Source organism: Cyprinus carpio, chromosome B8 (assembly GCF_018340385.1).
Source record: "Cyprinus carpio isolate SPL01 chromosome B8, ASM1834038v1, whole genome shotgun sequence".
NCBI classification, from domain to species: Eukaryota; Metazoa; Chordata; class Actinopteri; order Cypriniformes; family Cyprinidae; genus Cyprinus; species Cyprinus carpio.
In genome coordinates, this window is record NC_056604.1 from 26,206,039 (window position 1) to 26,350,217 (window position 144,179).

General features: G+C 36.9%; 5 protein-coding genes and 2 long non-coding RNA genes across 9 annotated transcripts; 3 read left to right on the forward strand and 4 right to left on the reverse strand.

Moving 5' to 3' along the window:
- Positions 1-9,981: 9,981 nt before the first annotated feature.
- On the forward strand, positions 9,982-11,518 carry LOC109077425 (E3 ubiquitin-protein ligase TRIM35-like). Its single transcript, XM_019093003.2, has 3 exons — positions 9,982-10,318; positions 10,400-10,422; positions 10,505-11,518. The coding sequence occupies exons 1-3, from the start codon at positions 10,169-10,171 to the stop codon at positions 10,785-10,787; spliced, it is 456 nt and encodes a 151-aa protein (XP_018948548.1). The 5' UTR covers positions 9,982-10,168; the 3' UTR covers positions 10,788-11,518.
- A 3,026-nt stretch (positions 11,519-14,544) lies between these two features.
- Positions 14,545-15,933, reverse strand: LOC122138189. The gene is made up of 3 exons (XR_006155366.1): positions 15,124-15,933; positions 14,902-15,041; positions 14,545-14,592 (listed from the first exon to the last, which is right to left on the reverse strand). It is a non-coding gene; the product is annotated as an uncharacterized LOC122138189 (long non-coding RNA).
- A 23-nt stretch (positions 15,934-15,956) lies between these two features.
- LOC122138188 lies at positions 15,957-17,324 on the reverse strand. The gene is made up of 3 exons (XR_006155365.1): positions 17,163-17,324; positions 16,420-16,570; positions 15,957-16,241 (listed from the first exon to the last, which is right to left on the reverse strand). It is a non-coding gene; the product is annotated as an uncharacterized LOC122138188 (long non-coding RNA).
- A 4,524-nt stretch (positions 17,325-21,848) lies between these two features.
- LOC109063715 (nuclear factor 7, ovary-like) lies at positions 21,849-25,539 on the reverse strand. The gene is made up of 6 exons (XM_042730288.1): positions 25,051-25,539; positions 24,860-24,955; positions 23,604-23,834; positions 23,504-23,526; positions 23,308-23,426; positions 21,849-23,102 (listed from the first exon to the last, which is right to left on the reverse strand). Exons 1-6 carry the CDS (start codon positions 25,429-25,431, stop codon positions 22,603-22,605), a joined length of 1,350 nt encoding a protein of 449 aa, XP_042586222.1. The 5' UTR covers positions 25,432-25,539; the 3' UTR covers positions 21,849-22,602.
- Positions 25,540-51,145: 25,606 nt separating this feature from the next.
- Positions 51,146-58,261, reverse strand: LOC109048041 (uncharacterized protein KIAA2013 homolog). The gene is made up of 3 exons (XM_042730289.1): positions 56,757-58,261; positions 54,313-55,166; positions 51,146-51,818 (listed from the first exon to the last, which is right to left on the reverse strand). The coding sequence occupies exons 1-3, from the start codon at positions 57,736-57,738 to the stop codon at positions 51,801-51,803; spliced, it is 1,854 nt and encodes a 617-aa protein (XP_042586223.1). The 5' UTR covers positions 57,739-58,261; the 3' UTR covers positions 51,146-51,800.
- Positions 58,262-59,379: 1,118 nt separating this feature from the next.
- plod1a (procollagen-lysine, 2-oxoglutarate 5-dioxygenase 1a) lies at positions 59,380-79,201 on the forward strand. Of its 2 annotated transcripts, XM_042730292.1 has the most exons (19): positions 59,380-59,588; positions 60,369-60,460; positions 61,466-61,599; positions 61,697-61,860; positions 63,175-63,287; positions 63,469-63,532; positions 65,039-65,136; positions 65,250-65,351; positions 65,931-66,062; positions 67,845-67,966; positions 68,124-68,228; positions 68,893-69,018; positions 72,023-72,164; positions 72,258-72,371; positions 72,478-72,543; positions 73,506-73,610; positions 73,700-73,846; positions 75,472-75,597; positions 78,546-79,201. In XM_042730292.1, exons 1-19 carry the CDS (start codon positions 59,504-59,506, stop codon positions 78,699-78,701), a joined length of 2,193 nt encoding a protein of 730 aa, XP_042586226.1. In that variant the 5' UTR covers positions 59,380-59,503; the 3' UTR covers positions 78,702-79,201. The 2 variants fall into 2 exon arrangements, with proteins under 2 accessions (XP_042586226.1, XP_042586227.1); XM_042730293.1 differs by lacking the exons at positions 75,472-75,597; positions 78,546-79,201 and adding an exon at positions 72,927-72,955 and having other exon boundaries at positions 73,700-73,760.
- Positions 79,202-80,016: 815 nt separating this feature from the next.
- mfn2 (mitofusin 2) lies at positions 80,017-102,658 on the forward strand. 2 transcript variants are annotated; one of them, XM_042730291.1, is made up of 19 exons: positions 80,017-80,457; positions 80,947-81,357; positions 84,146-84,324; positions 85,637-85,772; positions 85,919-86,081; positions 88,704-88,828; positions 89,168-89,276; positions 89,506-89,613; positions 89,889-90,042; positions 90,779-90,846; positions 93,022-93,143; positions 95,114-95,240; positions 95,832-95,936; positions 97,787-97,889; positions 97,975-98,195; positions 99,072-99,227; positions 99,381-99,577; positions 100,111-100,245; positions 101,515-102,658. In XM_042730291.1, exons 3-19 carry the CDS (start codon positions 84,150-84,152, stop codon positions 101,582-101,584), a joined length of 2,274 nt encoding a protein of 757 aa, XP_042586225.1. In that variant the 5' UTR covers positions 80,017-80,457; positions 80,947-81,357; positions 84,146-84,149; the 3' UTR covers positions 101,585-102,658. The 2 variants fall into 2 exon arrangements, with proteins under 2 accessions (XP_042586225.1, XP_042586224.1); XM_042730290.1 differs by lacking the exon at positions 80,947-81,357.
- Positions 102,659-144,179: the final 41,521 nt, after the last annotated feature.

Consider the following 144,179-nt stretch of genomic DNA (forward strand, 5'->3'; position numbering starts at 1 on the left):
ACAGACATTTTTCTCATTGATAGCAGAGAAGCAGATCCAGTGAGAGCTTGATCGGGCAACGCGGAAGGAAAATGTTTTTCAGGAGTTGCGGCAGTAGAGGTGGCGCAACTATAACTAAGTGTTTGTGGTAGTGGAGGTTGTGAAGTGGTACTAAACTGCAGTGGAAACGCAAACTGAGCTGAGCCGTGCCATACTGTACTGAGCCGTGCCAAGCCAAGTCATATCACGCAGTGGAAAAATGCCATAAATTACAAATCTAACAAGAAGTTGCCCACTTTACCTGCATTTACTCAAATAAAAAGTAACTAAATTACACATTTAAGAAAAAGTGGCCCACTTTACCTGCATTAACTCTAGGAAAATTTCTACACTCTTGTGGTCTTCATGCCCACTTGTGCATAATTGGGCCAAATACAGGAAATATGTCATATACTCTAGATAGACAAGTGTAAAGACCACAGGTGTGGTTATTTATTTTTCTTTTCTACAGTTTCGATTACTGGAGCTCAAACAGTTAAAATGTATTCACCAACTGTAAAAGAACTTTTTTGCCCCATTTGTCTTGAAATCTTTAAGGCTCCTGTTGAATTATCATGTAGTCACAATGTCTGTAAAGAGTGTCTGCAACAGTTGTGGAGAACCAAGGAAATTCTGGAGTGTCCTGTCTGCGGGAGAACATCCTCAAAAAATCCTTCCTGTAATCTTGTATTAAAAACCTTGTGCAAGTCATTCCTGAAGGAGAGAAATGAGAGGCGTTCAGCAAGGTCTGAGGAGATCTGCAGTTTACACGGTGAGAAACTCAAGCTCGTCTGTCTGGAGAACAAACAGCCTGTGTGTTCAGTATGCAGAGATACACAGAAATATACCATATCAAGGTGAGGATTGATTCTACACATTGCATGACTAAAAATTGATTAGAACAGTTTAATTGATTTGTCACAAAAATTTAGATTTGTTGGCTTTCCATGTCTTACATGGACTTTCCATAGATGAGTTGGAATGGTTTTTAAACTGTACAAACTGTATGTTATGTCCCCTAACCCTAATAACCCTACCCCTAAACACAACTCTCTCGGAAAACTTTCTGCATTTTTACATTTTCAAAATAAGACAACATCTTATAGTAGTATTATTTATAGGCTGTTTTCCACAAAGTAAAAATTATGGAGCCCTGCACATGGCATGCAGGAATAAAAGTAAATTGTGCTCACAATTTACTAATTTGTTCCCTCGTTTTAAGTCAATTGTGTGCACTAAATAATTTGTTCTGCTTTCTTTCCACATTCTTGCAAGCCTGTTGGACAGAGACACTTTAATTGGGTTTTATTTTGAGTTGGGAATGATTTATAGAGACATTTTCAAAGGCCTTGCAGCATTGAATGAAATCATTTTAAGTGAGAGAAATCTACATCGGTTTATAAAAATGCGGACAGGAAATTGAAGTAATTATTAATTATTTCCTGTATAAAAATTATTTACTCAAAATGAGGGCACAAATTATTATATTAAATGCACAGATTACTTAAAATGAGTGTACTTTTTTCCCCTGCATGTCATGTGCGGGTCTCTGTAAAAATTACTGATATGACTTTGTGGGGATACTTGGTCCTCAAAACATAGTGTGTACTTGGACCACACTTAAGAATTTTTTTTATTATTATTATTGTTGGTGCCAATAGCCTCGCAGTTAATGTGCCGGCATACAGCACAATTGCGCTCACAGTGACCCCAGTTCAAATCCCGGCTCAGGGTCCTTTGCCGATCCCGCTCCCCTCTCTCTTCACCCAATGCTACAATATCCTGTCCAAATAAAGATGTAAGAAAGCCCATAACATGTTTTTATTGCAGTTGTGAATAAAGCATTTAAACAATTTGCAAATAGTTTTAAAATATGCATGCATACAATCTTATTTGTATGTAGAGTTTCTTGTCTCCTCACATTCAGTTATGAATTACATTAATCAGAAATGATTGAAAACTGGTGCAATTTGAAAGTTGAGTAGTTTGAATCACTGCTGTCAGTCATTTAACATTTCTATCAAAAAATCAGATATTAACTGTTTAGTTTCTTACCATGCACTCTTTCACAGTTAAAACACAGTTTAAACTAAACTAAAGCAGCAAGTTGGTATTCGCACTCGTCTTCTGTGAACACCCTTACCAAAAAGAAGTATACTTCAAGTATTGGCTTACTTTCTAGTATATAAAAGTATACTTTTATATATATTTTAAGTATAACAGTAGTAAACTTTGAGTACACAACTAGATTACATCAGTGTTTTTAGCTTGTACTGCAACTATATTAAAGTGAACTTATAGGTATACTGATAGTTTACTAATTAAATACTTGTAGTACACTTTGAAGTATAGTCTCAGTCCACTACTAGTTTAGTAGTTTTATACTGCAAGTATACTTGTTAAGTTTTCTTTAAGTGAACTTTACATCATACTTTAAGTACTATGTCCCTATTTAGGTATTAATTTGTATTCTGTATATTTTGTTATATGAATATCTGAACATACAATACATCAAAAGAAAGAAGAGGGTATCTGCATGTAACACTTGAATGTGGGTGTTTCATAAATAAAAAAATAAATAAAAATAACATTTTTAACAAAAAGCTGAAAAAAGACTATGAATTGGATTCAGAATGATATAATCAAAACGTAGATGGAGTCGATCAACATCCCAAAGCTTGACAGTCATTATTACCTCTTCATTGATCAACATTTTATTCCATAATGTTACATAGTTTTAATGCTGTTTTATGTATGATGATCATGTTAGATTACATGTAAAGCACCTGTTCCCTTTCAGTCGGTCACTCTCGACGCCACGTCGGTGACCGACGAAAATGGGATATCACTTCGATAGACCAATCTACTTGCTGCCGCTGATCACAGCGTAAGTATAAGAAGGCAGCAGGTGCAATGCATACCAGCTTTTCGCTTCAAAGCCGAGTGAGAGTACCTCTGATCCAGTGGAGCAACCCACTGGATCAGACGCTGGGCCCTCTTCAAGGAGCATACCAGCGGTATCCAGTGGGCCTCCCCCCGACCAGATTTCGATCTTTCCCGGGCTGCCGAGAGGGTAGGGCTCGAGTGCAATCCTCCACCGCGTCCTGAGCCCTCAAGGCTGGACGATTGGTATCTCGGGGTGGCGCGCGCTCAGCGCCCCGCCCCAGTGTCTTTCTTCCCGGAAGTGCATGATGAGCTCACCAAGTTGTGGACGGCACCTTTTACTGCCAGAAACCGGCCGGTGGGCTCCTCCTCCCTCACCACCCGCGATGGCGGTGCAGCGAAGGGGTATTCGGGAATCCCGTCAGTTAAGCGGGCGGTAGCGATGCAATTGTGTCCTATGTCTGCCTCCTCCTGGTGTGGAGACCCGGTGCTTCCTTCCCAGGCCTGTAGGCACTCCTCTGGTCTGACCGGCAGTGCCTATGTGGCTTGCGGGGAAGCTGCTTCCGCCTTAAGCACCATGGTGTTACTGCAGGTGCACCAGGCCAAGGCACTGAAGGACCTGAACGAGGGTGGTCATTAACCAGATGTTCTGAAAGAACTCCGAACAGCCACTGACCTCACGCTCCGAGTGACGAAGGTCACCGCGAGTTCTCTGGGTCATGCGACGTCCATGATTGTGGTTCAGGAGCGCCATCTCTGGCTGTGTCAGGCAGACACGAGGGACACCGACAAGGTCCGGTTCCTCAATGCCACTGTGTCCCAGACCGGCCTCTTCGGCGACGCGGTCGAGAGTTTTGCCCAGCAGTTCTCGGCTGCCCAGAAGCAGACTGAGGTGATCCGACACATCCTGCCCCAGCGGGCAGCTGCTGCCTCCTCCCGTCCGCCGGCCGAAGCGCCTCAGCCTGCTAGTCGCCGAGGGCGGGGCCACCGCGTCTGCCCCCACTCCCGCGCTGCAGCTGCAGCAGCCTCCAGCAAAGCAGCGTCGTGGAGCCGAGCGTGGAAGGGCCAACCCACCTGTCCAGGCCCCCGTCAAACCTGGTGGCAAATGCAAGAGCAAGCGGCCCTGAGACAGGCAACCCAGAGATGGAGGGATCTGCTCTTCGGGAGATGGTGAACGCACCACTCCCTCCCCCGGAGGAGGGCCGGGTGGAGAATCTTTTGTTTCATTTTTTCTGCTCACAAGCCGCCTAAGATGGGTCCCTGTGTTCCACTTCGCTGCCCCACTGCGGGTACGGCTGTGGTTCCGCTGGTCCCGCTTGTACGGTTTCTAAACGCCTGGTCAGCGCTACCCAGCCAGTCTCGCTGGCTCCTGCGGACCATCAGCCTCGGCTATGAGATTCAGTTCGCTCAGCGTCCCCCCAAGTTCAGCGGTATCTGCTTCACTACAGTGAAAGCGTCCGATTCCCCTGTTCTGCGGGAAGAGATCGCAGTCCTACTGGCAAAGGACGCAATAGAGCCGCTCCCTCCAGCCGATATGAGGACGGGGTTTTACAGCCCTTACTCCATTGTACCCAAGAAAGGCGGTGGGTTATGACCGATCTTGGATCTGCGAGTTTTGAACCAGACCCTTCATCGGCTATCGTTCAAGATACACAGAAACACATCTTCGGGTGTGTCCGTCCCCGAGATTGGTTTGCAGCGATCGACCTGAAGGATGTGTACTTTCATGTATCGATCCTTCCGCATCACAGACCTTTTCTGCGGTTTGCGTTCAAAGGATGGGCATGTCAGTACAGGGTCCTGCCCTTCGGGCCGTCCCTGTCTCCCCGTGTCTTCACAAAAGTCACGGAGGCGGCTCTTGTTCCCCTCAGAGAGCAGGGTGATCGCATTCTCAACTATCTAGATGATTGGCTGATACTAGCACAATCTCGGGACCAATTGTGCGAGCACAGGGACCTGGTGCTCCAGCACCTCAGCCTGTTGGGCCTTCGGGTCAACTGGGAAAAGAGCAAACTCTCGCCAACGCAGAGGATCTCTTTTCTCGGTATGGAGTTGGATTCGGTCGAACTGACAGCACGCCTCACAGAGGAACGTGCGCGGTCGGTGCTAGCCTGCTTGAATACATTCAAGGGCAGGACAGCGGTCCCACTGAAACTATTTCAGAGGCTCCTGGGGCATATGGCGGCTGCAGCGGCACTTACACCGCTTGGCCTGTTACATATGAGACCGCTCCAGCACTGGCTTTATGGCCGAGTCCCGAGGTGGGCGTGGAGGCGCGGCACTCACCGGGTCCAACTTACACCGGCCTGTCGCCAAACCCTCACCCCGTGGTCAGATCTTTACACGGATGCCTCCACCACTGGCTGGGGGGCCACGTACAATGGGCATGCAGTCTCAGGGGTTTGGATGGGCCCCGCAGATGTAGTGGCACATCGATTGCCTAGAGTTGTTAGCAGTGCACCTTGCCTTGAACCGTCTCAAAGGTCACTTACGAGGCAAGCATGTGCTGGTCCGAACGGACAACACGGTGGTTTGCGCTCCCGTCGCATGTCACAACTCACCCGCCACCTCCTCCTTTGGAGTCGGAAGGTTCTGAGGTCACTTTGTGCCGTTCACATTCTGGGCCTGCTCAATCGTACAGCCTCGCAGCCTCCCAGGAGAATGGCGACTCCATCCCCTGATGGTCCAGATGATTTGGAGACGATTCGGAGCCGCTCAGGTAGACCTGTTTGCTTTTCCAGAGACCGCTCACTGCCAGTTGTTCTACTCCATGACCGAGGGAACTCTCGGCACGGACGCACTGGCACACAGCTGGCCGCAGGGCCTACGCAAATATGCGTTTCCCCTAGTGAGGTTTCTTGGGTATATGATGTGCAAAGTCCGGTGGGAGTTGTTGCAAGTATTGTTTGTGGCGCCGTATTGGCCCACTCGGACCCGGTTCCCTGAACTAGTGCTCCTCGCTACAGCCCCTCCTTGGCCGATTCCTCTGAGGAAAGATCTACTGACTCAGAAATGGGGGACCGTTTGGCACCCGTGTCCAGTCCAAGGACCAGACATGGAGGTTCTAGGTGACCTGCCCCAGGAGGTAGTGAACACCATCACTTCGGCAGGAGCACTGTCTGTGAGACACACTTACGCCTTGAACTAGAACCTGTTTGTCGAGTGGTGTTCTTCTCGCCGAGAAGACCCCCAAAGATGCCCGATTGCGGTCGTGCTTTCCTTTCTGCAGCAAGGGCTGGAGCGAAGGCTGTCTCCCTCCACCCTCAAAGTCCAGGTTGCTGCTATTGCTGCGTGCCATGACCCTGTGAATGGGAAGTCTTTAGGTAAGCATGACCTCGTCATCAGGTTCCTTAGAGGGGCCAGGAGGTTAAATCCTTCCCGGCCCCCCTCCATACCCTCTTGTGACCTGACTCTGGTGCTCACTACAGCTGGTGCTCTGACTCTGGTGCTCACTACAGCAGGGCCCATTCGAGCCTTTACATTCAGTCGAGCCAAAGTTTCTTTCATTGAAAACTCTGCTCCTGCTTGCACTGGCCTCCATCAAGAGGGTAGGGGACCTGCACGCATTTTCGGTCGATGATTCGTGCCTAGAGTTTGGGCCGGCTGACTCCCAGGTAATCCTGAGGCCCCGCTCCGGCTACATGCCCAAGGTTCCCACTACACCCTCGAAAGACCAAGTGGTAAACCTGCAAGTGCTGCCCCTGGAGGAGGCAGACCCAGCCCTGGCTTTGCTCTGTCCCGTCCGAGCATTGAGATGCTACGTAGACTGGACACAAAGCTTCAGGACCTCAGACCAGCTCTTTGTCTGTTACGGAGGCCGGCAGAAGGGGAATGCCGTCTCTAAGCAGAGGATGGCCCACTGGATTGTGGATGCCATAGCCCTGGCTTATCAGGCACAGGGTGTGCCCTGCCCGTTCAGGTTACGAGCTCACTTAACTAGAAGTGTTGCATCCTCCTGGGCGCTGGCTCATGGCGCCTCGCTGACAGATATTTGTAGAGCTGCGGGCTCGGCGACCCCCAACATGTGCCTCAGATTATATGGCCTTCGTGTAGAGCCGGGATCCTCCTGTTTTCTCACCTCAAATGGATAGTGGCACTGATAGGCCCTGGTTAGTGTCAGCTTGCTAAAACTGCTCCAGAGTGTCCATACTGTAGACCCTGTTGAGATCCTCCATCACCCTAGGCAGCTGGACGCGGTGGAACATCCGGCGCCAGGCCTTCATGATGAATCCATGAGAACCATGGAAGGATGGGTTCCATATTGAGACCTAAGCGGTACTCGTATGTGTATAGTCCATGGTATAGCCTTAGAGCCTGTGTTTCCCCGGCAGACTTCTGCCTTCCCAAGAGGGTTTTAATCACCTCAAATTTCTCCATATACACCTAAACGGATGTTATATGTGTATTTGCTCCCGAGACCTCCTTCGAGAAGGATGGGGCTTCCGCAGCGTCCCTGTTCCAAGCGGAACAGGTACAATTTCCCAGTGTTATCCAATCTCACCCAGTGAGGTAGTGCTTTGACAATGGTGAGTGGAACTACTTGTTCTGAGCCCCGGCCTACACCTTATAGGGGCACAGGCGAGCCACACAGGGCACTGGAAGGGGCAGCACCATAGTTGCCAACTCTCGTGAGACAAATAAGCAACCACAGCTTCAAAAACAAGCCAAAAACAAGCCCAATATTTTTTGATAATTTATTATCATCAATATTATTTATTATCAATTATTTATTTCCAATAGCTGAGCCTGTAACATTTTAAACTGAAATTACCCCTTTATCTGAAAAGCAAAAACATAAGTTATTTTACAAAAAATCAGCAAACTGCAACAAAGCAGGAACAAAACTCATCTCCAGTCACCTGTGAGCAGAGTAGGATTGGAGAGATGGAAAAGGCCAAATATAAAATATAAAAAAACAAATATACTCTTAGTATTTAGTAGGCTATAGGCCTACTATATACTATAGGCCTACTTGTTTTTTATTATAGTGATAACAAAACATTGATACAAAACATTGTAAAAAGAAAAAAAAAAAATTAGGCTGCCTTATAAAGGCAAGAAAGGCATCCCACTCCTTTACATCTACTACTATCATTGCTTGGATTACAGCGTCATGCACATTCTTTTTGAATGTGATTTTTCTCCAATTCCTCATTGAAGAAAAATCACGTTAAAAAAAGGCGTCTGAGAAGGGGGCAGAATATTTGGCAAATTATGCTTCAGCGCTTATATTTTTGCACTGATTGGCTATTAACTGTGAGCAGACAGAGTGTCAATCAGTGCATTGGCGAATACAGTGAACATAAATGAAAAGAAACGAAGTTGCTTGTCAGGTTTCCCTAACAAGCAACCATATTTTATAAAATAAGCCCAAAAAAACGCAACCCGCAACCCGGGATTTTTTCACACAACTTTACAAAAAAAGAAGCCCAAAGTTGCGTATAATATGCAAACTTGGCAACTATGGGCAGCACCCATGGCGCTTTGGTAGGGATCCCATTTTCGTCAGTCACCGATGTGGCGTCGAGAGTGACCGACTGAAAGGGAACGTCTCGGTTACCTATGGTACCCCTCGTTCCCTGAAGGAGGGAACGGAGACGCCACGTCCCGTCGCCATGGTTGCTGTACCGCCGCTGAGCTGCCGGGTCTCCGGCTTGGCTCCTCAGCGAAAACCTGGTATGCATTGCACCTGCTGCCTTCTTATACTCAAGCTGTGATCAGCGGCAGCTGGATGCAATAATTGCATGCCAATGTGCACTGGCTCGTTTAGTTTACACTCGAAGTAGATTGGTCTATCGAAGTGATATCCCATTTTCGTCGGTCACCGACGTGGCGTCTCCGTTCCCTCCTTCAGGGAACTAGGGTTACCATACATAACTGAGACGTTGTTTTGGTTTCTTCTTTATTTGTGTTTTTTTTTATTTTGGGGAAATTTTGTACAGAAGATGTGTACAAGTGCCTACTAAGTGTGTGTGTGTGTGTGTGTGTGTGTGACAGAATTCGTACTACCATATAACAATGAAAACACGCATTCTAGGAGCACAAGTATAGCTCAAATATATTTAGACCTTTTCTAAGTATAAGTCAAGTAACCGTAAATGTAATTTTAAGTATATTTCTGAGAAGTACATAAAGCCCATTTCTGAGAAGTACAGTACATAAAAAGTAGACTATAAGTATACTTTCCTATATTTAGTTCAAAGTAAGTATACTAATAGCACACTTGAATAAACTTATTTTTTTCATAAGGGCAGTAATGCCGGCCCACTTTGATTTGGCCAACTTAAACATGTTGACATTGACAAGTATAAAAATAAAACCAGTAGAAGTAGTAGAGTTAGCAATGGGAAGATGGCTACTAAATGTAGAAGAACCAGTATCAAACCTATTTAAAAACAGGTTAAACTCATTTGCTTGTTGTACATTACCCTCCACTACACCTCCACCTTTTCTCTGAAAACCAGTAATGAATACGCAGGATTAATTGATAAACCTGTACGAAGAATTAGCAATGTGAAACGTAAAGGAAGAAAACAGATTTTTTGTTTACCAAGTTTAAGTGTAAAACACTGATTCACCAATAATGTCTCAATTACCATCAGTCCATTATTCTCTAAGGTCTGTTCAATATAGAAGATATAAGTAAAAAAAAAAAAAATCGACACTGCCACTGCTGCTCCCAAAGATCGGTTTATTCAAATAAACACATTGATTCTACCCTATGGTCTTTGTCAGGCAAAAAAACATAAACCTTACGGTCAAAACATTGTGTTTATTCTAATAAACTGATCTTTGGGAGCAGCAGTGGCAGTGTGCCGATTTTGTTTACTTCTAGTGAAGTGGTTGATTTGATCGAGCATCTGCCGAAAATTTCTGGATGTGCACATATAATTTTTTTTTTTTCAAATTTAGTTTGGAAAATATGCAAAATATATTTATTCAGACATTGCTGCCACATTTTAAAAGTTCAGGTGCTATTCTTCCAAATTCTACTGCATATGAATGCATTAAAAATACATTTAAAACTGTCATTTTGTGAAGAGAAACAGATGAGAATCATGTGTATTATCACCCTACAGACAAGGACCAAGTTGAAGTTAACTAACCCACAATTAGCAACTCACTCTTCATGCTGCTCCAGAATAAGTTTCCTCTTTGAGAAAAACTGAATGTGATTTGATTTCAGTCTCAAGCTGAAGACACAGAGCATCAGATTAAAGAGCAGTTTAAACAGCTCTTTCAGTTTCTCAGAGATGAAGAAGCATCTATGATCATTGCATTGAAGGAGGAAGAGGACCAGAAGAAGCAGAAAATGAAGGAAAAGTTGGAGGACATGAACAGACACATCTCAGCTCTTTCACACACTATCAAAGACTTGGAGGAGACAATGAAAGCCAATGACGTCTGCTTTCTAAAGGTCTGATTTCAGATCATTCGTTAATTGATTCATTGATGATTGATGGACTTGTTGATGATAAACTGAGTGTTTTTTCTGCAGAAGTTTCCACTCACAATGGAAAGGTGAGTGATCTGCTGGTGTCTATGATCTCTCTGCTTCTGAAGCCAAAGCCACTGCAGTTCTGACCCCTGAATGTTCTTCTAGAATCCAGATCTCACAGCCGGATCCACAGATGCCTTCTGGAGTTTTGATTTATGTGCCACGTTACTTGGGCAATCTGCCATACAAAGTCTGGAAGAAGATGCTCAACTCTGTCCAAAAGAGTAAGTATGAAGACAATCTGTGCTGTTACACACACACTGAAAATGAAGCAGGGGTCATTACATGGCACCAACGGATGGTCATGAACTCTGCCTCATGCATCTGGGTATCAAGAATGCTGAGGTGGTATTCGTGGATGAGTCATGTACCCACGGGGGGAAGATGACCATCTCAGAGTTGTGATCGAGACCCTGGTACTTCAGGTGAAGTCCTCTTGCCTCTGCCTTGCTTTAGTTCTCTTCCTGGTAAAAGCTGGGGGAGGACTACTTTGGGTAGTAGCCTGGGTGGTCTGAGGTTTATGGTGAGGTCTTTCCCTCAGAGGAACCAACCTCCCAAGGGGAACAGGGGACAAGGCCCCCAACAAGCCAGGCTGCAAGCATAAAGGTAAGAGGCCCCTGAGACGGGTGACCCAGAGATGGAGAGGACAGCTCTTTGGGAGATGGTGACCACACCACTCCCTCCCCCGGAGGAAGACCGGGTGGAGAATCTTTTGTTTCATTCTGTTTTTGTTCCACCATGGGCCCTGCAGCCAGAGGTACTAAAATATTCACAGAAAGAGCAGTTTTCTCTGTCTCTGAATCCATCTCCCCACTGCAGGTACATCTTTGTTTTCTTTGGTCCCGCTTTCATGGTCTCTGAAAGCCTGGCTAGCACTTCCCAGCCCATCTCGCTGGCTCCTTCAGACCATCAGACCGGCAGCCCCCAAGTTCAGGGGCATCCAGCTCACCTCAGTGAAGGCAGGTAATGCTTATATCTTGTGCTACCCCAGGAGGTAACAGATTCCATCAATTCTGCACAAGCACCATCTACTAGCCACGCTTATACCTTGAAGTGGAACCTGTTCATCAAGTGGTGTTCTTCTCACCGAAAGGACCCCGGAAGGTGATGGGAAAGTTAACCCTCTGGAGTTGATTAACGCGTATACGCGTTTTGGGGTATTTTCTCCTGATAACCCCGAAAAGAACTTAACCCTCTGAAGTCGATTAATGCGTATACACGTTTTGGGGTATTTTCTCCTGATAACCCCGAAAAGAACTTAAATTACACTTTCAGTTTTGATCGTACAGATAAGAGCAATACATCAATCGAATCTGTAAAGGGTCTACTTTTTTTGTATAGTAGACATAATAACAACAAAACTTTGTGCACTTATAAAATAAAGATAACAAACAAGGAGTGCTGTCTGCAGCCTTTGTCTGCGCTGATCTTCAGTTACTAACGCGTCATTAAAATGAACTGTAACTCAGTGAATACTCAACACAGAGACATGAGAGAGATATCTATAGAAAGCCTGACATGTCTACTTTTAAACTAAACAAGTGCTGCCGAAAACAAATATTCTGTGATAAAGTAATCCATATGAAAACAGCGATGTCCGTTTTTCACGTCTCCCTTCATTATCTTCTAATGCGACCACGCCCCCGCGCTGAACGCGCTATTGGGATTCTAATGTTTCACTGAAGCACGCGGCTTGAATACGCCCACACAACAGAAGACAACGCAGCGAGACTGTTCTTCAAGTTTTTTTTATTTTACTGTGTGCTTCGCGATGGGAGGAATAAGACATAATTCACCCCAAAAAGATGTGATGTGGTTTAGGATTTGAGATTTGGATTTCCTCAGAAAAAAGGAAGCACTTTATTCAGCAGATATCATAAACATGAGTCTCTTTTTATTTATTTATATACTTGTACTAGTTTTCACATAACGTGTAAACATTTTACTATTTAGACTTTTTCCAAAGACTTTTTCCAAACTATAATTCCTGACTAAATGTATAATCAAGTGAAATATTATGAAGTTTCAATAACAATATACACTACTATACCATTCAAAAGCTTGATGTAAATAATATAAATGTACCAATAAATGTAACTGTAACAAACAATGCTGTTCTTTCAATTTATCCCCCCTAAAAAAACTGAAAAAAATATTCTCAGCTCTTTTCAACATTAATAATAATAATAATGATGATGATGATAACAATAAATGTTTTTTTGTAAAAAATAAGATTGTTAAAAGGATTTCTGAAGGATTGTGTGACTGAAGTAATGATGCAAAAAATTCAGTTTGAAAGTCAGCTTTGATTGTTCCTAATAAACTGTTTAACTGCACTCACAAGTGAATATTAAAATTATGTTGTGGGATAATTAAATATATTCTAAATAAACTACAAACATAAAAAATTATATACATTTATTTTGTCCTCACATTCTTTCTTGTAACTCATCCCTCTCAGTGACACAGCTGACTGAATGGCTCATTATGAAGCTCATTATGCAGGCCTTTGTCTTCTCAGGTGTGAATTCATGATAGTTGACGCCTACTCGCATATGACTTTTACCAACAAAAAGTGTCTTAGAAAATTTAAATCAATATATTTGTTTTCTGTAAGTGAGTAAACAAGATGATTTTTCACATAATTTAGAAAGAAAAATTCTAGGCTACAAGCTCCAGTTCTCAAAAGTCCCGGGAACCAGTGTTCTGTATGTGTTTTATTGCCTTATGCAAGTGATTTACCATTTTTAGTTTTTCACTAACCACGCATAACATTTTTTTTCTCAAAAACACAATCATGTACATACATGCTACTCACATATTATTATAGCCCAGTTTGTGCTGATTACAGTGAGATTAGACTTGAGCCATTTAGATATTTATAAGAAACTGAAAAAAGCACAAATGTCAGGGCATGACAAAACTTCTCCAGGCCCCAAAAATACCCTTAGACTCCAGAGGGTTAAGTGTCAGATTTGTTTTATATCATTATTGTATATTGTTTTCAATTTTATTTGTTTTTAACTCTGCTGTAGTGCTTAGGTTGTGAGAAAAACACATAATTGAAATGTATGCATTGCTATCATATTTACATAAAATGTTAAAATTCACCTTTAAGTTCATTAGTTCGCTTGACAGTCGTTCTTCTGTGATGTCAATGTCCACATTTTCTGCAACAGACTTCTTTGCGGTAACTTTGGCATACTCAGTGTTGAGTATTTTATTGCTGGCTCTGGTGAGAGGACCAATCCACGGTGCCCATTTTGAATAGGAAGGTGAAACTTTAAATGGATTCCCATGGTTACCTTTTTAGATGAAAAACAAAAGTTTTCTTAAATGTTATTGCACTTATGATTATGGCAGTTAAAATAATATAAAAATGATCCATGGCACTAGAAAAGCATGCACACAGATAATTACAGGGCATTGTAAACAGAGAGAAAGATCTTTTGGAAAACATTTCTAAATATGGCTGCAGGATACTTTTTCATATCTATAACTTACTTTGTAAAAAGCCTCTGCAAATAATTTCTTGGTCAACAGATAGCCAGAATTCTTCAATATCAACGTGGCCATCAAACTGTGGTGGGGGATCCTCAATATCGCTCACTGTAAGACATTTTGCTCAAAATCATTGTTTTACTATTCAAGTTGAACTATTCCGGGGTGCGTTTCCCAAAACCATAGTTGCTAACTAAGTTAGCAACTTTGTTGTTTGCAATTCAATCTCCCATTGCCAACCAACTAAGTTGCTAACAGGTTAGCAACTATGGTTTTGGGAAACACACCCCAGTATGTTATTTTTTTAGCTTATGACTAGGGAAACATTTATATATAGTATATTTATAGTCAAAATCTCTCAGTAGGTTAGTTGTGTATAGGTTTATACTGTTTTACTTCATTGTTGTATGTCTGTATTTATGTAGCAGAATGACAATAAAGCTCAACTTGCCTTAACTTGAAAGAGGAGAAAGACCACTTCTTACCTGGCATGCTAAAAACTCCCTTCTTGTGCAAGTCCATTATCACAACAGGTGGATGGACCCCACAGTGCACACACATGAAAAATGGTAATTATGTGCCGTCAACGCTTCAAAGTGAAGATAACCATGAAGAAGGGAGTCATGGTTTGGATACTTTTTTTGGTTGGTCTGTTCTAAGATGTCCAAGGCCCTGCCAACTGCAGTGTGATTCTGTAATAGCATTTGAAATTAGACAACAGATTGTCAAGTCATGTTTGCTTTTCTGTTGACATTTGTGAATGCTTACTAGGATTTCAGGGTGAAACTTTTGGAACAAAAACACAATAAAATAGTTACATTTCTGAAATTATTAAATGAAGAACAAACTTGCTTGTTTATAAAGAATTATCAAAATTCCTACATCGTTCCCGTTTAAAATAATGATTAAAATAGTACATTAAAAAACACACAAGACGTGCGTTTATAAAAATATGATGGGTGCATTAAAGTTGCATGCATGAATGTAGAAGTGAAGCTTACCTGTACAGACTGTCTCAAGAACAGACAAAGATGCAGTGTTAATATTGTGTGGTCATCAAAATTGTGCAGCCCCTCTGCCCATTCCTGGTATCGGTAAAAATGTCCACACAACCCACACCTTTTACAGTATGTGGTCACATCTATAAGGAAGGAAAATAATTCTGTATTAGTCATGGAATCACTGTAGGTTATAACATGAATTAGCAATTAAGTTACACAAACCTTCCAGTATGCCTGTGAACGTGACAATTTTCGCTTTCTGTGTAATTAAGATTGGATCCGAAAGAGGGATCTTTCCTGGGCATACAGTGCAAAAAGTCTCCAGTGGAATGAGGTGCTTGGGGAGTGTTTCCATGTTCTGTGGTGAACAAACATCTTTTGGCAGACCAGCTGGCAATTTCTTGTTGTTCAGCAAGTAAAGGACAATTGCCGTCAAAGCGTTTCCATTAGGTGGATATTGAAGTCTTTCCTCAGTACTGTGCACATCTTGAGGACAAGTTTCTGCAAATGTGTCAAACACATCACTGTCTGTACATCTGACTTTTAGAAAAAGTTCAGGATGAGTCTGGTTCAAGTGCCATTTCGCAATGGACTTATGAGGACATGAATTCCTTGGCTTAGAGCATGGGCAGTGCCAATATTTCTTTTTTGTACGTGTATGGGGTTTCCAAATCCAGAAAAGCTTCTTCTGACAGCAAAAATGCCATTATTACGGTCTATGCATTGGGATGGTAGATGGTGATTTGCCGTTACATCTGTATCTGCTGTTGAGTGACATCTTTGAATGTGTATCTTGATGTTTTTTTTATTAACAATTAAATTGCAGAATGTGCATGTAGTTTTTTGGGGCTTTGACCTAATTATTATTGGGTTACTCGAGCAGGTGGTTTGGGCTCGAGTTGATGAGGTAGGTTTGTTATCACTGTTAGACAGTGTAATGACTTTTGGATAAGAAGCTGCACTGGAGTGTGCAGAGATGCCGGAGGGTGCAGAGATGCCGGAGGGTTCACAGACGCTGGATGGGGCACAGACACTGGATGGGGCACAGACGCTGGATGGTTCACAGACGCTGGATGGTTCACAGAGGCTGGATGGTTCACAGACGCTGGATGGTTCACAGACGCTGGATGGTTCACAGACGCTGGATGGGGCACAGACGCTGGATGGTTCACAGACGCTGGATGGTGCAGAGACACAGGGACCTGCTGACGCTTCAGCTAACCCACATTTCTGCACATGGTTCAAAAATAAATTTTGCTGAGTTATAATTCTTGCACAATAGCAGCAGTGATAATGATGGCTTCTGCAACATACACCATGGCATCTGTACATTTTATATCCTAAAAAACAAAGAGAAATACAGGTGTATATAAAATACAGATACATTCCTTATTATGATGCAATGTTCAGAATTAAAATTGTACAGAAGTTGACAAAGAAATAAATAGCTTAACATTACTAGTGAATAATTAAAAAAACATTTCAAGCTCTACAACATTTATCTAAAATAACAAATACCTCCATGTTTAACAGCTGTCTTCTCATGGGTTTGCATATGTGCCACAACATATGCATACGCTCCTGTTTTGCTGCAGATCTGGCATTTGTAGTTCGGGCCTTCAGAAATTGGAGTTTTCAATGTACCTTCCCTACAAACCGTTGGATGAAGCTGGAAGCAATTAAAAAAATAAAATTTTTATTGTTTACACACATGATCAGATCAATAACACTTTACAACACTTTCCAAAAGAGTCATGTTCTCTAAAGGTGTAATACACCCTCATCATTTCAGTAAACTCATTAAATACTCTATTCAGGCTGAAGTGCACCTGTTAAGAGCGGCATAACCAGCACTTTTATGATTCACTAAGCAGTATTAATTCCAGCCAAAACTACAGCAAGTGATTTCACTTTATATTGGTGATATTCATGAGTGAACTTAACATTGCAATAAAAACACTTCACAACACACAAGTAATCCTGTTTCCCGTATTTGCTGGCTAACAGTTGCAAACCCCGTCGTTATTGAATTCAACGTTATCTACTTGCGATTTAAAAATATAACGTTACATCTGGCAAATTTTGTTCTTTTAGCCGCCAAGTGTTACCCGCAAGAATTTAAAAAATGTGCTTACTTAACAACGCAAAGCGAGGAATGTTAAGTTTTAATAGATTATCAGCTCCAGAACCAATACTACACAACAAGAAACTGACTTATAGACTTAAATTTAAACTTTTATCTCGGGGAAAGTTATTCTCACCGTTGCCACCTTACGAGCTGCCATCTTGCCAACAACATCTCGTTTCTACATCTCGCGTGGTTCTGTGTGATTTGGACAACTTCAAGTTACGCCTCCTACTTCAAGTTACGCCTACTTCAAGTTACGCCCCCGTCTTGCAGTCTGCAGACGTACACGCTTGACTTGGATGAAAAGCTTCAATGCTTCATATGGCTTCAACTTGCCATCACTATGTGCAACCCACTCGACACGGGAAACCACCACCACTGAAGTGCCGTACCACCAACACCAAGAGCTCCAGAGAGTGCGCTGAACTCGTTCAATCTTCTCCTCTCAGCAGAGTGGTCAGGAGCAAAACTATGTGATCACTCGGCTCAGAAGCGAAAAGCTGGTATGCATTGGATCTACTGCCTTTTTTGCTGACACTGTGATCAGTGGCAGCTGGATGCAATCAACACATGCCAATGTCCATTGAAGTAGATTGGTGTCTCGAAGCGAGATCCAAATTCATTGGTCATGACATGAATGGTAGTGATCAACTGAAAGGGAACATGTAACAAGGCAACAGGGATGAGAGCCGTGCATATCCATTTGCAAAGCTTTATTCATTACAATGATCAGAAACAGGCGAGGGTCAGACAATGGCAACAGGTATATTGAGGGCAAGACACAAGAGTAATCCGATAAACAGGCATAGGTCGATCAACGGTGAACATAATCCAAAGGGCTTGACAAGAGGGGTAATCCAATACAATGAGCAATAGTCCAGGCAAGGTGCAAACACAGTCCGAAACAGCAAGGCAAAGGGTTAATCCAAGATACACAGGCAGAAGATCAGAAAACAGGCATGGCAAGATTTTGACTAGACTACGGAAACTAGAACTAGAAACTTAAACAAGGACAGGGAACTAGCTCTGTAAAGTATAGCAACGCTGAACAGCATAAATGCTTAAACAATACTCAGCAGTTTGAACGGGATCTGAGTGGGTGTTATATAGTGTGTGTGACTGGTTTCAGGTGAATGTTTGATTAGTGAAATGGCTGTTGGGAAATGTAGTCCGGGGTGACGTGAAAGTCTATGTAGTGAGAGAGTCATAAAAATGGAAGAGCGACCTCTGGTGGTAATTGGACGGAAGTCCATTAACCGGATTCCAGACACTTCCAGCCACTTCCAATACAATGCAATCCAGGAGGGCGTTGGAGCGGAGGCAGAACAGGGGGAGGGACGGAGGGCCAGGTCCACATAGAAGTGGAGAAACTGGGGACTTAGGCAGAGCACGGCACCAAGGCAGGACCAGCAAAACAGGAAGCCAGGGCATAGCAGAGAACCAGGATGGAGCCGGCCAAGCAGATGGAGTAGAAGAAGACTGCCAGACCAGGACAGAAGACCATAAGGCCAGAGCAGACGAAGCAGGAGACCACCAGGTCTGAGCAGAAGACCACCAGAGTAGAACAGAAAACCTCCATGGCGGAGCAGGCAGAGCAGAAGACCACCAGGGCAGAGCAGATGGAGCCGGGACCCATGGCAGAGACTGGGGCCTAGGGAAAACTGAGACACAAAAGACAGACAGTGCATCTATGGCATCAAAGATGGAGGCAGGGAAGGCAAAAAGTTAATCCGTAGTTTCCCTTGAGACAACAGAACAGGCAGACAGTTCATAAACAAGCTCACTGGCTGAAACTGGACAGACAGACAGTTCATAATCAACTGCATTGGCTGGAATTGGATGGAAAGAATGTTCAAACTCAATCTCATTGTTTGAAACTGAACAGACAGATGGCTCAGAATCAGACTCATTAGTTGCAACCAGACAGACAGATTGTTCAAAATTAGACTTATTGTTAGAAACTCGCAAGAACAACAGCTCAAAACCACACTCAACAGCAGAATCCAGACAGATAGACAGTTAAAAATTGGATGGATTAACAGAAACTGGACTGGCAGACACTTCAGTGATTGACACTAAACAGACATTAATAGACTCTGCACAGACAGATGGTTTAACATCAGACTCATGGAGTGAAACGCTGATGATAATGATCATGGCAGATGATTCAGGAACAGATTCATTAGCAAGAATTAGACAGACAGACAGTTTATTAATGGTCTCTGGGCTCATGACAGGGCTAACAGAGCAGACAAAAGGTCCGTTAATGGACCCTATGGCCAAAACAGGGCTAACAGAGCAGGGAAAAGGTGCATTTAAGGCCTCAGTCATAACAGACTTGGCTGAGATCTACCAGGGAAACCCCTTGGCTGAATTGGGAAAAAAATAAAGTGCATGTACTGACTCTGTGGTTGTTACAGGCATGGTTGGGAGTTTTAAGATGGCCTCATTGGCCGACTCAGAGCAGGACATGAGTTCATAAATGGCCTCCTCGGCCAGTTTAGAGCAGGATGAAAGTTCATAAATGGCCTCCATAGCCGTAATAGGACAGGAAGAGAGTTCACAGATGGCCTCCATAGCCATGATAGGACTAGTGGTCGACCAATATTGTTTTTTTGACAGCCGATGCCGATATCTTGGAAACCATTTTGCTTTACTGAACTTGTATAAAAATGATAATTAAATGTGTTAATGCTGATATCTGCAGAAAAATTGTACTCTTTGTGTGATACAGATTAAGTTAACTATATTAAATTATATAAATATAAGCATACAGAAGCAATTTTGGCGTCTATAATTTAGAATGCTTGGAATTTTGAGTTTTAATAGACTAGTAAATCAATGTGCATGCACTTTGTGTGTGATTTGGTGATATAGCCTACTTGATAATGTCAGATCTCACATCATTACAACAACACTTACTATATTATCACAGACAATGCTGTATCACACACCCCAGACTCGCCTTAAGTGGAAAATGAATCATCCGCATTTGTGCGTGCACTTGTTTGTAAATAAGCAAGGACTTGACTCAAGGTGAAGATTAATAATCCGAGTTTGTCCTTCGAAAAAGAGTAGGGGTTTTACCCCGGCATCCTGGCCAAATTTGCCCATAGGCCTCCGACCATCCTGGCTTCCTAACCATCCCCATACACTGATTGGCTTCATCACTCTGTCTCCTCTTCACCAATAAGCTGGTGTGTGGTGGGTGTTCTGGCGCAATATGGATGCTGTCGCATCACCCAGGTGGAAGCTGCACACTGGTGGTGGTTGAGGAGATTTACCCCCTTCTATGTAAAGCACTTTGAGTGCCCAGAAAAAAAGTGCTATATAAATGTAAGGAATTATAAGCAAAGGTATTTTTAGTAGTCTAACTTGCAGACAGACCACTGATTTGACAAACCTGATTTCCTGTAGTCTGTGTTCTTCTGACTATTTTGTAATAAGTATCGAATATGCTTCTGGGAAATGTATTGGAGTAAAAGTATATATTTTAATTAGGAAATGAAGTGGAGTAAAAGTAAAAGTTGGCTGAAATATAAAAGCTCAAGTACAGATACTCCCAAAAATACTTAAGTACTCTAACAAAGTATTATTACTTTGTTACAATACACCACTGCGAGTGCAGGTTATTGTTTCTCCGCGACACCCACAGTGAATAGAGAGCCAACAGTCAACAAAGCATAATCCAGAAATTGTCTGAGTGACGAACGTGGACCCTCGCGTGTTAGCTTAGACTGAAGAGGTTGATTAGTACCATCACAGAAAAACTCTTTCAAAATAATGTCTGGTAAAACACAATAGTGATCCGATAAACAGGTGTAGGTCGATCAACGGTGAACATAATCCAAAGGGTTTGACAAGAGGGGTAATCCAATACAATGAGCAATAGTCCAGGCAAGGTGCAAACACAGTCCGAAACAGCAAGGCAAAGGGTTAATCCAAGATACACAGGCAGAAGATCAGAAAACAGACAAGGCAAGATTTTGACTAGACTACGGAAACTAGAACTAGAAACTTAAACAAGGACAGGGAACTGGCTCCGTAAAGTAGCTATGCTAAACAGCATAAATGCTTAAACAATACTCAGCAGTTTGAATGGGATCTGAGTGGGTGATATGTAGTGTGTGTGACTGGTTTCAGGTGAAAGTGTGATTAGTGAAATGGCTGCTGGGAAATGTAGTCCAAGGTGACATGTGAAAGTCTGTGTCGTGAGAGAGTCATAAAAATGGAAGAGCGATCTCTGGTGGTAATTGGACGGAAGTCCATTAACCGGATTCGTGACACATGTAATAAGTATTCACATGATGTCACCGTTTTCACAAATTCATTTTTTTGTAGTTGCACAGAGATGATAACAGTAACATTTTTCAAAAACTTGCATTCTGAAACCTGATTTCAAAAGTTTGTATTTTCAGGCCCCCAAAATGCCGCTGTCATGTAATTGAACGACCAAAGCGCATAATTAAAAGAAAAAAAAAAACAGAAAAAAAACATATTTTTAATGAAACCAGTGTCATGTAAACATATTGGGTGAATATTATGTATTTGGAATTCACATAACATATTCACTAAATGGCACTAATACATAATATTCTCTATTTAACCCAATAAACAAAAGATTTATGCTACATGTGTTAACATGCATAAAACCAATGTATTCCTAATACTTGATGGTTTATCAAATGTTCATGCAAAGTGTCATTGTATGTAGAAATACTGTAAATATTGACATAAATAGAAATCTTGAATAATATAATAACAAAAGACACTGTAATATATCTTACTTGGAGTAACTCAGAGACAATGAAAAGGGGATTAAAATGCAGATCAATTTAATGAAGTAAAAAAAAAGATAAACAAAACAGAGAATCAGAAAACCATGGGAACAGAACTGAATAATCCTCAACAACTCTTAACTTAAGTACACAGGAGATTTAAAAAAACTAACTAGACAGAGATGCTGCTGATGATGTTTGAGGCAAAATGATTGTAACAATATCATGTCATACAGTGTGTTTAGCCCAAACCCAAAGTCATTTTTACTCCATTAGTCAGATATCAAACATGCTGAAGATGGTCCCAATGTGAACTGAACTCACAAAGCATGATAAACAAGACAAGGACCTGAACCAACACCAGTCACTCAAGTTAAATAAGGACTTTATCTTGAGTCAGAAAAAAAAAAAACCTGAAGATCTGGCAGACAGACCAACATAACAAATGAGCTGATGCTGAGAGAGCAAATCAGAATAATTTTGATTTATAGAAAATGTAATAATAAAGAAAAGGAAGAAAGAGCTAGGTTATAAGGAATTGGATTGTTCAAGAAATTGAAGTGTCTTCACTCAGTGAGATGGTGAACAAAGGGCAACATAACTTTGTTCTTTGCTCATGTACTTACGATAACAACAATGAATCTTAATTGTACAATGGGAAATTTTGTAGAATATGTTAAGTTAAATTGTACAAAATCAGACTTTAACATAGTAAATATGTAGGATGGCACAAGTATATACATTTAAATTTATTCATTGGCAGGATCCGATGATGCTTCAGTGATTTTTATGTTTTTACAGTTTAACTGGTAAAATCTTCAGACACTTAACTTCATCAAGATTACAGAAAAATGGAAAGATGACGTCAGTGAAGGTGGTTGTGAATGTGTGTAGATGTGTGTTAGTTATAGGATCAGAGAATGACACCGTTCCTCCGTCATAGTCCAGATCAACTCTCACGCACACAATGTGCTCTTCAATAGGAAAACCAGACCCAAGCAGTCTGTACGGATCATACTTCACACACCAGACATTAGAGTTACAGAAATCATGTCCTTTCCTTTGGTTTGACTCTGTAGTTACTCCAACACTCCAGCATTCACTCTCCTTAACCTCCACTTCCCAGAAGTGCATTCCTGAGTTAAAACCCTCTGAACCCAGAACACACTCACAGAAGTCAAATCTCTCTTGATTATCAGGAAATGGTTGTTCATTCCAAATGTATTTCACACGAGTCAGATCATGAGACAGGACGAGACGTGGGTGAGCAGTGTTTGGATCCAGAATCACAGGAGCTGATGAGACAAAATCAATAGGTGCTTTTATTCTGATGCCCATATAATGATAAAGAGTGAACTGTACACAGATTATAATGAATTATGTCACTCAAAATCAGACATTTTCCTCTCACTTTGCTAAAATCAATGTTAATGCTGTCAGTCTCCCCCCATGCATCATTTCCAGTGTATGTGTAACAGTGCAGATTGCCTCCAGACTTACTCTTTTGGACAGAGTTCAGCATCTTCTTCCAGACTCTGTACGGCAGGTTGCCCAAGTAACGTGGCATATAAATCAAAACTCCAGAAGGCATCTGTGGATCCGGCTGTGAGATCTGGATTCTAGAAGAACATTCAGGGGTCAGAACTGCAGTGGCATTGGCTTCAGAACAGAACAGAGACACCAGCAAATCACTCACCTTTCCATCGTGGCTGGAAACTTCTGCAGAACAAACACACAATTTATCATCAAGAACTCAATTAATCATCAATGATTCAATGAATGATCTGAAATCAGACCTTTAGAAAGCAGACTTCATTGGCCTTCATTGTCTCTTCCAAATCTTTGATAGTGTGTGAAAGAGCTGAGATGTGTCTGTTCACGTCCTCCAGCTTTTGCTTCATTTTCTGCTTCTTCTGGTCCTCTTCCTCCCTCAGTGCAATGATCGTAGATGCTTCTTCATCTCTGAGAAACTGACGAAGCTTCTTAAACTGCTCTTTAATCTGATGCTCTGTGTATTCAGCTTGAGACTGAAATCAAATCACATTCAATTTTTCTCAAAGAGGAAACTTATTCTGGAGCAGCATGAAGAGTGAGTTGCTAAATGTGGGTTAGTTAACTACAACTTTAACTTTCTGAAGTAGTACTGTAGTAGATGCTCTGTGTCTGTAGGGTGAAAATATATATGATTCTCATCATTTTAAAACAAACTTTTGAAAATGTGGCAGCCATGTCTGAATGAAAATGCATATTTTCCATATTAAACAGACCTTTGAGAATCATGGACCTATGGTACTTGAGACATTATTGGTCAATCAGTGTTTCTGTGAAACCTCTAGAGCTTTTTCTGTGTTTTCTTGTTGTTCGATGTTTCACATTGATCATACTTTACCCGGGTTTATCAATTAATGTGGTGATGCAAACTACTCAACTTTATCAAATTTAGCCATTTTGAATAAAAAAAATACTATCATTTATCATTCATGTAATCCTTAACTGAATGTGAGACAAAAAAAATCTAAATATTATAGATACAAAAGAGTGAATGGATGCATATTTTAAAACTATTTACAAATTGTAAAGATGCAGACAGTTTTCTGTGAGGGTTATGTTTATGGGTAGGGTTATTAGGGTTGGGGGCAGAATATACGGTTTGTACAGTATAAACATTATGTCTATGGAAAGTTCCTATAAGACATTGAAAGCCAATGTGTGTGTGTGACTGTTACATTTACATTTAGTAATTTAGTTGATGCTTTTATCCAAAGCGACTTACAAATGAGGTCAACAGAATCAATCAAAACCAACAAAATAGCAATAAAAGCATGTGCTATGACTAGACTCGGTTAGCCTAACGCAGTACACGTAGTAAGGTTTTATACGCACACACACACACATATGCATACAATAAAAACAAAAGTAGATAGAATAGAAAAAGAAGAAGAAAAGAGAAAGCTAGTGTTAGGGGGTCAAAAGTATTTTTTAAATATAAAACTAATAAAAAAAAATTAAATAAAATTAGAATAGAGAAGATCTCAGAAGACTCAATCCTCACCTTGATAAGTTGAAACGTTTTCTCGAACTCTCTTTTAAGGTTTTCTCCATGTTTGAGTTTCTCTTGTAAGGACTTCAGTGCTGTATTGAGCTCCTCCTAGAATTTAAGTGAAAGTGAAAATCTATAAGACAAGTTTTCTGTAATATGATAACTAATACATAAGCTTATCCTTTTATGTAAACCTGTCTTACCTTATATGCTGGAACATCTTTTTTGATGGGTCTGAATGTTTGATTGGCATATTTCTGTGTATCTCTGCACACTGGCTGTTTGTTCTCCAGACAGACGAGCTTGAGTTTCTCACCGTGTAAACTGCAGATCTCAGACCCTGCTGAACGCTTCTCATTTCTCTCCTTCAGGAATGACTCACACAAGGTTTTTAACACAAGATTACAGGAAGGATTTTTTGAGGATGTTCTCCCGCAGACAGGACACTCCCGAGTTCCTTTGGTTCTCCACAACTGTTGCAGACACTCTTTACAGACATTGTGACTGCATGATAATTCAACAGGAGCCTTGAAAATTTCATGACATACAGGACAAGACAGTTCTTTTATATTTAGTGAATCCATTTTCACTGTTTGAGCTCTAGCAATCGAAACTTTAGAAAAGAAAAATAGTATTAGAGTATTTATCTTTGCTCTTCATTGATCACTGATTCTTTTTTGCTTTTGTCAAGAAGGAAGTAACAACCACACCTGTGGTCTTGGCATTTGAGCACTTATCTATCTACAGTTAATGACGTATTTCCTGTATTTGGCCCAAATATGCATAAGTTGGCTTTAAGTTTTTTTCATTTCAGTAAATGCAAAGTGGGCCACTTTTTGTGAAACGTGTACATTACATACCTAAATGTTTTTTCTTTTCTTTTCTTTTCTTTTCTTTTCTTTTCTTTTGTCTATTTTCTCTGTTTTGATTTTTTTTTGGTTTTCTTTTCTTTTCTTTTCTTTTCTTTTCTTTTCTTTTCTTTTCTTTTCTTTTTAGTTTAGTTTAGTTTAGTTTAGTTAACTTTGAGGTCCAGCTTTAACATTTCAATTTGATTAACATTCATTTGATGTGTTATTTGGAAGGTTTATACCAATAAACATTCAAAGATTAGGTACTCCTGACAAATTTCATTCCAGATAGGTATTTCTTGGTCTGGTATAGTGGGTCATCCCTTATTTATCAACAATTTCCGTATCTTCATGAAGAAAAACAAAAAGAAGAAAAAGAGATTAATAAAGACTAATAAAGATTTATTAACACATATGACCAAACAAACATGTTCAACAATATATTTAACAATCCCCCAAAAAAACCTATATAGCCTATGCTTTGAGTACAGTTCATCATTTAACTCAATTTATGTGTAAAATTCAAAATAACTGATAGAACATGTTGAACATGAACTCATGCAACATATTAAAAATGTGACTATAATTTAAAAATAAATAAATAAAAATATATAATATATTTATATATTAATAATATAAAAATAAATAAAAGCATATTCTGCATCGACATTTTGCTCCTCTCGTCCTTTCTTCACTCCACAAATTGAACATGCCTTGCCTTCTTTTCTATTCTTTTGTTTCTTATATCTCTGTCTTGAATGTCCCTTTGTATGACACAATAATTAATTAATTGTAGTTCTTCTAATTAACTGATAAAAAGTCATTGCAAATGTTTTGCAAAATACACACTCATCTCTGTACCAATAAAGTGTGCAACACTTTCACACAAAAAATTTCCGGGCACATGATTGCATTAGTGATTTCTTGAACATGATGACTAATTAGACAGCTGGGACAGTCATGTACATGCACTTCCTGCCACATGTGCATGCTCTCAAGTGGCTAAGACCGCAAATGTGGGTATCGGGACAGGCTCACAGAGTCAGTGTGACAGAAAAGAGAAATAATAATTCAGTCTCACCAGTGCTCACTCTTCTATTATGGCCTTTGATCTTAAAATTATGATGAATAAAATAATATATAATATAATAATAATAGATAAGATAACCTTACCTTGAATGAGTGATGTCTGTTCTAAACAAGTTATAGTCATTGTCTTGGTTTTGAATTGAATATGTTGATAATTTTGTCATAATACAAGTGTTCTGTTGGTATAGATGGCTATTTAGATGATTTTATTATAAAGATTCAGGTGCTGGAGAATGTTTCTCTCATGCAGACCTTCTCAGATTTGTTCTTGTTCTCATTTATTTATATAGCACAGTTTAATACAACACTAAGTTGCCCAAAGTGATTCACAATATCACAATAAAATATGCAAAACAAACATTGTCACCAATAAAAAAATACACAAATCACAAACAACATAGACACAATTTAAAATAATATAAAACTGCATCACAACAGCTCCACATTAATCTTCAAAAGCTGTGATTTAAACATAGCTTTGAATACCTTTGAATACCGGTAGTGAATCTAATAGTGTGAGGGAGGTCATTTCACATTATAAAACAGATAGTTCTGGTCCTTGATTCTGATTGGTTGAGCCAAGCTGTTGTAAATTACACTACAAACATATACCTTTGTTTACATTTGTGTGTTGCTCGGCAACCACTTTGTTGGAAGCACAACCATTTCTGAGAAACTACATTGTTTGGCGGAAGAATAATGTTTTTATTAATCTCATTACACTTAATTTGCTCTGTTATTGTGTGAAACCTTACTATGTATATGGAATAACCATTTTATAAAAGCAATAAGCCCCATGAAGCCATGGTTTACAGTGAATTTATAACTGCTAAGGGGGGTGTAGGCACTCTGCTTCACATCATACTTTACAACACCCCTTAGCTGTTATAAATTCACTGCAAACCACGGCTTCTTGGGGCTTATTACTTTAATTTAGGACCTGCTCATGAAAAGGCTCTGTCTCCCCTGTGTTTGTATTTCATCCTAGTAACACAATGGTGTTTATTTTCATACCTCATAGATCTCGTCAGAGTATAAACTGATACCATATTTGACAAATTCCCAGGGGCTAGATTATGAGATTATTATTAGATATAAATAATTCTAAGCCGTATCGGCAGCCTTAGTGATACAGTACAAGTAATGGAGTGACTGAGTCATGGAGTGACTGAGTCTTTGCCGACTTGATCATTCTTGCCACTGCATTGTGTATTATCTGTAGGTGCCCCAGTCCACCAGAATCAACTCCAAAGTAAAGGGAGTTACAATAATCCATTTGAGTGAAAACAATAGCCATAATAGCTTTCTTCAAATCAGTGGTGGATAGAAATGGTTTCGTCTTCACTAATAAACGTAGATGTAAGGAACAAGATCTCACAACTGTGTTTATTTGCCTATCCATTTTTAATTCACTATCCAAAACAGAGCCCAAGTCTTTCACACTGGTTTTAATAAAGCCAGCCAGTGACGTTGAATTTAAGTGCTGAATCACTTCTTGATACTTAGGGCCAAAAACAATAACCTCAGTTCCCTAATGGTGCCTTCACACCAGACGCGAATGAAGCATTAAGCGTGAATTATTTACATGTTAAGTCAATGCAAAGACGTGAATAGACATCCTGCGGCGCGAAAGACTTGGTTCGTGCGAATCACACGGCGCGAATTGAGCATTTCGGGTGTTTGCGAGTTGAAAAATCTGAAATTTGGTGAAAATTCACGCCGCGTTAACCAGTCAGGAGCTTGCTCTGGTAGTGACGTGATTATGACATAGCGAGCAGAGTTTTCATTTAAACATATTTAATAGCCACAGAAATGTAGTTCAGGGAAATGTGTAGGCCTATATAGCCTGCATTACAATGAAACAAAATATTATATCAAACAGTATTGCCTCTTTTTATTTTTATTTTCATTTTAACATATTAATAAATTCATCGAATAAAGACCAAAGATTACCTGTTAGATTTACCCCAAATTAATTATATTTTATGTTTAACCACTAAAGAGACATCAGAGCCAGCGGCAAATGTCAGAAGGACTAGCCGAGTCGAGACTGCTCTCGTTGGTAACATGAGAACTGAGCTCCCGCTGATCGCCTGAATCGGCGAAACACATTTTTAAATAGGCACTGTCTTTATAAATAAACCGCATATTTGAGTTTAAAACAACTACATTCTCGCCTGAAATACTTTTAAAACTACATTTCATGACACGATAACAGTAATATTTTGAAAATTATCCGAATAAATGGTGGTTGAAATCACAATGCTGCATGAACTCAACTGGCAGAAGCCCATCCCATGATGCGAATTCGCGTCTGTTGTGAAGTGAATTTCACGCGCGAATGAAGCGAATAAACTCAAAATGTGCAAGTGTCCAACTACGTGCGAATAGCGCGATTTATTTGCGCAAGTCGCATCTGGTGTGAACGCACAGTTACAGTCGGTCACTCTAGACATCACATGGGTGAACGATGAATTGGGATCTTGCTTCGAGAGACAAATCTACTTCGAGTGTAACTAAACGAGCCAATGCACATTGGCATGCAATGATTGCATCCAGCTGCAGCTGATCACAGCGTGAGCATAAAAAGGCAGCAGATGCAACTTATACCAGCTTTTCACTTCGGGGCTGAGCGTCAACATCATTCTGCTCCAACCAGTGTCTTGGGCTCTTGGAAGCTTTCTGTGTTGGTGGACGGAGCGTCGAGTCGGTTGCGCACTTCAGGCTGCACTACCCCCTGTCGTGCTGCAAGCGGCCATCTCCCCTGTGTGCCTCAACACATAAAAGAGCATTTCCTGAAAGAGCAATTTCTCTAAAAGAGCTCACACGGGTGAATCTTTGTAAAGACAATGGATCGTCTTTTTAAAGATGCTGTTTCACCTGTGCTTTTCTGGATGAGGTCATTACCTGGCGCCGGGTGATGGTTACGATTGCTGCCTCACGTGTCTGGGCACTAAACACGCGTTCCTGGATGAGTCATGTTCCCATTTTGGGAAGATGACCATCTCAGAGCTGCAAACCAGGATTCGTTACCTCCAAGGGGGCGGAGCTTCGTTGCCTCTGCTGCAATCTAGAGCTCATCCTGGCAACTGCCAGGTGAGGTCTACTTCCGGCAGCAGCATGGGTGGTTTGAGGGTTACAGTGGTGGCAAACCTTTTGCCAAATTGTGGAACCAGGTAAGCGTTTCACCGCACACTCTGACCCCTCTTTGGTCCACTCACAAGTTGGGTCCCTGCGTTCCACCTCACTGCCCCTGGTTTGCAGTGATCGACCTGAAGGACGCATACTTTCATGTGTTGTTCTTTCTGCACCACAGACCATTTCTGGTTGTTCGTGTTCGAAGGACGTGCATACCAGTACAAGGTCCTGCCCTTCGGACTGTCCCTGTCTCCCCGTGTCTTCATGAAAGTCGCGGAGGGGGCTCATGTTTCTCTCAGAGAGCAGGGTGTTCGCATCCTCAACTATCTCGACGATTGGCTTATACTAGCACAGTCTCGGGATCAGTTGGGCGAGCACAGGGACCTAGTGCTCCGGCACCTCAACCAGTTGGGTCTTCAGGGTCAACTGGGAAAAGAGCAAACTCTCCCTGATGAAGAGGATCTCTTTTCTCTGTATGGAGTTGGATTCGGTCGAACAGACGGCACCCCTCACAGAGGAATATTTGCAGTCGGTGCTGAACTGCTTAAATTTATTCTATTTCAGAAGCTCCTGGGGCATATGGCAGCTGCAGCGGCAGTTATGCCGCTGGGGCTGTTTCATATGATACCGTTTCAGCACTGGCTTCATGGCTGGGTCCTGAGGTGGGCATGGCAGCGAAACACTCACCGGGTCCATGTTACACCGGCTTGTTGCCAAACCTTTACCCTGTAGTCAGACCTTATGCTCCTCCGGGCCGGAGTGCCCCTAGAACAGATCTCCAGGCATGCTGTGGTTTACATGGATGCCTCCACCACCAGCTGGGGGGCCACTTACAATGGGTGAGCCCTCAACTGGACTGGCATATCAGTTGCCTAGAGTTGTAAGTGGTGTGCCTTGCCTTGAACCGTCTCAAAGGGCACTTACAAGGCAAGCATGTGCTGGTTCCAAATGGACAACACTGCGACCATTGCATAAATCAACCGATAAGGTGGTCTACACTCACGTTGCATGTCGCAACTCGCCTGCCACCTCCTTCTTTGGAGTAGGAAGGTTCTGAGGTCACTTCATGCCATTCACATTGCAGGTCTGCTCAACTGTACAGCCATCGAGCTGCCACAAGCTATGCTCCCAGAAGAATGGAGACTCCATCCCCAGACGGCCCAGCTGATTTGGAGATGTTTTGGAGCAGCTGGCTGCGGGGCCTGTGCAAGTATGCGTTTCCCCCAGTGAGCCTTCTCGCACAGATGATGTGCAAGGTAAGGGAGGACGAGGAGTAGGTCCTGCTTGTGGCGCTGTATTGGCTCACTCGGACCTGGTTCCCGGAACTAATGCTCCTCACGACAGCATCTCCCTCTTCCTTTCGAGACTTCATGTCTGGTCCCTGGACGGGACACGGAGGTTCTTGGTGACCTACCCCAGGAGGTAGTTGACACCATCATTTCGGTGAGAGCACTGTCTACGAGACACACTTACGGCTTGAAGTGTAACCTGTTCATCAAATGGTATTCTTCTCATCGAGAAGAGCCCCGGAGATGCCCGATCAGTGTCATGGTTTCCTTTTTGCAGCAGGGGTTGGAGCGAAGGTTTTCTCCCTCCACCCTTAAAGTCTATGTCACTGTGTTTGTTGCTAACCATGACCCCGTGGAAGGGAAGTCAGTGGGTAAGCATGACCTGGTCATCAGGTTCTTTAGGGGGGCGAGGAGGTTAAATGCAGAGGATGACCCACTGGACTGTGGATACCATCACCCTGGCTTGTCAGGCACAGGGTGTGCCCTGCCCACCCAGGTTGCAAGCTCACTCTACTAAAAGTGTTGCATCCTCCTGGGCATTGACTTGTGGCGCCTCGCTGACAGATATGTGTAGAGCTGCAGGCTGGACGACCCCCAACACATTCGCTAGATTCTATAGCCTTCGTGTGGAGCCAGTATCCTCCTGTATTCTCACCTCGAATGGGTAGAGGTTCTGAGAGGCCCCTGGTTTGTGTTATGTAGTGTTGGCCTGCTAAATCCGCTCCAGAGTGTCCGTACTGTAGACCCTGTCGAGTTACTCCATCCCCTCGGCAGCCAGACAAGGCACAATTTCCGGTGCCAGGCCTTCACTCGATGAATCCTTGAGAACTGGTAGAAGGCTAGGGTCCATATGTGAGACCTAAGTGGATCCCATATGTGTAAAGTCCATGGTATAACCTCAGAGCCTATGTTTCCCTGGCAGACTTATGCCATTTCCAAGAGGGCTACAATCACCTCTATTCTTCCATATGCACCTAAACGGATGTTCATATGTGTAAGTGCTTCCAAAACCTCCTTCGGGAAGTATGGGGCTTCCACAACGTTCCTATTCCAAGTGGAATGGGTATGTTTTCCCAATGTATTCCAATCTCACTGAGTGGGTAGTGCTACGACAACTAATTGTAATTGTAATTGTAATTGTAATTGTAAAAACTTTATTGTCCCCCGTAGGGGCAATTTGTTCTGCAGCATGATAACACCACATACAAGACAAACACATACACAACATTAATAGCACATTGGGAAGTTATAAAAATTAAAAAAAAAAAATCTACCTCTTCCTATTTAAATTAAGCACCTTAATCGCATATGGAACAAAAGAAAATTTGAATCTGTTAGTCTTGCCTAAAGGGACCCTGTACAAAGATCCTGAAGGGAGGGTCTGAAATGAATCGTAAAGAGGGTGAGATGCATCAGATATAATGTGATGCACTTTCTTTATCACCTGAATATCAAACAAATCTGACAACTCAGGCAATTTCACACCCAATACCTTACTGCAATATTTTTACAACCTTTAATAGAAGTTGTTTTTTCTGTTTGACCTTTAAAGAGGCAAACCAACAAATCAATGAGAAAGTTAAAATCGATTCAATATATGCCTTATAAAAAGCAATCATCAGTGTCCTATCAATATTAAATTTCGCTAATTTCCGTAAACAATAAAGTCTTTGTTGGCTCATCATGCACAATCTATTAGTATTCTCTGCAAAATTTAGTTTGTTATCGATGATAGTACCTAGGTACTCATAATTATCAACCAATTCAATCATCTGATTATAGACAAAAGTACATGGAACTGCTGCCTGATTTCGCCGCAGGTCAATGCACATGTCCTTGGTTTTCTCAGCATTCAGAAGTAGACCAGCCTCTCGACACCAATTTGCAAAATAATTAACAATTGGCCCGTGTTCCCTCTCCTCACCAACCAACAATCTCACAATAACTGTATCATCAGCAAACTTAAGAATATACCGATTCTCAAGCTGACTACGACACTCATTTGTGTATAGGATGTAGATGAGAGGAGAAAGTACACACCCCTGTGGGGAGCCAATAGATGTAATTATGGGATCTGATAGCACGCCATTAACCCTTACCCTTTGAAACCTATTTGTAAGGAAATCCAGCAACCAAGCAGCCATTCTTTGCATCCACACCAAAACTCGACCTAAGCTTGTGAACCAACAAGTTTGGTCGAATCGTGTTAAACGCAGACGAAAAATCTACAAATAATAACCTTGCATGGTTACTACTACTCTCCAGATGTTTGTACAACAGGTCCAATAAGGTCAGTGTTGCATCCTGCACACCTCTTCCCGCCCTATAGGCAAATTGCATCGGGTCGAGAAATGGTGTAGTTTGTTCCAATAGTACCTCCTTTACTAATTTCTCAAATACCTTCATTATAAGCGAGGTCAAGGAAACCGGACTATAATCTGTCAAGCCTTTAGGACAATTATTTTTTGCAACTGGAGTAATAATAAACTCTTTCCAAAGTTTTGGTACATACTGAACCTCAAAAGACCAATTAAAGATATAAGTAAAAATAGGACCAAATTCTTCAGCACATTGTTTCAGGACCCTACCACTTATTCCATCTGGACCAGGACTCACTTTATTTTTGCATTGTTTAAAAAGATTGACTACATTTTCTACACTAAAGGAAACAAGTGAACTTCCCTCTTGAGAGGAGTTATAAAACTCATGTTCTATGTTACCGTTCAGCTCTTCAAATCGAGCGTAAAATTTAATAAAATCCTCTGCAAGGACACTATCTAACTCATAACCGGGTACTTTCACTTGTTTTCTACATCCACTATTTAAGATTGTGATTTTTTTATTTATATTACATACTGAGCCCATACAGTTTGTTCTTAATTTAATTTCCACTTTTTCCTTATATCGTATTTTTGCCCTCCTAATTTCTTGTCTATTTAATTTCTGTACATTTTTAACTTCAAGCAAATCCCCTTGTTGAAAAGCAGTTATTTTCTTAATCAACAAACCCTTAAGATTGGTGCTCACCCATGGCTTATTATTTAGATATATCTTCACAACTTTTTCGGTCAACACAGTAAGTTACCCAGGAACTAACCACATCATTAAGCTCATCAATATCAGCAGATGAATCCATAAAAACATTCCATATGGTACAGTCAAAACATCCTCGTAAACTCTCAATAGCATTTTTAGCAAGATTTCACAGTTTTTGTTTCAACTTTTCCCCTCTTCAGTTCCGTAGTATAACATGGGATTAGATGAATACAATTATGATCTGACGAACTCAGAGGAGGTAATAGAGAAGCTTTGTATGCTCCCTTAATAGAGCCATAGCATTGGTCCAATGTCTTTTTATACCTGGCTGATATCATTATGTCAGGCTGATTGGGTTAGAAAGGCAGACTTGACATGTTAAAAGGAGGGTGATGCTTGAAATCATTGTTCTTCCATTGTTAACCATGGTGACCTGCAAAGAAACGCGTGCAGCCATCATTGTGTTGCATAAAAATGGCTTCACAGGCAAGGATATTGTGGCTACTAAGATTGCATCTAAATCAACAATTTATAGGTTCATCAAGAACTTCAAGGAAAGAGGTTCAATTCTTGTAAAGAAGGCTTCAGGGCGTCCAAGAAAGTCCAGCAAGCGCCAGGATCATTTCCTAAAGAGGATTCAGCTGCGGGATCGGAGTGCCACCATTGCAGAGCTTGCTCAGTAATGGCAGCAGGCAGGTGTGAGTGCATCTGCACGCACAGTGAGGCGAAGACTTTTGGAAGATGGCCTGGTGTCAAGAAGGGCAGCAAAGAAGCCACTTCTCTCCAAAAAAAAAAACATCAGGGACAGATTGATCTTCTGCAGAAAGTATAGTGAATGGACTGCTGAGGACTGTGGCAAAGTCATATTCTCAGAAGAAGCCCCTTTCCGATTGTTTGGGGCATCTGGAAAAAGACTTGTCCGGAGAAGAAAAGGTGAGCGCTACCATCAGTCCTGTGTATTGCCAACAGTAAAGCATCCTGACACCATTCATGTGTGGGGTTGCTTCTCATCCAAGGGAGTGGGCTCACTCACAATTCTGCCCAAAAACACAGCCATGAATAAAGAATGGTACCAAAACACCCTCCAACAGCAACTTCTTCCAACAATCCAACAACAGTTTGGTGAAGAACAATGCATTTTCCAGCACGATGGAGCACCGTGCCATAAGGCAAAAGTGATAACTAAGTGGCTCGGGGACCAGATTGTTGAAATTTTGGGTCCATGGCCTGGAAACTCCCCAGATCTTAATCCCATTGAGAACTTGTGGTCAATCCTCAAGAGGCGGGTGGACAAACAAAAACCCACTAATTCTGACAAACTCCAAGAAGTTATTATGAAAGAATGGGTTGCTATCAGCCAGGATTTGGCCCAGAAGTTGATTGAGAGCATGCCCAGTCGAATTGCAGAGGTCCTGAAAAAGAAGGGCCAACACTGCAAATACTGACTCTTTGCATAAATGTCATGTAATTGTCGATAAAAGCCTTTGAAACGTATGAAGTGCTTGTAATTATATTTCAGTACATCACAGAAACAACTGAAACAAAGATCTAAAAGCAGTTTAGCAGCAAACTTTTTTAAAACTAATATTTATGTAATTCTCAAAACTTTTGGCCACGACTGTAGATTGCTGTCTCGAAGCGAGATCCCAATTCGTCAGTCACTGATGTGACGTCTCCGTTCCCTCCTTCAGGAATGAGGGCTACATACGTAACTGAGGCGTTACCTTTAATGAATTAATTTGTAGGTTGGCTAGTCTCTTTTTCAACAATGGCCATTTCTTATTAGTGTTCTTTTCTCAAGGGCAGACATCTCCTTTACTTGATGGGAGGTTAACAAAATCTTGTTCAACTTTTCAACTGCTGTTATCCATTTAGGTCTGCAGCTGTAGACTGTATACTAAATCTCCAACATCAAAACTTCTGAGTTTGCAAGCTTTGTCATGGCCTTCTTTTTGTTTTTGTTGATTTTTTCAGAACTTTGTTCTGCACATCAGGAAGGAGTAAGTCAAATGTGGGTTTCTTCATTGAAATCAACATCTAAGCAGGTGACAACCCAATGTTGAGTGAGGAGTGATTCTACAGTTAAACAAGAACCTTGCTACGCTTGTCTGCACAGTGTCACCAGTCATCTTTTTCATCCCCTCTGTGAAAGTTTAAACAGCATGTTCAGCTAGGTGTTAGAAGGATGGCAAGGAGCTGAAGTTACATGCTGAATGCTATTTCTCTTCATGAAGGTTTTAAATTCTTCACTTGTAAAGTATGTCCCATTGTCTGGCATTGGCATTTTAGGCAATCTATGTGTACTGAAAAACATTCTCCATTTCTCAATAGTGATTTGGGAAGTGCCATGTGTGAGGATAAACTTCATCCACCTGGAATGAGAATCTACCACAATGGGGAACATCATTCCTAAAAAGGGCCCTGCGTAGTCTACATGAAGTCTTTCCCAGGGTGAGCCCAGCCACTCCCACGGGTGCAAAGGGGATTGAGCAGGTGCCTTTTTGAAACTTTGTCTCACCTCACATTTCTGCACTGTTCTTTCTACATCCTGATCCATACCAGGGCACCAAATATATGATCAAATATACAATCACTTCATTCTTGACATGCTGGAATGGGTCTCAGTAAAGCAGCTTGACCTTGTGATAGTATGATCACTCTTTCTCCCCAAGTCACACATCTATTTTTTGCACTGTGAGAGCCCTGCACCAACCCTATCACAAGCTAGCATGAGTTATGAATCCACATCCACGGAACATCTTCTCTCAGCAACAGATGTAGAGGGGCTAGCAGTGTTGCTAGATTCAGAAGGAACTTATTATTATTAATTGTTCAGAAACCTCAGGTATGCTTGATTCAGGTGCTTCTTCAATGGCTTTCACTTTCGTTCCGTAGGATGCAGACCCTGGGCATCTATTTGTGGCCTTAATATTCCAGTCACCAATATATCTTCCATAAACACAACCACTCCAGCGTTGTTTAGCAGTAGTCTCTACATTGTTCTTTGAAAGATACCAGGCATTAAAGCAACTCCATAGAGTAAGTGGTTGTATGTGAATAACTCTGTGTGTATGTTAACCATCAAGTACTTCTTGGAGTTTTCATTCATGATGATTTGCTGGTATGTGTGACTCTTTGTCCATGTCCAGCTTTGTAAACTTCTTTCCTCCATCCATCAGAGCGAAAAGATCTTCCACTCTCGGTATTGGATACTGTTCCAGGGTTGACACAGGGTTGACTGTAAGTTTGTAGTCACCACATAACCATATACTGCCATCTCATTTTAAGATAGGAACAACTGGAGCTGCCCATTCAGAATATTTCACAGTTGTTGTTGTTGCAGCTGTATTTCTTCCCATTTTTCCGCATGTAACGTGTCTTTCATGAATCTGCATTCATTGGCCTTGTGATTTTTCCCACTGCTCCTATGACATTCTCTGGTTTCTTTTGGTCCACTTGTTTCTCCCTTCATGCTGTGATAAGATTTCCTTGATTTTAATTCAAAGTAACTGTGTGACCATTGATTATATGGTGAATGGTTGTTGAGTTTTGCTGTTAAAGTCACCTTCTGCATGTTACATTTCAGAAGATATATAGGGCTTTAAAACATTTTTAAGCAGGATTTTTAGGTTGCTATCAAGGTTTTTTTTTTTCATTTATTTTTAATAAAAATGGATATATGTATTATGTTTAGGCTCAGCAACCATGCTCACTTTTTGGAGGGAGTAATAAGGGAATACTTAAGTTAAGTGATTTAAAAGTTGAGGCACTTTTGTGTATGTTTGATCTATGATACTAACTTCAGTGTGCTTGCAGCTTTTTTTGTGTGTGGTGTTCCTTTTTTGTGTGGTGTTTCCTGTGTGGACTTCAATGTAGACTTATCCCCAGTATAATATATTTGTCAAGTCAAGTCAGGTCAAGTCACCTTTATTTATATAGCGCTTTTAACAAAACAGATTGTGTCAAAGTAGCTGTACAGCATTAATTAGGAAAATAGCTTGTCAATAATGCAAAATGACAATAGTAAACACTAATTTTCAGTTAAAGGCAGTTCTTCATTGAATTCAGTGATGTCATTATCCAGCTCAGTTCAGTTTAAATAGTATCTGTGCAATCAAGTCAACGATATCCCTGGAAATGAAGTGTCCCCAACTAAGCAAGCCAGAGGCAACAGTGGCAAGGAACCAAAACTCCATCGGTGACTGAATGGAGAAAAAACCTTGGGAAAAACCAGGCTCAGTCAGGGGGGCAGTTCTCCTCTAGCCAGACGAAACCAGCAGTTCAATTCAAGGCTCCAGCAAAGTCACATTGTACAGTGGACCCAATTGGTTCATATGGTCTTGTCCCGGTGGCCGTCTGAAACAAGGTCTTCACAGCGTATCTGGGGTTCATCTAGTTGTCCTGGTCGCCGCTAACTTTCGGGGCTGTAGAGGTCCTCTCTAGGTGCTGATCCACCATCTGGGCTGGATAAGTACTGGATCTGGTGGCTACGGTGACCTCGGAATAAGAGAGAAACAGACTAATATTAGCATAGATGCCATTCTTCTGACAATGTAGCAAGTACATCGGGTGTTATGGGAAGTGTTCCCGGTTCCGGTTGACCTAGTTAATGCAGCCTAAAAATCCTTTAACAAATTTGAATATTATGTGAAATCCAGGTTAAAGAGATGGGTCTTTAATCTAGATTTAAACTGACAGAGTGTGTCTGCCTCCCGACAATTTTAGGTTGGTTATTCCAGAGTTTGGGCGCTAAATAGGAAAAGAATCTGCTGCCCGCAGTTGATTTTGATATTCTAGGTATTATCAAATTGCCAGAGTTTTGAGAACGCAGCAGACGTGGAGGACTATAATGCAACAAGAGCTTGTTCAAATACTGAGGTGCTAAACCATTCAGGGCTTTATAAGTAATAAGCAAGATTTTAAAATCTATACTATGTGATCAATATGATACCTCTTCATTCACTGCTATGAATTGATGGCGGTCACATAAGTACAATTTGAATCATGCTATTGCACTTTCATTAATGCCAACAAAGTTTTCTAGTCTATTCAAAAGAATAGTGTGGTCAATAGTATCGAATGCAGTGCTAAGATTCAATAGCACTAATAGTGAGATACAACCACGATCAGATGATAAGAGCAGGTCATTTGTAACTCTAACTAGAGCAGTCTCAGTACTATGATACAGTCTAAATCCTGACTGGAAATCCTCACAGATACCATTTTTCTCTAAGAAGGATATAATTGTGAGGATACTACATTTTCTAGTATCTTGGACAGAAAAGGTTGATTAGAGATCAGTCTGTAATTAACTAGTGCTTTGGGGTCAAGTTGTGGTTTTTTGATGAGAGGCTTAATAACAGCCAATTTGAAGGTTTTGGGGACATATCCTAATGACAATGATGAATTAATAATAGTCAGAAGAGGATCTATGACTTTTGAAAGCACCTCTTTTAGGAGCTTAGATGGAATAGGGTCTAACATAAATGTTGTTGGTTTAGATGATTTAACAAGTTTATACAATTCTTCATATGTTGTTGTTTTGAATGAGTGGAATTGTTCCTCAGGCAATCTATAGTACACTATCTGATGTGATACTGTAGCTGATGGCTGCATGGTTACAATTTTATCTCTAATAGTATCGATCTTGGAAGTAAAGTTTATAAAGTCATTACTGCTGTGCTGTTGCAAAAAATGTCAACACCCGTTGATGCTTTATTTTTCGTCAATTTAGCCACTGTATTGAATAATAACCTGGGGTTATGTTTGTTTTCTTCTAAAAGAGACAAAAAGTAATCAGTTCTAGCAGTTTTAATGCTTTTCTGTAAGATAGGTTACTTTCCCGCCAAGCAATTCGAAATCCCTTTAGTTTTGTTTTCCTCCAGCTGTGCTCCATTTTCCGGGCTGCTTTCTTTAGGGTGTGAGTGTGCTCATTACACCACGGTGTCAGACTGTTTTCCTTAATCTTCCTTAAGTGTAAAGGAGCAACTTATTCTAAAATGCTAGGAAAGTGAGAGTCCATGGTTTATGTTACATCATCAAGTTGTTCTGAGGTTTTGGATATGCTAAGGAATTGGGATAAATCAGGAAGATTACTTACAAAGCAGTCTTTTGTGGTAGAAGTGATGGTTCTACCATACAACAAGGAGTAGAATTTACAGTTTTAGCTGTATGAAGTCTGCACAAGACTAAATAATGATCTGAGATATCATTGTTTGGCTGCATAATTTTAACACCATCAATATTAATTCCATGTGACAGTATTAAATCTAGAGTATGATTTCGACAATGAATAGGTCCCGAGACGTGTTGTCTAACCCCAATAGAGTTCAGAATGTCTATAAATGCTGATCCCAATGCATCTTTTTCGTTATCAACATGGATATTAAAATCACCAACAATTAAAACTTCATCTGCAGCCAGCACTAACTCAGATGTAAAATCAGCAAACTCTTTAATAAAGTCTGTATGGTGCCCTGGTGGCCTGTATACAGTACCCAATACAAACATCACTAACATCATCATTAACATGTTTTTCTTTGGATAATGTTATATGAAGCATCATTACTTCAAACGAGTTATACTTGAAGCCTGTCCTCTGAGAAATACTGAGAACATTGTTATAAATTGAAGCAACACCTCCCCCTTTACCTTTTGGATGTGGCTCATGTTTATAACAGTAATATTGAGGGGTAGACTCATTTAAAATAATGTAATCATCAGGTTTTAGCCAGGTTTCTGTCAAACAGAGCACATCTAGGTTATGATCAGTGATCATATTATTTACAAAAAGTACTTTCGTAGAAAGGGACGTGATATTCAATAAGCCAAGCTTTATCATTTATTTATCCATATTACATCTGTTTTTTTTTATTTGTTGAACCTCAATTAAATTGTTACTCTTAAATTGGTTTGGACGTTTTTTGTATTTTCTAGCCCGGGGAACAGACACAGTCTCTATGGTGTGATATCTAGGTGAAAGAGTCTCTATGTGCTGAGAATTAACTGACTTCTGTGACTGGAGGCGGCTAGCAGACGGTCAGTTTAGCCAGTCTGTCTGCTTCCTGACCTGGGCTCCAGTTAGGCAAGTACAAACCATAAGACTATGTGCCATATTTCTAGAGAGAAGATTGGCACCACCCCAGGAGGGATGAAGACCATCTCTTTTCAACAGGTCAGGTCTGCCCCCAAAATTTGTCCAATTGTCTATGAAACCTATATTATTCTGCGGGCACCACTTAGACATCCAGCCATTGAGTGATGACAGTCTGCTATGCATCTCATCACCACGGTAAGCAGGGAGGGGACCAGAGCATATTACAGTTTCTGACATCATGCTTGCAAGTTCACACACCTCTTTAATGTTATTTTTAGTGACCTCAGACTGGCGAAATCGAACATCATTAGCGCTGGCGTGAATAACAATCTTACTGTATTTACGTTTAGCATTACCCAGCACTTTTAAATTTGCCAAGGTGTCAGGCGCTTTGGCTCCTGGTAAACATTGGATTATGGTAGCTTGTGTCTCTATTTTCACATTCCGTACAACAGAATGGCCAATAACTAGAGCACTTTGATCAGGTTTCTCAGTGGGTGTGTCACTGAGTGGGGAGAACCTGTTTAATGTTTTGATAGGAATGGAAGAGCAGTGTTTTGACCCACGACTATGCCGCTACTATGCCGCCTCACAGTCACCCAGTCGCCCTGCTGCAGAGGCATTGTAACCGGAGCCAAACAATGTACAGGACATAACTGACAAATTGCATTAGAGAGCTGTTGCTTGTCTGGGGTCAGTAATCTTTTGTATTTGTATTTATATAGTCTACTGGGATCTTTTGAGATTGCTATTGTTTGAGAGAGCACATTTTCTGCGTATTTTCATAGCTCTCTGCTGTTGTGGAACTTTTTGTGTTGGCTGCACATTTTTGCAGGGAGTAGTGGAAGGGACTCCATTTGTATTTTGTGCTGTTGTTGTCAGCACTTTAATTAAGCCGGAGTTGAGTTTTATTAATGGCTCTTTTAGAAGTCATCTTAAAGGAACCTTCAGAACATTCACTTGAAATTTTCACAAAAGATCAACTCTTGTAGCTGGCCTCTTATTATGATACTCCCATTACCAGTAGTTAGGGCCGTAGCTGGGGTTTGCGGGGCCCTAGTGGAGGTTGTACCAGTGGGCCCTGTTTGAAATTGTGTAATTTGTATGTTTGTTCTATTTATTTATTTGTGCTATTTACATAAGTTTTTTTCAGGTTTGCAGGTACAGAAACCAAATAATCAAATGTAAAATAGCACTGCATAGTCTTCACTGTAAAAATGTAATATACAGTCAAACCAAAACATTTCTTATATTATCACATTTTATTTGCTATAGAGGTGAAAAACCTCCGTGAAGTTGGCCCCCCACTCAACACAAAACGTCAGCAAAATAGTCTCAATCGTTTGTGCTCCGTTTGTGCTGTAAAAAATTTCGTTTGTGCAGCTTTGGTTTTTTAGATATTAAAATAATATTTATAGGTCATTCTGAGGTCACGCAGCCCCCCACATACTCCAAATTCACCCCAAATAGACTCGTTTGTTTGTGCTTCGTTTGTGCTGGTTGGTGCCAGTAAAAGTTTCATTTGTGCAGCTTTGGTTTTTTAGATATTAAAATAATATTTATAGGTCATTCTGAGGTCACTCAGCTCCCCCACATACTCCAAATTCACCCCAAATAGACTCGTTTGTTTGTGCTTCGTTTGTGTTGGTAAAAGTTTTGTTTGTGCTGCTTCAGTTTTAAAATATTAGATAATGAATTATAGGTGATGACGTCACTCAATCCCCCGAAGGTCAGCAGCAAATTGGTTAATAAAATGTTATTAAATACATAAAGGATATTTGTATTATTTAACATATTAAACTATTGGAGCTTTGAGTCATATTCTGAGTTGCTTTCTTTAATTTTGAAGAAAACTAAATTTGATTATCATTTATTTTATTTTTTTTGTGAGTGAGTAAGATGAATTAATGCATGATCACATTTATTCTAAAACTAACGTAACATCTTACTCCCGATTTCTCTCTACAAGGGGACAGGAGATCTTTTAGTCAATAAATGGGAAAAAAGTAACTGGTGTTACTGGTGGGAAAAAAGTAACTTTCTTGTAAATTAAAAAGTAATGCGTTACTTTACTAGTTACTTGAAAAAAAAGTAACTTGATTACGTTCCTTGTAATGCATTACCCCAACACTGTTTATATGCAATTATATATTTATTTATAATTAACTATTATATAGCTCCAAGGTGCAATTACAGGTTCAAAAGGTTCAGCTTACATGCAGTTTGCAAAAGGAGCAACAAAAATTTATAATTATATGCAATTGTTTATTTATAATTAACTATAGAACCGAGCACTTTAATGTAAAGAGTAATAACAATGAGAATATAACAACATGAAAAAAAAAAAATTAAAATATAATCATTAGTGATGTGTCATGCTTCTGGGAATGTCCTTTTACTGTTTTTCACATAAATTATATTGCAATTCATTGTTTTCTACTTGCATTTAGTTTAACAATTAAACCATTTACAATTTTTCACTCTACTGTATCGGGGTATTCAGTGGAGTTCTGGACAATATATATATATATATATATATATATATATATATATATATATATATATATATATATATATTGTACTCTTAATTGTACTCTATATATATAAAATTTTAAAAAAAAAATTGGGGTGGGGGGTATAAAAAAAACTGTATAGGGGTTCAGGGTTGTGCTCTTACAATACATTTTTGAAGATGTAAATAAATGTGGGCCACTTTTAAGTTTTTATTAAAATAATAATATAACAACAATAATATGTAATAATATGTCCTCAACAAATCAATCAAGTTCCAGGATTTTTTGTTGGGGGTGTTGTGTAGAAAGCTTTTATAAAGACAAGACAAGGAAGGGGTTTTGGGTTATAGAAACAAACAAAAATGTTTAAATGCATTAATAACTTCAATATTCTTTATTTATTGCACTATATTGAATTTTACCTTAAAATATACATTTCGTGGCCTAATGGTTAGAGAGTTTGACTCCTAACCCTAAGGTTGTGGGTTTGAGTCTCGGGCCGGCAATACCACGACTGAGGTGCCCTTGAGCAAGGCACCGAACCCCCAACTGCTCCCCGTGCGCCGCAGCATAAATGGCTGCCCACTGCTCTGTGTGTGTTCTCGGTGTGTGTGTGTTCACTGCTGTGTGTGTGCACTTTGGATGGGTTAAATGCAGCGCACAAATTCTGAGTATGGGCCACTTTACTTGGCTGTATGTCACGTCACTTCTCGTCACATTTAAAAGTTCATATTGCAAAGTGTGCATAGTTATTAAGAACTTGTACCCATTAACTATTAAGTAATTTAAACAGGTTATCAGTTTGGCTCAACATCTCAGTCATCAGTAACAGTTTATTGAAGCCTGCAGTCCCACCTACTGGTCGGAACAGGTACTGTTCAACAGTGACCATATCTGCAAGTTCTTCTCGTTATTTCCTTACAGCTATGGCGCGCACTCCGTGCCAAATTCAAACGTTCGAATGACCGACCGACCAATTGGACGTCAAACTGAACGTCTATCTCAACGTCTTGAGCTTTGAGCGTCTTACACTGCGGGTGACCCACGTGATGACCAGACGTAACGTTAATGTCTAGGTATTAGCTGTTTGTTAAACATTTAAGGAGCCAAGCTGCTGTGTAAAGACTATAAATGGACATTACAATAAAGTTATTTTGTACCTAAAAGAATAATGCATGCTGCTGTATGCCTACTTACCTGCTGTACTGCTGAACTTGCTGTCAGTGGCAGCCTGCAGGTGTATGGCTGAAGGCATGTTTACGGCTGTGTACCATGAGTGCTCAGACTGACCTGAGATTTACCTTGCAAACGTTTCAGCAGTTAGTAGCTATATGTGTCCCGTATTTCTGTTGACTGAACCAGCCATGCCATTAATTATGAATTTATCAGTCTTTGCAGCAAATCCTTTAAATTTTAAGGTATTCTGAACAGAGCAACATAAAAAGCAGATAATATAAGCAGCTATACAAATATTGGACAAAGTTTTACATATAGCCTATGCCATTATTTTGGGGACTCAAGCCCCTGGCCTTTTTCAAAATTATTAAAAAGTGCCCCTCTTAGACAAATAGCAATGATATTGTGGTCAATAAAACAAAACGCATTTGAATTATAATTAACATGACAATGTGTACAAAACAGTAATTAATCGCTCAAAAGTCAGAAAATTCCTGTTTATTTTTTCACATATCTGCAGTCTGAGGCATTGGGTTGTGTGCGTTTTGCTTGAATGACATGTATATGTGATATTCCACAGTCTGTTCAGAAACCTTCTTTCCAGTGAGTGACTATGGGTCACCGGAAGTAAAAAATAAACTAAACAATATTTTAAACTTTTTTCTTTAATAATCAAAGCTAGTGTGTCGATTTAATTATGTTAGAATATTACATAATTCATCATTTCCTGTTTGTCATGTATAATACACCAACCAATCATGATCTGGCACAAGTTCATATTTCATTGGACAATAATGTGAAGTGGAGCGGTCATTTTCCGTTCTTATTCATGAATCAGTTGAAAATTACAGATGAGCGTACATTTTGTGGAGCGATCTGGATCTGCGGTTTGACTCATTTTATAAATCAAATTATATTGCTGAGAAAATGGATGCTAAATTACTACAAAAGCACTTAACAAAACCATGCAGCGCCAAAAGTCGCAATAATGGTAACCTGTATTCAATTCTCTTATATTTACACCGTTTACTATTCCATGAAACTATCAAAACTAATGAAGCCCAAGTGTCACTTACAGGCCTGTTATGTGAAGTGTAGGCGGGCGAAATGGTGACGTGAAAGGACTTTATTATATTACATTTTTTGATAATTAAACAGCATTATGAAAGTGTCTTATATGCTCATCAAGCCTGCATTTATTTGATCAAAAATACAGAAAAAAAACTGTATTTAAAAAGAATAATTAAATTGTAGTCAAATTAAAATAATGTTTTTCTATTTTAATATCCTTAAGTTTAAAATATCATTTATTTCTGTGATGCAGAGCTGAATTTTCAGCACCATTACTCAAGTCTTCAGTGTCACATAATCCTTAAGAAATCAATCTAATATGCTGATTTATTATCAATGTTGGAAATGTGTTGCTGCTTAATTTTTTTAATTATTTATTTTTTTTGTAACCTGTGATAGGCCTACTTTTTGGGGTTCATTGATAAATGAAAAGTTAAAAAGGAGAGCATTTATTCAAAATAGAGATGTTTTCTAACAATATTAATCTATCACTGTTTCTATCAATTTAACAAATCGTTGCTGAATAAAAATTAATTTCTTAAAAAATAAATAAATTAATAAATGCTGTTCTTTTTTTAATTTTTAATTTATCAAAGAATCACATTTTAAATTAATTTTAAAGTAGCCTATATTAAAACTTTGATCAAATAAATGCAGTCTTGATAACCCAACATTTGTGATATGCTTGAACTGTTTTATTTCTATAGATTTTATTTTAGGCAAGTCCTGATGATTTGAGAAGGCTAAATTTATCAAACACAGGCTATGATCAACTCACTCGCTGCCACTGGCCGCTTGGTCATTACTTTAAAAAAAAAAAAAAAAAAAAAAAAATTACATTTAACGAACAAAAAATGCTCCAAATGTTTTTCTAAATTAACTTTATAAAAAAAGAAACAAAATATAATCACTCTTCCGTTATGTACAAAACTAAACTGTTTTAATATAGCCGAAACAGAAAAATCTTTTGAACAAATGAAATTTTGGGAGAAAGGGAACCTGTGCGTACCCTTGGAAGAAATCCTGCAGGCCCTGCTTGCTGTACTTGAATAAGTATTTAAAGAAAATCGTTGTAGGCTATTTGCCTAAGTCGTTCTGAGTGATAAATTAAAAAAAGATCCCACCTGTATATCATGAATAAACAAAATAACATGTAATTTACTTGAGGTTCTGCTGAATTCTCCTGACTGTTATTAAAGCTCTTTTAGTCAATTTGATCATGGCTGCTGAAACACCAGTGTTTATATCTGGACTATAAACTGTTACCCCAATACTCACTTTATTATGTTTTCAACACAGAAATACCAATCTTTTAATGATTACTCGTGTATACAGTATGTAGATCTATTTTGTTTGTGTGTCAAATTTGTACAAGACCTCAAAGTAACCTATAAAGTATTCATGTTCAATGTTCATGAGAACATTTTGAAAGTTTTTACCTTAAATATAAGAGCAACTGTCCACTGTAAAGACTTATGCTAAACTATTTTAATATTGAACAAATTAATAAAAAATATATACTTTTGTAGTGTTTTTAAATGTTTACCTGTAATGACAACTCCCAATATTTATAATATTTGGCAGACAACTTTATTTAAATTGCTGTATAGTATGTAGTTTAATATTCCTGACATAAATGTTCTCAATATGACAGTGTCATATTTTTGAAAATTGTGACCTTTGTTGGAAAAGTAAATCAATTATTTATTTGTTTGATTGTTATATATAACACTGTGAAGATTGTATAATACTCTATAAACAATAAAAATGTACAGTATGTCTGCTCTTTGAAAGTAAAACACATACTCAAGCACAGGATTCAGAAAAAATATATATTTTAGTGTTGTTTTAGGTGAACAATATCTATGTATTGCCTGTAAAATCCATTTATAGTCTTTACACAGCAGCATGTCTCTTTACATGTTTAAAAACCAGCCAATTTCAAGACGCTGACGTCGCTTGAGGTCGTCACATGGGCCACCTGCTCAGTCAGATGCTGAAAGTACAAGATGTTCAGTTTGACGTTTGTTCGATCGGTCATTCGGACGTTTGATTTTGGCACAGAGTATACTCACCAATAGAAGATTACATGAGGACAATCTATATTATCTTTTTTCTCATCTTATTTGTTATTCTCACTTGGCAGCCATATTTGCAACGACTTTCAGCATCCACTACTTGAATGGAAAAATCCTGCAAGCTCAAAAAACTGCTTGTCAAACTCATATCTAAATAACATTTAAAATCAGCAACAAAATCGGACATTAAGTGACCCATAAGTTTTTTTTTTGTTTGTTTTTTTAAGTTCAAATAGCCTTAAAAAGTCCTTTGCCGGTGTCTCTGAAAACTGTTATGTTTCTATGGCAACTGGAACAGCTGTAGTGACACAGTATGACTTCCGATCAGCGATTGGCTCTTTATTTTAGAAGGCGGGACTTACTGGCTCTTATTTTTCAATCAGGTTACATATTTGTGGCCCTGGACCCCAAAACAGTCATAAGAGTAGACTTTCTAAAATTTATATTAATCTGAAAGCTGAATAAATAAGCTTTCCATTGATGTATGGTTTGTTAAGTTGGGACCATGTTACGCCGAGATACAACTATTTGAAAATCTGGAATCTGAGGGTGCAAAAAAAATAAATAAAAATAAAATAACAAAATAAAATAAAACGAATTATTGAGAAAATAACCTTTAAAGTTCTTAGCAATGAATATTAATAATCAAAAATCAACTTTTGATATATTTACGGAAGGAAATTTACAAAATATCTTCATGATCTTTACTGAACAATTTTTGCCATTAAAGAAAAATCGATAATTTTGACCGATACAATGTATTGTTGGCTATTGCTACAAATATACCTGGGCTACTTAAGACTGACTTTGTGGTCCAGGGTCACATTTGATTATTTATTAACCCTATGTTTTTTCATCAGGTTACATATTTGATCACTCAAACCCTTTTATCTAAAACTCTCTACTTGACTGTTAGTCTCACACATCTGTCATGTGTGGAGGTTTGTGGGGAATATGCACCGGAAATAGTAAACCATCCGGGTAGGAATCCTCATTTTAACATACTAAGATTTGGGACACACTAATTCTAATTTTGAACACTATTTAATGCTAAACCAGGATGCACCATTTGATATCAAATAGTGCTCTTGGTGTTGAACTTAAATGGTTGCTAATTTACGTTTAATTAACATTAAAACATATAGCTCAATATGTGTTCAACCTATCGAATGATAAAACAGAAGTAAACACTGTAAACAGAAAATTCATTCATTATCAGTTTTTACACACGATTTTCTTCTTTTGCAGAAGCCAAATAAAGAGGTATGTAGGCCTAGTGTCTTTCTATAAGCCATGGCAGGGTGGTAAGTTGTTGTTGACTCATAGAATGGAATAAGAACATGTCCGTTTCTTGACTGGTTAATTTAATGAACAAACAACATTTACATTAAAAGCATGTGGAGCTAAGAACCATATTGACCCGTACCTGTTTAATATAATGTGATGTTGAACAGGTGACCTATAGCTACTCACCACAATGCATCGCCCTCTAATGGTGAAATAATTATCACAATTTGGCTCCTATGGGACAAGACACTTGTTGAGGGAGGTGATGTTGACAATCCTCCGTCATTCCAGCTTTTTTACAACCAGCACTTTTACATATTGGCAGCAAATCAATTTTCTGAATGCTCTAAAAGTCTAAAAGGGACTTTTTTTTTTTTAAAGAATACAATTAGAATAGAAAGTGCTAGAGTTAGAGGGTCAAAGATGGAAGAGATGTGTTTTTAGCAGATTCTTGAAGATGGCTAAGGATTGAGTTGGACAGGTCATTCCACCAGGAGGCAACATTTAAAAGTCTGTGAAAGTGATGTTGTGCCTCTTTGGCATTAACAATAAAGTGACGTTCACTTGTAGAACACAAGCTTCTAGAGGCACATAAGTCTGAAGTAATGAACTTAGGTAAAGAAGTGCAGAGCCAGTGGTGGTTTTGTATGCAAACATTAATGTCTTGAATTTTATTCAAGCAGCTCCTGGTAGTCAGTACAAATTAAACAGAAATGTGACTTGCATTCTTTTCGGCTCATTAAAAATTAATCTTGCTGCTGCATTCTGAATTAATTGTAAAGGTTTGATAGAACTGGCTGGAAGACCTGCCAAGAGAGCGTTGCAATAGTCTAGCCTGGACAGAACAAGAGCTTGAACAAGGAGCTGTGAAGCATGTTCTAAAAGAAAGGGCCTGATCTTCTTAATGTTGAATAAAGCAAATCTGCAGAACTGGACAGTTTTAGCAATGTGGTCTGAGAAAGTTAGCTGATCATCAATCATAACTCCAAGGTTTCTGGCTGTTTTTTTAAGGAGTTATGGTTGATGTGCCTAACTGTATGGTGAAATTGTGATTGTGAAACCATGGGTGTGGTGGAACCACAAGCAGTTCTGTCTTGACAAGGTTGAGTTGAAGGTGATGGTCCTTCATCCAGCAAGAAATGTCTGTTAGACAAGTTCTGTGCAGCTCTCTTCGGATCATCAGGACAGAATGAGAGGTAGAGTGGAGTGTACGGTGGCTGAGAGAAGCTCAAAGCACTGCAACTTCAGAAAACACATGCAAATAGAAAAAGCACCAGCAAATCAAGAAAACATCAGGTGCTGCAAATGCTCACAACACAAACAAATAAAAAAACACGATGCAAATAGAAAAAAAAAAACACCTGCAATTTAAGAAAAAACCTTCAATCAATTTGACAACACATGCGCTGCAAATGCACACAATGCAAACAAATAAAGAAACAGAAACAGCCTGCAAATAAACTTCTTTATTTGGTTGTGTTGTGAGCATTTGCAGCACCTGATGTTTTCTTGATTTGCTTATGCTTTTTCTATTTGCAGTGCTTTGAGGTCTCTCGGCCACCATATGAGTGTCATCAGCATAGCATTCTATATTCCATGTGATTAAGCATACAGTAAAACAAACTTGAATCTGTGATGTTCAATGTCGATTTTTCAAATAAATACATACAACATTCCCTCTTCCCAGCTGTTTTAATAAGGGTAAGTATTTCTACTACTGACGTAGATTCATTTAGCCCATTTTCATCCATGTATCTGATTTTTTGACCTCATAATCAAAATGTCACAACTCGTTATTACAGTGAAAATAAGGTGACACATGCCTGACTTCTCCACTCATTTATCCCCAATCACTAATCCATGCCTTACATTGTTTTTTTAATAATCCGTCACACTCAGATGTTCATCACAATACAGAAGAAAAGCTCTGTTGCTACTTCCATTTCATTGGGATTTTATAAGATTTTTTTCTTCATTCACGTAAAATCAGTGTTTAAGAGCTGGACATTTGATTCGATTTCCATTAAGATTTTATTATTATGCTTGTTTATAAGCTTGAATTATTCATTAATAAAGGTCTTGTTTGAATCCTTCATAATTATCGATATTAATTTGCACATGACTGGGCACCTTTAAATTGTCTTCATATTGAACCTTAACAATTTACATATTCCTCGACAGAATTAAGATAATGTTCATAATTAAATTCACACCGCAATAATGGAAAACATGTCTTGGATACATCAGTACGTCTCCAGTGATTAAAATCAATCCTGAGAGGACATCCAGAGATAAGAGCCATATTTAATGTGTCTGCACACTGGATTAGGCTTCAGACAGAATCATCATCCTGTTGAAATAACAAATAGAGGTTTAATATGCATATTTATAGTAGACAAAAAAAAGAAGTGTTATGTGGATTTCAAAAAATATCAAGGGATATGAATGGAAAGGATTTACTATTTTACGATTTATTTATTATTTGATGGCATTTAGCACTCATATTTTACACTTGTTGAATTTACTCCATCCAGTGCATCTGTTTAATTATTTACCCTCAGTATGAGTCTAAGCTTATTGTAAAATAAAAACTCAAAATCAAGTTCATAATAGAAGTTCAATCAAAAATGAAGTAAAATGTTTATGCGTGCTCTCTTTGGGAAATGATTTTACTCATTTGAGTTGCCTTTTAAACCCAAAACATGTCATTTATCGCACCCACTAATAAAAAACATACTTATAAGCAATGTATCTTCAGCATGTTACACACACTAGTGATAAATTTGTCTTTACACAGACTGTTTAATGCTGCTCAGAGGTGGCGTAAACGCATTTCCACAGAAATTACAACAGCATGCTTTGATACTAGAGCTGAGCTGGGTTAGAGCAGGCTTAATTGCACCTTTATACATTTTTTTGTTTGTTTTTTTGAGCAGGCACAGAACAGCCTTAACTTGGCTGACGCATTTTAAGGCAACTCATGTGATGTACTCATTTCACTTTACTAAAGAGAGATGCTAGTTGACAGGTTTTACTCTGTGACCCCCAGATTTAGTAAATCTTAAAGATCAATGTGAATGAGTGTCACAATAACAGAACTCTGTCTAACTCTTGATTGGATTAATTTAATAAAAACAGCAGAATTCTAACAAATGCAAAAGATCACTCCAACATGGGAAGAAACTTTGAGACGCACATGGCGAATGATGCAGAATCTTCACATTAACAACAAGTAAATAATAAAATGGAAAAAGAGCTTGTGTAAATGTTGGCAGAGATCTAACGGAGTGCAGCTCAGGGTGTATGATATCAGTGCATATGCAGCAGTGATATGAATTATACATCAGACCATGTGAAACTGTTTTTGCCTACTTAAACATGATAAGAGTGACACATGTTTAATAAGCTACCTTCTCAACTGTCCCATCTCATTTAGTGCTCTAAACAGTGAAGCGACATGATTCATTCAGTTGATTAAATGTCACTTACACACTTACGTCCTTTCATATAACAACACCTAAACCGGTTTAGACTTTGTGAATCTTAGGGAAAATGTCTGCATGGGGACATTTATATTTATAAAAAGAAATATTTTGCACATGAAATGAAGCCTTTTTGTAATTCTGAAATGTTGTTTTGTAATTCCTGTTATTGTCAGTTGTGATTCTTATTAGTTGCTCAGTGCTGTGTATCTTTTACTGGATTACAGTAAAAAAAAAATACCGCACTACAATGATTTTCTTAAAAAATATATATATATTATTATAAGCGTAACAATTGTAATAATAATATTTACATTTCTAATACAATTAGTTTTATTGTAAAGGTTTAATTGTCATGATAATAATCCTTATGGTCTTTAAAAGGCTTCATTTTAATGCAAAATGTAATTTTCTTGTGAGTTTTGTGAGGTTTATTCAAATCCGCCTACCTTACGTTTGAAGTTTTTGTTAACTGCTATCAAAAATGTTACCAAAAGAACAAAAGTGTGTTGACACCCTACTGACATAAATGACTGTATGGTGGATGAATGTGATCAGTGAAAAAAAGTTGACGTATTTGGGTTCAATTTTAAATTCAACTTTCACCTCACCACACCAACAAGAAGATATTCAAACTTCAAACCCCTTCAGACCCCCGCGTAACAAAAAAGATTTTGCAGACAGCAAATTTCAGAGAAACAAAACCCCTTAAACCAACTTGGAAGAAGAAAGACTTGAAGGCACCAGTGATAAGTTTACACACGGATTTCAGATCAAATGAAATTAGACTCCTCACCTGCTATCATTCCATCAAAAAACTGAATTAAATACTCTAGACATATTTTCTTGAGCTGTAAAACTACATATAAAAGATGGGAAAGTCTGCTGAAAGTCACAAGATAAATTACATAAAAAAAACAGTCCTTCAAACATAATTAGCAATTGGTTATTCTGCAAAGTGGAATAGCATTTCATATAAAACAAAATAAATATTTTTTCTTACTTTTTTGGACACAAATCAGTTCTAGTTGTGTCAAATTGCAAAAAAAAAAAAAAAAAAATTGCGCTCACTGAATAGTGTCTTTAGAGCACTGGTGCTTTCAGTTCATCAAGAGGTTCATAGAGAGAGAGAACACCCGAACTGAAGATTGCAGACAACTATTTCCAGCAAGCCCAGCCCTCCAATTACAGCAGTTTGATGGGTTACCCAAACCAATCATCATCAATTAGTTTCCAGAGGTAAAAATATCTTGCAAGGCAGGATTTGAGAGTTGCGCAGAATGAGAGCAAGAAGAAAAAGGGAAAGGAGATTCACCCACACCACAGTTCCCACCCCTAAAAACTGTGTGTCTTCGGCTATACCTTGCTCCTGAAGAGCGGCTTGGCTCCAGGCCCGCAGTACTCATTATAGATGAGTTTGAAGAGGAAGAGGTGGAAAAGCGTGATGAGGGATGCCACACTGAACCAGAAGAGGAAGGGCAGGCCTGGGTACTGCTTGGCCATGTGGTCCTCGTGAGCCAAGATGGCCTTGACGTGCATCGTGTGTCTCAGGTCCTGCAGATGAGTGAGATCAGTGGAGATGTACAGCAGAGGCGTGATGGGCTGGGTCACCATCACCGGAAACGTGTGGCCTCGCAGCTCCGAGGTCAGCTCCACAGGCTCGTTCATGCAGCCGGCCTCGCAGGCGTACAGCTTCACGGGTTTCTCCTGAGGCTTGACGGACACGTGCAGGAAGGGCTTGCCCTCGGCGTCCTGCAGCACGGCCAGGTTGATAAGGTCTTTATTGTAATGGATGCCCCTCAGAGAGTAGCTGTTGTGAAGAACATCTGGGTCGGCTTGGAACTGAAGGTGGTTTTCGGTGAACTGTAGACCGCCGAAACTCAGGACCATGCCTTGCATCATACCGTGAGTGCCTGCCGCCACGAGGACCTTGCATCCTCTCTTCTGGAAGGTCAGGTTCCAGAGATTCACCAGCTGCAGAATCTGAGCCACATTGGTCAGGCGCTCCGGCCACAGGTTCTCGGCGTGCATGGTGGCGTGGCCGCTGAAGCAGTGGTCAGCGTAGTTCAGACTGGACTCCAGGCGCTCCTGCTCTTCTGCGGTCAGACTCTGATCCAGGAGGGGCGCTGTGGAGGTCGACAGAATGTAGTACAGTGTGTTGTTGACTGTGCGACTGGACGGAGTATGGGCGTCTGTGATCTTTCTGATCTCCACACCTGTAAAGCAGCAAAAAAGACTATCAAACATTTACTTTTAAGTTAAACTTTTAGGTTTCCTTTTAGTTCACCAACATTTTTTTGTTTTTATATTTGTGCAAAAAAATAGTCGTATGTGTAAAAAAAAATATTTTTGGCAACATTTTTAGAATCTTCTTATTTCTAAAACACAGAGGTGTAAAAAGTACTCAAATATTATTCTTAAGTGAAAGTACAGAAACTGAGTGAATCTTGGCCAAAGCTACATCTTGTTTTGGGTGAAATTAATTATATTGTACTTAAGTATTAAAAAAAAGAAGTAACCTCGCCCAAAAAAAGAAAAAAAAATGGTTTCATTATATTGAATCATCTTCTCAATGCAAAATGTTTTGTTAGACATTTACTCTTCTACTTCAGATGAACACAAAAAGATTTTTAGGAAGAATAATCCATCTGTAAGAATATAATGCAGCTGTACAGGACGTCCCAAGATGCAACCTTAAAAACGATACAAATGAACACAATGTTAACCCCTGTTAATGAATCAGTGTCCTCTGAAACGAAACGATGGGCCTGTGTAAGGAAAATACTGCAGGGTGAGTAAATGTTGTGCATTCAGCCAATATACTACACAGACAGTTAATGACTATATCCAAACAAACAAAAATAATCAATAGACTTTTATGGGAAAAGCAACTTTGCTACCTTAAATGCTTTTCTAAGATTTAATGGTGGAATTTTGAAGCCAGAAATTTTCCTGATGTCGGCACTGATAGCCTCATGGTTAGTGTGCCGACATAAAGCCTAGCGCAACTGTGCTCGCGGCGACCCGAGTTCAATTCCCATCTCGAGGTCATTTGCCGATCCCACCCCACTCTCTTCACCCAGTGTTTTCCTGTCTGCTCTGTACTGTCCAAAAAAGCCCATAAATATATCTTTAAAAAAAAAAATCCAGATTACAACTGAAGATGAAACGTGTGTTTGATGCGTGAAGACATACATCATTGGTTCTTGCACGTCATTTTGCACGACAAAATAAAAGTGCAAAAAATGTAACGACTACTTTTCAAGTTAAAATAAAACTGTAAGGAGTTGAAGGTACTGTTTTTTCTTCTGAAATGTAATCAAGTAAAAATACAATGGTCAGTTTAAATTGCACTTGAGTAAAGTACAAATCCCCATTAATAATACTCAAGTACAGTAATCCAGTAAAATCATTGATTGTGAAATGAGTAGCAGCACAGACCCTTGGACTGCAGGTTTGTTTATATTATTTATATTACTTACTATATGTGCAACTGAACGAATGCACAAAGCATTTAATCATTATACCGTCGGTGTTATCTCTGTGTTGTTCTAACAACTTGATAGAAAACTGAATTAAAAATACCTCTTCTCTTAGCTTTTACGTTGTCTCTGGCCTCTTTTTAAAACCTTGAAGGCACGAGAGAAATGTTTACACACACATTTTAGATCAAATTGATTAATTGATTTAAGAACTGTACAAGTAAGTATATTTTTTGAGGTCCATACAATGAACCTGAAATGTATATACTGATATTGTTTTGTAAGTGAATAACAATTATGTCAGAGTGCGCTCAATCAACTTGCCAGATATGAAGAGATCCATCCATGCTTGCTGGTGCTCTTGCATTAATTCTTCCACATTGGCTCGGAGGACATCCACCATCTCCCTCTTGACTCCTTCTCTCAGTTTGCTGAGGGTCTCGTCCAGTTTCCCGCCCTCGGTGGGCTCCGAGGTGTGAATCACGCTCACCAGGTTTTCGGAGTATTCAGATTTGGCAGGAACCTGGATCTTGGTGCTCAGCTTCTTCGTGGCCACCACCACCAACACGGTGTCCTTCTTTTCCGTGAGCACCCGTCCCGAGGAGAGCACGAACTCCTTTTCCTCCATCTTCTCCACGGTGCTCCGAAACGACGGCGACTCAATCGAAACCAGGTCAATCGAAACCGGGCGGTCTGTAGGGTTTGATATGTGAACTCTCTGAAGATAAACATTGGGTAGGCTGCGATGGGCAACGAACTCCTCTCGTATGGTGACGCACTCGTGAGAAGAAGCCGTCAGGATGCACCTGCTGGAAAAAACAGAGCCTTTTCTGTACCACAGCATCATTCCCCGGGCTTCCGAGCGCGTTCCCGGCACCTGCATCCGCGCTATCGGCCCGTAGTCTGTTTGGAGAACCGGTGCAGAGCCCGGCTGTGAAGATGAAGCTACCCAGAGTTTGTTAGAGTCCACATCCACCAGAAAATGTCCATTACCGACCACAAACGGGACCGTTTCTTTGGTCTGGGGGGTGAGAACCACTCCCTCCCCTCGGTCCACCAACGACACCCACCTGTGAAGATCAGTCTGCAGACACACCCCCGCCGCTCCTCCAGACTCCCTGGACATGCTGAGAAACCTCAGGAGCCCATCTGAGCTCAAGTACCAGTAGAAAATGAGGAAGAGCAGTAATCCAACCAAGACACGGCGAGCCCAGCTGCTGGAGAGCAGACCTGGCAGCCCCTTTAACCTCTGCTGAAGCCACATGGTCTGTCTTTTGCTCCAAGAGCTCTTTGATGGACTGAACATAAACCACTGCTGTTTTCCTCAGTCGAGGGCGATCACTATAGCGGGCATCAGTGACTTCCTGACAGTAGTGAACGCTGGGAGGGACAAACAGCTCTGAGAAGCATAGCAGTATTGTCTTATCAAGCTAAACTTGAAGAGTAACGCGCGGGAAAATGCTGAAGTAATTTCTTCATTTAACCCTGACGTTACTTCCTCATTAAAGAGCCAAACACGATTCTCCGTGCAAAAACAACTCCGAACATTTGTTAAACGAGCCAAAGAGCTGGTATTTCTTGCAGGGCTGTCGTTGCTGTTCTCAGGCTAGTCAGCTGACCAGTCCAAACATTTCTGCTCGCCCATTCCGCGCTTACTTTACCGCCCCGAAGCAATGTTTGCGTCGCGTAATCGCGTGTTTCTGCTAGAGTTTAGTTATGTCGATGTCGTTCGTTTGCTTTATTTGCTGTGTGTACATGTCACCTCTCAGCCAGCTGACATCTCTGTTTGTAGAAGGAAACCAGCAGGCTGCCGTAAAAATACCGGAAGTGTCGAAGTCCAAGACCTGTCGCAGTTTAAACTGGACTAAGCGTTGCTCTTGGATCAGCCCTTAGCAGCACATCTAACGTCAGTGTAACGTAGTAATGGAAGACAAAACTGATCCTGGACCAGTGTGTAAGACTGACCTGGCAACTTTGTAACGGCTTTACGGCACCGAGTGATGACTGCTGCCCTTGCTGTTTTTTTTTTTTTTAGCTGTGTGTGTGTGTGTGTGTGTGTGTGTGTGTGTGTGTGTGTGTGTGTGTGAAAAAAATAGAATAAAAAATAGTATCTGAAAAAAAAGAAAGACAAAAGAGAGTGCAGTATTTACTTTGTGTAACCCATTTGTAATGTGCACAAAAAATTAAAAATAAATAAATAAATGCATGATTTTTTTAGATAATTAATAATTAAATTATGGTTATCGATTTTATTTTATTTTATTTACATTTGATAAATGCACTTAATTTATTCAAATGATTTCGGAATTCTTATAATATCATTCTTATAATAAAAACTTTCCCGAGTTAAGAAGAAGAGATTCTGCCATTGTATATGTTGTATTGTATATTCTACAAATATTGTTGACCCTATTGTAAATTGTAAATGTGGCCATGGATTTATTATTATTAGTTAGTGTAGCATAATTTGTTTTCCTATTTATTATTACTGTAGACTGAAATTCAGATTTCAGATTTCATCTGGAAGGTTATCAATGTTCATAATTAAAAGGTTCATAATCATAATATGGTTAGCACAAGTTGCACCATTTTTTATTAGGACAAGTTCTCATATGAAATGTTATAAATGTATACAAATTAAAATGTAATAATATTAATATAATAATCAAGAATTTTATTTTGCTGTTCAACAAAATGTATCTTTTGCTTGTTTTTAAGACAAAACTTAACCGACGTAATTATTATTATCTATTTTTAGTATTATTATTTATTTTCCCCCAGATAATTTTAAACACACATTGAGACAGACACAGTTGTCACAGATTTTTATTAATTTCTTCATTCATTTCTGATTTACAGTTTTGTCATAAACACACACACACTTGTCTACGTGAGGTCAGGGATCCTCTGGAGAAGCCCACCCTACAGGAGAGAGAGAGGGAGGGGAAACACAGAAGTGGGCAGGCCTGTGATTGTTCGGGAATGTACAACTAACTTTCTCTCGAGGAAAGGCCTTATTTCATCAGTCTCTGTGTTACTGTGGATCTCTGAAGAAGAGTAACGCTCAGAACATGAGAGGAGTGCTGCTCGTGCTCGCGGGTTTGTTTGCGTCCTTTTCTCCGCTTGGCTGTGATCAGCAGGGCTCGATCCCCGAGGGTAAGGCTATGATTTCAGCTCATCACAGATCAAATAAACACACGATAACAGAACTCACTGCTGCAGTCTCACCAGCGCTGATCGGAACGGGTCACTGCTTAGAAAAGTTAGCCAGACTCACCGCTGACGTGGACCCCCTCTTCACACAGATATCATACTTTAGTAAAAGAGTTTTTTATTTTTTTATTTGTTAAGTTTTTTTTTTTTTTGGCGTATTGGTTACCATTTGTATAACCACAGTATACAACGAATACCATGATTAAATACATGTTTTTATTATAGTAAAATTTTTAGATTTGTGGTTTGTTTTGTTTATTTGTTTTAAATTAGTTTAGTTTTTTTTTTTTTTGTAGTAAAACCATGGTGACAAATTACAGCAAATTACACTAGAAAAACGCAAAAAATTCTCAAATGTGTTAATAAGAGCAAAACAAAAGCGAAATGTGAGTGCAACAAAAAACACGTTACATTGTATCTAACATGCACGCTCGTTTTCTTCAACCAGATATTTTTAAAGTTACCTGCGGCAAGAAAAAAAAAAAAAAAAAAAAAAAAAATAATCACACATTTTACTTATGATATAAAACGCCTGAAGAAGTATCACCTTTGCAGCAGAACTGGCTTTCTTGTGGCTGTAAGAGTAAGTAATATTCCAGCTGTGCCTTGAGTTCCTGTCTGATCCTCAGCAGAGAGCCGCGGACGTGCTCCTCCAGCACGTACACAGAGGAGCTGGAGCTGTGACCAACACATTCACGCTGGGCTGTGTTTTCTCTGTCTCAGGAGATCTTCTAGTGCTGACTGTGGCCTCGCAGGAGACCGATGGCTTCAGACGCTTCTTGAGATCCGCAAAACACTTCAATTACACCATCAAGGTGAAGCACTTTATCAGCAGTTACTGGACTGAAATAGTCATTAATAAATAGAATTTGGTAATGGCCAGTTAAACATTGAGCTTGTTAATAAAGTGCAACGGTTTGTATCTATTCAGCACAAAATCTCATCTAAACACGTTTAGTCAGTCAAAACAGTTCTGAGGTTAATCTAATTTTGTTTCTCTGGAAAATAGTCATCTTTGACATTGGTTTATGTTGACTGTCAAAGTTTTTTTTTTTGTGTCTATTTGTTAATGAGGGGTTTGTGGACACATCCGTGTGTTAGATTTGTGCAGTAAAAGATAAACCATTTTTATTTTTTGAAGTAAAAAGATAAAATTAGTCCCTTGAGGTAAGATGGGCTCCTAGAAGGACTCAAGTGGCATGTTGGTAGTGTTTTTATTTTTTAATACTTTTTGTAATCAAATATCTTATTATTTATAGGCTTAATAATTAAAATCATTGGGTTTAGTGTTGCTTTTATGACTAATCCTGGTGAATTAAATATGTAATTATTCATATGCCCATGTATATATGTCACAGCATGAATAGATAAATCTTTTTTACTTGGCTTTTGCTCATCGGTTACTCAGTTATTCAACTAAATTGTCAAAATACAATTTTAAATAGAATAGTAGATTTAGTATTTGAATTTCCTGTAATAACTCCTTAGTTGATGCATCATCATCCTGTATACTCAACTTGCCGAAAATATAATTCTCAGCATTGCTATAAATCATAAAGCATAAATCATTACTACTGTACCTTTCATTTATTCTGATGTAGATACATTTATTGCATTGTCCTTTCACATACAGCAGATGTTACCATGATGTATGCTCAAAATCCAAAAACTAGGCGTACTTTTCGCCGCGAAGATGTTATTTCTTATGTTTTTTTTTCTTGATTTCAGGGTTAAATTTAACCTAGACGCACCCCTATATAACACAGTTCATGGTCTATAATCCGCAGACTGCTGCCTGACATTCCTCTGCTGTTCTTTAGGTTCTCGGAGGGGGAGAAACATGGGAAGGTGGAGATTACATCTCTCCTCCAGGTGGAGGGCAGAAAGTGCGCCTGCTGAAGTCTGCTCTGGAGGACATACAGGAGGAGAACAAAGTCATTCTTTTTGTGGATAGGTAGTTATGTCCATAATAATTATACCTGCAATATGCTGATTTGTCTGTGCTGTCTCAGCGATCAGTGTTGATGTGGTCATGCTTGGGCTTTCCACAGCTACGACGTGATCTTTTCTTCTGGTCCGAAAGAGCTGCTGAAGAAGTTTCAGCAGGCCAAGCACAGGGTTGTATTTTCTGCCGAGACGCTCATCTGGCCGGACCGTCACCTGGAAGACAAGCATCCTCATGTCAGGGAAGGGAAGAGGTTCCTCGGGGCTGGAGGCATGTATTCCTCTCTTGTTCTCTTACTATTACTCAAGAGCTTTAGATGTACTATTAGTCTTGTGTAGATTTGGATTCATGAATGTTACGAATCATTATTTACACAGATTTCACATGATATCAGTTATTGGTGTGTTGGGACGTTCATTTAGTGGTTGGAAATGAATACATGATGAATACACAACGTTAAATCTCCTTAGTTGGCACAAGATGTCAATATCCTTTACAGCAATAATTTTTTTTCTTCTACTTCTGCAAAATGATGAATGATGAATCAGTGTATTTAACTTTTTTTTAAATGTTTTTATTCAATATATGAAGGTGTGTGACCTGATTTATTATATATTTTATCATAATTGTACAATACTGTAATATTTTGTATATGCAGTTTTGCTAGTTTTATTGTAAATGAAAAAAAAAAACATTTAAACAAAATTACAGGCAATACTGAAGCCAACTCAGAAACTGGAGCTCAAAGAAAATGAAGAGTTTCCCACTCATAATTACCACATGACATCATAATTTTGGTGTTGATGTTCGTTCATCTCATAAATACGATCTTTCCAACGTGACTTGAATGCATCATATATTTCACCACAAAAAAAAATCCAAAGAGTAAATGAATACATTGTATTTTATTCAAATACAAAGAGGCTCTTTTTAAGCACCATTAAGATCACATTTTAAACAGTAGAAATAATAATAATAATAATAATTGTCCTTTTCAGTATACTATTAAAATGCCTTTGAAAAATCATTACAATTCAATCTACATATATACAGCTATACTTTACTTTTCTGATTACAGTAGGTGCTTTTGTTTATTCCAAAGCCCTAAATTCAGTGATTATGAAATTATTAGTTTAACAGTTTTGGAGGCAGTGGTGCATGGAACAGAATGGAAGCAAATCATTGCATGTAATAATCCCTTGTATCACCAACTAAATCTCTTTTGAGCTCGTATATTCTAGTCTTTGTAAAGAGTTAACTTTAACACGGAAGAACTGCTTTACTAAGACGTTTGAGGCTTCTTCCTTTTTTAATTTCCTTTCTCACAATCTCTCAGAATGTTCCAGAAACACTCTTATAGAGTGATGTCAGAGACTGACAAACAGATGAGAAATAATCAGAATATACTTTACTGTCTTTATTGCTGTCTGTGGTCTCTGAAAACCTCTTTCTTCTTTTCATGACTAATAATTAAAAGATAAGTTTAAATCATCCAGTTGCACATCTAAACCAGATAATCGTAGGTTTTGTGTCTATTTATAAGCTTTTCCCACTGTAACGCTAGATGTTTTTTTCTTTTTCTAGGCTTCATTGGCTATGCACCTAACCTTAAAAAGATGGTTTCGGACTGGTCAGGAGCAGATAGTGACAGTGACCAACTCTATTTCACCAAGATATATATCAACCCGGAGAAACGAGTGAGTGTTAGAGTATAGTTTGTTGGGTGTAGCGTGGTTCACTAAAACTTTATTGCTCCATTTTAAGATATTTAGGCTTGTTTTCAGAATGCACATTCAAGTTCACAGTTTCAGTAATGATGCATATTAAATGTGTTTATGCTGCGTTTTGACGTTTTCTTCCCTGTCATTTCCTCTTTAGAAGTCTATAAATATAACTCTGGACAGCAAGTGCAGATTGTTCCAGAATCTTCACGGAGCTCTTGGTAAGTGTATCATTTTGTGTCCTTACAGCCTGCTTTAGAAATAAAGCTGTTTAAGGAGGCTACTTCAAAATTTTCACTAGCATCAGCTCTCTGAAGAAAAACATCCTTTTTTATGGTCTCCAAAGTGCAGCGTCAGTCCAGTTCTTGCTCTCGGATACCTGCTGGGAAGTTTCCTCTTTCTGTAGCCTTTCGGTTTAATGAGGAATCGCTAATGCAATGCTTTGCTGAGGGTCTCAAATGCTGATTGGTTTCAGCTTGTATCTGAGTTTAAAGCTGTGCTCTGCATAGCTGGCCGCTGTAGTTTTGACTCGCTGCCAGATTGTGGGAGGAGAGTGATTTTCCCAGTTGCCTGTAATGGCACATGGCTGGAATGTCAGAGCTGACTGTGAGATGTGCCTGTGCACACGTACACCATCCCAGCTGGATACTACAGCCCAGGTGTGCCACGATGCAGCTGGAGTTTGGGTCCATTTTGTTATTACAGCACATAAATATTTAGGTATGCTGCCATTTGTAAGAGATTAATAACTATAAAGTAAACAAGGGTTTGTAGACTACTAGTTCATATAAGTTCTCATTGTGTGGATCAGTAATTCAGTTTAAAATGTTCTGTTTAAATTGACCTGAGGAACTATAGCCACATTTTAACTGTGAGATTCACTTTGAAATTTATGACAAAATTAGCTTTTTATTTGTTTATGGAAGCCTGTTTCCACCACTGACAAAAAAAAAAAAGGTTATTGTGACTTTTTACAGAATTGCATGATATAAACTCACAATCGCAAGTTATAAAGAGATCACAATTCTGACTTTTTTCCCTCGCAATTCTGACTTTTTTTTCCTGCAGTTGCGAGTTAAAAAATCCTAATTGTGAGATATAAACTCGCAATTCTGAGAAATAAAGTCAGAATATAGACTCAAAAAGTCAGAAAAGTCATTTTTTGTGAAAAAATCTGAATTGTGAAATAAAAAGATGCAATTACCTTTTTTTTAATTATTCTGTGGCAGAAACGGGTTTCCAGAGTTATTGCATCAATAAGTACGAGTAATGTGAAACAAGGACACTGTACAATAAAGTGATACAAACACTGTAAATGCATTGCATATTAATATTGATGCAGTAAGTACAACTTTTAGTAAGAAAGCAAGAAGAACATTAGTATGAATTTTTCTGCAATGAATCCCTCATTCATCCTCAGTTAATATCACTTTTCCTGGTTCTTCATCATCTGAAAAGTTCACTGTTTCAGTTTCAAAAGGCTGTTTAAAAAGCTTCCTTTCTCTTTCTAGATCAGAGGTATCCATTACAGATACCCAAGAGAGATTCTTTCAAACATTTATGGAGGAAATCCTTTATAAGTGGGCCAGTGGATACTTGGCCATTTAACTGACCATATAACTATTACACAATGATTCAAGCAGAATTCAGCTGCAGCACTGAATGAATATCTTTGTGGAATTTTAATCAGAATGTTAATGCTAATCATTTTTTAATTGCATGAACAGATGAGGTGGTGCTGAAGTTTGAAGATGGACGTGTGCGAGCCAGAAATGTGCTTTATGACACGCTGCCTGTTATTATCCATGGCAACGGACCCACCAAAGTAAAACCATTTACTGTTATGATCCAAATAACTGTAATGTGAAAGCGAGAGCTTTTCTATGGTTTTCTGTCTTCTTCAGTTGAATCATTTTCATGACAAGCGGTTTCTTTCAGCTTCAGATTAACTACCTAGGGAACTATATCCCAAATCTGTGGACGTTTGAGACTGGCTGCACAATTTGTAATGAGAATCTGCGACCACTTTCTGGACTCCAGGTGGGCCTTACGTTTACTAGTATTAACATCAATGTTTTTATTTTTATTGTTATTATTATTAAATTAATCCTGAAAGCCATTTAGTCAAATCCCCTTTTACGGTGCTCCAAACATGACAGGAAAGGAGAAAAAAAAAACAAGATAATGTGGCCACAAATTAAGAATGAGCTCTAATGACTAATTAGTTCCCTCGTTTTAGGTAAAAAAAAAAAAAAAAAAAAATATTGTTCATCAAAAACGAAGGAAAGATTTAATTAAACACGGCCTCAAATTATTATGTTGTATGTACAAAATCTTAATTCATGGCCATAATATCTATTTTTTTTTTATTCTGCATGTTATGCGAGGGGCTCTGTACAATTTCACGATTAAATATTCTTATAAAAATAGATATCAAAAAGAGATATCATAAATCAAAGTACATTAATAAAAGTCTAATAGCTGCACATTTTGACTATTTAAGCCATAAGCATTCACAGACACTTCTATAAGTAGCTAAAACATATACCTTTCAACTGAGATTAAGCTTTTGCTGAATAATTGTTTGGTTTATGAATGGTTTGTCTTTTTTGTCTGCAGGAGAGTGAATATCCCGTGGTGGTCATTGGGATCTTCATCCAGCAGCCCACACCCTTTGTCACTGTGTTCTTTGAGCGCTTGCTTAACCTCAAATACCCCAAAAACCGGATCCAATTATTCATCTATAATCAGGTAAAATATTATGTTCAGATTCAGAACTATGATTCAGAACTTATGTTCAAAACTATAACTATATGCATTTTTTTTAACAGTTAAGCAGTAGCTCTTTACAATAGCTATGTTTCCATTCAAAGTTACGAATTAAGGCCTTTTCACACTTAACGCGAAAATCGCACGATGATGGCGCGAAAAAGCGAAGATTTTTTTTCCCTGCCGCTCTGTGGCGAAATGGGTCGTCCAATGAGATTTGAGCCTTGATCACGTCCCCGGAGAAGCTGGTTTATTTTCACATGTTCTTAATATAATTTCTATTAAGTTTAAAGTGGGTTTTAAGCATTAATAATTACATACATTTTCAAGTATATCTTAATGCTAATTGTATCTCTAATTATATTTTAGGATGTATTCTTGTAAGCATTATAGATAGTTTGTGTTTCTGGTGTAGAACCAAACTTTATTTATCTTAATTTAATGCTGTATATTGAGCAGCGGACGATGTTAAATCCATATACAAAATACATATCTGAGGAAAAATGCGTTGTTTGTTTGGCGCCACCTAGCGTGCAGATGTGAATTAGCACAAGACGTACAATCATTTAGCACTCGATGTGAAAGCACCGTTTGTCGGCGATTCGCCTCGCTTTTTTCGAAACAGCCTTTAAACTTATGTGCAAAATTGGAATATTGCTTAAAAAATTTGCAAATAAACTCATCCATTGAGTTAAAGAGAACAAAATCGTCACTTCCTGATTAACTTGCGCTAAATATCACCAAGAAAAATAAAATTAGCTGCAGTAGGAGAAGGCACTGTATATAATAATTTTTGTATACAATAAATTACGAGCTTCAGAGCGTGCACTTTGACGAGAATTTGCTCAAGCATTTTGGAATGACAAAACTAGCATTTCAAATGCTGTGCAATGTCCAATTTTATCTTTTTCGATGCGCTTTAAGGAATTTATTTGGTAAAAGTGTTTCCATCGTAGTTTATGCTCATGTTTTCTTACTGGATAAGAAATGTATCTTTTTTAGTTGAGTACATAAGTTTTATGTGCATTTTTAGAATTCATGCACATCTTGGCGTTTCCATCCAGCATTTTTTTCTTTTCTTTTTTTTTCAAATGTGCATAAAAATAGCTGGATGGAAACATAGCTACTAAGGTTTCATTTGTTAACATGAACAAACCATGAACAATACTTATACAGAATTTATTAATACTAGACTATATAAATTTCAACACTTACTAGTACATTCTTAAACTCAAAAGTTATATTTGTTAACATTAGTTAATATACTGTAAACTAAAATAATCAATGAACATTTATATCCTTACTAACATTAACGAAGATGAATAAATGCTTTAAAATTTGTCATTGTTAGTTCATGTGAGCTAATGCATTTACAAACATTAACAAATGGGATTTTATTGTAAAGTGTTCATAAATAAGCTCTTAAAATGACGATAGTCCTTATTGGATTTTATTTTTAAAGGTGTAATGAGGTAATTATATATAAAATGAACAGTAAATGTAACTTAGAGTTATGTGAATCAGAAGAGGTGAATAAGATCAGTATCAGGAAACTGATACGACTGTCCTGTTCTGTTAAATACATTGTACCTGACTGTTGAGTGTCATATGATATTCTTTTCATAAGTTGGTTCTTTATTGTTAAAGGCGTATCAGATCAGATTGAATATCATTAAACAGCAGTTTTTCACATGAACCTTTTGTATATTAATGAATCAGGTTGCCTATGTTGTTCATTATTGTCATTCTTCATATCTTTTGCAGGAATCACACCACGAACCTCACGTACGCACATTTCTAGAGTATCACGAGTCTGAATACCAGGGTGTGAAGCTGATTGGACCGGAGGAGGATATAGATCCTGTGACCTCACGTAATATTGGCTTGTAAGTGGGCTTTTCAATATTTCTTTTTATTAAAATATTTGATTTGAATACTTTAATGACCATATCAAACAACATATACAGTTTGTCATCGCACAAATGGCTCCTCTGTGCTTTGAATATTCCTTTGATCTCTTTTTTTCTATTTCTATTTCTGCAGCGAAATGTGTCGAGACAACATTGACTGTGAATACTTCTTCAGCATAGATGTGGATGTGGTTTTAAAGAATGAAGACACACTTAGAATCCTTATTGAGCTCAACAAGTAAGTGAATAACTGAGACCTATAGAATGAACTTGACAAGTGAAGGAAAGTATTTGTCCTCTTTTGAAATATAGTAATGTAACTGGTGGATTTAAAGGAATATTACAGATATTAAACAAGTATGGACAGCATGCACAAATACTACACGTACAGTAATGCACTTAAAATGGAAACCTGTGGGTCACATTGTGGAGGATTTAAAAGCATAAATATGAATGTGTTTTATTACATGGCTTACATGAATTATACTACTTTCAGATGAATTTTCAGCATCATTACTCCAGTTTTCAGTGTCACACGATCCTCAGAAATCATTCTAATATGCTGATTTGATGCTCAGTTCTTATTATGATAAACATTACTTATTAGTATTAATGGTGAAAACGGTTTTATAAATATATTTATTTGTATAAATTAATTGTATAATTGTAATTACATAATATGACTTTCAAAAGCTAAAGTGATTGCCTTAATTTATTTGTTAGGAACTCAATATTTTAACTAATTGCAAAAGCCGAATAATCAATAAATATCCACTGATTAAGCAGCGAAATAATAGATGATTAGCCGATTAAGCGTTCTAATAATCGTTAGATTAATCGATTATCAAAATAATCGCTTGTTGCAGCACTAATTTAATTGTAATAATTTTTGTTTTTCATAGGCCTTTCATTGCACCAATGATGACTAAACCCGGGCGTCTGTGGACAAACTTCTGGGGCGCTCTCAGTGCGGATGGGTACTACGCCAGATCAGAGGATTACGTGGACATAGTTCAAGGACACCGCGTGTAAGTTGGTGTTTAGTTCATTTAATTTGTTCTGTGATATGATTGAGAATCCACAGAGATACACTACCGGTCAAAAGTTTTTGTATTTTTACGATTTTTAATGTTTTTTTTTTTTTTTTAAGAATTCTCTTCTGCTCACCAAGCCTGCATTTATGCACAGCAAAAACAGTAATGTTGTGAAATATGTTTTTCTATTTAAAACAACTGGTTTTTAATTGAATATATTTTAAAATATAATTTAGTCCTGTGATCAAAGCTAAATTTTCAGCATCATTATTTCAGTTTTCAGTGTCACATGATCCTTCAGACATCATTCTAATAGGCCGATTTGCTGCTCGAGAAACTTTTTTATTATTATTATTATTATTACCAATATTTAAAAAAGTTGAGTACATTTTTTCAGGATCCTTTGATGAATAGAAAGATCCAAAGATCAGCATTTATCTGAAAAAAAGCTTTTGTAACATTATACACTATATTCTAAAGCTTGGAGTCAGTATAATTTATTTATTTTATTTTTTTTTGGGGGGTGGGGGGGTTGTTATAGAAAGCAATACTGTAATTTAGCATGGATGTTTTGAACTGATCAAAAGTGATGATAAACACTAGAGGCCAACCGATATGGGATTTTTGGGAGGGCCGATGCCAAAGCCAATATTAGAGATTAAAAAAGACCGATACCGATATATCGGCTGATATTCTTTATGTGTAGGCTATATTATAGTACAGTATAGGGCTGGGAGATATATCGAACGATATGATCATGCGTATCTAGTCAGTAAAGCCGGTTTCCTGATTAGCGCTAAATCGCCATCACCTGCTTTCAAATGGAGCGCCATTTAAAAGACAGAGCCGTAGTTCACAAGGTACGCAATATCGCGTTCATTATCCCAGATGAATCGCCTTCGATAATGAACGCAATGTTGCGTACCTTGTTAGTGAACTATGGCTCTGTCTATTAAATGCCGCTCCATTTGAAAGCAGGTGATGGCGATTTAGCGCTAATCAGGAAACCGGCTTTACTGACTAGATACGCATGATCATATCGTTCGATATATCTCCCAGCCCTAGTACAGTATAGTCAAAAGTTTGGACACACTTCCCATTCATGTGTCCAAACCTTTGACTGGTACTTTAAATATAATATAGTATATAGCCTACATAAACAGAATATATAAACACAAACTCTGCAAAGATAAATTTTTTGTGGTGATAAAACTCTTATAATGATTTTTTGAAATTATGATTTTATAGTGGAGGCAGGGTATTTAACAATTGAACAATAAACTTTATTATTCAACATGAATCTGACATCAGTGCACTTAACAGTAAACTTCACTTCACTTATTATAAATAAATTAACACAAATAGAACAAAAAATATATAACTTGAATTAAGAAATTAAGCAAGGTGTATTTTTGGGTAATCAAATAAACATGCAGAACATTTGTATTTAAATCGCCTTTTTGCAGTTTTAATATTCCCAGACACAGTCTATATATATATATGTACTGACCTGTTTTTTTATTTATTCATTAAAAATAAAATTCCATGAAATTCCGCGTTATACAGTCAGTTCCGTCTTAATGACTGGATTCCGTGATTCCGTCCATGTTTTCTGCATCTGTGAGATCATGGGGCCCTACTACTGTAGCAAACGAATATGATAAGCTCATTGTGAGAGTAAAAGACAGGGACAGTGTTGTTCATTTACTTAGCATTGAGTCTCTCCAACTAGGTGACAACGTAGCGTTAAATCACCATTCAACAGACACAAGCCACCACCACACTGCCGTCTATTGGACTGCAGAAAGATACTAACTTTTCAGTCTGCTACTGTAGTTACAGACTGTACTGACAAACTATGCTGACACCGTGTCTGCGCCGCAGCAGGACGCGACAAAGCGTCATTGAAAATCATTTGAACTTCTGTCAGCACGTCATAAATAGAATGAGGCATCAGTTTACTGAATCCAGTGTAGACACCATCACTGATTATAATGGGTTCTATTCTACACCGGACGCGAGCGGCGCAGTGTGACAAAATACAATAGAATTCTATTTTGTGATGTGACCGATGTGATAAGCATGAGTTCAGCTCAGATGCGCAAATCAGCTCTAGTCTCTAACATCACTGAATCTGCTGTTAAAATGAGCCATCCATTCATCATATCATCAGGCAAAACTAAGAATTAGAATCATTGTAATTTGACGATCAGATATAGCTGCGGTGGGTGGCGGGCGGATAATTTAAAGCAGCAGACTCAGGTGAAGTTTGAGCTCATCCGCGCATCGCTACACTACACTGACCTGGGTCACCAGTAGTAAAAAACGGATCAGGCTCTGCTGGACAAACTAAGTAATTACAACATTCAGAAGTATTTAATCTGCGTTATATGTTCTGTAAAAAAAAAATTCATATCGGTGGCATATTCGCCGATACCGTTTTATCGGCGACAGCCTCATATCGGCTGATAATATCGGCTAAACAATTTATCGGTTGGGCTCCAATAAACACATTTATAATGTTACAAAAGATTTCTGTTTCAGATAAATGCTGTTCTTCTGAACTTTCTAGTCATCTAAGAAACCTGAAAAAAAAAAAATTTACTTCGCTGTTTTCAACACAATAATAATAATAAATGTTTCTTGAGCAGCTAATCAGCATATCAGAATGATTTCTCAAGGATCATGTGACACTGAAGACTGGAGTGATGATGCTGAAAATTCAGAGTTGAAATAGCAGGAATAAATTACATTTTAAAATATATTCAAATAGAAAACAGTTATTTCAAATAGTAAAAATATTTCAAAATTTTGCTGTTTTTTGCTGTACTTTGGAACAAATAAATGCAGGCTTGGTTAACAGAAGAGAATTCTTTAAAAAAACATGAAAAACATTACGGAGGTCTAGTATGATGAGTATATTTCACTCCTCAAAAAATATGAAATGCTTCAGACCGGGGTGAATGGCAAACGTGACCCTTCTCTGGTGCCTCCACAGGGGTTTGTGGAATGTGCCATACGTCTCTCACATATTCCTGATAAAAGCCGATGCATTGAGGACTGACCTCAAAGATCCTGACCTGTTTGAATCCGCAACGCTAGATCCAGATATGGCCTTCTGCTCCAAAGTCCGAAACAAGGTCAGACATTAAACTCAAGAAATAAATAATATATCTTACATCTTATAAGTACTGTATATATTGCTGATTGACATCTATAAATTTCGTTCCTAGGGTGTCTTCATGTTCGTAACAAATATGCACACTTACGGTCGAGTTTTATCGACTGAAAATTACCAGACAAACCACTTGCACAATGATCTCTGGCAGATGTTTGAAAATCCTGTGGTGAGATAAAATCACAACATTTAATTGAATATTATACAAGACATTCTTGCTTTATTGTTAGTTTACTGTTTGTTTTTGCCTTATTGTTCTGTTTTTTCTGGAACAGGAATGGGAGGAAAGATACATTCATGAGAATTATTCCAAAGTTTTGAAAGATGCTTTCATAGAAACGGTGAGTTTTTTTAAAAGGAGTAATATGATAAGAGTCGTGATGGTGGTGCCTCATAATTTTTTTTTTTGTGTGGATTTTAAAAGACAAAAAAATAGCAGAATAATATTTTTTATATTTGATACAATCACACCAGCATGATTATAACATGCAGTGCGGCATAGCATCAGCTGCTAAATTCAAACCTGCATTCGCTGGCTGGCCCTGAGCCAGAGACAGACGCGTTTTTACAGCGCTGTGCATTATAACCAATCACACACGATTCAATTGAGCTTATGAATACAAGGACCAATCAGAGGCGTTCAGATGAGTCATCACTGAAACACCGCTGTCTTGTTCACCGCGCGCGCTGGCTAACTAAATTCTCTGGCTAATTCTCTCATCAGAAACAACAAAGTCCAGATGTGAGTACGATGTAAGTAGAAATTCATTTCACAGTGTAAACAGCTTCAGTGATTATAATAACGAGTTTTTGAGAACGCTTGAAATATTCTGATAATGTAAATGTTCTTTGCTTTCTTTCTGTAGTAAATTACAATGTTTTTATTAAATTCACATGAAATACAAATTCAGTTGTATTAAAAATATTTTATGGCATGACACCCAAGTAAAAAGACAGATTTTTATGCTAATTTAATAGATAACAGTATTAGGCTACTTTGCCCATCGCCCATTATAGATCAACTAACATAATCTACAAAGGTGCAAAATGCATTTACTTACACATATTTGAGAATCGAGAGAATCAATATTTTGAATAAAAAAGGAACAAAAAATACATAAAACATAAGCCTATATCAGTGGCTGCTGTATCACATGATGAGCATGACAAGCCCACAGCAACCCCCCCCACCCCACACACAAAAATATTGAGTGCGATAACAGCAGCATTTACAGTTTTTAATATTACATAAGATTTTTATAGTGTTACAAAACATTTTACTTGTTTGTACCTCTCTGTGTAGCCGTGTCCTGATGTGTACTGGTTCCCGGTGTTCACTGATGTGGCCTGCAAACATCTCATTGAAGAGATGGAACATTTTGGCCAGTGGTCAGGAGGCGGAAATGTGGTACGTTGATGTTTTCCTGTACCCCCCCCATGCTATTTACCCTACTTTACGATTTACTTGAGCACGATTATGATTTCTTTTGCTTTTAGGACAATAGGATCCAAGGTGGATATGAAAATGTCCCGACTATTGATATCCACATGAATCAGATTGGCTACGAAAAAGAATGGCACAAGTTCCTTTTGGATTATGTAGCGCCAGTCACTGAGCAAATGTATCCAGGATACTACACAAGGGTAAGACTTACTTTGTTCTCCTGAAGAAGTCTTTATATTTGTCTTGAAATGCACCCCATAAAAAAAATGAAAAGAAACAATTTTGCTTTGTGTTTTAATGGCATTTATAGTATTTTTGTTGTACAGAACACATACTGGCTATCTTTACTAAGTGTAGAAATTATTGTGGGTATTATTTTATTTTTGATTAACAAAATTAACATTGACTTTAATTTTCTTCTAAACTTGAATTATTTGCTTTTGGTTGATTTAATTATTTCAAATGTTAAAATACCTGAAACTGTAGTTTACGACATGCTTTGCATAGGACTTAAAGGGGTCAAATAGTTGAATTTTTTGAAGTTTTGTTTGATTAAGCATAATGAGAAAAATCTGGACAGTTTAATGCTGTGTTTGGATTTACCAGCCAAACGTTTGGAATAATTACGATTTTTAATGTGTTTGAAAGAAGTCTCTTAAAGCTCAGAGATGCGATTTTTGATCAAAAATAACTGTTTTCTATTTTTAATATATTTTTTATAAATAAATAAATGTAATTTAGAATTATAAATAAATGTAATTTATTCCAGTGATTTAAAGCTGATTTTTTCAGCATCATTACTCCAGTCTTCAGTGTCACATGATCCTTCAGAAATCATTTTATATGCTGATTTTTATTGTTTCTTATGGTAAATAATTCTTCTTATTATTAAGGATGAAAACAGTTTTTGCTGCTTAATATTTTTAAGGAAGCTGTAATACTCTATGATCCTAAAGTTTGGGGTAAGTAATATTTCATTAAAATAATAATAATACTCTAATTCGGCATGGATGCATTCATTAATTTATTGAATGATACAGTAAATGCATTTATAATGTTACAAAAGATTAATATTTCAATTAAATGTTGTTCTATTCATCAAAGAATCAAATCCTAAAAAAATCAGTTTTCAATTCAGTTCAATTCAAGTTTATTTGAATAGTGCTTTTTACGATACAAATCATTGCAAAGCAACTTTACAGAAAATTTAGTTTCTACAATATTTAGTAGTAGCTTAGTAGTAGCTTTTCAACATTGATAATAATAAGAACCAACCATTATTAATAATTGAGTATCAATAATAATTGATAAAACTTGAGCAGCAAATCAGCATATTAAAATAATTTCTGAAGGATCATGTGACACTGAAGACTGGAGTAATGATGCTGAAAATTCACAGGAATAAATTACATTATACAATATATTCATATAGAAAACAGTTATTTTAATACAATATTACTGTTCTTGCTGTATTTTTGATCAAATAAATGCAGCCTTGGTGAGCAGAAGACACTTTCAAAAAAAAAAAAAAATTATCTTAGTTTTTGATCAAATAAACAAAAAAAAAAAAAAAAAACAAAAACAATGATTAACTTGTGACTAGTGGTGTAAAAATGAAGAGATTCCTGACTGGGTGATGTTTGCATGTCAACATGAAGCAGCGTTCACAATCTATTATACTGCCATAAATGTCACATACTTCCAGTGAAAGCAGATATTGAGAATCTCCAGATATAATGAGAGATAATTATTTTATTCTCATGGTGGAGGTGTTTTCTTTGAATGCTGCATGATGACTGCATCTGTGTTTGTTTGTCTGCTGCAGGCTCAGTTTGATCTGGCGTTTGTAGTCAGATATAAACCTGATGAACAACCTGCATTAAGTCCACATCATGATGCCTCTACTTTCACAATCAATATTGCACTCAATCAAGTGGGGATTGACTATCAGGTGAGTGAAAATACTCTGCTATACACAGTTATCTTTTTGTTAAATGCTTGTTTGTTACACAGAAAAAAGTTAAATGACTCTGTCTTATTTAAAGTGCTGTTTTATATTGTTCTAATCAAAAATCGTGTTGTCCTGGTTACCGTGAATCATGGTACCTGATCTGTTACTTGTCTAAAAGCAAATAACACTCCCCATAAAAAAAAAAAAAAATATGAAAAGAAACAATTTTGCTTAATATTTTGATAGCATTATAGTATTTTTGTTGTGCAGAACACATACTGAATAGCTTTACTAAGCGTAGAAATTATTGTGGGTTTTATAAAAAAAAATGTAACATTGACTAGTTTTCTTCCAAATTTTAATTATTTGCTTTTGGTTGATTTTATTATTTGAAATGTTGAAATACCTGAAACTGTATTTTACGACATGCTTTGCACAGGACTTAAAGGGGTCAAATTAGTTACTTCAGTTACTTTTCTTAGGGCTGAGGATGTGTATATAAAGAGCAGACTAGAGCTGGGCAATTTTTCAGATTTTATCCATTAATTCGAAATTTAATGTTTTGCTACGATTTTTTTTATATAAATAAATTGACGAATCGTGATTTTGAATACAAATATTACCAAACGTTAGAATTAGACACTTTAACCGCTCTGTGAAGGAGCAGAAGTAGAATATCACACAGAATGCACTTTTGTGTTGACAGAGATGTGACGAGGGCAGTGGAATAGGAAAAATGTTGGGAGATGGGAGTTGAACATCTTTTAATAACTAGAGCACAGTGTTTTTAGAATGCTGTTTCATGCAGGAGTCGTGAACGCAACCGTCAAACGCGTCCATAGAAAAAATAATGGAAAAGCAGTGCATGCGAATAAAAAACCTGTAGAGAACTACTACTGTATGTCTGATATTTCATGTTTGCATCATGCCGACAGGCTGAAAACTGCTGATCATTTATAGTAAATAATAGTCTACTGGTGTTATACTGTACCTTCAGTCATTTTGAATTTGAATTACGTTGACTTTTAAAGCGTTTTTATTTCTGAACATATAATATGTATAAGACAAGTTTGTACAAGATGTAGTTGTAGTTTATGCATCTTTTCCGCAAAGATATTTAACAAGTGATTTGTTTAACATTTGCATCATGATTACAACTTAATGTGTGGTGCACTTAGAACCGAATTTTCTTCAAAGTGCCTCTATTATGGGTAATGAAACGTTAATATTTTAGTTTTGGGAGTCCCCAACAACAGGTTGACATGCATGCAAGGTCAAAAACAGTTTTATTGTATGTTAATATTTATTTTTTTTTAGTTTATTTGATCATGGATTAAAGTACGATTGCTCAACGATTCATTTTTCCAAACTCCTCCTTAGCGTGACGCTAATCTGTGGTGATTGGTCGATTGGTCTCATTTTAATGTCATCATGCCTGTAATGCCTGATAAAGCAGTTTGTGAGCGCAGTGCTGCTTTGTGTACAGCGTTACCGAAGAAACCGCTGTTTTTACCACTCCTAAAACAGCACCTAGTGGCGAAGAATGAATTAGCATTTTCATTCAGACCAACGAGAAAAGAGCAACAAGTGGGCGGGCAATATGCTAATGTTTCATGATGACGTCAACATGAAACGGCTTGGGATTCGTTTTAAAAATGACTCGTTTCAATGATTCAGAGTCGACTCTTTCTTTTGAGAGACAATAACTTTATACACGGTGCACTTTCAAATTTAAACCTTTGCAGGATGTTTTCATTCACTTAGAGCTGTGTTACACACTGCATGAAAGGCCATTTTCAAAAATCCATAATAGGGGCACTTTAACTTTTAGAGGGTTAATAAAAAAAAAGTAACTTAATCATGTTGTAGTTACATTTTCAAGTTAAAAATCATACAAAATCGAAATTTCATTTTTTTTTTCCATATCGCCCAGCCCTAGAGTGTTGTTTTTAATGTTTTGAATCTTTTGATTCAGTGATGTGACAGAAAAAAAAGAAAAAAAAAATTATATATATACACTATATATATATATATGTATATATATATATATATATTGGCTGTAACAAATTTAAGTATTTAAGTTGGCCAAAGTACAATTGTTCAGTGTAATAATAAATTATTATTATTATTATTATTAGTATACAGAACCTAATCTACAGTATAATAAATATATGGTTTCTTTGTATCTTGAATTTAAGGCATGCAAACTATCGGTTGGTAAAATGTAAATGTTGTAACACAGCAGCATGTCTTGACCTGCAGCTCTCCTGAAAGCATGAGATGTGGAGATACAGAAAGGGGAAGGCCTTTCAGTCGATTCTTTTTGGATGTAAATTATTACAGTACATTTTTCCTTTGCATCCCAATTCTCTCCTTTTTATGGAAGCCCGTTTCTGCCACTGAATAAAACAAATAGAAAAGGTAATTGCGACTTTTTATCTAACAATTTTTCTCAGATTTTATTTTCTTTTTTTCAGACCTGTGAGTTATAAAGTCAGAATCGCATGTTAAAGTTGCAGTTGCATGTTATAAATTCAGAATTGTGACATATGATCTTGCAATTATGAGAAAAAGTCGATATTGCGAGATAAGAAATGCTTATTTATCACAATTCTGACATGATAACAAGCAGTTACGAGAAAAAAATAAGAAATGCGAGTTTATATACTGCAATTCTGACTCGAAAAGTTGCAATTGTGAATTTATATCTTGGAATTCTGTAAAAAAAAAAAAATAAAGTCAGAATTGTGAGATGTAAAAAGTCAGAATTATTAGCTAGAAATTCACAAATACCTTTTTTACGTTTCATTCAGTGTCAGAAATGGGCTTCCATACCTTTTTTACGCTTGTAAAGTGAAACCTTTCCCTTTAAATATGTGTCTGCTGTTTTGAAGCGGTTTGACGGAGCAAGAGCCGGCTGTATTAACGATCAGTGACTCTCTGTTCAGGGCGGCGGCTGCCGGTTCTTGAGGTACAACTGCTCCATTAAAGCTCCCAGGAGGGGCTGGGCGCTCATGCACCCCGGACGCCTCACACACTACCACGAGGGTCTGCCCACTGTAGAGGGGGTCCGATACATCGTGGTCTCATTTGTGGACCCCTGAGCTACTTTTTATTGGAAACCTGGGTTTGCTTTGCATTCAGAACTCAGACTCTAGAATAATCAAATCATGTTGACACAGTGCCTTACATTGTGAATATGCCAGTGTGTATATACAGTATTTTCCATGTTTTATGTTAGGTAAATGCATCTTCTGAGAACGATCGATGGATGTCGAAAGCAGTTTGACAGATCACTATGCAATATGTGACTTCTATGCAGTGACATTTTACTCATTTATTTATTGTCATGTATTGAAGGGATTATTCCGTACAGACGACGTGGATTTTGAAAATGAATCTGTCCTTGCTTTGACATTCACAGGTGATTTCTTTGTTGATGCCCTTCAAGCAATTGGTGCTGCTGTATGAAAACAGTCTGACAGATGGTTTGTTTTCTTACTGCATAATGTTGCTTGTTTAGAGATTTATGTTCTTGTGTTGTTATGGATAAATCATGTCATGAATTTTGGAAGAAAACAATAAAGAAGAGAAAAAAAAAATTTAATGGTTAATGGTACATAATTATGTCATAAAAAAAAGAAAGTCCTGTCAGTTGTTTTAATCGATATGATTTTCACAAAAGAATCAATAGTTCTTGTGTTGTGTCTCGATTAGATTTTGCTTTGTTTAAGCAGAGTTCTTAATTTTAGAAAATAAATCAATAAAGTATAACAGTGTGTTCAACCTTCTGGCAAAAAGTCAGGCCTTGATACCCTGAAAGTTTAATTGGTAAATAAAATAATACATAATATATAAAAACTCCTGATGTTTCCACGTTAATCTTTAATTTGTTTTAAAGTGTTATTTTAGAAGATGTAAACCTATATGTACATAGCCACGTGTTACCTGTGACTTTTCTCTTCACAGTTGGTTAAATTACTAAAAATATATCAATTTTAATAAATTAAAAATTCAGGAATGTATGATGTGGATTTATGTTTGTATTTCATGTACAAATTCCTGGCTTTAAAGCAACACTATGCAACTGTTTTCAGTTCAAAATTTGCTAAATGTATATAATGAGCGAGTACATCATAAATACATCTACCAAATCATCTTTTGTCTTATTCCAAATCACTTTAGTATATTTATAATAAGTGATTATTTTTGCACTATTGTAGCCTGTTCTGGTCTTCAACGCTGCGGAGTAATACATACCTACGTGAATCGCCATAGACGTAAACTTGGAGAAGTAGCTCCGGTTAGAATGTTCTTCCGCGGGATGCGTGCAGTTCTGTTTATTAACCGCTAGAGCGCCAAAATAGTGTTGCTTTAAAACCGTTGCGTCGCGCGCCCCCGTGAGGAAGGAACATATTTTTTGGCAAATAAAAACCGTCGCACTTAGATTACGCAAAACACCTAGCCAGCCAACCTCAGTAGCTTCATGCTAAGATAATGGCGACCAAATAATAGCTGCGCTGTCAGATAGACAAGGAATACATTGTTGAAAACGCGTATTTGTCTTAAAACAACTGGCTAAAAACACGTCATATTGATGTGGAAAACATAACGTTACATCGGCTTTCTGACAAACTCTCAGGGGTATTTAGCAGCACTGCTTTCACGCCCACCTTTGATGGTTAACAGTGCGTGAACATTCATTTCGTCGTTGTTACGGATCTTGATTCGGTTTCGCTCGTCCTGCAGTGTCTTCGGACAAAGCTCTTCCAGAAGAGGATTTGGGGGTTTATTACGAGCACATCGCTGGATCAACATGCTCGAGGACTGTTTTAAGATATAATCACTCCGCCACTGCTGGTAAATATTTTATTATAATTTTAAAAACTATTGCTGTGCATGTTAGGTTTATAATTTCACAGTGTCTTCTTCGGTTTCTTAGGAATATTATAACGTTTTGGATAAGTGAAAGGTGGTAGAATGATTACATCACTAGCCCGGTCTGTCTGATCCAGTTTCTATATATATATTATATTATAAAACAGCTCTATGACAGCCAATCTCTACTCAAGAGAGAGCCAAGGGGGAGTGGTCCGCCCTTTTTAACCAATCAGAATCGCGCCTCCCCTGTCAATCATTTTGCGCTTTCGCTATTACTCAAATGGGATTGGCTAACATGTCTGAGGGGGCGGGGTTTTGTAGTGAGGTCGTGTGGTTAATGCTAGAAATACGACTGAAATATATTTCTATATTGGATATTATTATATTTTATTATACTGTGCTGTATGTATACTATACTACGCTGCATATTATTATTATTATACTATATTTTATGTTTTACGTGTTCAGGCTTGTTGAATGGTGGAATGTAAAATTCAGTCACGTGGTTACGTCACTGGGGTCTAGTAGTACAGAGGCGTGGATTGGAGCCGAATGCTGTCAGTGACATTGAAAGCACTCTTCGCTGGAGCTGTGACTCGGATAGCAGTCTGTGCCCGATCCTGTTCAGTCTGAGCTAAAGACACCAAAGGTGCTGCAGGTGTTTGTCTCGGGATATTTCACTCGTTTAACCCGCTGGAGGAGAGGACGCCTCGCTGCTGCTGCTGCTGTCAGTGACATTGGTCTCGTGGAAATCGTGACTCTGATATTAGTGTGTGTTATGGGTGGTCGTGGTCGGTCACTGAAAAATCAAATGCTGGGCAGCTGATAGGGCTTATTTGATCTTCACTATTTTATACAAGCTCGCACACACATTGTCAGGTAAGACTGTTTTATCAGTAACCTGTGTGGTTTTTTTTTTCTTCCTGTTTAACCCATCATTACCAACAACATATCCAAAGTATGTTAATATACACTGTGTGTAATATGTAGTTCTGTTAATTATAACTAATAGACACTGTGTGAACGTTTGAGAATGTTAGTGTAAGTGTGCACTGGTAAAAATGTTTGCATAATATTAAAGGGAGTGTATGGGAGTTTCCTCTGCTGATCAAGAGCCTGATAAAGGACATGCTTGTGTGTGACATACACAGCTCTTTAGTATACAGACAGCACCTGTAGTAGATATGTTGGTTTGGCAGACACTTGTTACCATGGTACACATTTTTATGGTGCAATTATTTATAGAGAACACCCTTTGTTGACTTTGGTGGCCTGGTTGTAATTCAGGCAATTGCTTTTATATGCACTTGCATGAAATTACAAACAGTGTGTTGCTGCATGACATTCTATGGTATCTGTCTATTTTACAAACTTTTTTTTTTCTATAATTGTAGTATTATTATTATGCATGCAGTGCAGTGTTATGATCTCATTACTTGAGCGATATGGAATATTTTTACTGTTAAAAATTTGGATTTCACTCAGTTGGACTGTTTACAGAAACATACAAATTCTAAAAGGTGATTAAAATTTGGAAATTATGTTAATTAAATTTTCACTTTTTTGTATTCTTAACAGTTTTTTTAATTATTATTGTGTTCTTCTTTTCTGAACTTAATTGCACAAATATATATGTGTATATATATATATATATATTAATTTATATATATATATATCAGAACTTATATATATATTAATATATATATGTGTATATATATATATATATATATATATATTTAATTTAATATTCAGAAGCAATAGAAACAACCTGGTAATATCTTGGGCTGCACAGGCAGAATGCTGTTTTCTACACACAGCTGATGAGGTCATATGGCAGAGGGTTTCGCTGATGGTTAGTTATCAGGTTAAGTCAACCTCTGATGTCTGGTTACCTTGTTTTAAGTGCAGACAGACATCTGGACGCATTATTGATGTTGCGTTTGTCCTTTTAGTCTGTGCAGTGAAGGTGACTTTCCAGAACGCTTGGTCGTGCACGTACCAACTGCAGCTCCAGACTCTTTAATATGACACCACTCAGATGTTCAGAAGAACCCTGACATTACCAGCGCTGAATGTTAATAGTGTACTGTACGGCTGAGGTTATGCTCATGAACTGATTTAGCTTGGTTTGAAGAAGTGATGTGGGTCTCAAGGTCTTTAGTTATTTTTTTCATTTAATTTAATTACATTTTTTGAATACATGAGGCCTGACTCAAGTGAGGTTTTCTTGTACACTTGTTTTCTTGATTTTATTGAATCATTTCCATAGTAGTGTCACAATTTCTAGTCCTGTGTAATTTTATTGATCTTCTTCTTCTTCTTGATCTCAAATATGCAAACAAATAGTTTAAAATTTATTTGTGAAAAATACCCTAATAGGATTGATTACAGAACCAAGAAGTTAATTTTTTTAATCAACTTACTCAATAATTTTTTTTTTAATTGGTTTTCAAATAATTTCTTTATACTTGTAAGCTTCATTGTAGAAATAGTCATGCATGTACTATTAAATATCTTTAAACAGTGTAATTTCAATATGGGTCATTAATAATATATTCTTAGTTAAAGGTGTCAGTTCAGTGTCCTCAAGCAGAACAGACAGACTAAAGTGTGATTGTCCAGTAATGTTTTCAAGGCGGGTGTTAATGAATGGTCAGATGGATTAATTGGATTGTTTGTAAGGGAAGGCAGTTCTCTTTTGGCTAACACACAAACTCTTCTAGAAACTGTAGTAAGCACATTTTGATGTGTTGTGGACATTCGGCTCTTTTGGGCGACGCAGCATTTCCCATCAACACATGGGACTTAACAATAGCTCAGCCTCAGAGCAATCCAGTTAGACAACAACGTAGCTGAATGTTTTTTTTTTCTCTTTTTTTTCAGAGCAGTTCTCAGGGTGTGTTGTGTTTGTGTTTAAGACAGAGGGTTCGCAAGTGTTTGTGTGGTGTATTTCATTTGCAGAACATGTCTTGTAAATGTCTTATCCCTTTGTTTCACCTCTTTGCAAGATTAAACAGCTAGAATTTGTGAACTTTAAATCCTGTAGCACCTAACAAGGAGATTTGTTACTTTACTTGGGGCTTTGTTGATTTGGTGCCAGTTAAAACTGAATGCAGCAGCACATGATTAGAGATAAGTTGTCCTTAAATGCTGTCACTTTTTACAGGTTTTGAAATGCACATGATCCATTTTTTTACTTAATGTTGAACAATATAGATTGTTTTTTTTTAATTGCCGTCCCGATGTATTAGAGAGCAGGGTGATATGAAGCTGATATATATGATATTGCACTGTTGTAGTAAATAACATGCTTAAAATTTGCTGCAATTAAATTGATATTTCTTTTACATATTTACTAAATTAGAAGCAATTAAAAAATAAATCACTATAAATAATTTGAACTGAAGAGATATTCAAACACTAGCTGAATGCCGATGGTATGTGAGAAAGTATTACTTTCTTTGTTAGTTTATTACACAGCACTGTTTAAAAGACTAGTGAAGACTGGGAAGACACTAATGAGGAATGAGAACACAGTTGCAGTCATTTTGCAAAGTGTTAAAACCACTCTGATCAACCTAGCAACACCTTGGGAACTACTCAAAACTGCTTCATGATTGCGAGTTTTTTTTTTGTTTGTTGACATATCTCCATCTTTATTTTCTAGTGAGATGTCTCTGGTTTTCCCGCGACCCAATACCAGTGTGATCGGCAAGAAGGACAAGCGACTCATGGCTGAGGTGAACGCCTCCCCGCTCAAACACTTCGTCACCGCCAAGAAGAAGATCAACGGCATCTTTGAACAGCTGGGTGCCTACATCAAAGAGAGTTCGGCCTTTCTAGAAGGTGTCTGCTTTCATTACTCCTGGCCATTCGTTTGTTCCACCCCTTGTCTTAGGGGCTCAAAGCACACTGGTACATGCTGCTCATCTGTCAAGCTGATAAGAGAAACCTGGTTGATTGTGACTAGCATAGCTCAGATAGCAAAGACAGGTTACGTAATAGACAGGGAGGCGGATGAAGGCTCAGGGAAAAGCATGGCTTAGTCAGCGTATCGTGTGTCAGGCTTTTTTCTGTGGACATCTCAGGTTTCTTTAGGCAGCTCACAAGCTCATAGCATTTTACTTAAAGGATTTTGGTCTCATGTTAGGTTTAATTGAGATCAGTCACATTTTAGCAAAACTTGCCAAAGCTTTTACAAAGAGTTTACACTGAAAACCAGTTCTATCTCTAAACCTGAGATATTTAATTTAAGCATTTGTACTTCAATGCTGAATAATACCTCAAATTCTTGAGGAGAGATTTATAATTACTCTTCTTAGTGATTTAACACGGAGTCATTGCTTCACAGGCAATAAAACTGTAAAATATACCATATTTACATTTAAATATTTACAGTGAGAAATATTGAGAGACCAGGGGCTAGAATCCCCAAAATCCTCTAAAGCATCTTTCTTAAGATAAATTCTGAGAAGTTCTTGATAATGTTCCAAATTGCAGTTTTTGCCAAATCCGATACTAAATTTCTCAGCCGATACCGATAACCAGTTACTCAGAATGATATCTGCTGATACAGATAACCGAAACTTTAGTTTTCTTAAAGATAAAATCTTCCCCAACTAATGTTGTAAACTATAAAATAAATGCATTAAGTGATACAGTTGTACTGTATCTTTCAGCATACCTTCTGATGTTTATTTTGTGCTATAACTTAAAGAGGAAGAGACCAGTGTTGCTGCTTGAACTGAAGCTGCTACAGCGATCTGTCATGCAAAATGGGCACGGCATTTAAAGCTGAGACTTTGTTTCTTGTATGAAGTAACAAAGCACAAAGCTCTTTGCGATTATTGGGAGGTGTGCTACATTTTAAGACAAGTTGGAGGTTATTCTTACTTTAAGAGGTTACATAAATATAAAATAGCATCTGAGAAGAAGTTTACTCTCAACAGTGTTTTGTGAATAATATCGCAGAGACTTGTTGGCTAACCAACCTCCTGGTGTTCACCCAAAACACCTTAGCAACTGAATAGCAATGCCCTGATAACCACAAAGATTGATGTTATCATGGTAGTGGCCTTTAATTTTGAAGGCATTTTGATGTTGCAAATGTTGGTGAAGTTAAATCAAGTGTAGTTGAACTGGTCTCTTTTGTTGACAGAAACCTACAGCAATGAGGAACTGGATCCTGTCACTACAGAGGAGCAGGTGGCAGAGGTGCGAGGATACCTGTCTAAAGTAGCAGGGATCGGGGAGGTCCTGTCCCGCAGACACATGAAGGTGGTCTTCTTTGGCAGGTACAGTGCATACGTATTGTCTTTCACAGCACCAACGCAAAATTTTGTTCATTGTCTTCAGTTTTTATTTGAATGCTAAGTGTTCAGTCACTTGCTATAAATTTGAACGATGATTTGTGATTTAGTCACACCATTTGTGTTAACAGGACAAGTAACGGGAAGAGCTCTGTCATTAACGCCATGCTCTGGGACAAAGTGCTGCCGTCTGGAATCGGACACACCACCAACTGCTTCCTACGAGTGGAAGGCACCGATGGCAATGAGGCTTTCCTGCTCACCGAGGGATCGGATGAAAGAAAGAGTGTTAAAGTAAATGCTCTCTACCTGAATAATCGTCATAAATGCATTCCTAAGTGATCTTGGATGCCTGTTTCTTTTGTTTGAGTGTTTGGGTGTGTCTGACATGTTGAGTCAGATAAGGTCCATGCTGTGGGATTGGGAATGGAAATTGGCCTCTTGTGTAACTCGGTGCATCTCTCTATAGCAACCATAAATGAGCTTTGCACACCGTAGGTGCTAAAGAGGGTGTGTAATCGCTTTAGTCTGACATGAAAGGAGACGCCCTGTAGAGCTGCACTTGGTCCTACAGTTTTCAGGAACACACCGACCAAAACTGCTATTATTATTGTCTTGTAAGGTTGGCTGCTCTTTTCTAAAACGTTGTGAGCTGTCTATAAAGGCAGCATGTCAAGGCATCATATGTACACTTCTGATTTGGTCATAAATTGTAAGGCAGCATCTAGGGCTGGGTATCGAGTTTGAGGCACTCGATACCATCAAGTATCGAAAAATGTCTCGTTGTTGGGTACTAAATTTCAGAGGTATTGAAGTTTGTGAGAACCCACTCAGTACCAATCAAAATGTTGGAGTTTTTCACGGCGAAGTCTGCTCGAGGACCATCTTCGGACGACGGAGCTCTGCACGCGGTGTTTAAACTTCATAGAGCGCACTCAGCATGTCGTCCGGGTAGCTGGTGGTGTTAGCTAGAATCAGAAACAGTCTGGTATGGTCCTCGAGTGATCGCTCCCTCTGCTCCAGCAGGAGGAGGAGGAATTCTGGGCGGACCGAGGGGATCCATAGGGAGAACACAATGGAAACAAAAACCACTGAATAAACACGGAAAACAAAAACGGAGGGTAGACATGAAGGTTATGGTTTAGGTTGGGTCTTTTGTCACAATTCGCTGTTTAGGAAGCATGCAGGAGGCACGAGTAAACGTAAACAGTCTTTAATCCACGGCACACGGGGGAAATCCACACAGTAGGCGCTGAAACACACACACATACATAAACGGTAGACCCGACAAACACAGAACGCAAAAACATCGACTTAAATACAAGGGATGATTGGGGAAACACAGGTGCATGGGATCATAATCAAACTAACGGAGGACAGGAACAAGACCAATTAAGGACAAACAGGAACGGAAACAGGGGCAAAATATGACACAGACAGTCCAAAATCCTGACAAAACGTTATGTTGTCTGTTTGCCTGTGCTAAATGAACCTCTTTGGATCTTGCCTGACTGCACATGTGCTCCCGTCTATAATTACACCCACATGAGTCAGGGGCTTTTTCCTACCAGCTGTCACAAGGTCACACGTTTTTGTCATTTAGGACATGTCTCATGACCCTTCCTCTGCATTGATAGGGCTGAGGAAACATGTACATGCACACTTCAGAGCACATTGTCTGCTGTAGAGGAATGCTGGGAATGAGCATATGTACTGACCGGTTTTTCTAGCAGTGTGCATAAAAAGACACAATAACAGTTATTTTAAAAGTTTTACTTACTTTAATTCTTGCATCTAGAAATTTTAGAACTGAGATTAATGAAAAAAAAGCATGATTTTTTTTTATTATTATTCATCAGAAATGTTGGCTGTTCTTTTCAGCTCTAGATCTCACCACGAGAAACATTCTGTCTCAGTGATTGATCACTGTTTTTGTGTTTATTCAGTGTTTTGGTAAGCATCGTGAGAATGCCAGGTGTCCTGTTGTGACGTCTGGGATTTGTCTGCAGATCTATATGGCTTCTGATGACTTGCATACACACAGAACAATGGTCAGCAGCAAATCTAGCCTGCAGACAGTGTGAACAGAGCAGCTGGCTGATAGACGCTTGTGAACGTGTGTGCACTGATCATGTGGGACGCAGCCGTTCTCTTAATGCTTTTCCCAGCGTCTCTCTCTTTCTGAAAGAGGCCATTTCCGTCTGCCCTGACTGCATGTTCACTCCATGATGTCATAAACAAATGCACTCCATTCCTAAGAGTGGGCCAAAGGTCATACTGTTTCCTCTGCCAAGCCTTGTAGGTTTATTACTGATCCTTTACTCTCTGGTGTGTGCATGTAAACTGAGTTAGTCTACTTCTGAGTACATCAGATATTACTTTAAAAAGACTGAAAAGAAAAAAAAAAGTTTTAATTTCGTGAACCAGGTAGATACATTACGCATCAGGGGCTCCCAAACTTTTTTTGTGGCCAAAGCCCTTAGACAAAATATATATTTGATGTGCCCCCTGAAATTTTAAGTTAATATTTCAATAATGTAACGAGACTTTAACATGATCACGGTTCTCTGATGGCAGTTAATGGTCACATTGCATGCAAGTAAAAAAAAAAATAATCAATATAAAGCTATTTTTATTTTTTTTTACATTTTACAATTATTTATATATATGGCTGCACGACACAGCCAAAAAATGTACACTGTTGTGAATTATTTGTCTTGTATTGTAATTTTAACTACAATATGACTTTTTTAGTTGTGATACAGATTTACATTACATTCACATTAGTAATAATAATAACAATAGTTTACTCTAATTCTAATAACTCTAATACTCCTTTAACTTCAAGTAATCTACTTTTACATTAGTCCAGTTAAGAGTACTTGGTAAAGCTAATGTTTGTGTGTGTATTGGCAGACGGTGAACCAGCTGGCCCATGCCTTACATCAGGATGAGGATTTGGATGCAGGCAGTCTGGTGTGTGTCATGTGGCCGAAAGCGAAGTGTGCGCTGCTGCGTGATGACCTGGTGCTCGTGGACAGGTAATCACACTCTTGTGCCGTCTGGCTGTGAGGCCCGAGACATGTTGACTGCACTATTAGGAAATATTCACTCTCCTTTAACACTGCATCCAACACACTGTCTGTCGTAATTTACAGTTCTATAAATTCTGTGCATATTAATTTGTTTGCATGCATTTTTTACATATTATATTAAGACATTTTTGCTTGCTAAAGTTTGTTTTTAATGTTAAGATGACATTTAAGGATACTAGTGCAATGGCATTGTCAGCTTACTGCATGTAATGACCAATTTACTGCATTAGAAGTCATATGAGGAATATTTTGTTTTTGGAAACTTATGAAATCTTCCTTTTTAAGCCCTGGCATCGATGTCACAACCGAGTTGGACAGCTGGATCGACAAATTCTGCCTTGATGCTGACGTTTTTGTGCTGGTGGCCAATTCAGAGTCCACTTTAATGCAAACAGTGAGTTTAATATGAACTTCAGTTTGTGAAAAAGGGCTGATGGACTTATAGCATTATGAACAGATAAATTGCAGTAGTATTTGCACTCATTTCTCGCAGTCAAGTTAAAGTTTGTGTCTTTTGATTGTCTTTTATTTTTGAGGTTTCACTCATTTTAGAGTGCACAGTTGTCTCGTGACCTCACTTGTGTCAGCTTATTAAAACATGTCTCCCCTCTGCCCTCTTAAAGGAAAAGTCATTCTTTCACAAAGTGAACGAGCGCCTCTCCAGCCCCAATATCTTCATCCTGAACAACCGCTGGGACGCCTCCGCCAACGAGCCCGAGTACATGGAAGAGGTGTGACATACATGACACAACAAACAACACACTTCCTCTGAGTCTCACCACCCTGAGATGCATTTTAAACCATTGGCATAAACCTAATACTGTAAAGCATGTTTTTTTGTTTTACACAATATTTGGGATGAGAAATTTAAGAATTGTTTTATAGTTAGTTAATGGCTTCCTTAATTAAAGTGTGACCAAATTGGATCTTTTTGTGACCTTTTTGAAGCCAAGGTGAATGGTGCATGGTGTTTTTGCAGTGTTATAATGTAAGGTGTGTTTGTCAGGTGAGACGGCAGCACATGGACCGCTGCACTAGTTTTTTAGTGGATGAGCTGCGGGTTGTGGATCGCGCTCAGGCCAGTGACCGGATCTTCTTCGTCTCTGCTAAAGAAGCTCTTCAGGCGCGTGTCCAGAAAGCCCAGGGAATGCCTGAAGCAGGTAGATACATTTACATCAGGGGTTCACAAACTTTTTTTTTGTCAGCCGAACCCCTTAGACGTAAAATATTTACTTAAGTATGTAACTTAATATTTCAAATGTTAACAACACATACTTATGTTCATGGGTTTCTGATTATGGTGACATGCAAGCAAACAGATAAAATGTATTTTATTTTAATTGTTTTTATTTTAAAATGATCATTTGCCAGGCCAAAATTTTTTTACAGTATTGCAATTATTTTGTCATTTAATAATAAACATTTCACTTTGTAACTGGACTTTTAAGTGGACCCAGACCTCTTTGTAGTTGTTGTGTGCCAGCCCACATTACATTCACACTGATGTTTTTAGGAACCCAATTAAACACAACATGAAAAATTGATATGAAGTGCAACAGACTGTGGGCTTAATTAAATGGCAGCATTTCATTTGAAAATTGTACTTATACTGTATGTAAGTTATATCGCAATTTCAAGTTTTTCTTTTAAATATTGTATACTAATTTTAATATTGCAATAAATGTAATTATTAGTTTTTCATTAACTCACAAACACCCTGCGGTTCCCTCACAAAACCATTTGGGAAGCCCTGCATTACAGCATCATCTCAAGTCAAATATTCGTTCATATGGTGATGCAAACATTGTGAAACGTAGTTTATGTTAAACATCAAACTCTTCTCTTTCCTCTTTTCCCTGATAAGACCCCTGTAAAGAGGTTGTTTTTGGATTTCAGGTGGTGCTCTGGCTGAAGGTTTTCAAGCGAGAATGTTTGAGTTTCAGAATTTTGAAAGACGGTTTGAGGTGAGTGTTGTTTGGTTTGAGACTGTCACCGGTTTAAATTAGGGATGGGCAAGTTAACGCGTTATCGGTACCATACTCAAACAGTATATAAAATATAACATGGCATGTACACTGTATTTTACTTGATATAGGTTTAAAAAATAGTATCAGTTAAGGGTAAAAAGGCCACAAATCACAGAATGTTTCTTTTTTAGAGTCTTACTGCACACAAACTCTTTGTGGCTCTTATATGCAAACTGAATAATAGATGATGTAACAGACGTTTTAAAAAGTTAATGTGTTAAGTTCATGAGACATCCTGAACTGAGTCCTGCTGCCTCTGCACTAACGTTACGCTAACATCTCATGTCACAAGAAAATCACCAATCATTGAACGTGTCAATCATAGGGCCCTATGAAATCCGTTTTATTTTTTACCAAATTCCATTTTATTTTTTTCCAAATTCTGTTTTTTCCGTTTTAATTTTTCTGGATTCCATTTTTTTGTTTTAATTTTTTTTCAACTCCTTTTTAATTGTTAAATTTAATTGTATTAATCAAAAAGCATGTCTAATTAATTAAAATCATAACACTTATACATTTTCACAACAATTTATTAAAAGTTTAACAAAAATTACAGGTTTAGGGCCCTATGAAATGTTTTATTTTTTCTTCACCATATGTTTTATTGTTACCTAATTCTGTGTTTTAGCATGTCTAATTATTAAAATGCATAAAACAACTTAATTTATTCTTTTTTATTCTTAAAATAGCCTAATGAAATGTTTTTTTCCCCCTCAGAAATTCTGTTGTGTATTTACATTTTTCTGGTTATCAAATGAAGACATAAAACATTCATTTAATTTTTCTTTTAATTATTGAAAATTAAGCAAACTTTATTTTTTTGGTAAACAAAGGGGATTTACTATTAAAAATAAAACATGGAAGAAATGTTGTGTGATTATTCCTTAAAAAAATAATGTTTGTTTCATTTTAGTAGTAGTAGTAGTATGCTATGTACATTCTGCTGAACAATAGTTGTCTTTAAATTAAACCGGATTAAACATTTACAGTTCTGTGTATGTGATATGATGCTAGTTTTACTCAAATCAAACAGTCAAATGCTCATGAAGTGACTCTCAGAGCAGTTCTGGAGATGTTGATGTGTTTACGTCCTCGTTCAGTGAGACAGTAGATGCTGAAATCACCGCGAGCGTCACGCGCGCTTCTGTGTGTGTAATAAACAAAGTCGCGCTTCTGCGCCATTCATTAACACAGACATGCAGAACATGCAGGATTCATATTTAAATATACTTTTCCGGCTTAATATTTACAGGTACTAGTCCATATCGTGATCTGATGTAAGTGCAATGACCTACTTTTGATTAATTCATTCAAATTGGACCAATTCTGTGACATTCCGCGTTAAACTGTAAATTCCGTTTTTATGACTGATTCCGCGATTCCGTCCTCGTTTTCTGCATCGCACAAATCATATGGCCCTACAATCATATATCAATTTAAAGAAATATTACCATACAGTAATCATGAAATATTTTGATTGGGACTCGAGTGGACTCGGGAATAAGTCCGATTCCTAGTATGTTCAAGTCAATACCGAGTCCATGACAAGACCAAGACCATTAAAATACAGTCTCGAGACCGAGTTCAAGACCAAGTCCGAGTCTCGAGTACTCAACACTGAACAGTCGCTTTGTCGCATGACGTGTGATTTGTCCTGTTGCACTGCATCCAGTGTAGACAGCATCACTGATTATAAGTATTTTATAGTATTTAGTCACGCTGCGCCGCTCGCATCCGGTGTAGACATGCTGTCAAGAAAGATGCACCATCACAAGAATACACAAGTTATATAAAAAGTTATATTACATTAATGTTTAAGTTGAGTTTTCAAGAAATGGTTTAAATGATGATGTGTAATGTTAATATTGCTGTAGTTATATAAAATTATTTTTTTTTGAAGTGTTTGCAAACCAAATGTTATTGCACTTTTGTTCATACAGCAGTACTTTTCAAATAAAAGTGCGCAATACAGTACTTTTGAATTCATTATTGAATTTTACGCATAACAATGAGATTAATCACAATTTAAATTTATTTATTTTTTATCATTGCCCAGCACTGATTTAAATGCGTCTGTGTGTGTCTGACTCTTATATACGTGTGTCCTTGTAGGAGTGCATCTCGCAGTCAGCAGTGAAGACTAAGTTCGAGCAGCACACGATGAGGGCCAAGCAGATTTCTGAAGCTCTGCGTCTGATAATGGATTCTGTGCACATTGCAGCTCAAGAGCAGAGGTGAGCACAAAGACGCCTGCTTTTCTTAGCGGTAATCCATCACACTGAACACTGACCCAGGCTTAGAGCCTGACTGTGCTGTTACAGTCTGAGCAGGAGATAGAAATGTTGGAATTAGGGATAATATCTTCAACGTATTTGAATTTGTGCTAGCGATATAAAATGAACAGTGTAATTGTGCATGAATTTCTGCAGCTTAAAGACATCCTGTTAGACTGGTTTTGTGATCCTTTCCCACAACTATCAGATTAAGACACATATATTTCGATAGCAACTCTTCTTTAAAATTTAGTAGCAAAAACAATGTTTGAGTTAAGTTCAGTTCATTTTTCGTTTGAAATGTCTACACTGGGTGAATTATTTAAATCAAAGGAAGTTCTATATGTTTATAATCATACAGATTTTTATGACCGTATATACTGATATATTTGTGCATACAAATAAGTAAAATATTTTGTATTAAAAGCACTGCTGTTCAAAAGTTGGAATTATTTATTTATTTTATTAATTTTTCACCAAGGCTGCATTTGTTTGATCGAAATACAGTTAAAACAGTAATTATTACATTATTAATAATAATTAGTAGGGATGCACCAATAGGATTTTTTTGGGGCCGATACTGATACTGATTTTAACAAACATTTATTGGCCGATACCGATATTTTTAAATCAGTAAAGTTCAAAATCACCTGCATTAAATTATACTAGCAGTTTTATTGCTGCATCATCAAATAATTTTTAATGAACATGGATTGGATCCATTTAACATTCTTAACTTACATAAATACAACAGAACAAAGATACATATTAAATAAACAGTGCTTTTTAGGTAGGTTTAACAGTTTTCAGGTACAGAAATAAAGAAAATAAATGTAAAATAACACTTCACCGTATAAATTAAATGCATATTAATCCTTTATTGTAACAGATTTTATTATGATTAATCTTCTAATTTGTTTTTGTATACATTTTAATATTTTGTTGTAAGTTTAAATATGTATGAGATCTCCTTTACTAAGGCGGGACTCTTATTTTGATAGGTTTTCTAGTCTATGGAGCTGTATGGGTGATGAAAGCACGCAGTTCTTTGGATTTAAAGTTTGTCAGTTTATTAAGCACCCCCCGAAAAGGCATGAGATCTTTATATTAGTTTACTGTTAGTTGTAATAAGTGTTTTGTGTAATTCGCTGTGTGTTGATGATAATGCACCAGAGAGAGAGAGAGTTTAATGTGCGCTTCTCGTGCTGTGTTTTGTTTAGCTCTTATGGTGATTTTTTTTTGGAGAGAAAAAGGACGCAATAAACTTAAAATAAAACATCAGTAAAGATTTGGTCATCATTCTGATGAGGTCCACTACACTTATGAAAGTTACAAATGTTATTTAGTCAAGAATAGTGTGCGATATTTTTTATTTTGTTATTTGATTAGCATTAAAGTGCAGACAGCAGCGCTAGGATTATGCAACAGACATTATACAGCTCAGTGCCTTCACACAGTTAATTAATAAACCATCAGTTTGTTATATCGGCCTTTTTCTTTATATAGCGGATATGCCGATGGTTAAATTGAGGTAAAATCGGCCGATAAATATCGGTGCATCCCAATAATTAGTAGTGTTATTACAATTTAAATTAATTGTTTTATATTTTAATATATATTGAAAAAAAAAGCTGAATTTTCAGCAGCCATTATTCCAGTCTTCAGTGTCACATTCTTCAGCCATATTTACAAACTCTAGACTATTTTAGTCCCTTAGTCCAAATATTTGAATCCATTGTGTTTTTAGTGTGTGTAAGATGCCCAAAGTGGCTGCACAAAACCAGGCGACCTTCAGAACCGTGTTTCTTGTATCACACATGGTTAGGATACTAACGGTCTTAGATCAGCTTTATTAAAAAGAATCTGGATTGTTATATTTGAAGGATAGCCGACTGTGCATAGACTGAAATGATGATTTTTGTGTTGTTCAGGATTCATTGTTTAGAGATGAAAGAGGAGAGGGAGGACAGGCTGGAGTTCATTGATAAACAGCTGGATCTGCTCACTCTGGACTGCAAGAGCAAAATCAAGCAGATCACAGAGGAGGTGGAGAAACAGGTCAGGCTCACTTGTCTTTTTCAGCATAATATATGTAACAATACTTGGGCCTTTAGTCCAGTTTCGCCAAAATCAGGTTGGTGACATTTTAGCTGGACTAAAGTACATACATGACATTTTAAAAGAAGAATTGTTATTTTAGTTTGACTGAAATTGACCACTCATAGTTTATGTAAACATTCATAATGTCACACTTTCTTTTTGGGGACATCTTATGAAGCCGCTGAGTCTAATCTTGTATATTAAAGAGGTTTCCTTTCTCTGGTTGTTTATGGATGTTTTTCTTTTACAAGTTTAAAGGAGGTGGTTTCCTTTTGAAATCGGTAGAAATGCTAATAAAGTTTTTAAGACGACTGGATAAAGAGACCATTTTTCTCTCTTGGTCCTTTTTTATGTTTTTTTGTTAGGTCTTTTATCTTTTGTTTTAGTACTTTTAAGTTTTAAATGTGAACGTAAATGAATAACGTCACACTTGCAAGGCATTACTTCTTGGTAATGGTTGTTCTAGAAAACCTGATTATTGAGACAAGTAGGGATTTTAAGTCTTCTGAGTGTGTTTCCGTGTGTCTTCCTGTTGGTCTGTATGTACAGGTGTCTAACGCTATGGCAGAGGAGATCCGGAGACTGGCTGTGCTCGTGGACGACTTCCACTTGGACTTTCATCCTTCACAAGTGGTGCTCAAAGTATACAAGAACGTGAGTTGGACTTGAATTGAGTTTCCTCCAATCACCCGCCCATGTCTACTCCTCTTTATTTTTATGATCTTTCATCAACTGTTGTTTAATGTTTAGTGTCAACATGCTTCTCTCTACAAGGAAAGTCCCCAGCTGCCCACGAACATCATGTGATCTCATCTATGCCCTTGTCTCCTTTATCTTGTTAACTTTCAGTTTTACACAGGGCTGTGTCAAGAATAAACCAAATATATTTTAGTCTGTGTATTTTTATATTTATATTTTTATATATATATGTGTATATGTTTGTTTATTTATCTTTGTGTGTGTGTGTATGAATGATTTATTTTTTTTGTGATCACCTTTTTTATTTTTGATTCAACAAAACAACATCCATTCAAACAAACAAAACAAGGAAGGGGAAGCAACAGATATTTCATTTTTTTACAATCTGAAAGGAGAAAACAGCTTTTTATAGTCATTCCTTTAGTTTATATAATCCAAAATTTTGGTAGAAAAACATTGCCATACATCAATGGTATTAGGTTTAGCCCTGTTCATTCGTGCTGTTGTATATCAGCATTTAAGAATGATTTCTGAAGGATCATGTGACACTGAAGACTGAACTAATGATGCTAAAAAAATTCAGCTTTGATCACAGGAATAAATTGCATTTTAAAAATATATACAAATAGAAAGCAGATATTTTAAATAGTAAAAATATTTCACAATATTACTGCTTTTGCTGTATTTTGGATCAAATAAATGCAGACTTAGTGAGCAGAAGACAATGCTTAAAAACATTAAAATCTTACTGTTCAAAAACATTTGACTGGTAGTGTGTGTGTGTGTTTATTTATTACAATATATATATATATATATACAGTACAGCTAATAAAACATACTGCATTTGGATCTACCTGTCTGTGTGCGTTACGTGATTCTGCTCATCAAGCCTGCATTTATTTGATCAAAAATACAGAATTTTTTTTTTTATATTGTGATATATTATTACAATTTAAAAATAATTGTTTTTTTATTTATTATACTTTAAATTATCATTTATTTCTGTGATGCAAAGCTGAATTTTTTAGGATCATTATCACATGATCCTTTAGAAATCATTCTAATATGATGATTCATTATCAAAGTTGGAAACCGTTCTGCTGCTCAATATTTTTTCAGAACATGTGATACTTTTTTAGGATACTTTGATGAATAAAAAAGTAAATAAAAAAAAAAAAAAAAGAAGCTATGTTTTTAAAATATAAATATTTTGTAATAACAACATACACTACTGGTCAGTAATTTGGGGTCAGTAATTTTTTTTTTATTTATTTTTTTTTTAAATAAAATAAATAATTTTTTTTTTCAAGGATGTGTTAAATTGATAAAAAGTGATAGTAAAGAAAAAATATTATTAGAATATATATTATTAGAATTTTTTATTTTTATTTTGAATAAATGCAGTTCTTTTTAACCTTTTATTCATCAAATATATTAGACAGCAGAACTGTTTCCAACACTCATAATAAATCAGAATATTAGAATGATTTCTAAATGATCATGTGATAGACTGGATGTTACATGTGACACTGAAGGCTGGAGTAATGATGCTGAAAATTCAGCTTTGCATCACAGGAATAAATTATTTTTTTAAAGTATATTCAAATAGAAAACTACTATTTTAAGTTGTAATAATATTTCACAATATTACTGTTTTTTTCTGTATTTTTGATCAAATAAATGCAGGCTTGATGAGCAGAAGAAACTTCTTTCAAAAACATTAAAAATAGTAATGTTTCCAAACTTTTGGTCTGTACTGTGTATATATATATATGTTATAAAGATGATTGAATGATTGATTTCAGGAGCTGCACAAGCACATAGAGGACGGTCTGGGCAGGAATATGTCTGAGAGATGCTCCAGTGCCATAACTGCAGCGCTGCAGACCACACAGACTGAGATGATAGGTCAGTATCTCTCTCATGCGCTGAGTTTTCATACAGCTCCCACCAGTAAGAGCAGCAGCTTACAGAGCTCTTCTGTTCGTTCCAGAGGGCCTGAAGCCCCTGCTGCCCATCGGGATTCGAGAGCAGGTGGATAAGATGGTGCCCAGACAGTGCTTCGCCCTCAGCTACGACCTCAACTGTGACAAACTCTGCAGCGACTTCCAGGAGGACATCGGCTTCCACTTCTCCCTGGGCTGGACCATGCTGGTCAACCGCTTCCTGGGTCCCAAAAACACACGCCGCGCGCTCATGGGCTACAACGACCAGGTAGCGCATGTCAAATGAGGACTTTTATTTACAGATAAGATTCTAGTAATCCTGAAGACCTTGATTACCTTGTTTCAGTGTGATTGGGGTTTGGAGCTAAACTCTGCAGGACACCCCTGATCTAAAGCAACTTTCTGATTGATTTTTTTTCTCAGGTTTACATTTTTCTGGATTCAGTTTTAATGGTTAAATTTAGTTTTAGTAAACAAAAAAGCATGTCTAATGAATTGAAATGATTTAAATAAACAATTTAACAACTTCTTATTAAAGATTTGAATTAAAATGTAATAATTTGAAATTTATTATTTATTATTTAAATATAATGTTTTAATAACAACAACAATTTATTACAGTATTTTTAGGGGCTACTAAAGTAACGTTTTTTTATCTTGAATTTGGTTTTATTTTCCTTGTTTTCTGTTTTAATTTCTCTGGATTCTGTTTTAATGGTTTATTAAATTTTTTAATGAAAAGGCATGGCTAATGAATTGAATTCATAAAACTTTAAACATTTAATAATCTATTACGATTTTTCTCGTAATATTAAACTTTTTCAGAAATTGTTTTCTGGTTTATTTTTTTCTGCATTTAATACAAAACATTAAGCATAAAACATTAACAATTAAATTAACCACAAATATGAATTAGTATTGATTCTAATATTAAAAAAAATCTAAATCATGAAGAAAAAAAAAGACCATGTCTCCATTTGAATAATTGTAGAGCCCTGCTTGTGACGTTCTACTTTATACTGTAAAGATAATTTTTATGACCGGATTCCATGATTCAATCCGTGTTTTCCACATTGTGGAGATGACGGGGCCCTGCGTCCCGTGTTGAATCCTAACTGATCAAGTGTGTGTTTTGTGTTGTCAGGTTCCCAGGCCTCTGGCCATCACTCCGGTCAGCACCAGTATGCCTCCTTTCCCTCAGGGATCCATGACCCAGGAAGAGCTTATGGTTTCCATGGTAACAGGATTGGCATCTCTAACCTCTCGGACATCAATGGGCATTATAGTCGTTGGCGGAGTGGTAAGAGCATAGTATATACTGTATCTCTATTAATGCACCAAAATGCATGTGTGCCTGTATGTTTTCCTCACCATCATGTCATCTCCTGGTCTAATGACTTCAGTCATCATAACTGTGGGGATATCAGACGGTGTGTTTGTGTTTGTGTCTCAGATCTGGAAGGCGGTGGGCTGGAGGCTCATCGCTCTGTCTGTGGGTCTCTATGGGCTTCTGTATGTGTATGAGAGACTCACCTGGACCACACGGGCCAAAGAGAGAGCTTTCAAAAGACAGTTTGTGGACTACGCCAGCGAGAAGCTGCAGCTCATCGTCAGCTACACGGGATCCAACTGCAGCCATCAGGTTCAGCAGTAAGTCCGAGACTCGCTCTGCCTGTGCTTGAACTGCAGCAAAGTCAGCAAGCCTCTTCAGTTGGCTTCATATTTTTGTGGAAACCCATTGTGGTACATTTTTACATGATTCTTGGCAACACTTCACACTAAGCTTCCTTCGTTGACATTAATTAATGCAATAATGTGAACTAACATTGAGCAATAAATTGTTACCGTATTTAATAATCTTTATAAAGTACATCTGTTCACTGTAAGTTCATGTCCACTAATTACTAATAACAAATAAAACTTGGGATAATGTATTAATAATGTTTTAGTAAATGTTGCAGTTATTATGAACTGAGATTAATAAATGCTTTAAAAATATTTAAATCATTAGTTCATGTTAACTACAAATGTTGTTGTCATTCAGAGTTTATGTAAGAACTGTGATCTGAACACCACTGCTGCCCTCTAGTGGAGAGATGAAATACATGAAGTGTATGTGATGAGAGATTTGTGGTTTTCAAATCCAGCCTGCTTCCTTCTGAGTCACTGTTTGTTTGTCCCAGGGAGCTGGCCGGCACCTTCTCTCAGCTCTGTCAGCAGGTGGACGTGACCAGACAGCAGCTGGAGGACGAAATTCGGGATTTGAACAGCAAGATCGAACAGCTGGACGGCCTGCAGAGTAAAGCCAAGCTGCTCAGGTCTGTGATATCACATATGACTGCAGAGATCATGTTTGATTGTGCATTTGCTGTTTAGTTGCAGTCCGTCTTCTTCAGGAATAGTACACTGTGACAATATGTGACCCTGGAGCACAAAACCAGTCTTAAGTGTACATTTTTCAAAATTGAGATTTATACATATTCTGAAAGCTGAATAAATAAGCTTTTTGTTAGGATATGACAATATATAGCTGAGATACAGGAAATTCTGGAATCTGAGGGTGCAAAGATATCAAAATATTTAGAAAATCACCTTTAAAGTTGTCCAAATGAAGTTATTAGCAATGCATATTACTAATCAAAAATAAGTTTTGATATATTTACAGTAGGAAATTTACAAAATATCTTTATGAAACATGATCTGTACTTAATATCCTAATGATTTTTGGAATAAAAGAAAAATTGATAATTTTGACCCATTCAATGTATTTTTTGCTACAGATATACCCCAGCGACTTAAGACTGGTTTTGTGCTCCAGGGTCACATATATACACTACAGTTGAAAGCTTTAGGGTCAGTAAAAGCTTTTAGCTTTCAGATAGGATGCATTCAATTGTTCAAAAGTGACACTAAAGACATTTATGTTACAAAGATTTCTATTCAAATAAATGCTGTTCTTTCGAAGTTTATATTTATCCCAAAAATCCTGAAAAAATGTTGAGTAATGATAGTGAACATTCTGCTTTATCACAGGAATAAATTACATTTTAAAAATGTTAAAATTAAGTTTTTACTGTGTTTTTAAATAAATAAATACAGCTTTGGTGAACATAAGACTTCTTTCAAAATCATTTAAAAAGTCTTACAAACCCCAAATTGTTCAAATGTAAATGGACTAAAAATGGAGGATTTCTTTCTTTCTTGGGATCAGAACCATTTCAACTAAACAGAAATAAAAGAATGTTTTAAAAACAGGTATTACTGGAATGATATCTAAACATTTTTATTTACAAGCGCACCTGTGTATACATACTAATAAATATCAATTTACTTGCATCTATGTTTTGAAAATTTTTGACATGCTTCAAAAAATAAATCATTGAACTGATTTGCAGAAATTCATCTTTAATGCAAGTTATAATGCAAGGGGTAAAACTAGTTCACTGGCCTTTGCAAAGCTTATTGGCCAAAAAAAAAAAAGCACATTAAAATTATTGTATTATTCACAGTGTTTGTTAATTTTATTTTGTTAACTGAAAGTTGATGAATATTAAAAATGCTAACTACATGTTTTACGGTTCCTGCAGGAATAAAGCCGGCTGGCTGGACAGTGAACTCAACATGTTTACCCAGCAGTACCTTCAACAGGGTCGATAGAGGGCCGGCTGAACACTACAAGCTTTTAATATCTAACACCTAGCCATGCTTCCAGCCATTTATTTGAGCGCACCAAATATTGCTCATCACATATTTTTTTTTTTTACTATCAGTATTTTGTTTTTTGTTTTTGTTTTTTGCATTTGAGACTACAGTGTCGTGCCACTTTGAAGAGAGCTTACTTTGGTTTTGTACACTGTTTCTTTTGTATTTAATACAGGGTAATTATTTATTCTTGAGTTAAGAGGTCACGTCAAGTGCTTGGCCTCTGTGTAGACTGTGTCATAGATTCCCAGAGAGATCTGTTAGTATGCCACAGCAAGTTGCAAAAAGTGAGATGTCTTATAATGTAATGAATCTGACGGCGTGCATCAGCTTAATGTGCGATTTCCTCTTCGGTCTTTGCTACGTTTGACGAATGTGACGTTACGTAAGCGAAGCGCAGCGTCTGCATTCCACTCAGTGTGAGTTGATCTGAGCAAGTACAAATAATTCTATTTTTGCCACCCTGATCCCAAAATCTTGATCTGGCAACATTAAAAATCGAATTGTTTTGAAGAAAATCAGCAATATTTTCTAGTGCCTCTTCAGTTTTTCCCCATACCTGCACTGTTTTACTGCTAATCATTTGTTTAGTTTCAACATGGGACAAATTAACATTTATATTATTGTTTATGTATGAATTGGATAGGAAAACCAGATGCCAGTTATTGCATTATACATTTATTCCACTACTGTCATCCACATCTGAAATGTAATCCGACTGTAAATGTGTGTGATGCACTACTAACCTGTTAGTTCCTGCATATGTATGATCTAGTGTACGCTAACCTGTTTCGTTTGGATTATGACTTGTGCCAAGTGTTCAAGAACGTCATCGGGAGAAGCTCTTGTGATGTGCACTTTATATTTTGCTGCTTTTTTTGCGTCTGTTTCCAGAAGATCCATTAGAAAGAGAAAGGTAGAGTGACCCGTCAACAGTAATGTATAGATGAGCATGCAGACCGGTGTAATTTATTGTCATTCACTATTACTGTTAGATGAAATAATAAAGTGACACTGTTGAAAAATGAATGAGAGCTTGATTTGTCTCTGTAAAGACTAAGCTAAATGTCAGTTTTTCATTCTTTTAATAGGCACATGCACACATAAAAAGACATTTAAAAACAAAAACCTTGCAATTTTTGTTAACTTGGGGCAAATACATCTTCACTTCACTCTACTTTTATATTATTATTATTATTATTTTTATTATAATTTTTTTATTATTATTATATATATATATATTTTTTTACAGTTTTTAATGAATGGCAATGATGCCCATTAATAGTTGAAGTCAAGGATCCCACAGTACTGGATATATAAGGGAGTTTCAGGGGGAAAGATCCTTGGAAAATCATGGAAATTAGTAAATCTTCAAAGGCAATGAAATAGTCGATCAAGGTATAGTGATTGCAAAAATCAAGTTTAAGTTAGCCTATTTTTATGGATTACATTGTTACATACATGTATTCACACAATGGCAGTAAATTATTTATATTTCAAATAATTTAACGTGTTTAGGTCTTTGTTGTCAGTTAATGGTCACATTGACATGCAGGTAAACAAATCAAATATGTATATTTTTAGCACTGAAGTGGTAAACAATTTTTTTTTTTTTTTATGTTTTATGTTGATAATTAATGGATTATGTTTTATTTTTCTTTTATATGGCGATACCTACTTTAGATATATTTGGGTGATCCTAATTAATTTAAGTTCCTCACCTGCTTGTCAAAAAAAAAAAAAAAAGTTTAAAGTGTTTTCAAAATTCTTTAACTCTCTTAGAAATAAAAAAAACCTCACACATCTGTTTTTTATTTTATTATTATTATTATTATTATTATTATTATTATTATTTTTTATTTTTTCTCAACCAAATCACATTTTCACCAGTGTAATGTTGCAAAAGAGAAATCTGGTTTAGTCTGGTTTAATCTAGTTTAATCAAAAACAATTACCTGCTCACTAAGGGTTTTTTTTTTTTTTTTTTTTTTAATTTTTTAAGCTTTAATCTATTCCGCAAACTCTCTGAAACTATATCACATAACCACATGCTTATTTGAAAAATTCACGAAAACAATCAAACATGTTGCGACATGATGATGCTTTTGATAGTATCTCTGATGTCTCTTAATTGTATAAATAAAGTTGGGCTGTTGTAGATTTATGAATATTTTGAGATAACAGAGTTTTTTTCACACTCCTAGTGGATTTGCTATTGGCTGTTGAACCATATTATGAAATTAAGATTCATGATCATGTATTATGATAATGGTACAATGACTTCACTTTCTGACAAACACAATACATTTTAATGTACTACTTAATTAAAGGAAACTAATTAAAGGTCCTTTAACTTGGACATTAATATGCCAAGGCTGAAAGTTTCAGTTTGTTGTTTAATTAATCATATTATTTTGGAGACTTCGGCAATTTAAACACATTTTGGAGAAAAAAAAAGGTTATACTTTGAATATTTGGGGTACTCAAAGTGTGTCTGTTGGGCAGAGATCATTTAGTTCCTTTGATAAGTATAAAGAACAATTTTGACACACTTTATTATTGAAGTGTATTGGTGAGGAAAGCCAAAGTTTGGAGCTGCTGTCCGTCCATAAAACCATCCAAAACAGCAGTTATAAGAGCATGTCCAAGCCCTAATTATCATCCGAGCCATTACATGAAAAACCTCCATTCATAACCCTGATGTTTCAGTTTTCAAACAGTAATTAAGGCCTTAATGAACAGAGCTCTGCTGCCCCCACCTCACATCCCTGAGCTCATTTGCATGTTAATTATCATTAGCGTCATGAGGGGAAAGGGCCCATAAGAGCTAAATTAGCAGCTCAATCATGTTTTTGGCTTCTCAGAGTGTCACTGAAGCACAACAGGCCCTAACATTCAGTCCCCCTCAGTCTAAAACCACATTGTGCTCTTTTTCCTTAGTTTTAGAGTCTTTCTAAAAAGGACAAACTTTGGAAAACTTTTTAAAAGGCCCTTTTTTCACAAATTGCAGTAGTTTTTGGGCTACTACTGCAACTACTACTTCTGCTACTACTAAACTAATAATCAAATATTCAAACGCATGTGAAAATGGTTATTTACTAAAGGAGACTTCACTGAAGTGTGTATAATACTGAGTGGTGAATTTGCTCTTGTTAATAACGACTCTGAACTGTTTTACCAAAAGAGGGAGACAAAGCATCACATTTCACATTGAAAGAGCTCACGGTTTACGAATCAGGTACAAGTGCAATGCTAATATGCTTATTAAAATTATTTATTTGTTTATTTAAACAAGTGTACTGAGTGAATCTTTAAAAATGGGATCATTTGAGGGTATTTGTTCGTTGTAGATCACAGTAGATTGATTTCAATATAGTTATGTGTTTCACATTTCAAATTTAGAACTACACTACTGTTATTTTTTTTTATATTTTTTTTAATTGTGTAAATAAGAATTTATCTCCTCAATCACCTCAATCTACAAAACTAATCCTATAATTTACAGATTAATGTGTGATCACTTTAGTCATTCAATTTCTAATACCGTGCACATTTATTCAAAAAAAAAAAAAAAAAAAAAAAAAAAAAACATTTTAGGTGATGAATAAACAAAATGTATTTAAATGCGTTTTAATGTTAGACACGTGGATCCATAAAAAAAAAAAAAAAATTCAGATTTGTTGGTCATATTTTGAGCCTGTGTAAAGAAATTAATTGGGGCTTGGTTACAATGATAACAAGACTCTTATAGGCTATTTTAATAATATAACACTGTTCATATTTACCATACCAACGTAGATGCAGCACCTTTTTCATGCAGCTTTTTCTCAGATTGTGCCTGAAGGCTAATCGATAAGAAAGTCGTTTTGGAAACTACAGACATCCACACCTGAGACCCTATAATGACCCCACATACGACAAACATTTTTGAAAATAAGTGTTGGATGCATGCGTGTATTTTGTCCTGACAGATCTGGAAATAAGCAGACAGAGTGAGAGAGTCCTGTAGCACAGATGCTGATCCTGATGTGAGATGATACGTCTGTAAATCACATGCCTGATCTATGGATGTTTCATACATCCAGTCGTCTTGTGACTGATATAATGCAAGATATACTCTTGATTTGCGCTGGTTAAAGGTACAGCATATTGAGCTGCATTTCTACCTACATTGCAATACCTAATAAACCTTTAACAGCATTTCTACAACAGTTATTGACATCTGACCAATAGATTTCTGCCCTGGTGAAAAAGAAGTGCAATTGTAATGTGGTTTTTTAAAAATTGATAAGAAAATATTAATGAATTAAAAGGCCACTTAAAGACACTTTCAAGTGCACTTTTATACTATACACTTTGTATAAGTATCAAACGAACAGTTTTACCTTAATGTACATTTTAAATCATGTTTAAGTAATTTTGTCATGCACTAAAGAAGTTCACACTTATTTGAAACACTTGTTTTGATGTACTAAAGTACAAAATAGTGTGTAAAAGAGTTTTTTTGTTTAACTAATTATGTTTTATTTATATTAATTAAAAGATGATAATTTTTTTTTTTTTTTTAAATAAAATGTCCACAAACATTTACTTCATGCTTAAATATAGTATTTTAAAGTAATATATTCCTATAATATTATAACTCCATAGCATGGCAAAAAAATAAAAAAAATAAAATAAAAAAAAATGATGGAAGTCAATGGCTTTTTGGAACAATATGGTGAGTAAATGATGACAGAATTTTCATCTTTGGGCAAACAATATTGTATCTTAGTCTTAAAAAATAAAAAATGCATGTAGAGCTGTGCCATAAAGATAACAGTAAATAAAATAATTATTGATCTACTAAAATCACTGTAAATATATCATAATATCATAATTCCCAAACACTATTTCTGATTGTTATGCAAAGCTTTAGTGCTGTATATTAATGCTGAATGTAAAACCCTAAGGGTGGTCTCATCATTGCAGATTTATGAACCTATTTTCCCACCTAACGGCCTAATTAAGTGGGGCTGACATTAAACGGGTGTAATTTAGTCCGGGGCTGTGCCAGATCTACGGCTGCTGTGGATCATCAGTGTGGATGCTGCTCACCAAACCCAGACTCCTGCTCCGTTCTGGACTCCACTGGACGGATGAATAGATGGAGGACAGGGAAATTTGATTTGGAATAAGAGCATGTCTTCCTGGAGAGAGTTGTGTGCACACAGCTGTGTAAATAACAGAGTTTATCCTGCATCACCTGCAAGCAATGAAAGCAGCGCTTCAGCATTCTGCTCAGAGAAGATCCTATGCCAGCCTGAGCGAGCCAGAGCTAAAGAACACACAGATGAATGCCATCAACACATTCCAATAATTATGCACAACAATAATCAATAAGATGAACTTTTAAGCAATATTAAACAATTTTAACAAGCATTAATAGTGTTTGCTAAAGTAACCATCACTATTTTTCTGATTTTCATGGATGAAGCAATGACATATCAATGTTCTGGCAAGGCCAGATCATGCATAAATCATGCACAGCATACATATACTTTTCAAAAATTTTAGGGTCAGTAAGATTTTTTAAACGCTTTTATTCAGCAAAGATGCATTAAAGCCTACTCTTTAAAAAAAAAAAAAAAAAAAAAAGAAAATCTAATAATTACTCAACCTTGTAATCATCATCATCAAAAAAAAAAAAAAAAAAAGAAAAAAAAGGAGGTGAGTTTTAGAATGATTTCTGAAGGATCATGTGACACTGAAGACTGGAGTAATGATGCTGAAAATTCAACTTTGATCACAGAAATAAATTACATTTTACAATATATTCACATAAACAATAGTTATTTTAAACTGTAAAAATATTAGTGTTTTTACTGTGTTTTTAATCAAATAAATGCAGCCTTGATGCGCATAAGAGACTTCTTTCAACATGTTAAAAAATACTAACCCTAAATTTATGGTATACAGTATATCCACTGTATTATATCTTTTTTTCAAAAACATTTTCCTGTCATCATACATTGCATTTTTTTAATCATTTATACATTATAACTTCTTTCAAATTCTTTTCTTCCTTTGTAGCTACTTTTATATCGTTCATTAGAGCTAGATTCTATTTGATTTATAATAAGCTGTAACAATCTTTGTAACAGTGTTTTCTCAGTTTACATACTCGTCCTCATGTTGTTCCAAACCTGTATGAATTTCTTACTTCTGCTGAACACAAAAGCAGATATACTGAAGAATGTTGGTAACCAAACACTTTCTGGTAGCCACTGACTCATTTTTGGGTGAACTATCCTTTTAATTTGACCAAACTCCTGCATTATCTACAGTGGGATGCGAAACAGATCAATTTTTTTTTTTTTTTTTTTTTTTTTTTTTTAATAAAATCGATTTCTAAATCAGCAATTAAAACCAACATATAACAGAATTATTCCTCCTCCATTATTGAGCCTACAGCCAAACCTGTGCTTGTGATTATAACATCTGTCTGTAGTGTCAAGATGCTTCGGAGAGTTTTATCCAATGATATCAGTTCCCACAGAAATATTGAAGCTTTTACAATGAGGGCGGGTGGATCATTGCTGTCTGAGGTTTTATATTTCCATTAACCCGATGTGTGTGTAATAGCCCTCGTTTTCTTGTTTCGTTCTGTTTTATACGCTAGCCGTGTTCTTTAAGAGCTTTAGCTAACAGTGCTCGGCTTGGCATGCTGCAGTGTCCCTCTTTGATCTCACATCTTGGCTATCGTTTAAGCGCAGCCTGGTCATTGCGGTTTGATTTTACAGCCGCAAGCCGGTGCAGACAGACTAATGTCTATTAAAATCGTGCCACTGAAGATAAGCATGCGGACAGATAGGCAGCAGTGATTGGTCAATAACAGGACGCACTATTAAAGCCAAACATGCCAGCCGGAGCCACGCTGATGTCATATATGAGCTGAGGGTGGATAATATGCTCTTTATACATGCTGCTGCTCTCCAAGGCAGAAACATTGTTCGGCAATAAAACATTCAGGAATCAAAACCACATGCTGCGAAGTGTAGGACACGCTTTACATCGCATTGCGAAGTTGTTGCGCGACTGGGGACCGCGGGCTCCCGAGTCATGCCACACTGGTGTTGGACATTGCACATTTTCATTTGTATCAGGAAGCTCAAATGAAGACCAGACTCGCTCTGAGACGGGCTGCAGGGGTTTATGGAGATCCCAGGCGCTGTGGAACAGATCGCTTTGACTTGACTGTTTTGACAGCTTCACAATTTGCTGCGTTTTGTTAAACTACCGTTAACACAAAACAGAGTTTTTTATTCCTTTCTCCTAATGCTGACTATTGCGCAGAAAAGTATAGTCTTATAGACCTTGTGAAAATAAGTGCACTTGTGCATTAATAATAGACTTTGAAAAGAATATATTTATAAACTAAATGTAATGTTTTCGGGCCTAACTGCATGTGGAAATTTAAATAAAAATAGATTATAGTTTAAATCGATATTAAATGCAATTAGGTGAACTTAAGAGTGCTTTTTTAAGGACTCACTTAAGTAGAATTTAAGTACACATAATTTCATAATGAAAAAAAAAAAAGAAAAGTTTAGGCTACTGTCCTGACAAGCATTTATGTAAAACTGAAATATAGGCTACTTTCATGTCATTTGTAAGTCATGTGTTTGAAGTGATAAAGTTGTAATTCAGTGCATTTACCGACATTAAATATAATATTGAATAACACACTTCAGATAACATGATAATTAAGTACTTTACCACATACTGATTTAAAAGTTTTAATTTGAGATTTGTACAAAGTACAATTTTTGAAAGTATATTTAAGTGTGTTAAGGAGCAGTCATGAAAGACTACTCTCTTTTATTTCATGAATGTTATTTTATAAGCAAATACGCTGTATGTAAAAAAATAGACATAGTTTTTATTTTTAATTTGATAATTGATAATAAATTTTAATATTTTAATTAAATAAATAAACAATTACAAAGAAAAAGCGAGTAACACATTGCATTAAATGTGCAATTTTAAAGTTTAAAAAAATTCAAATATTATTTTCTTGCAACGCATGCTGCAATAATCTTGGTTTTATTTATTTAATGACTTATTTACGTACAGTTTACTAACTATAATTCCAATACAATTAAGTAAATTTTTTTTCATAAGGGAATTTCAAGTGCTTTTATTTTAATCTAAATTTAATTAATTAATTAATTAATTAATTTTAATTGCTTGCTTGCATGTTTAGTGCACTGCATGCATATTTGCAAAAGTTTCCAATTGGATATATTCACGTCACTTCTGTTCACACAGATACAACTTTCAGCCTTTGCAGCTTATAGTATTTTTCATGTATTGGATGCATATTTGCATAACATGCAAAGAAGCATTTGAAATGTTTGTTTTCTTAACGAGATGCAGGAGGCAAAGAGGTGACCAAGTGCATCTGTGTCTCCTGCCAGCTGTTGCTCCACAGCCAATGCATTTTATCCCTCTCCGATAGCTTCGTCGTTAAACAGCCTGGAAAAAAGAACAGAACTTAGAGAAGGGTTTCAGAATGAATATATTTTACTGCTTTTATTTAAAGATGCCTCTAAGTGCAGGCGTAATTTCCCCACTCATAAGTTTACACGATGTGGAATTGCATGCTTTCTCAAAAGTGGCTGGCCTTCAAGACACACAATTAAAGTTGGAGTGAGAGGCAGGGGCCCCTCGTTAAAAACAGAGCTAGCGCGCGCCTGTTAGCCATGCATGGAGATACAGTCAAACAGGTAACAGAATTTTACGCCACACGCCCCAAGCCATGCCTGAACCACTGACCTCTGTGCCGCCCAGCCGTGTTTGGGTTTCTAAGCAACCGCTGCAGGTTTGTATTAAGTTACGAATAATCAGGTTTTCCTTTCCTGAAGCCACTGCTCTGACACAGGGCTTCACAGGAAGAGTTTAGAGTTTGACTGCTCAGACATAAAAATGATTCAGTTGCTTTGTGGAGAACGATGCTGTGTGTGACAGCTGGCATTATCTGAATTCAGTGAGTAGAATGCAATATTTGCATTAGCATTCCAAAGGAGAAGGAGTTTGTGATGCTTCTCTTTTGATTTTCAGATGTACAAATAAATGGTAACACTTTAGTTCAGGGACCAGTTCTTACTATTAACTAGTTGCTTATTAGCATGCATATCACTAGCATATTGGCTGTTTATTAGTACTGTTTTATTCTGCATGACAGATCCATTAACCCAACTATTACTAAGCAGCAAATCAGGAGTTTATTGAGGCAAAAGTCATAGTTAATAGTGAGAATTGGTCTCTAAACTAAAGTGTGACCGCAAAAGAAAGAATACGAGGCCAAAGCTGTTAAAATGTTTGTGTACAGTGTGAACTTTGAGGTTAATAATGAATATTAAAGCAATTTATTAGGCAGGATGCAAACAAACACTGCAAGTCTGTGTACAGTGTATATTACATGTACCATCTAGGTATGACATTTTAGACAATTAACATTAATAGAGGCTCAACTTCTGTCCTTAAAAATGCAGGTTTATGAAGCTGAAGTCTCCATGTACACTGAGAGAGAAAAAAAGTCAAATAGAAACGCGAGAGAAATCTAAATCTAAAAGAAACAATCTAAAAGAATTGGTTTTATTCAAGTCCAAAATGATTATTTAACATTACTTAAACCAACCTATACTGTACAGTACATCAATTTTACTCACAAAACTCATTTTTAATAAGCTAAATTGGGTAGATATCTTTTTAAAGGTATTTATTTATGTTTATATATTTTTTAATTGTGTAATGGATATTTTTTTTGTTTAATTAATGCAAAAAAAAAATAAAACTGGTTGAGCAGGAGATAAACTTATAAAGAGAATCTCTTAAAAAGGAAAATGCTGATCAGAAGACTTTTTCAACAGAGATAACAATTATGGAAACACTTTAGATTAGAGAACACCTTAGTAAGTAAAGTAGTCACTGTGTATGTTTAAGTTTAGGTTAAGGGATCTAAATTATGGTCATGCAGAATAAGCCATTCATATTTGCTTTATGAGAACTAATAAACAGCCAATATGCTAATATGCATGCTAATAAGCAACTAGTTAATAGTAAATAGTGTTCTATAATCTAAAGTGTTACAATTGGTCATATAGATCACCATTAAATAATACACACTGTACAGAACATTTAAACACTTTTATAAATAATTTTCACAATGTTGGAGCTTCCTTGCCTTTCTCATCAATGATCCGGTGCACACTCATCCTGGAAGAGGATTCAGAGTTTTTCTTGGCCGTTTCATATTTGACAATTGAAGAAGTTCTGCTAATCTTGGAGGCTGTTAGTGATGCGTCATTAAAATTTTTATCCATCGTGATGCTGTTTTATGAAGCTGAAGTGAGGCAAGGAGTCAACTCTAAACCATACAATCAGAATTAATAGGGAACATTCCTGAAATCAGGGGTGTTTTAAAGGTTTTTTTTTAAGATTATTAAAGGTTTTTTCAAGTTGTCTCAAGATTATTCCAGCAGGTTACATTCCTTCATTTCCTTTCCAAAGAATGTATTTTATTTAACAGAGCTATGGCTTGTTCAAGTCTTAAATTTGAGATCAAGTTGAATCAAGGTGAGGATAAGAGTTTATATTGAATCACTAGTCTGTTCTCAGATTTACAAAAAAAAAAAAAAAAAAAAAAAAAAAAGTTCATCATGGGTTCTATATGTACACGTACTTATTGTAGTATTTACACTAAATGGGTAATAACCTAAACCTAAACCCATATTGTTACCTTATATTACTCTTTTTTGGGTAAATAGACTGTAAGTATACATTTCTGTAAAATAAAGTCAAAACTTTCTTCATATATATATATATATTCCATTATATATATATATATATATATATATATATATATATTCAAGTTTTTTCAATTCAATTCAAGTTTATTTGTATAGCGCTTTTTACGATACAAATCATTACAAAGCAACTTTACAGAAAATTAAGTTTCTACAATATTAGTAGTAGCTTATCAGTGGTGACTGTCAGTTCATGTGCATATGGCGGAAATGTTCAGAAAAATCAATAAAAGACGTAAACAAACAGACGATAAACACTATTAACAGCAATTATGCAATCAAACTTATAGCAAAATGTGGTAGTTCTGTATGTTGTCTCTGGGTTATATATATATAATAAAGTATTCTGTATACTGTACATATGTAGATTAAACAATATGTTGCCTTCTCATATCAAATCAAGTGATTATAGACCAGACTAAGACTTATGTGGCACTTTATGAGTAGAGATTCTCTTCCTGCTAGGAAATTAAGATAATTAATTTATGAGATGGTCTTTAAAAGATCATTTAAACGTTGACCTTTCAGTAGAAGCAGTTTTATCTCGGAAATCCAGATTACGTTTGATGCAATCATGAATCAAATGTGACAAAGAGTCATTTATTGAACTGTAAATTTATATAGTAGGACGCATTTAGCAATATTTTGTGCATATGGATGTTTTATATATAATTTATAGGAACGCTGATTGCGGTAATTGTTGTATGTTCACATTCAGAGGCCCCAGGCACCTTTTCTTTTGTACAGTATAAACAATAAAAGATTTGTTTCTTACTTTTGTGGGTTGATTAAGAGCATCAGATGTTTTGACATCACAAAACCTGTTCCCAAGCCTACTGAAATTCCTGATATTCAATCACATTTTGGCCAAATACTAGGGCAGCACTGCATTTATTGTTTGAGGAGAAGTCGATCCCTGAACGCATTCCGAAAAGCTCAGTGCATTTCAAAGCTCAGAATATCATTTAAAATGGTGGTCACAATAGTGACTATAAATATGCAATTCAAAGTCACCTATTTAACCCAGTATTTAGGCATGCTATGAATTTGTCTGCTTGTAAAGTAGGCTATTATGTTGTTAGCTTAGCAATATGCTAACACAGTGGTTATCAGTTGTGGTACTGCCCCACCATGTTTTATATCACACCTGACTATTTAACACATCTGATTTGGCTCCGAGCTGAAATATTTGACTCAGATATGAAACATATTCATAATGTGCAATATGAAACAATATGCATTGCTGGGAAACTCCAAGACCACAATAAAGGACCACTGGATTGTTGGAATCAATTATCTCTCTCTCCGTCAGTGTTTTAAAAGTTGCCAGCCATTGCCAACATTTTTGATCATTTTGATGAAAAATTCATGCCCCACAGAATATTTTGTTGTATGGATATCTCTGAACATGCATTTTTTTTTCAGCACAATGAGTTAAGAAAAAGCTAAGAAAATCATATTTTTGTAAAAGACTACATCTGGATCGAAACATAGATGGAGTAAATCTCATCCATCAACACCCCCGAAGCTTGCACACTCTTTCTGGGATGACATTTTATTCATTAACATTTTGATTTGATCTATTATTATATAGTTTTGATTTATATGTTGTTTAAAGTTTGACGATGGTGTTATTTTACATATGAATCTGCTTATATCCTTCATACATACTATAACTAGTTTCTGCTTCTTCTTTACCTGTGTTCTGAGCTGGAGATTCTGTACTATTTCAGAAGATGTGTAATAGCGCCCCCTACAGTATAACAGTGAAAACACAGAAAGCAGGAGAATTCTGTCAATGGTGGGGAAGTTGAGCCTAACTTAAGTGTCAAATTACAAATTGGTCACCTATGAGCTTCCAATAGAAACACTTTTGTGTGTGTGTGTGTGTGTGTGTGTGTGTGTGTGTGTGTGTGTGTGTGTGTTTAGGTTTTTTCAACTTGTAGATAAAAAGTCCCTACACAGATTTATTTGATTATGGGCCATGAACTTCCATCATTGAGCAGAAGTTCAATAATAATAATAATAATAATAATAATAATAATAATAATAATGAAAACCTTGCTGTCTCTCTTCCAGAAGTGAACTATTGGAATTTCTGTAAAAGTAAGAACTGTTTGTCTCATCTTGACTGTTAGAAGAAACTCCAAGAGTCCCTTAAGCACTTCCCAGCTTCTTTTTTTTTTTTTCAAAAAATTACCTTGCAGTTTGCCAGTGACATACCTCTAAATGTCTGTCTGTCCAAAACAAACACCAGTAAATCCTCTCGTCCTATTATTTACAGAGAAGCCAGCCCCATCCACCCCCCACCCCCCTGCCTTGTCTCCTCTTCCATATTCCAGAATTGCCAATCCCAATCTAATTTATGGAATATTTTCAAGGTAACCATATACGCAGAGCATTGGCGATAACATCTCCAGGCCCCCGTGACAGGCAGGAACTGTGCAGTGCGTAGTTAATAACATAAACTCCTGCACAGGCCAGTCGAAGAGAGAGGGATAGTGAGGAGAAAGAGAGAAGCAGTCAGAGAAATGTAATTGGGACCATGTGAGCTTCCCCCAGCGGAGGATTAGCAAAGAAACGGAACTCTGCTAGGCCTCGAGATCGCTTTCAATTAGATGCACCCCGGGCAAGTGAGACAGAGGCGCTTGGTGAAAGATTCGGCATGAGGAGAGCATGAAGCGTCCCTGGCTGGAGGAACCCTGGCTGGGGTGAGCGTGGGGTCACGTCCAAGTGTTGCTAATAGAAGATAATGTGCTACGTTCGTGCATTATGCAAGGCTGGGAGTATCTTTGGCTACCCAGATTCATTGGAAATACATGTCTCTACCTACAATTCTGCAAAAATAAAAAAAACGTACCTATATGTATGAATCACTGCAGTTTGCAGTTGAAACACTAGAGGCAGTAAAACATTTATATCTTTTTGCATAAAGTATGATATACAGGGCCAGAGTTTTGATTAAGAAAGCCTAATTTTCACACAATTTCTGGCACAATCTTATGTATGTTATGACTTGATGCTGCAAGATTTGAAAACTGATACCTGTAGTTCTGAACGTTAGCATCACATGTACTGCTTTATACGTATGGGTTTTCAAGCATGGTAAATTTGCTCTTTAGCTCACCCGATACGGAGTTGCACTAGTTTCATGTGAAATTACAAAACTCAAATTCCTGCATGGTCACTTTTCCATATCACTTTTCCATCTCAACTTGCATCTGCATTTGCATTTTTCATTAACACTATTGGGTTGGTTTAGATTTAGGTTTGGTGTAGTGGGATTGTTATTTTCCAACATGACCGAGCATTAACCTTTTAGTGACACTCAGCAGACATTTGAATTCTGAACCGCCGCAATACATCCCGTAATAAAAAAAAATATGTGCCACTACCAACATAATAAAAATTTAGCAATGCATGGTCAAATACTGAAACCGCATTTTAGTGTCCACTCATTGGACATTTCACTTTGAAGGTTCGTTATATCGGTGTTGCAGAAACGTTGCCACAAGCATGTATTTCCAATGAGCCTGAGTTGATTTCAGGGGATTTTACTTGCAACTGATGAGCATGCAGCATAAATAGGCTGGATGAGGGATGATGTCGGCCAGAATAGAGCTCTTGTTGGTAGAGGTAACTTCAAATTAGAGCTTAGCTGTAATTGAAGATGGCACCAGCGTGATTTCAAACTTTCCATGCCAATCTTATCAGTCAAAGCTGGCTTTTAAAAACTAAAATGGATTCAACATGTGTTGGACTTTCAGAACCAATCATCCAATGTCTGAAGCAATACTCCTGCCAAGATGCCTCGAGTCATTACTTGAAACCCAATGAAAAGAAAGGTGGCTTACATGTTTATGTAACATTTGCGAGTAGTCTGTAAGAAATGCATTTCATCACACATGATGAATAAAGGGGCTTGTCAGAGACTACATGCTAATGTTATTGCTTTGACTTAATCAGAGCTGTGTCATTGACATTGAGTAGATATGCTTTCAGTCAGTCGGTATTGAATGGATATACAGGAGGTTTCTGCTTATATCTGGCTCTGCTTGGGCACAGATGGCTGAAAGTAGCTCTGTTCTGCTAATGGCTCAATTATTACACGCACAGCCTGGCATTGGCCCAACAGGTGGGGTTAGCGAGTCCCCATTGGCGAGCCAGTTATGACTACTGCAAATGGAAAAACTAAGAACCCATTATGATGTTTCATTGGTAATTAAAAAAGTTAGGAGGCGAATTAAAAAGGTTGATTGTATGAACACTCCACTTTAATGGTCTTACTTTTTAAAGACACTTTGAAGGACAAAAGAATATGAAAAAAGATTTCTCTTCACAAAAGTATGCATTACATGGCAGTTTACAAACACAACATCAATACAGTGTATACTTTTACGGCAAGAAACATACTCTATGCAAGTAGGCAAACACAGACAAGAATGATCGGTAACACACTGCAAATGCTTTCTCCAGTTTTACACTCTTAAAGCAGAAGTTGGCTGATTTTCAACCAGCTTTGTATTGTTACAATGTAGTGTATTTTTAGTATAGTATATTAACTGTAGTATCTTTCTGTATTATTCATGCGTAATTTATGAATACAGCCCAGATATTCTACATTCACCATGCTATTATGAGATTTACCATATTACTTAACCTTAAAAATAAACATTGAATCTACTGTCGGATCCAATAGAGCCAGTGCAGCATCATCTGTTATTTTCAATCTTTCTGAGAATCCCACGTCGAGTTGTGCCTTGTCTGAAAACGAATTTGCAGTAAAATGAAGTGAACAAAGGACCGAGATCTTTATTGTTTGGTTTCTGCATAGACCTGTGCGTTCGACTCTCTAGTAAACACTACATCTGCAAATCGGTGGGCGGGGCTAAACAGGCAGTAATGTAGAAACAGGTGTTGATCTTCCTCCTTGGAGGCGGAGTTCAGCCACACTATTACATCATAGACTAGAACATTCCTCAAGCTGTCGTTTTGGCAGATTGGCTTCAATATAAGCTATTTTTAGTGTAGAACTCCTGTAGAGTTCTGAAACTTACAGGATGTTTTAATAGAACAGTGACCTCTTACATGTCGAAAGATCAAGGGCATTTTGGTTTCTCAGTTTATGACCCCTTTAAATCATAACGTATACTTTAAGGTAAAACTTTTGATTTAAGAATGCACTTTTTAAAAGTGTACCTAACATTCTCTTATGTATATTTAAGTCAAATTTCAGTAATATTATCCGAAAGTGTAGATTTAAATATATATATATTAGCAATATATATATATTGTATATATATATACACTTTTAAGATTTAAAGTACACTACTTTAAATTGTATATTCAATATTCAATGCAAAAAGATATAAATGTTTTACTGCCTCTAGTGTTTCAATTGCAAACTACAATGATTCATACGTATAGGTATGTTTTTTTATTTTTGAAGAAATGTAGGTAGAGGCACGTATTTCCAATGAGTCTGGGTAGCCCAAAATACACCCAATACAATACAATTAAGCACACTTCTTTTTCACATGGTCTCAGTTGTGTCATGTTTTACCGTTCGTAGTGTCCATAGGATGTGCACTTCTTGAAAGTAGTAGGTCAACTATGATGCTTTTCATGTACTATATAGAGAAGTATGCATATTCAGATTCTGGGCTTAAACTGCCTACATGTTTATAGCAAGCTGAGTTAAATTCGAAGGTAACCATTACCTTGAATTTAGTGACAAAAATTAAAGAGTGTACAGTATGTTCTATGGGACAGTTAATTTGCAACATGTTGACAAGCGTTTGTGTATGCATGCTTGCATCACGCCCAAATGTCTTGACTGCTACACATATGATATGTGGAACCCTGCTGTGACAGTTGTATATGAAGTGCCACAAAAGTTTATTTCATGCAACCTCCATCATCTCTCAAGCAGCTTTATGCACACTGTTACCAGAGTTTTCTTTTCTTCTTCTTCTTCTTCTTTTTTTTATACTTGGACCTGCAATGCCTTGTTTATTTTCAGAAAATCAATAAAAAATCTAGGGACGCCCTGTATTCTATATCCTTTCTGCATCATTTAGTTTAAACTGAGTGCTTTATATGGAGATATGCATGCCATAACCCACTCTGTGTGTTTAGCGTATTGAAATCTGAGTAGAGACGTGACATGCAGCATATTTTTTTCATAACCCTTAAATCAACGCATGTACTTGGATGAAATCTAAATACTGCTGAGATTTATTTCAGATAAATTTGTCAGGAAACAGCTTTTGCTCGGGATAAATATGCTCAAATTTAACTTAACTGTATTTTTTTTTTACGATGAAATGGGAGAAATGGAAGCTTCACGTTTGTGAGGTTAAAAGTCATTGCCTTCTCCGATGAGGTAATTATGTCTGTGTGTTTAGAGTATGTCGACTGCCCACTTTCCCTTTGCGTCTCTCTTTCTATATCCATCTCTGTCTACCTCCCCCAGTCCTCATGTTAGACGTCTCCCTGTGGGAAGAGGTGCCTGAGATGTTGGCTGGCCCATACATCTCTGTCAAAATCTCTATGAATAAATTAACCTTTTAAAGATTAGTGCACCCTAATACCGCAGGGTTTTTACACAGAACAAACACTGAAAAATGTTTTGGGTCCCCCTTCACCAAGTTGGCATTAGCGACGCTTTTAAAACTTTAAAGGCACAGACGTCGACTTTTCATTCTCTTCTGTGCGGTTGAGTATGTTATTGTTATTATAACGTAGGCCTTTTTAGCACAGTTTACCGGCTAATGACTTTGTAATATTTGCAAGTGGCGCTATTGTTGGCTTGGACTCCAACGATAGATTTGAATCCAGAGCGTCTGATATATTTATATACAGCACGTGATTCCTCAAATCTGGTGAAAAGTGACGCTGTGCAGCTGTTCTTGTTGGAAATGACCTATTAAGTTCCCGTTTGACATCGCATGGCTGTGTTTTTCTAGATTACACTTTAGCAGATAACAGAATTTTGGTTTGTTCCAAAGTGAGAGGGAAAAAAAAAAGGGGGGGGGGGGTGAGATTTTATAGGCAATTTAAATCTTTCAGTTGTACCGGTTTAAAAATGTTTCCTACAATACGGTTCACCACAGCGCTGGGACATTACCCAGTTTTAAGAATGGAAGTAATATTTGCGGTTCCTTCGCTGAACTGCTCAGAGACGGCTGAGATATTTACCCAGAGCTGGCAGTATTTGGGATTTAACAGCGCTCATCCACTGACTGGGGTTATTTAGGCCAGGAACCACACCTGGATGAGCTCCAAACAGCCTCCGGCTCCAAGAAGGAATCTCGCTCTCGCTGTGGTCGGGATTATGGGGCTTGCTGCTTTACGGGAATTCTTCGTCCACCATCTTGAACGCGTTTATACCTACACTTGATTGTATTGGCTGTAGTTAGCATATTAGCGGCGTCAGAAACATTAATAGTCTGAGACATTGTTTTATCAATTAAGGAAAATTTCTGTAATTTGGTGTGGGATGTATCTGTTTTTCCCTGTGGCTACAACAGCGGTCTGTTGTCCAGGAGCGTTCAGCTGGGTTTTAAACAAATCAGGGTAATTATGAGAGACAGGTTTTAGGTTGAAAAATAAACTCTTCATGTGTACTGAGGGAATATGACATGTATTGGCTGTGTCACTGGTTTTGGGTTACACTCTCAGGAGAGGCAGGAGGCGTCTCCTATACTTCCTGACTTCTCGCTTGTGCCAACTAATGTACTGGAGCTTTCTGGACCCCCTCCTTCATGAACTTGGGGTTTGGGTCCAGGCCGGAGTGGTGAGGTGGTGGGGGGGTGGGAGGGGTGGTGTGGGCCGGTTTGCGTCTCTTTCGGTCCCAAACTCCTGAATCTCCCCTGCTCGACCTCATCACTCAATCTTCGTTTAACCCTGACAGTTTAGGTAAGCACACTCAGGTTAATTTATGTTTGCCGAGACAAGCTTGGCAACATAAGTCCCTAAAAAAGACCACTGCCTTGTGCCATGCTGGAGTGGTTAATTTCATTCCTAGAGAGGAAGTCGTTTTTTTTTTTTTTTTTAATTTATGTACATTGCAACCCTCCATACTTAGGGAAAAGACTTAAAGAAGATATTTAAAGTTGTTTACATTTTCATAAAAAAAAAAAAAAAAAATTCTGGTCACCTTTTATCTTAAAGGGTTACTCCACCGCAAAATGAAAATTTTGTCATTAATCACTTACCCCCATGTCATTCCAAACCCGTACAAGCTTTGTTCGACTTCGGAACACAATTTAAGATATTTTGGATGAAAAAATGGAGGCTTGTGACTGTCCCATAGACTGCCAAGTAAGTAACAGTGTCAAGGTCCAGGAAAGTATGAAAAGCATCGTCAGAATAGTCCATCTGCCATCAGTGATTCAACTGTAACGTTATGAAGTGACGAGAATACTTTTTATACATGAAGAAAACACAAATAATGACTTTATTCAACAATTCCTCGCTCAGATTTGTAAAAACGGTGCTACGCTGATTTGGAGAGACACAGAGGAGAGGAATTGTTGAATAAAGTCATTATTTTTGACACTGTTATTTACTTGGCAGTCTATGGGACAGTCACAAGCCTCCATGTTTTCATCCAAAATATCTTAAATTGTGTTCCGAAGACGAACAAAGCTTTTACGGGTTTGGAACGACATGGGGGTAAGTGATTAATGACAAAATTTTCATTTTGGGATGGAGTTACCCTTTAAGGTACAATTCTCACTACTAACTAACTTTTAACTAACTTTTAGCTTTTAGCTATGCCTCAATAAACTCATAACTTTCTGCATATTAATAGTTAGTAAGGTAGTTGTTAAGGTTAGGTATCGGGTCAGGTTTAGGGATTAAGAATATGGTCATGCAGAATAAGACATTAATATGTGCTTTATAAGTACTAATAAACAGCCAATATGCTAGTAATATTCATGTTATTAAGCAACTAGTTAATAGTGACTTGACTTGACCTAAACCAAAGTGTTACCAAAGATTATAGTGAAACAGAATATACTTTATGATTTTTAAACATTAAAATGTTATGTGTATATATTTTTTTCAGTCACATAAAATAATTAATTAATTTGAATATTAAAATAATTATTGCATTTATATTTAGCATAGCATGTCTATAATAGTGATTAAAAGCATTGTTTTCCAGTTTACTTCTAAGAACATATAAGATAATATACAAATTTATTATATATAATATAATGTGCAGGCTAGAGTCAGGATGAGTGCGGTGCTGAAGTCAGTCTGCTGTATAAAGGTTTCTCTTCACTCCTCACAGTAGGTGGCTCCATAAGCCGTCATATGGGCTCCCTGAGCCTCACACACACACACACACACACACACACACACACACACACACACACTACTGTGGCTACAACCAACATATGGAAATGCTTGATTTGATGTAGTGTCACTTTACATTGCAGAAATGAGTATACGTCTTTTTTTTGCCCTCTTACCGATGAAGTGAGAAATGTGATCCAGACTTACTACAAGTGTTAAAAAAAGATATATTGTTAAACCATTTACAGTCTAATGGAGAAGCATCTATCTATCTATCTATCTATCTATCTATCTATCTATCTATCTATCTATCTATCTATCTATCTATCTATCTATCTATCTATCTATCTATCTATCTATCTATCTATCTATCTATCTATCTATCTATCTATCTATCTATCACTGAATTGTATTCTTCATCTCCAAGCCATATTTCAGCTCTGTGCTCCAGTGCTCTCTCTCTCAGTGTAATGCAGTCTTATTTTATTAGGGTTTTTCTTCACTACCCACGTCTAATAGAGCTGTTTCTTTCCTCACAGTGAGGGATCAGGGATAGAGAGCAGGCGGATTATGAGCCTTTGACAGACGTGTGTTACAGCGCTGAGCCGTAAAGAGCTCGTGTGGGCTGCTGGGAGTCTGTTTGGTCTGTTTCCAGGGTCAGGACCAGACCAGAGAAGAAGCGGAGTAACTCTACTGTTATGATGTTGTCATGAATTTTACGTGTTATGTGTCAAGATGTTTTGTTCCTTATTATACACGATGGTGTTTGCTGATGTCTGTTGTTTAACACAGCTGTGTAAAAGCCTAAATGACGACTCTGTGTGTGTGTGTGTGTGTGTGTGTGTGTGTGTGTGTGTGTGTGTGTGTGTGTGTGTGTGTGTCTGTGTGTGTGTGTGTGTGTGTGTGTGTGAAGAGAGTGGACATCGACGCCAGAGCTTCTGTGTGGTGTTTGTGGAAAGAAAAGTAAACACAATAATCCAACTGCAATTCGAAAACCAGACCAACAAACCACAAACTGAACTTCAGACACAAGTGTTTATAAACCACAATTTTAAAAAAGTATTCTTTTGGGTGTGCTTGTGTATTTCTTTTCTCTCTCTCTCTCTCTCTCTCTCTCTCTCTCTCTCTCTCTCTCTCTCTCTCTCTCTCTCTCTTCATGTAGTGCTTTTCCTTTCTAAAAATATGGATACATTTTATTTTACAGTACGTGTACATACTGTGTACTTACCAAAGAAAGTACTGGGTGCTACAAAATAACTACATGGGTAAGGTTAGTAACTAGTTATTACCAATTTATTGTAATTGGTATAATAAGTACTTAGTATGTACACACGGAACAGGAGTCTAAAATAAATTGCTACCAAATAAATTATACAGTACTTTTTGGTCAATTTCATAGTCCATACATAACAATATAGTAAAAATCATGTTACATTTATCAGAAATAACAATCAGAATAAACAAGTATTCTACCAAGTAATAAAGTTCATCATCCACATAACTGTGTACGGTTGCCAAAAATGAACACATTTATCACAACCTTATATTTTTAAATAGTAAAAATACTATTTAAAATGTATCTGTTTTAAGATACATTTTAAATAGTATTTTTACATCAAATTTCAATAGATGCCAATAAAAATATACCCAGAATCAATATTAAGATAGTGGTAATGGCTGAAATTAAAGGACTAATTCACCCCAAAATGAAATTCAGCTTGATTGCTTTAGAACACAAAAGGAGATATTTTGTAGAATGTTCAAGTTGCTCTTTTCAGTACAATGAAAGCAATTAATGTATATGCCAAACTTTTTTGGGCTACATTTTTATTTATTTATTTATTTTTTATTTTAATAATCTAATACACAATATTCCCAATTTTATTTTTAGCCATATCATAGCATTGTGTGATAATGGACCACAATTTAAACCATTATTCCAACACCCCTTCATGGCAGTTTGTACCTATTTTACATTTTGTAGAATTTGTGTCTAAATTTTTTCACACTTCGCTTACAAACATTCATGCTTCAGCAATGTACGAAATTGACACCTTGTAAAACAGTTAGTTAGTATGAGATCGAGTTGCATTATTCACTGAAAATATTGCAAATTTTGATTGACAGCTTTGTTCACCATTCAACTGAAATACGCAGAGTACCAATTCATATAGAAATCTGTTCATATTCTTTATATAAAAAAAAAAAAAAAAAAAAAAAAAAAACTTTTTTAAAATTGTGGTTTGACAACAGTAATATGGAACTAGGGAAAGGAAAGTATCTTTTTAATTCACACACTTGTTAGGACGCTAAGCAGTGACTTCCACAGTCACACTATAGATCTGCGTGTGTCCAGGGTTTATTACATTGTAACTGCAACCATGAAAGTGAACACAACATAAATGCATGCTTCTACAGCGAGAGACCAAATGGAACTGTCTGTAGCCTAACTATAAAACACCGCGCAAACCTTCTCCGCCTCTGAAGCAAGTGCTAGAGCTGTTCCAACATGGTTGCCATTTTGCTGGCTGTTTTGTCATTTCCTCCGGGGCTAAGGTTGGCCCTGGCTCTCCTAATCTCGCACCGGTTGAGACTTCAAGCGCCTGTCTCCTCGCTCGTAACGCTCGGCTGCCTGCCGCTGATTGGCTGGAGGCAGATTTATTTCGGCCTGTCACAGCCAATCGCGTGACGGCGCGGCTCAGGGTTCTGTTTAGTTACAGTGACAAACATGCTGATTAGAGGCGGAACATGATGGATGGATGCTGGCCGAGGAGTTTTTATCAGCTCATAATGGGCCTGATGTTGCACAGACACACAATCACATAAAGAGTGGCCTCAGGGGTCACACACACACACACACACACACACACACACACACACACACACACACACACACACACACACACACACACACACACACACACACACACACACACACACACACACACACACACAGGGGGTCAGGAGCTAACAAAGCATCTCCTGCCAGACCACACTCCTTAATGAAACGGCCCTGCTTTAAGTCATATACAGATACTTCATCATCATCATCATCCTCATCTTTGTCATTACACGTTTCCAGGCTTCGCCGCGCCTCCCTTTTGACACACAGAGTGATTGAGACCCATTTTGGGCTGAAGAAAAAAAGCAAACCATAATGATTATGGAACTCGCAGAACCCCTTGTTGTTATGTCAAAGCAAAGTGTGACAACTTGGCAATATGCATTCGCTCTGAAGCCACGGCATTGATGGTGGTTTCCATCTGCTGTTGTATCCATTGTGTGTTTGTGTACTGAATCAAAAGAGAATGAATGGATTCTGAAAAGTTGCAAAGTTGTGACAAAGTTTGCATAATTAGTCCCATGAAGTCATGCCTGAGATTGAAGTCACTCCTTTTTTTTAAACCTCAATGGCACTTGTCTTAACCCATGAATTATATTTCAGAGAGAGAAGCTTATTTTTTTTTTTAATTCCCTAAACTAAAGTATTTTTCAGTGTTTAACTAGTATAAACAAAGGAAACCTTACTGTAAGTATTGCCAATATTTCTTTCCATATTTCTCAAACTATGCATGTGCACAAGTTGTAACTGTAATTTTCACAGTACTGAACAGTACTGATTTTGCCCCAAGTAAAACTTGAATGTAAAAAATAGTGTATGTTTATTTACTATTGCGCATTGTTAGTAGACAAATATAATATACTGGTGAGGGTGTGCTCATCTACCAATATATCTATCTACTTATGAATGGTCATTAATGGATAAACATTATCTTTGCTACCAGATGGTGTAATTACAGCATCTACCAGCAGGGTAATTAGCCCATGCAAACCTTGGATCAGACTTGCGATTTTCACTGTGTTGGAAATGAAACCCCTGCAGACTTACACTGAAGAAGGGACCAGAGCATTACAGTGTCTAGCACTTAGAGTTGGACTCTTTTGACCTGAAAACCTATGCATGTGCATAGCAACATGCTAAAAACAATTCGGAACACGTTAATAGCATGATGCTGGCAACAACCCACCACATCACGGTGTCACATTTGCATGGGAAAAAATGCTGGAGAAAATTTGCCCAGAGGTTTACATTTTTCAGAGGGCAAAAAGTGTGACCATATGAAATACATTTTTCCCTCTTCATTCATTCAATATGGCATTTATGAGATAACATCAATCATTATGTGATAACATCGGACGTCAAATCAAAGAACCAGATGTAAAAGAGAAACCGCAGTTAGGAGCCAATCAGCTGAAGCGGGCGCTGATTGAGTCGAAAGCTCGAGGCGGCCTCTCATTTGCATTCTTTGGGAAACCGATGCTAACCAGCATTAATTGCTCCAAACGACAATGCTCATAAAGACTTACTGGACTTTAAATAGCAAGGTTAAGAAGTGTCTGGGATGCATTCTTCCTCTGTGGCCTCTTCCTCTGAGGTGGGACTGTTGGGTTGCATCACAGGGAGTAGAGGCTCTAAATTGGATGCAGAGAGTGAGAAGTTCAGCACTACCCTGGGGCAAGGAATATTTTTCCATTTATTTGGGAGAAGAATGAAAGAGTGGAGGGAGGGAAGAGAGGAGCAGACAAAGGGGGCGGAACACATTACAGGTTAAGTAATGAGTAATCAACAACAGCTCCCTTTTTGTACACCTACACTCAATCTTGCATGCAACCGAAGCATGGCAGAGTGCAAAACAGGGCCGAAGGATCTCCACCACATCATTACTGAGAGTGAGCAACAAATTATTATTTACATTGTTATAACAATGTTACAACACAGTGACTAAGCATCATAGGATGATAATAAATTATTATATAAATTATAAATTATATAATATGTAAATTAGTTGCAATGTCACAATGCTTGTTTACAATAAAGGATCTTTTAGATAAGGATTTTTTTTTTTTAAATGTTCAGCTTTATTAACTTCATATGCAGAGTAAACTCAGAAAAAGTGCAGCAAATTAACTTTAGAGGGATTCTCCACTCGAAAATGAAAATTCTCATCATTTACATCCAATGCCGTCCCAGATGTTTATGACTTTCTTTCTTGTAATCTGGATTACGTGATCTAGATTGCAAAAATGAACGACCTGTAGTTAGATTACATTTCCTTTTTAAATGCTGAATTTTATGGATTGCATGATTACATATTATTCAAACAATGACAATAAATTATATATCTTTAATTATTATATCATAATTTATTAATTCTTCAGGTAAATAATTTTTTTATATATTGTGTTTAATAATTTTATTTTGATTTGTGATTATTGTGTACCATATATATATATATATACATACACATATGGTACACAATAATCATATTAAATCTAGGTGATAAAAATAGGTCAAAAGTAATTAAAATAGTAATTAAAAGTGAAAGTAAAAAGTAATCAAAAAGTAGTCAGAAAGCATTCCCTAAAATGAGTAGTCTAACAGACGTTAATATACGTTACTAACTACAATTTTCATCATACATTTTGTAATCGGCAAGCACAAACTCATAAACCCGCATTGGAAAATTTGTTTTAAGCAATGGTTCATGGTTTTAAAAATTCAAAATATTATTAATATTTTTTTTCTCACATCTAATGTTTCTCTTCAGAAGACCCCCCCCCCCCCCCTTTTTTTTTTCTCCGTTCAGACTTTATTTTAGGGTTCAATTCTCACTATTAACTAGTAACACAGACTTTCCATCAATAAACTCCTAATTACTGCTTATTAATAGTTAGTAAGGTAGTTGTTAAGTTTAAGTATGGGGTGATAAATATGGGCATGCAGAATTTGTGCTTTGTAAGTGTTAACTTTTTTATATGAAGTGTCATTAACTACTATGTTTACTAACATACAAATTAATAATTTGATACAATGCACTTATTGTGTACGTACAGTACATATTTTACTTTGCACTTACATGTTTTACATTGCACAAAAAACTAAAACAAACAAACATATCATTACACCTGTAATTTCTGTGGTTACATCTAATTGCAGTATTGACCTTATTCCATTTCTTAGCCCTTAAACTTGACCATAGCACAAAACCTACCTTAACTTGACCTGTATCTTACCTCAGTAGCAGCAAGTGTTGTGCAGTACAACAGGAACACAATATGCATGCTAGTTCATAGTGAGAATTGGTTTGAGAATTTAGTTTATTGTATTTTATTTCAGTTCAAATGATTTAGTTAAATATTATAATCCTGATAATAAACATGTTCTGAAATGCATCCTTTCAACAAATATTTGTTGAAAAACAAGCAAAATTAATGCTACTTCAGTACCCAATTCATGGAGTGCCTCAGTTTAAATTAACCACTTCAAATTAAAAATATTATTTAATATGATCAAACAATAGGTTAATTCTTAAGTGTCAGATCAGGTAGAAATAGCTCCTTAAAGTGATTACTGTATTGTATAATGTATTTACATGACATTTAAGCATATCCTCTAAAATAAGATTTGTGTAATGCAAAAAAATCTCATTGTCATTACCATCCTGCATAATACCACAGTACTATATGTTTTTAATGCACAGGCCATAACACTGGCAGAAACAAGTCATGTAAGATTACATCCATAAAGTGCGGGCTATGATTTGCATGTTGAGTGTTTGCAATTGTGGTTATGTTTTTTGAATATATTTGTATTCAGACTGATACCTGGACTGAGACTGTTTCCTATAGTCTCTACAGTGTTTGAGTGTGAAATCACTGCACATTTTTCCCATATCACACTTCTCACTTCAGACTTTCCCAATACACACACTAAAATCAGGTTTGCTACTAATCACCTGATCACTGGCTATATTAACACCTCCCGTCACCATCAGATCCAAGTCTCATGACCAGCCATACGCAACCACAACCGTGACTTTCACAGCTGATCATTACTCACCAGCTCTGACTGCCGTCATTCTAGCAGATGGGCCTGTGTAAATGATTTGATTTTGGCCTGGTGCTCTTGAAGCGCTGTGACTGTAATCTAGCGAAGGCGAGAGTGCTAAGCCACCATGAAATAGAGGTTGGAGTCTGGGCCCGGGTCCAGTTTGCTTTGTCACTCTGCCAAACCATCTGTATGGACCAGAGGGAAGCCCAGACATTTACAGAGCGGCCCATACTACTTGAATTTATTTTCAACTAACATTGTGAATGTGAAAGTCAAGCGCTTTTGATTGTGGGTTCAAGACCTCCTAGTATCTACAGATTTAGGGCAGTATTTTGCCTGAGTGCTTGGACACAATCCAAGAGTTTATACAGTTTCTAGGACCATAAAATGTATTTGCTTAAACTGACATTTCATACATCTGATTGTTGAGGCATTGACATTTTACCATTGGCTACTGTATTAGCCGGCTGACTCTTGTAACGTATCTGCAGTATACACTGCCATTCAAAAATGTGTCAAATTTGTAATGTTTTTTAAGAAGTTCCTTTTGCGCATCAAAAGAAAAACAGTAGTTTTGTAAAATAGTATTGCGATTCAAAATAAAGTTTTTTTCTATTTTAATATGCTTTCTGTTGTTTATTCCTTTGATGCAAAGCTGAATTTTCAGCATCATTACTCCAGTTTTCAGTGTCACATGATCCTTCAGAAATTATTTTAATATGCTGATTTATTAGCAAGGTTGTTTTTGCAGCTTACAATTTTTTTTTTTTTTTTTTTTGGTACTTGTGATACTTTGTTCAGGATTCTTTGATGATTCTTTTGATGATTCTTTGATTCAAAATAGAAATCTTTTGTAACAATACTATTGTATGGTTTAAAAGCAAGCAGAAATTAATGCTATTTTCAGCAAGGATCTGTTAAATTAATAAATAGTGATGTAAGGACTTAAGACTAGAGTAATGGGTGGTGAAAATTCAGCTCATAACATAAATAAATCATATTTTATAGTGTACTAAAATAGAAAGCCATTATTTTAAATTGTAATAATATTTTACAATATTTGTGTTTTTTTTGTCCTCTGTATTTTTGATCAAATAAATGCAGCCTTGATTAGCATAAAATATGTCTTTAAATGAAAAAAAAAAAAAAAAAAAAACTTTTGAATGGCAGCGTACAGAATAATTATATATAGATTAATAACCATTAGCAAAGGATATATCGAATATTAATAAATATTAGTAAATGACATATCAGAATATAACATTAAATAGAGATATGAAATCTGTGCAAATAGAAATCTTAGTTGTTGTTGCAATAAGCTTGTTATGAAAAGCTGAATATTTTGTTAGTATGAATTAAAGGTTAAACTATATTTAACAATTCAAACCTTGGGATTCAGGACTTGTATATATATATATAATATATATAATATATATATCTATATATATATATATAATTTAACAATTCAAACCTTGGGATTCAGGACTTGTATATATATATATTTATATATTTATATATATTGGTGCTGTCAAATGATTAATCACATCCAAACTAAAAGTTTTTGTTTTGATTATATATTTGTGTACTTTGTGTATATATTTTGAAAATATTTACATGTATTTACATGTATATATTTATATACATTATATTATATAAAAATATATTTAATATAAAAACATAACATATTTTTCTTAAATACTGTATATACATGCATGTGTGTGTATTTATATATACATAATAAATAATACACAGTACACGTATATTATGTAAACAAAAACTTTTATTTTGGATGTGATTAATCGCGATTAACTGTTTGACAGCACTAATATAAACATACACACACACTAAGAAATCGTAGGTAGTAAACGGGAAAAACATTATTACATTTTTCCCATTAGTTTTCTTAGTGAATCTACTGCAACTATTAGTTCACCTAAAAATAAAAAAGTCAGTCATTTAAATGAGTTTGGAATGACTTGGGTGAGTCAGTTTTTTTACATTTTTGGTTGAATTATCCCTTTAAAATTATGAGTATCCCAGTACACTCTCAGAAAAAAAAGGCACAAAAGCTGTCACTGGGACGAAATGTTTTCCAAGGGCACCTTTGTGCCTTATTTACCCCAGAAGGGTGCATATCGGTGCATACCTTAAAGGTAAATATTAGTACCTAAAGTCTACATATTAGCACTTAAAATGTAAACAAGTGTACTATTTGAAAAGGTAGTGTCCCAGTGACAGCTTTTGTACCTTTTTTTTTATTTTTCCATCAGTGTCCCTCATGCAGTTTTCCCACTGCAGTGGCATTCATGTGTATCATCAGCAAGAGCGATGGGCTCTTGATAAGAGCATTAGATCCTGTCTCGCGCCTCAGGCTCGGTTTTCTTAAGGTGTTGGTGTCCTTTGAATTCCCCGTCCTCTCCCTCTTCCATGTTTTGATTTCTACTTAAAGTCTGATGTCTTTGCCCTCCCTCTGGGGCACCATTAGCTTGTATGCTAATAGGGCTATGCATATTCTATTAGTGCTGTCATTGCGGGATGGGGGACATATGTGGTAAGGGGCACTTTGGGGGCAATAAACCCAGCATGGGGGCTCTGGCTGCTTTCGTACCATCAGTCATCTTCCTGTCTTGAATGCGGGTGACTTATAGACTTCCTTCCAGCCATGACTTGGCACAGTCTCTCAGTTTAATCACTGACTGCACAGCGATTGCTGCACTGCCATTTCAGAACATAAGCTCTGAGCCAAATCCTAGCGAGTTGCCTGCACAGACAGCATTTCAAGGCATCAGATTGTGCACTCGCAACACGACGACTGATCTAAACAGTCAGTTCAGGGCTTTTGTATGTGCTTTGTTAAATATGGAGCTGTTTTACACAAGATGCCTTCAAAGGAGCTACCAAAGATGATCATAACCGATGTCCATCACATATTGTATATAACTGAATTATAGCCAGTGCTATAAGAACAGCTGTAAATGCTCTAAAGCTGCTATCTGTCTGCATGTTCAGCAGTCTCTCTCTCCCGTCTGCATCTTACCGATAAAACGCTCTTCAAAATTAGAAAAACATGTCGAATATAAAGTCTGCTTGCACATATAAGAAGCTGAATTAAACCAGAGCTGAGCTGAAGTGGCAATTTAGCCAGAGAACGCGAGCTGTGTTCTGTTCTATCCATGAATCACTTTAAGTACTTTAGACAAAACAAAAGTTTAGAGATGATGTCGCGATACGACTGATTTGTTTGCGTCGGTTCTTGATGATGTGCAGAGGTCATTGTTATGCCCTGTTAAGAATGTTTGCACTGCTTTCGTTTTTCATTTCCGTCTGGCCGGTTCAGTGACATCCTACGACGCTCTCGAAAGAACGAATAAATCATGGTTTAGATAAAACGAGCACTGAATTATATGCCACAAAGAGACAGAAAGCTAAAAAAATATATATATCTCGTTATGTTTCTACCTAAAACAGATGAAGCTTTTATGGAAATGTGGAAACAATTAGTTTTAGGGTCCTCTTTTAGAGTAATTCCCAAATGAAACTCGCTGGCCCTGTATTTATGAAGCCCATTGCAGAGGACTCTAATGAGGCTATTAAGGAAAAGGTTGGCCGACTTTGATCTAAATGTGGTGATTTTTACCAAAACATCTCATCGTGATAGATACTCATAACTCAGAGGCCTTAATTGTGCTTAATTTGTTTGGAATAGGAATGTGCTTTCAATTAGACTGTGCATTCTGCCCACATGTTTAAAGGAGCCTGTCAGGGAAAATTAAGAACTAGTTTGCTTTGGAAGTGACTGTTTTTTATCACGTTTAAGAGAGTCTCGAACAGAAGGCAATGGATAATTAGGCTCTAAACAGAGGCCTGGGCGAGGAATGAGGAAGAGACGTGGATGGAATGAGAGGGCAAATTAAAAATGTATGTGCTCCGGTGGCAGCCTATAGATCTAGAGGCTAACAACGTTATTGCTGCGACTGCTTTTAACTGGTCACGCAGTTTTGCATGCTTAAGGGCTAGAAGAGACTGTAATTCCACTGCGATGTGCTGTATCAAACTCTATGGGAGCAGAGAAACACACAGTTTATACAGAAAGCACAGGTTGAGATCTTTTTGAGGTCATGTAGATGTAGATTGGAGTCTGAATTTATTTGCCATACAAACTAGATCAAACTTGAGAACACAAGCAAACAAGCAAGCACACTCTTCATGTAAAACATGTAGGTTCTGCATGATATACTATTCAAAATGAAGATAAATATTGTTGTCAAATATAAGTGCAACATGTGGGATTCCTCTGATGCGCCTGCGCAAATCCATTCACTAAAAATCATAGTCATAAAAAATTGGGTAACTTGTTACATAGTTTACATGCACTTACTTTTAAAATAACAATAAATTATGCATCAACCCTAATCCTAAGCCTAACCATATAGCATGTACATGTAGCTAATTAACATTACTCAGTATATAAATAAATAATTACACTTTTGAGAAAATATTGTTCTGAGAAAAGATAATTTTGCAGTACAGTAAAAAACAGTAATAATGTGAAATATTTTTACAATAATAAATAAAATGTTTTCTATGTGAACATATTTAATTATATAATTTATTCCTGTGATGTAAAGCTGAATTTTCAGCATCATTACTTGAGTTTAGTGTCACATGATCCTTCAGAAATCATTATAATTTGCTGATTTTCTGCTCAAGAAACATTTATTATCATATTAACTTTAGATTAGGAAATATTCACTATTAACTAAACGTTTTCCCTCTTAATTTTCTGTTTTTTAATAGTTAGTAAGGTAGTTGTTAAGGTTAGGTATCGGGTCAGGTTAAGGGATGTAGAATATCGTCATGCAGAATAAGACATTAATATGTGCTTTATAAATACTAATAATCAGCCAATATGCTAGTAATATGCACACTAATAGGATACAGAGAATTGGCCCTTAAAAGAAACTGTTACAATTATTATTATAAATATTAAAACTACTTCATATTTTTGTGGAAACCATATAAATCAGCATATTAGAATGATTTCTGAAGGATCATGGAACCCTGAAAACACCCTTTACCATTGCAGGAATAAATTAAAAATGACATAGAAAACACTATTTTAAATATTAATAATAATTCACAATAGTAATGGTTTTATTGCATTTTAATCAAATAAATGCAGCCTTGGTGAGCAGAAGAGACGTCTTTAGAAAAATCTTTATTATTCCAAACTTTTGACCGGCAGTGTACATCATAAATTTTATAAATTGTACTGTACATATTTTAATCGAAACGTCCTTTAAATATAACATATTTCTTATTGACAAAATACGACTATTGTCAAGTTATTATTCTCTAAATGCATCATTCTGGAATTTCTTCCCTGTTTTCATATTATTACCAGTATGTGGTATGAATTAAGCTGCTTATACAATCAGACTGATTACTGTAGTGTCATTAAATCACTGCACTGTGACACATATACTGCACACACATATTGTTAGTCATGTGACTACATTTACCGCAGATTCCCCCTCCGTCTCTGTCTGTTTCTCTGAGTGTCTCTCGAGGTCTCCGGCGTTCTGCTCCATTAGACGTGTCTCATCATATCTGCTGTGTGTCAGTGCATCAGAGATCATGTGTCTGCTCACATCCTCTCAGCGCTCCACCGCAGGCCTCCACGTCTGATGGCTTGAGAGAGATGCTGTGGATTTACGAGTCCTCACATCACCCCTGCGGCATGACGATGCATTGAGCAGAGATTTCCCACTCTGTGGCCATAATATGACAGTGTCTTAACATCTTCAGGGAGCCACAGATGTCATGTCACACCAGTTTGGCCTTAATATGTGAAAGACAAAAATTGGTAACACTTTAGTTTAGGGACCAGTTCTCAGTATAAAGTTGTCTATTAGCATACATATTACTAGTATATTGAATTTTTATTGTTACTTACGAAGCACATATTAATGCCTTATTCTGCCTGACCATATTTTAGATTCCTTAAACCTAAACTTAACAACTACCTCACTAACTATTAATTAGAAAGAGTTAATTTAAAGTCATATTTAATAGTTAGTTAATAGTGAGAATTGGATCCCAAACTAAAGAGCCATAAAATTAAATAAATCAAGCATATTATGCTAACAAAATTGCCCAGGTGTTTGGAAAAGCAAGCGAATGAGTTTTTCTGTTGTAAATACACAGCTACCATTTTTTTATTATTATTATTTAAAGAGGACGTAGAGAAAACTACTGTGTCTGTTAGCATTACCATTCATCTCAATAGCAGTTGCTTGGCTGATGCATTCACTGCTAACAGTCTATATTTTAAAATCTTTTTTTTTTTTTTTTTTTATCAAATTTTCTGTGAAAATGTCTTGCCAAAATTGCATTTATGACACTTCTGTTTCAGTCAAACTGGACATGGATGATTGCGTTTAAATGCCCTGCTTTTGCACAAATTGCTTTTCAATGCATACAGAAAATATAAGTTATACAGTACACATACTATTTATTGCAGAAATAGTAATATTCTAATCATAACCAATTAGGATTGTTGTTAAAATGGGAACACACAACATTTCGTTATGTTATGTTATGCTATGTTATGTTATGTTATGTTATGTTATGTTGTTCTATGTTGTGTTATGTTGTGTTGTTATATATGTGTGAATACTTAGTAAATAATTTAATTTAGCATTTGTGACAGCAAATAAGCTAGTACATTGTAATTACATTAATTTTAGAGTCAACAAACTTGGAGTGAAACTGAATTAAGTAGCTGTAGTTCGACTGACCTTCATGGATGATGTTAAACCAAGTAAGAAGAATAGAATTAATGTTTTTTTTAAAAAAAAACTGATTGAAGGAGCACATGGTTTGCATTAGAATCATCTTTAGAAGCCGTGGTTTGTATTGTGGTTTGTCAAAAAGGGGGATTAATAAACTCTGAAAAAATAATACGCCAAAGGAAAGCGCATATTAATATCTCTTCCTCGGAATCCAGGCACCCCAAAGCTATTAAGCTGTTCCTGCTCCCCTTTTCGCTTTGTTCTTGGGAAATCATGCCAAAAGACTTAATTAGGCTGAATAATAGCCAAGCATGCGCGGGGCGTAATCCCTTCCACTGACGGCGTGTGTTAATGCTTTCCTTGTCACTCACTGGACTTATAAGAAAACATGTTTCCTTTCAGTGCTCTGATCTGCGCTCCGCAGGCCCTCTCCACTTCTCCTTTTCTTCTCTTACTCTCGCTCTTTCTCTCTCTCCCTGGCGTTTTGATTCAGATGAAGGGAATTATGATGAATCCAGCTAAAGTCTGGCACAAAGTCCACCTTCAAGTTTTCAAATGAGAGAACAAATTACTCACTTCCTGTCCTCATATTAAGTAGGTTTCTCTTTTTTTCTGTTTCTTTTTTGTGCAGTAAATGAAAAGTTGTTTGCACTGGAACATATCATTTTCTTAATCCAGGAAAAACATCTTAACACTTTTAAAACAAGATCACTTTTTTAAGAAGCTACATTTCGTATGAAAAGACTTGTTTTGTGCATCATTCAGAAATGAAGTGAGAATGCAGTTCCTGAATTTGATTGATTTGTAGTTAATCTGATTTGAGTTAAATTTACGGAGGTAGAATTTAATAAATTGAAATTCAACTAAATGCATTTAACTGCAATGGGTTTAACTAAAAGAAAAAGAAAAAAACTTGGAATGAAGGGTTTTCAGAGGCTTATCTGAATGTTTCAACCTGTACCTGTAATTTATGCACAGGTATATCTTTAATTTAACTTGCATTGCCCCAAAATGCCATTACCTGTTTGGATATATGCTTATTACTGCAATCCATAAAGCAAAACAAAAAGAGAGAAAGTAAAATGTGCCAAAACATATATTAAAATGTATTTAGAGAATACATTTCCAATCTTACAGAAGCCTTTATTTATTATTTGTATTTATTTAAATGTGTTATATTTTAAGGAATATGCATGGATTGAAGTATATGATGGCAAAAAAAAAAAAATACCTTATAGGGCATTCAGAAATTCCTGAAAGTATTGTCAACAAATTCCTAAATTATAATAATTCTCTTCAAGTTCTCATTATTATAATATTTTTATTAAAATTGCACAAATTAAAGGCAGTGCAACAAACACTACCATGATTTACCAAAACTATAATCATTTAAATAATGCTAAACAAATTATATAATTCACCATATTCACCATAATGAAGGTTATAGGGTATCATTATCAATTAAATTGTGAAAATCTCTCCTTTTTTATTTTTGGTGTGAAACAAGCACTTTTTTTCGAAAGGTTTCACCCAATATGTTACATAAGGAGTTCTTAGCTTATTTAAATAATCACTTTATTATTTGTGGACATTGTATAATGTCACTTTTATGCAATCACGCAAAAACCTTACACCAAAATGGCTATCTAGCACTGATCAGTGAATAAGGGGGGAACGCTTTGCCCTTCTGCAGCAGCCATCACACTGTCCTCCAGCACATATATGGATATAGAGATCACAGGAGCGTGACGCGAGTCGTTTGCTGGTGTGTCTGCATGTGAGAGGGAAAAGAACTTGTTTTAGATAGAAATCAATAAGTGGAGCTAGTAGACTGGGCACAGCCATGCATTTTCATTGCGGAGCGACAGCCAGAATCAACTGAGCATGACCTGCCACAGGCAAAGCTACAGCGCACAACAGCCAAACAGCATGAATATTGAAAACGGACTCCAAGCATGTCGATCTCTCAGAATTGAGCGGCAGAGGGGGCTAGATTTGACACTCGCTGGAAATAAATGGCCCCTGACATCTCTTATAGGTGAAAGTCATTCTAGCAGTTTTTTAAGTGCCAAGTATAAATCTTTTAAATTATAAATCAATGAATAGTTAATAGAATAATAGGAATCTTTATAAATATTTAAGTGGATTAGGACTGGCGTGTATGTGTGTGAATGTGAGAAGGAGAGAGGCTTATACGGAAGAGCTATAGCAAGTGCACACTCTGCTGCTCTCCACAGCTTTTAACTGCAATTATATGCTGTCTTTGAACACAAATCCTTTCAGCGTGCAGTTAATAACAGAAATGAGCTCAGTGGCCATTGAATATAATAAAACCGATGATTCACTAACAAAAATATATCATGTTTTGTCAGTTAAAACATCGAAAGTCATTTTTAAGTCCTATTAGGTATCAACACATTTTAAAATTGTTACCATTTTAAATGTACCATGTTTAAATGAAATTATTAAGTACCTTGAAGTACCATGCAACTCAAATGCTATATGAATATGGCAGTCATTTAGCGCTATAACATGGTATTACCAAACAATTCAATCATCACACCATAATGCTGCTACAACACCCTTTTTGTCTTTTCATCATAATCTCAGTTGACATTTTATCTGGTTATATACTGTTGAATTAGGACATTATTGTTATTATATATATTTGTGTTTAAAAAAAATCACTGTGACAATAAATGTTTTCAGACACTTTTAATGTTAATAACAATTACAATATGCATTCGTTTAAACATTTATTAAAACTTAAAAGTGCTTGTTTGACCCACTTAAGTACAACTTAAGTACTTTTTTATATTTAATTTCATAAGTACTTGTGTTGTCTTCAAAATATGGTTAAAGGTTATTGCCAAATGTATTGAAAAGCATTTATTGCAAACAAAAATATACTTAAAATAAAATGACAATTATTACAATAATTAAATATGCAAAAATAAATAAAATTAGATATAATATAATGTCTATTGAATCTTGTATGTAATGTATTTAAATATATTTATAATAATAGATTTGTAATGATGAAGCTGTAATTTATTTAAAATATATTAACTGTAAATGTAATATCAAATAACAAATAGTATCAAGTATTTTATGTGATCTAGTATGTTAGCCAACATATCAAAATAAGTGTACTTCAAAGCACGACAAACTATTATTAAAGCGATTTGCTGTTTTAAAAGGTACTTTAAAGTAAAACTTTAAATTATTAGCCTACAAAGTGCACTTCTTAAAAGTGTACTTAAGCGTGTTTAGAAATAGTCATGAAAGTGACTCTCTTTAAATGCATTGAAGTGGCCTTTTATTTAAAAAATAATAATGATAACAATAATAATAATAATAATATATACAAGTGCACATTCAGTACAATTATACACATTTCTTTTTTTACAAGGGTTATTTTGGCTTTGGATTTTGGCTTGTGATTGGCCTCTTTACAGTCAACAATAACAATCACTATATAAAAATATATTCCTGTCTGTGCATTTGTGTGTGTAATAGTGCATCATTTGTGCGTCAGTATGATCATTGTTTTGATTCTAGCTCACTGATGGAGACACACGGCGCAGTGTTAGCGCTCTTGTCATTTGTCGTGCCAAATGAGTTGTTATGGTCACAGTCACTGTGATTTGGAGAATAAGCCACGTCGTTAGTTTTGCTGACATCGCCTGCTTTCCCAGAGGATAAATTATCTCCATTTATTTAGGGAGGGATGACAAACCCTGTCGTATTAACAAAGGAGGGCCGCTGAATAGATCACTACAGACGTAAACAGGCCCCGCGAGACTGTTTGCACACAGAGAGTCTTTATCTGTTTGATGTCTCCACGTCTCTTTCTCCCACCAGGAATTAATTTTGCGGAACATTACCGCCACGTGGTTGTCTTTTTCATCTGCTCGGCTGGAAAAGTGACACTAAAGGTGACAGTTCAATTTGCGTGCAATGGATGGCTGCTATCAGCGCCTTGCCGAGTTGTTGATTTTTATTTTGCCTGCCAGTGCTGTTATGAGTTCACCAGGTCCTTCGAACCGCAGTCATCTCATCTGCCTCCGCAGGGATAAATCCACGCTCGTTTATATGCCAATGTCAGTGCCGTGTTTATCAGGGAAATTATCCCACATTTCCCTTCATCCCCATATAGGGATTGGTGATCTATATCTTCAATTTCGCTGCTCTTGCAGCTTGTGGGATTGATATCTCTCTCAGTAAATGATTTTATTTTTTTGCCGCCTTCCTCTCTTGTCACCTTCATTAGCTTGCAGTGTCTTAATAATGTTGCCACTGGCTCCGGTTCACACATTGTAAGGACTCTCCTTGCCCTTGGGTCGCCTCCTGCTCTAATGAGCCGTTTGCCCAGTCTGCTGATTAATTAATATGGTTAGTCAGGCCTCTGAAGCTACAGATGGCAAACCTTTGTATCAAGATACAAGGTGAAGGTGATCAGAGAATGTAACTGCCATACAGAGACGACCAGTCACTGCTGTAAAGAAACACATTGAGAACATGAAAGTATACTTTGAAGAAAATATGAGGGTGACTGCCTGCTCAGAACTATTCAGGGCCTTTCTACAGCCTTCTGAATGTTTTTAACACACTGGTGTTTGGGAAAATTGCTTTTAAAAGCAATGCATTACAATATTGTTTTACTCCATAAAAAAGTAACTGATTGTGTTACTTAGTTATTTTTTATGAAAAGTAATGCAAGTTACATTTGTGTTACTTTTTGTCACTTGAGCTGGGCCGAAGGAAGAAACTTTGTACCTCACTCCAGATTTCTCTCAACACAGGAACAGGAGAGATGTAAATGTAAATAAATGGGAAAACAAAGTAATTTGCGTTACTTATTTGAAAAAGTAACTCCGATATTTCATTATAAATTCAAAAGTAATGCATTACTTTATAAGTTACTTTTAAAAAGTAATCTGATTACTTAACTCACATTACTTGTAATGCGTTAGTGGTCTGGTTAAGTTTAGGGGTAGAGGTGGAGTGAAGAGTGTAATGTAGAAATTAATTACAGATGTAATTACAGGATGGTATTTTTAAATATAGGTACTGTACAATGGAAAAAATGTAAGAGAAAAAATGCATATTAGAATGATTTCTGAAGGATCATGTGACACTGAAGACTGGAGTAATGATGCTGAAAATACAGCTTTGATCACAGAAATAAATTGCATTTTTACATGATATTCACATACAGTAGAAAACAGTTATTTTAAATTGTAATCATAATTTTACTGTTTTTACTGTTTTTTAATCAAATAAATCATATTAGTGCTGCCAAATGATTAATCGCATTCGAAATACAAGGTTTTGTTTACATAATATATGTGTGTACATTGTGTATATTTATTATATATGAATACACACACATACATGTATATATTTAAGAAAAAATATGTTATGTTTATATATTAAATATATTTATATATAAATAATATATAAAATATAAGAATATACATATATAAATGCATATCACGTAGGTGGTTGTAGGGAATTGTAGTTTTAAGCTACTACACTAAAAATACTCTCAAAACATTAAAATTAGTCTTATTTAGAGGTATTTAAATGGCGGCCTCAAAATATAGGCATAGAAAATCTCATTGTGTTTCTGGATTTCATCTGTCCACCTTTAGAGTAGTATAACTGCATTGTAAACGATTACATACAAACCTATTTTTTGTTAGCAGTGTTGCAGAGTATAATGCATATATAAAGGATTGACTAAATGTTACATATTTATATTTAAAAGACTTGACATAAGGCCTTTTGTAGAGGAAACTGAGGTTTAGACTGTGTGTGTGTGTCGTTAAATCCTAAGCAGGGCTAATGGAGGAATTCTTTAACACTGGGCTACTTCCTTTATCAACAGCCGAGAGGCTGTAAAGGCCAAACTCAGCACTCTCTCGGAGCACTGCAAACTGCAGCCCCAGCAATCCTCTGTTAATGGGATGGGGAGGAGAAAAAAAAAATTAAATTCAGCAGATTTTTGCCAAACATTTTCCTGTCTGAGCCCTGTCAAAACAGCCCAGGCCAGATCCTGATGGGGCGACATTTAAATCTTTAAGCAGCAGAGAGAAAGAGAGGGTGACCCAACAAAGTCCTGATTAATGATTAAAGAGAAAATAATGGAAACACAATGTCAAGAAAATGCAAAAAAGGACTGTTTTTGAATGTCTTTTATTACAGGGAATGGCTAAATAATATATTACAGCCATGTGTTTTACAGCAGGTTTTACATTGTGAATATTGAAACCTTAAGTATGCAGAGAGTGACCAAGAACCATGTCTGGAGTGGGACTTTAATAGAGTGTAATGGAATATAGTATGTGTGTTTATGTATTATTCTTGTTATATATGACAGACCTGCTCACTCTCTTTTGTATCTGTCTATTTCTGTATTCTGTAATGTCTTTTCCCAGATAGCATGAATATTAACACTGCATGATGTATGTGTAGGGTCTGCTATTCGTAACACACACATTGCTGAACACATCACTTTGACACACACACAGCTCCTGAAGTACAGTATGCCAGTTTGACATTGGCCTGATCTTGACCTTAATGCAAACTGGTATCTATTTTTTTGACTCTAGTTAAACATAAGTGTGTGTTACTGAGCATAAGACATTATGTGAGGCACCAGTCCGCCTGAGGGACAATGCTCAGTGCACTGTAACTTTTCTGTGTACTTTAGCAGAGGGAAAATGATAAGGTCACTTAGGAATCTGCATTTTATTAGGCCTTGTGGCATCACCCTTCATTGGAGCCCTGCATAGACAGACTCTTCATTCCTGACCAGCATTGGGGACAGTTACTTTTAAAAGTAATGCATTACAATGTTGCGTTACTCCATTAAAAAAAAAGTAATGTGAAAAGTAATGTGTTATGTTAATTTGGCGCTACATTTTCTCATCTGGGCTGGGCTTGCTTGTTTGTTTTTTCTATAAAAAAGTTCTATTTTTGGCAAATGTAAAAGCCCATTCACACCAAAAGTGAAATGAATACCTGAAGGAAACATAAATTCATGTATGTACTGAACATAGGACACAGCTCAAACAAACCTTTCAGCTGTGCTGCTATTCTGGTTTGCTTGAACAATAGGATGCAAGAGAAAAAAGTTAAACACTCTTCAGCAATAAAAAAATATTTTTTTTCTAAAGTAATTTTTGCTTATTCGTGGTTGAATTGGATCACTGAAGGTTAACAGCAAAGCCATTGGTTTAGAAATGGGATTAAATACATAAAGGATATTTGTGTTATTTAACATTGAAAAAGTAACAGATATTGTCTTGTAAATTAAAAAGTAATGTGTTAGTTTACTAGTTACTTGAAAAAGTAATCTGATTACGTTACTCGTGTTACTTGTAATGTGTTACCCTCAACAGTGCTCCTGACTGCTTTAGTTAAATTTCAATACAATTTTCTGTTGGCTAGAGGTTCGAACAAAATATATATAACACATATCCATCATAAATGTAAAAAGCTCAAAGAAATTGCTTGTTGATGTTAGCTTTGACACAAATGCCAAGCATTAAGGTTTGCAAGTAGCATGTAACATATTGTGCCAGTGTTTGAAGTCCAGAGAACTACCTTTAAACTTCCATAAGGCAGTGTTTAGAAATGTGTACATACTACTTCACATACTACTTCACGTCTTGTAATCTTGGTTTGACATTGACTGGGCTATATGTAGGCACAGGTATTTTATAACATTGAAGGCCTTTCAGCATACCCTAGTGAAAAAAAGTGTGCTTAATTGTTTTGAATGTAAACTTGTAATGTACTTCAAATTGAAAAAAAAAAAAAAAACCTTAGAAAGCTGTACTTGCAGATAATATAATATTATTGAAATAAAAGGCCACTTATGTGTACTTAGACACTTTCATGACTGTTTCTGGTAACACTTTATTTTAAGGTGTTACACATGTTACATGTTCTTACTATTATAACAACAATAAATTATACATAATTACATGCAAGTAACCCTAAGAAAAACCCTAACCCTAACCCTAACTATATAGAAAGTAGGCTATATGTAGATAAATAATATTACTCAGTAAATGTATAATTACACTGTAACAATGACACCTTAAAATAAAGTGTAACCGTGTTTCTTAACACACTTAAGCGCACTTTGTAATAATGTTAAATTGTTAATGTTAAAGTTTTACTTTACAGTACCTTTAAACTCTTTATTTAAAAAGTGCACTTATTTTGATGTGTTGACTAGCATACCAAAGCACATATTTATATAATAAATAACAATTTCATCATTACAAATATGTAAATACAGATATATTTATATGCATGACATACTTTACAAGTTTCAGTAGAAATGACATAGAACTATATTTTGGTTTACTATAAATGCTTGTCACTGCATTTGTCAGTATACTTAAACCATATTAAAAGACAACAGAAGTAATTATGAAATGGCAGACAAAGATGTACTTAAGTTCTATTTAAGTGAGTGTAAAAATGCTTTTAAGTTCAACTGATTGCATTTAGTTAAAAATGTAAACTATATAAGATTTTCATTGAATTGTAAATACCATAATGTCCGGACATATTACATTCAGTTCACACTTCAGTGTGTTTAAAAAAATATATATAAATATATATATAATTTTTTCTTTTTTTTTTTCTTTTCTTTAAGAACTATACTAAAGTGCACTTCTTTT

Bases quoted from the DNA above. Each gene is read 5' to 3' on its own strand.
- LOC109077425 (XM_019093003.2), top strand. From the start codon at position 10,169: ATGATCATTGCATTGAAGGAGGAAGAGGACCAGAAGAAGCAGAAAATG. The intron at 10,319-10,399 runs GTCTGATTTCAG...TTTTTTCTGCAG, and splicing joins ATGACGTCTGCTTTCTAAAG to AAGTTTCCACTCACAATGGA. The intron at 10,423-10,504 runs GTGAGTGATCTG...ATGTTCTTCTAG, and splicing joins TTTCCACTCACAATGGAAAG to AATCCAGATCTCACAGCCGG.
- LOC109063715 (XM_042730288.1), bottom strand. From the start codon at position 25,431: ATGGATTCACTAAATATAAAAGAACTGTCTTGTCCTGTATGTCATGAA. The intron at 23,427-23,503 runs GTGAGTGATTTG...ATGTTCTTCTAG, and splicing joins TTTCCAGCCACGATGGAAAG to AATCCAGATCTCACAGCCGG. The intron at 23,103-23,307 runs GTAAGTCTGGAG...TTGTCTCATCAG, and splicing joins GCTGAACTCTGTCCAAAAGA to CTCCTGTGATTCTGGATCCA.
- LOC109048041 (XM_042730289.1), bottom strand. From the start codon at position 57,738: ATGTTCAGTCCATCAAAGAGCTCTTGGAGCAAAAGACAGACCATGTGG. The intron at 55,167-56,756 runs GCAAGTTGATTG...GCTGCTTTACAG, and splicing joins GATGGATCTCTTCATATCTG to GTGTGGAGATCAGAAAGATC.
- plod1a (XM_042730292.1), top strand. From the start codon at position 59,504: ATGAGAGGAGTGCTGCTCGTGCTCGCGGGTTTGTTTGCGTCCTTTTCT. The intron at 66,063-67,844 runs GTAAAATATTAT...TATCTTTTGCAG, and splicing joins AATTATTCATCTATAATCAG to GAATCACACCACGAACCTCA. The intron at 72,544-73,505 runs GTGAGTTTTTTT...CTCTCTGTGTAG, and splicing joins AAGATGCTTTCATAGAAACG to CCGTGTCCTGATGTGTACTG.
- mfn2 (XM_042730291.1), top strand. From the start codon at position 84,150: ATGTCTCTGGTTTTCCCGCGACCCAATACCAGTGTGATCGGCAAGAAG. The intron at 84,325-85,636 runs GTGTCTGCTTTC...TTTTGTTGACAG, and splicing joins GAGTTCGGCCTTTCTAGAAG to AAACCTACAGCAATGAGGAA. The intron at 90,847-93,021 runs GTGAGTGTTGTT...GTGTCCTTGTAG, and splicing joins ATTTTGAAAGACGGTTTGAG to GAGTGCATCTCGCAGTCAGC.